The following is a 131,309-nucleotide window of genomic DNA, read 5'->3' as shown; positions in this document are numbered from 1 at the left end:
CAGCATTTCATAAATCACTGTCGAGAAAGGCAAGCATAGAGTTTGAAAGTTTAAAGAACAAATTCGTAGAAAGTGCTTTTCGCATTGTACTTTATTTCTTGGAGGATATAAAAAAAACATTGATCACTTAAGTCTCAAATATTTGATAATTTTCCAGCATTTCATAAATCACTGTCGAGAAAGGCAAGCATAGAGTTTGAAAGTTTAAAGAACAAATTCGTAGAAAGTGCTTTTCGCATTGTACTTTATTTCTTGGAGGATATAAAAAAAACATTGATCACTTAAGTCTCAAATATTTGATAATTTTCCAGCATTTCATAAATCACTGTCGAGAAAGGCAAGCATAGAGTTTGAAAGTTTAAAGAACAAATTCGTAGAAAGTGCTTTTCGCATTGTACTTTATTTCTTGGAGGATATAAAAAAAACATTGATCACTTAAGTCTCAAATATTTGATAATTTTCCAGCATTTCATAAATCACTGTCGAGAAAGGCAAGCATAGAGTTTGAAAGTTTAAAGAACAAATTCGTAGAAAGTGCTTTTCGCATTGTACTTTATTTCTTGGAGGATATAAAAAAAACATTGATCACTTAAGTCACAAATATTTGATAATTTTCCAGCATTTCATAAATCACTGTCGAGAAAGGCAAGCATAGAGTTTGAAAGTTTAAAGAACAAATTCGTAGAAAGTGCTTTTCGCATTGTACTTTATTTCTTGGAGGATATAAAAAAAACATTGATCACTTAAGTCTCAAATATTTGATAATTTTCCAGCATTTCATAAATCACTGTCGAGAAAGGCAAGCATAGAGTTTGAAAGTTTAAAGAACAAATTCGTAGAAAGTGCTTTTCGCATTGTACTTTATTTCTTGGAGGATATAAAAAAAACATTGATCACTTAAGTCTCAAATATTTGATAATTTTCCAGCATTTCATAAATCACTGTCGAGAAAGGCAAGCATAGAGTTTGAAAGTTTAAAGAACAAATTCGTAGAAAGTGCTTTTCGCATTGTACTTTATTTCTTGGAGGATATAAAAAAAACATTGATCACTTAAGTCTCAAATATTTGATAATTTTCCAGCATTTCATAAATCACTGTCGAGAAAGGCAAGCATAGAGTTTGAAAGTTTAAAGAACAAATTCGTAGAAAGTGCTTTTCGCATTGTACTTTATTTCTTGGAGGATATAAAAAAAACATTGATCACTTAAGTCTCAAATATTTGATAATTTTCCAGCATTTCATAAATCACTGTCGAGAAAGGCAAGCATAGAGTTTGAAAGTTTAAAGAACAAATTCGTAGAAAGTGCTTTTCGCATTGTACTTTATTTCTTGGAGGATATAAAAAAAACATTGATCACTTAAGTCTCAAATATTTGATAATTTTCCAGCATTTCATAAATCACTGTCGAGAAAGGCAAGCATAGAGTTTGAAAGTTTAAGGAACAAATTCGTAAAAAGTGCTTTTCGCACTGTACTTTATTTCTTGGAGGATATAAAAAAACATTGATCACTTAAGTCTCAAATATTTGATAATTTTCCAGCATTTCATAAATCACTGTCGAGAAAGGCAAGCATAGAGTTTGAAAGTTTAAAGAACAAATTCGTAAAAAGTGCTTTTCGCATTTTACTTTATTTCTTGGAGGATATAAAAAAAACATTGATCACTTAAGTCTCAAATATTTGATAATTTTCCAGCATTTCATAAATCACTGTCGAGAAAGGCAAGCATAGAGTTTGAAAGTTTAAAGAACAAATTCGTAAAAAGTGCTTTAGTATTAAGAACTATTCCACGTAAACATGAATTAAAACTTCTTAATACCTCTTCATATTTAGCCAAGCTAATTCTTCATTCGCAATCATTGTGAATAATATTGGTGAAAATTAAGTTCTCCAGTTAAATTTGTCTCCTGAAAGTAGCGAAATAGTGATTGCATTTCGAAAGTAGTTTGTAGTCGCAACATTTTTAAAAAAAAGTAGTTGTAGTTAAGTACTATTGTAATAAAGTAGTTGTAGTTAAGTACTATTGTAATAAAGTAGTTGTAGTTAAGTACTATTGTAATAAAGTAGTTGTAGTTACCGACAAAGAAAATGTAGTTTTTCCGACCACTGCTTATAATTTTCTTAAGACTCCCCTAAAAGTTTCCACCACCTACAGGGGTGGGAGAGAAATGGAGGCACCCACATTGGGAACATAGACTATATATTATATGATTTTTAACTATATTCAGAGTCGAGCTATTATTTTTTTTTATGCTCAGACTCTTTCAAATTCACCCTTGACTGTGATAAAAGGTATCAGATGTGAAATCAGACTTAATTTTGCGTCCTTCAGAATGTGAAAGTGAAACTAATTTTTCAGGAAACAAACACAAAATGTTCTCGGGAGAGTAAAAGGGGGGCGTAACTTAACTGCGCTTTTATTAACTAGCCCTCACATTTTATTAAAATTCCATGGCATGGAATAAAATAAATTCGTCATAGAAAATAGAAAAACAGTTGCTATCAGGTGCATCTGCTAATTGTTAAAACTCACTCCATTCAATTAAAATTTTTGTATTACTTCGAAGTAAGATGAATCTGTTTTAAAAAAAAATCTAGCTCATGATACGGGGGTACGCGTTTTGACGCGAAATATCTTCAACAAACGAAAATTGCAAAAGATTTTATTCAAAAACAAGAACCATGAAAATGTACGATTACGTATTTTTCTATTGGCTATTTTTTGCAGAGTTAACAGTTAATAATTAGTGGTGTCAACAGCCAGTTGTGATTTATAACTTTTGTGCAATTTTTTATAGAATAAAAACATTCATTTTTTTATTAGTGGTACACAGCGTTACGAAAAATTTAGAAAGGGTGCACGAAAGTCACAAGTTTGGGAAACACTGCTTTATATAGAGAAAAAGAATCACGAAAAACTCCCATGGTCAGCCCGACAGTAAAAAGACTTTAATCAGACTTGTAAGAAACTGAACTTATTGAGCAAACGAGTTAGTTTGAAAGTTCAAGTTTTTAAAATTTCGAAGGTCAATTTTACACATACATGTTTTTCTTTCAGTATAATTAACTCATACTGAAAATGTAATAATGTTCTTGGTGAGTACTGTACAAATAAAAAGTTTTTTTTTAAATCATTAAAAACTACTTTCAAAAAATTTACTTATTGAATATTGTTGTAACAGTTGGCTTAGTTTTAATCTGTGCTTTTATTTAGGTATTAGGAAATTAATTTTCAATCTATATATATACATATATATAAATGTCTGTGTGTGAGTGTGTATGGGTGTCCTTTACAAACTCTTAAACCATCCGACCGAAAGCTATGAAACTCTTAGAGTAGGAATAGGGGTAGAGAGCGCAAGCCCATTCAACTGCCACTTGCAAAACCGCTCCAAAGTAAATCAGCTGACTTTACCCAATCTCGCCAAACGAGTTTTCATAAGTGGAAAGCAATCGCTACTTTGGCGCAAGATAATCGATCACCTCAGGTGGTTTCCAATTTGGATTTGTTCCTTTGGAATCTGAAGATGATGAAATTTTCGGGAGAGCTTAACCGGCGATTGATTGTCTGAGTTTATTTGCCGTATGATTGTTAATTCATAAAGTTGCTCAAAATATTTATTATAGAAAAATTGTACTTTTTAAAAATTTATAATGAAATAATGCATTGATACACATACACACTTTAACAATTCTTTAGGCTCTAAGAAGAAAGAATTCAATTTAATCTTAAAAAGTAATTGTAAATTTCCTCAAAATATCAATTGTCAACCGAATATTTTTATTATCTTATCATCGTAATGTTTAAAAAAGTATGCGATGTACGATTGTCAACTTAATGAAGTTGCCCAATATAAATGAATTCAATAAATTATATTTTTTAAAAATCGATTATCATAAAAATGCATAAAATTTTTTTAAATCAATTTTTTAGACGTCACATGAAAAATTATTTTCAACTAGTTTTACTTAATAGAATGTGAATTGTAGTAAATATGCACATTTTTACAAAAGAGATCTTCCTCAAATGAAGAGATACTTTATGTTATCAGAAGAAAGAATACTTTTATGCTATCCATAATTGAGTGATTCTAATTTTCTATCCAAATTTTCTTAAAATATCAATTATATATCTACTTAAGTCTTTTTTAATGCAATATTTAAAAGAAGAAAAAAACTATGTAAGGAAAGTTTGCAGTCATTTGGGTCATTGAGATTTATTCATTTTTAAAATGTATTCCAAAGTTTGAAAAGATTATATTGGTTTACGAAAAGAAACTTTGATAATTATGTTAATATAAATGTGCATCTTTCAGAAATATATACCAATAATTTTGAGTATCAAACACTAGAGTTGGTTAATTCTAGTGCACCAGTGAGGTTATTAGTATGGAGTAGCAAATTTCATTTGATTTAGAGTATAAATTTAGCCATTTTGGGTATGTTTGGAACAATAATTTCACACCACTTAGAACTGTAATGAAACATGTTTTTTAATGCAACATAAAACAGTTAAAAGATAACTATCAAAGCCAATTTTTCAATACAAATTATTTTTTTATAATGTAGGAACTGCATCTTTTGTCAACCAAGTGCCTCCAAATTTTTGACGGTCGAAACAATCCTCAGTAAAATGTTTTGAGCAAACTTTTGAGCATTTAGAAGGAGTAAAATCATCTCTTCGAATTTTAGTCAACCACAGTTTTTTTCTTTCAGCATCCGTTGGAAAACTGGAAACCAAACAATTAAGTTTCAGCGGATAAATATTTTTTTATCAAAAAAATAAGTAAAAAAATAAAATAAAACTAACTATATAAAAATATGAGCAAAGAAAAAAATAATAAAATATAAAAGAAAACTTGAATAAAAAATTACATAGCATAAAGAGAGTTCATCTTGAAATAGTTTACATTAGAAAAAGTAACTATGAAAATAACAATTCACTATAACATTTTTGTACTATAAATGTATTTGCTAAAATGTAAGATTATATGTAACTGTAATAATTAACTTGTAGATTTACATACGCAGAAAAAAATTAATTTAACATTAATTTTATCATTATTTAAAAATGAACATAAAATTGTTTGATGCATGACATAGTTTTATATTTCACGTATAGACATTAAAAAAGATTTTTAAATTATTTTATAATAATTCAATGATGTTATTTTGGACACAGAAATTAGCTTTTAATGGCATAATATCATAGATTTTAAAAATGTATGCCTAATAATTAAAAATCTTTGCAATAGAATAAATACTATTCCAGTTAAAAATTAGAAAAATACCAAGCAAGAATTACCAGTGTTTATAATACATAATGGGACTAAATGAGATGTAAATTAATTATCAATGTGAAAATATCAGTTCATCGTATATAATACAGCGAAAATTCAATCAATTTGTATAAAACGAATTCCATTAATAACGTAATTTATTAATTTCACTAACATGCAAAACAAAACAGCTTGAAATTTCCTTTCAAAAATAAAATCAAAAATAAAATCATAAACTTATCAAAATTTAAAACAAAGAATAAATAAATTTATACCACCATAAAATAATAAAGAATTAATTATCTCTGTACATAATTATGAACAAAATAAGTCTACGCATTCTATTTAAAAAGTTTGTTTACATGTCATTTGGCGAGAAAAAAAATTCGCCAAGTGAAAAAAGAAGAACTTATAATTGAAATGCCCTAAAGGGAATAAAAATAGTTAAAAGGACAAAAAAATTGAGATAGATAGTATTAGCATATTATAATAATGCATTCTAGATTTTTAAATAGTGTTTAAATGCTTAAAAAATTAACATTTCTAAGTAAAATAAGTGAACAACGCGTGTACGATGGACAGTTATTTAAACATCATCGTAAAAATAATGAATAATAATGCGAAATCTTACCTGTGAAATGTTATAGGACCTCCGGTGACTTGCCTCTCATTACATCCATAAGCACAACAAGATAAAACCATCTTTAATTCAAATCATTCAACGAGATAGCTGATGCAAGAACTAGACGTCCATTTAAATAACATTAGAATGCGACCGCGAAGAAAACTCGCTTGCCGTAAGTCACGTGATTTTACTTTGGTGCGGGTTGAATAGGGTTGCTCGCTCTCTACCCCAATTACTCCTCTAAGTGTTTAAATAACTGTCCATCGTACACGCGTTGTTCACTTATTTTACTTAGAAATGTTAATTTTTTAAGCATTTAAACACTATTTAAAAATCTAGAATGCATTATTATAATATGCTAATACTATCTATCTCAATTTTTTTGTCCTTTTAACTATTTTTATTCCCTTTAGGGCATTTCAATTATAAGTTCTTCTTTTTTCACTTGGCGAATTTTTTTTCTCGCCAAATGACATGTAAACAAACTTTTTAAATAGAATGCGTAGACTTATTTTGTTCATAATTATGTACAGAGATAATTAATTCTTTATTATTTTATGGTGGTATAAATTTATTTATTCTTTGTTTTAAATTTTGATAAGTTTATGATTTTATTTTTGATTTTATTTTTGAAAGGAAATTTCAAGCTGTTTTGTTTTGCATGTTAGTGAAATTAATAAATTACGTTATTAATGGAATTCGTTTTATACAAATTGATTGAATTTTCGCTGTATTATATACGATGAACTGATATTTTCACATTGATAATTAATTTACATCTCATTTAGTCCCATTATGTATTATAAACACTGGTAATTCTTGCTTGGTATTTTTCTAATTTTTAACTGGAATAGTATTTATTCTATTGCGAAGATTTTTAATTATTAGGCATACATTTTTAAAATCTATGATATTATGCCATTAAAAGCTAATTTCTGTGTCCAAAATAACATCATTGAATTATTATAAAATAATTTAAAAATCTTTTTTAATGTCTATACGTGAAATATAAAACTATGTCATGCATCAAACAATTTTATGTTCATTTTTAAATAATGATAAAATTAATGTTAAATTAATTTTTTTCTGCGTATGTAAATCTACAAGTTAATTATTACAGTTACATATAATCTTACATTTTAGCAAATACATTTATAGTACAAAAATGTTATAGTGAATTGTTATTTTCATAGTTACTTTTTCTAATGTAAACTATTTCAAGATGAACTCTCTTTATGCTATGTAATTTTTTATTCAAGTTTTCTTTTATATTTTATTATTTTTTTCTTTGCTCATATTTTTATATAGTTAGTTTTATTTTATTTTTTTACTTATTTTTTTGATAAAAAAATATTTATCCGCTGAAACTTAATTGTTTGGTTTCCAGTTTTCCAACGGATGCTGAAAGAAAAAAACTGTGGTTGACTAAAATTCGAAGAGATGATTTTACTCCTTCTAAATGCTCAAAAGTTTGCTCAAAACATTTTACTGAGGATTGTTTCGACCGTCAAAAATTTGGAGGCACTTGGTTGACAAAAGATGCAGTTCCTACATTATAAAAAAATAATTTGTATTGAAAAATTGGCTTTGATAGTTATCTTTTAACTGTTTTATGTTGCATTAAAAAACATGTTTCATTACAGTTCTAAGTGGTGTGAAATTATTGTTCCAAACATACCCAAAATGGCTAAATTTATACTCTAAATCAAATGAAATTTGCTACTCCATACTAATAACCTCACTGGTGCACTAGAATTAACCAACTCTAGTGTTTGATACTCAAAATTATTGGTATATATTTCTGAAAGATGCACATTTATATTAACATAATTATCAAAGTTTCTTTTCGTAAACCAATATAATCTTTTCAAACTTTGGAATACATTTTAAAAATGAATAAATCTCAATGACCCAAATGACTGCAAACTTTCCTTACATAGTTTTTTTCTTCTTTTAAATATTGCATTAAAAAAGACTTAAGTAGATATATAATTGATATTTTAAGAAAATTTGGATAGAAAATTAGAATCACTCAATTATGGATAGCATAAAAGTATTCTTTCTTCTGATAGCATAAAGTATCTCTTCATTTGAGGAAGATCTCTTTTGTAAAAATGTGCATATTTACTACAATTCACATTCTATTAAGTAAAACTAGTTGAAAATAATTTTTCATGTGACGTCTAAAAAATTGATTTAAAAAAATTTTATGCATTTTTATGATAATCGATTTTTAAAAAATATAATTTATTGAATTCATTTATATTGGGCAACTTCATTAAGTTGACAATCGTACATCGCATACTTTTTTAAACATTACGATGATAAGATAATAAAAATATTCGGTTGACAATTGATATTTTGAGGAAATTTACAATTACTTTTTAAGATTAAATTGAATTCTTTCTTCTTAGAGCCTAAAGAATTGTTAAAGTGTGTATGTGTATCAATGCATTATTTCATTATAAATTTTTAAAAAGTACAATTTTTCTATAATAAATATTTTGAGCAACTTTATGAATTAACAATCATACGGCAAATAAACTCAGACAATCAATCGCCGGTTAAGCTCTCCCGAAAATTTCATCATCTTCAGATTCCAAAGGAACAAATCCAAATTGGAAACCACCTGAGGTGATCGATTATCTTGCGCCAAAGTAGCGATTGCTTTCCACTTATGAAAACTCGTTTGGCGAGATTGGGTAAAGTCAGCTGATTTACTTTGGAGCGGTTTTGCAAGTGGCAGTTGAATGGGCTTGCGCTCTCTACCCCTATTCCTACTCTAAGTTTAAACATCATCGTAAAAATAATGAATAATAATGCGTAATCTTACCTGTGAAATGTTATAGGACCTCCGGTGACTTGCCTCTCATTACATCCATAAGCACAACAAGATAAAACCATCTTTAATTCAAATCATTCAACGAGATAGCTGATGCAAGAACTAGACGTCCATTTAAATAACATTAGAATGCGACCGCGAAGAAAACTCGCTTGCCGTAAGTCACGTGATTTTACTTTGGTGCGGGTTGAATAGGGTTGCTCGCTCTCTACCCCAATTACTCCTCTAAGATGAAACTCGTCATACCGATAGCTCAAAGCACGAGGAAGGTCACTGTCGACATTAGAACATTGTACGACAAATTGTTCTAGCAGGATGAGGGAAAAACGAAATTGAATTTTCTGATTGGTTTAGCGTTAGCAATTGTTTTAAACTTACAAGCCAATTTTTCACATATTTTAAAGATACATCAGAAATAATTGATATCTTATAGCTCTATTTGATCAAAAAATAGTTTATTGCTCGTATTTAAATATTTAGTTATTATATTCGGTATGTCAGATAAATTCAATGATCATTAAGTGGTAGCACGTGTGGTCTACGTCACCAAATTTATACTTTCTCTGATACCACGTGCTTTTATTTTATTTATATTTATATATCTTTTTCATGTGTTTCGAAAAAAATTACTAATTTAAAACCAACGGTAATGGAAGAGAAAAAAAGTATTTATGTATTCAAAAGGAAAAATTTAAGTGATACTAATTCGTATAGTAGAAGCTTAAAAATATTGCACTAATGAGGCTTAATTACGCCAATGATGCTTATTTATAATTAAGGTAATATATGCATATTGAAATGAAAGAAATAAGCTATGTACTAGAAAGCAAAAGTAATGGAGCAAAGGTATTTATTTGTCTAGAATAGGGGTTTCCAACTTACATGAGGCCGGGGGCCACAATTAAAAACACAAATCAAATGGCGGGCCACAACTTTGTCAAAATTTTATGTAGGACTCTTTTATGTTTGAAGGAACATTAAATATTACTGCCAGATTTTTACCAAGTTGTACAAAACAAAAGTATTGAATTACAAATTAAAATAAGAAGTTGATTTTTAAAAATATCTAATTGTTATTAATAATATTTAAAAAAATATTAAATAAGTAATTAAAATTCGGGCTACAATAACTTTAATGTGCTCCTATGTATTGAAAAATTTATGTACAACAGATATCTAATTGTTAAGATAAAAAAACTTTAAAAAGGTTAGTATTAAAACTTACATAGTAGCACACAAAATGTTCAATGAGAAAATTGAGGTCTGTCTGCTGCAACCATAAGAGAATAGATAGTTACATTTAAAATTTACAAATGTGTGTGTAAATATTTTCGTCCTAAATGAGCGGTTTCAAAAAGTTAAATCGGAGAATTTCTTCGAGAAAATTTCTGATACACACATGCTACATTATATTCACAAAATACAAAAAAAAAATGAAATAAAAAAAGAGCAACATACACGATTATTTTTGCATTTGAATAAATATTTTCTTGGATGCAAAACCAGAGAAAGAAATTTTTTTGCACCGTTGGTATGTTAAATTTCACAGAAACGAAGAAATTAGGTTTTTATTAACGAGAAAAATATTTTAAACCCATATAGATTTTTTTACGAGAATTGTCCGCAAAAAATAACAACTAATATATTTTAGTTCGCGGGCCACAAAAAAAGGCTCCGCGGGTCGGATGCGGCCTGGATCAAAGAACAATCGATCTCCGATCCAATACCCCCAGAGGTATTGATTTGTTATGGGAACATGGAGGGCTTTGCGACTCGTCAGATTTAACGTGCACCAGTCACCATTTACTACACGGGGAGTCTTCGGACGGCGGGGTTTAAACTCACGAACTCTCGGACATGGACCCAGTGCCCTACCGACCAGGCTATCCCGGCTAGTGTATTTATATTTTAATGAATTAGAATTAATTGAACTTTTTTTCACTACTACTTATAAATATTTTAATAGTAAATTAAAGATTAGATAGAGAAATGCTCATACTCCAAACTCCTTACGGAGTTCTATTATTTTTTTAAAAAAATTCTTCTTTAGTTGGCTGCCACTGACAAATATGTATAAACTCAAATCGCTCATGGGCTGCAATCATGATCATCATATAAATCTATGAATAAGTTGAATAGAATATTTTTAATTTATTTATTTTAAATGAAATAACCTTTTAAGGTTAAAATAAAAAGGTTATTTAATTTTGAATCACTACATTTAATAAAAAAGTAGTTGTTAACTAACCACAATAACTACTAGCATTTTAAATAAATTACTGTTACTTCATTTCTAAGAACTGCAGCGTAGTTATATTATTCGATGAGTGATTCTTGTCAATTTAAAATGCTAATACTATTAACTGAAATGTTTTCGTTAATGAAATTTAATGTTTTTAAGGTCATAGACAGGATTGTGAAAGAAGATTTAATTTAGATAAACTGATATTGTAATTTAACTCTTTTTTTAACAGGGTAGTTTGTTCTAATTCACATTTATGTTACAAAAGGTAGCACTGTTTGTTTATGCGCCGTCCTTTGTTCGGGTTCTCCTGCTGGATCCGTTATACGGATCAGAATCGAGTCCATTTTTGCGACTCATGATTAGAAAAAAAAAAATATCGCCGATTCTACAGCTTTGGAAAAATAACTAGGAAGTAAAGCTTTCCTAATTTAATTTTTACACACTTCCCTCGATGATGAGTTTATTTTTTCAAACTCGGATGAAACATAATCACATGCACTTCCTCAGAGATGAATTAAAAGATAGGACTCTCTTATTCTTCCGATTAAAAGGCCAGACTCATACTCATCTTCCATCGAAACACTTTTTTTTCGAATAAATGTTCGATATCTTCGATTGGCACGTTGAAGTAAAAATGTGAATAGAATTCATTATCCGAAACTACTTAAACTAACATTAAAAATGAAGATTTCTTCGAGTTATTTAGCCGTGTTGTTGATTAAATGGTTGTGTCTGCTGTGTTCGATCAATGCTACGGGCAGAGACAGCGTGACAATTAGTGAAGATTTGAAAAAGTTTTTAGGTACCTTGGAAAAGTACGAAAATACCCGAAACGAGCTTATTTTCCTTTTAGACGAATCTGGAAGTATAACAGCAGCTAAATATCCAGAAGTTAAAACATTTACCGAATTAGTTGCACGAAGATTTTCAGTTTCTGCAGACAAAACCCGAGTGGCTGTTATTTCCTTTTCAACTGACACTAGGATTCACGTGAACTATATTAAAGATAGTGTAGGAAATAATATGTGTACCCTCATGGCAAAAATACATAGTTTGGATTATAAAGGAGAAGGTACAAGAACCAGTATTGCTATGAGGAATAGCACAGAGATATTTTCTCAAGCAAGGCAGAACACGAACAAGTGAGTTAACGTTTTTTTTTTTTTTTTTTTTTTTTTTGCTATAGTATAATGACACAAAAGATTTAAAAAATTACGTTTATCAAGTAGATTAAGAAGGCAAAAATAATTGTGGTTTTATCACATTTAAAAACGAAAAACGTGGGCAAATCATTTTCGAAAGACGTGGGGGGGGGGAATTTTCGGTGATGGAAGAAATTTATTACGAACTCAACGCTTTTTTTTTTTTTTTTATCTCTTTAGCCTTTTTGTGTGTGTGTCAGATAGTTTTCAGATATTTCGATTTAACAAAATAAATTGGAGAATTTTTTCTTTTTATTTTTTACTTTTTTGGTGTCGCAAATATAAAATTATTTTCTCCTTTTTAGTCAACTTGAAAAATGTAATTTTTCGAATTTCTATTTAAGTTTATAATTTTCTTCCTTTTAGCTTTGTGCCTATTAAATTGTTTATGTTTATGTTCAATTGTTATTGTTTATTTCGATAATTGAAATAAAATAGAGATAAGTTTGAAAATAGTAGTTTTTTTTCAAAACTTTTGTTTAATTTTACTATTATTTTTTTTTTAAAGTTTGTGTCCATTAAATTATTTATGCCAGAGAATTTTTGAAATTTAAATTGACTAAATAAAGGGAGATAAATTTTATTTATAACATTCAGTGAACCATTTTGACTTCTATTGTCATCAGCAACCGATATCCACTTGATACTTGAGCACTCCAGCATATTGGAAAGTGGTCGAAATTCCGATATGCGAGTTAAAATAGAGATAAATTTCTAGTGTAACATTTTAAAAAAAAAAGACTTTTATTTTTTTCAGGCTCAGACCTCCAGTTAAAAGTTGAGCACTCTAATTAATCGGAATGAGGTCAAAATTTCAAAAGACAAATTAAAATAGAGATAATTATTTTAATTAATTTTATTTTAGCTAATAATTTAGATGAAATGTCATCAGGTATAAAAATCCTGTTGAATGTTGTTTTATCGTCGGAAAAATGGTTAAAATTGTGACGATACACGGAATACTTCAATTTGACTTCATAAATTAATATCTCTAAAGCAACATTTTTGGAATTCAAATATTTTCTACTGGTATCTTTTTTAAAAAAGAAACTAATGGATTTGAGTTGTTTACAAATAGTAGAATGCAGAGTTCTATTATTTATTTGTAAAGTAGTACAGACTCATTTTTTTCTTTCTTTTCTTTCCTTCTTAACTTACATGTTCCTCTGAGGCATAATGACACAAAATCCAATTTTTATTCAAAAATATGTTGCTTCGAAGCAAGTAAGCTCATAAATACGACGAAATATTTAAAAAAAGCTCAATAATAAAACATAATTAACATTTTTAGTCATTTTTAATTATTATGCAAAAAAATTTCAAATTTTGATGTTGAACAATTTTGAATATATTTTAATAATACATTCCTTCACATTTTCATCACGAAACAAAATTAGCTAGACTCGAATAATTCTAAAAAAAGGATAATTCTAAAATACCATGAAATATTCTAAAAAAAGGTAACTTGTATCGACATAGATATCCCCTATATTAGTCCCTAGAAGTATTTTTTGAGAGACAATAATGTACCAAGATTTATCCAACATCAAAACATTTTTCAATTCTGATCTCTGACTGGGAACTGAAAATGCAATTATTATGGATCATGAGTTAGAGTTCCCCTACGGTCAGGCTAACCGTGGGAGGCTTTCATGGATTTCCTCGCCATGTAATGCAAATGCGGGTTAGTTCTATCAAAAAGTCTTCCCGAAGGAAAATTTCTCTCAACACTTGATCCAGGAATTCCCTTGTCTTCTGGATTGGATTCAAAAGGACAAGGATGCGGAAATGAATATCAGTAGACGTAAACTGAAAATTCAGTTGGCTGTTTAACGACGGTTATAAAATAAAATGCATGCAAATGGAAACGGATTTAAGTTTTCTTTGATTAAGCTGGCTCAAACCTGGAGTGTGGAAAGAGGGTATAAGCGCGGCATACATTTTATTTTTATGTTTTATATCCGTCATTGAACAGCCGACAAAAATTTTTGGTTTACGACTACTAATGTTCAACTCCGTAGCCATGTAGTTTTGAACCCAATCCAGAAGACAAGAAAACTCCTGGATCAGTACTCCCAGAGATATTGATTAGTTATGGGAACATAGAGGACTTTGCGACTCGACCAATTTAACGTGCACCAGTCAACATTTACTACACGGGGAGTCTTCGGCCTGCGGGGATCAAACCCACGAACTCTTGAACATAGGCCCAGAGTCCTACCAACCAGGCTATCCCGGCCTGCGCCATTCATTTTGAGAGCAATTGGGGCATGCTCAAATTTTCATGTAAAATTGCAAACACTTCACCTCCTGATATCTTCAAGGTGTCAGTTTCTCCCTCGCAACTTTGCGGTCCCTCAAAACTATTTTATGAACTTATTTGATGTTTACGGGAACAACTGCTGATTTTGAACGACCAGAGCGTTCAGCATCATCAGCGTCTTTACGTCGTATCAGTCAATAATAGTTGATTTCCTTGGTACAAAGTCTTCAGAAGGCTTATCGCGCAACCTTTTTGCTCCAACAACATTTTTCCCCATCGAAAAGCAATGCTTAATCAATGCACGACAATTCTTTTCTATCTATTTTTTAAAAAAATTGCAAAACTAGGGTCACTAAAATTAATTATAACCTCTAAACTAATAATCAAAATGTCATGAAATTTCGACAGTTATCGTTTGAAATTGCTATTATCTAGAAATCGTATGGTTATCAATATCAATATATGTTATCAATAGTGTAATTTATGTGTCAAGCCAGAGTCTTATTGAGTGGTGTGTTACATTAATATCATGTTGGAAAAGGGACGGATCAGCTGTAATAAAAAAAATATATAATAAAACTCAGACGGTATTTGTGTTGTTTATTCTTGTTGTTATTTTAGAATCATCGTACTGATTACAGACGGGCAAAGCCATTCCGCATTCGATCCAGTTCCTGAAGCCAGGATATTGAAACAGAATGGCGTCATTATCTTCGCAGTGGGCGTCGCTGATGTGAACACAAAAGAGATTGGCGATGTTGCTACGTCCAGTGACCACATTTATATATTGGAAACATTTGACTATATTAAGACAGTCAACGATAAACTAATTAATGGTAGCAATATTTATTTTTCTTTAATGCTGTTTTTGTTGATTCGGTGTAGTTTAAATTCAACGATTCTTTTCACTAGATGAATGAACAAAGCTAGCTCTCAATATCACAATAAAATACATAAATAATAAATCTAAGTTTGGTAAAAGACGTAGACGAGAAGGAATTATATTTCAACAAATTCAATACACAATTTTGACGTAACAAAATCCAAAATACGAAGGATATCGGTTCAACTACAACTTCCTTGAGAATATGAAATACCTTATAACCTGAGTAATACCTTATAATCTTGACTTCAAATATTTTGGTAATTAGTAAAAAAAAAAATGCATATTTATTGAGAAGAAAGTTTTTGAAGTGATGCTTCTTATGCGACTTCCAACAAGGTTGCGTTAAACGTTTAACGCTACATTTTTATTGGCCAACAAATCACTTGGTAGGATCCAGTTTTCCCTCATTCATTTATATATTGTTTTGGTTCTCACTAGCATAAAAATAATAAAAGTCATAAAAGTATTGTTTTTCTATCAATATTTTAGTTGGATTTGATACACATATAATTTAATAGGGTAGTATTTTTTATTTTCAAACTTAGTGGATAACAATTGTAAAAAATGAGTGAAAACAATCCTACAGACAATGCGACGGATTTAAGGTTATGTCAAGGTACGTCTCTTGTAAATATCAATTGATTGTTAGGTTTTCTCTTTTCTAATTGCCATTTATATTTCACCAAATGCAGCCATAAGGGATATTAAATTATTTATTGCAAAACTTTATTGCCACTATCCACTGCAGATTCACAAGCTCTGGCAGACATTACTGGTGAAGAAATTGATTATTGTGAGCTGCCTGTGATCCTTGCAGGAGATTTTAATGTGAATTTCTCGTTACCTGAAGCTGAGACATTATTAACCTTCCTTAAAGACAAATTTGGATTAGAAATGATAAATGGTAGGAATGACCCAACAACCAAAGAGGTAACTACCATTGATGCAGTTTTTGCAAGAAATATTGAAAAAATAGAACTCAAACATTTCGTATCTTACTTTAGTTATCACAATCCCATTGGAAATGTTATACATTTGGATATTTCTCCACTCGAAAATGATAATTAAAAGATGCGATCAATTGTGAATTGTAAACATTGTTAATAAAGTTTGTCTTAAAGAAACAATATGATTTCACTATAAATCAATTTCTACCCCTTCCTATTTTCATTTCCACATTACGACGTTTCACTTCTTCCGCGAGGAGGGACCCCACGTACTATTTCTTTTAATGTCTGATTTCGTAGCGAAAAATGTTATCTGCACTCATTAATTAGAAAATTTAAGTTTAGGATCTCGAAGCATTAAGATGGAGTCCTAGTACCCTAAATTCGATCATTAGATCAAAAGTTATTCATTTTTTTTTCGCACTGTAGAAACTCTAATAATAATGTGAAGTACTTCAAAGTACAGTAATAAATTGAAATTTCGATTTCCCTTCGCAGGTATTCAATTTACAGATTTTAACTACTAAATATTTTCAATATTAAGACGCATTTGCATTTCTGAAGTTTTTTTTGTATGCGTTTGTATTTCTATTACTTATTTGCAATCACGTTAAGTGTTTGCATATTTTCTTCAATGTTATTATGAATGTGATAAATAATAGTTAATACTTTTTGTTTGGAAAGAAAGATTACACCTCCTTGAATTTTTTTTTTTGATTCAAAGTTCTAAGGCTACAAAATTTTCTCGTGACACTTGTGCTGTGCGAGGAGAGGTCGCCATAGCTAGAAGTACCTTGATAGGTATGCCAGATTTAAAAATGGATAGGTTGACCCCAAGAAAGCACCTCGTTCGGTCAGTTCGAACTTTTGCACGAAAATTTGTGTCTAACGTACTCTACTCATACACATACTCTAAACTTTTTATAAAAAAAAAGCAACGAGAACTCTGTTGCCATCCCAATATACAAAAATCTTAACATAGTGTTTATTTTCTTTCAGCCATAAATGAGACAAGCTGGGATTACGTAGATGATATTTCCTTGTGCAATAACTTTTGTGATCTGAAATCGGATTGTTGCGACGCTCATGCGAAATGCTATTGCGGAACAATGGGAGGATCGTATGAGTGTAATTGCGGAGCCGGATATTACGGGACTGGACATAAACAACGTTGCCATGGTAAGACAATCCATTAAAAAGAAAAGTTTTAAAATGTTTTTAAATAAATAGACATTCCATTTTTGTCACAACTACAACTAAAGCTTGGGACGCATTATCATGAAGTGATGCCCAAAAGTTATGCTTTTATGCACAATACGTGTTTCGTTTTAGGTTTGAAAAAATGTGAGTTATTGACTCAGTTTTAGTACATCTGAAAAACGTAGTTTTTTAAATTTATAATTTATTCCACAGTTTTCTTCTTTTTAGTTTTATGTCAGTTAATTTAAGTACTATATGGAGATAAAGCTTGTCCGTAACATTTAATAAACAATTTTAATTTGTATTGTTTTCAGGAACTCTTTTACAATTTGAACACACTAGTGAGTCGAAACAGATCAAAACTTCTATTGACGATACATTTCCGTTAGGAAATAATATTTGCTAGCAACAATCAGAGAACAATTAAAACTTGTGTAGAAGGAACTGAACTACAGTTGAGATTTGAGTGCTATAGCCAGTCAGAAAGATTATATGAATTTTGATTGATAAATTCCCTCTAATCACACTATCGTGATTAATTATATTTGCAGAGAGTAGAAAACGACTACAACTTCATCAGTTCTCTGCACGTTATCAGACACAAAGCACTCTAGCTAGTCATAAAATGGTAGAGATTTCAAATGGCTATATATCCTATTTGTATTAAAATGGCAATCAAATTTGCTTGTATACATCACGAATTGGCATTGTAATCAGATCCAGTTAATATTTGCTCGTCTGGTTAGTCGGAAAATGGTAAGGATTTCGATTGATTGTCGACCATTACAGGATTACATTCATTCACAAAAGAGCGAAAGCGAGTTATAAAAATGAAGCTAACATAATGACTGCGATGCCACAAAAAAATTTCTTAAATTTTTATTTTTTTTAAATTATCCTTAATCGAATTTTAATTAAACCTGTTATTTTTTCATTTTTATTATATTTTATAAAAACTAAACTAAACTCAGTGGCGTGACAGCCCATAGAGGGCCAAGGCCTACTATGCCCATCTCAGTTTTCTTGACCTTGGGCTCTGGGGTGCAGGAGCAGATGTTTCGGTTAGGTGGTCAACCGAACGCAAATCCCCCAGTGTTTAGTTCCCAAGCATGCTTGGTACTCATTTATCGACTCATTGAAGGGATGAAAGGCTGAGTCAACCTTGCCCGGCCCGAGGATCGAACCCAGGACCTGCGGCACGGGAGCGCGACCATAAATATTTTATTCTCTTCTTAACAACGGCAAACTTCTGATTTCAATGCAAATGTAAAGCCCATTCATTCACTGTCGTGACTCAATCAAAAACAAAATCTACTTACAACTCTTTATTCCTTACCACAAGCATGTTTTAGTTACATGGTTATACTAATTCTCATCGTCTTTTTAGCGATTATCTTTCGCCAAATTATTTTCAAATTTAATATTGATGAATGGAGGATGGCTTTATTTTTGGCTATGTTATCTTTCGATATATCGCCAAACATGGATCTCTTCACTCGCTCCTTATTGTCCATTGAGAACAATTCATTTACTTTTAATTTTTTAATTCTTGGCGCAAGGGAGTTGACACTTAGGCCCAAGCGCTACTGGATAGTTTTTCTCGATGATGAGAGAACAAGAATGATTCTCTTAATTCCTTTCGGGACTTTCCTTTTTTTTAAATATAATTTTGTAATGTGGCAATGTTCATTATAATAAGATTTACATAATAAAAAGCAATTTTTTTCCTGAGCGATTTTATTTATTTCTGTGGGATAAACATCCCTCTTTCATTTCCAAATTAAAATGTATCCGAAACGGCTATAATATGCTTCGATTCGACAAAGAAACTACATCCACTCTACAATAAAGTATTTGAAATTTAACTGCCATGAAAATAAACCATATTTTTCTGATTGCTCTTTTTATTTGGGAGTCGAGAAATGTTATTATGAATATTTGGAGAAAGTTAGTGAAATACTTGATTTCAAAACTTAAAATGTCGTCTGAGCAAATAAATTAACATGCTTAAGACCTACAGGTGTAACATATCCAACAATGAGTAAAAATGGCATTTTAGTGTTTGAAAATTCGATCACACATTTAATAACTATTCAGTTGTTTTTTTTCCCTGTACCATATATATTGTAGCAGTGGTTCCCAAATGGTGTTCCACGGAACCCTAGGGTTCCGTGAGTGACTACTTTTTATGACCAATGGTGAGTTTTGAAACTTCTGAATATAATTAGATACGAGTCGTGATGGCTCAGGGGATAGAGCGTTAGCCTTCCAATGAGGTAAAGCGGGTTCGAATCCCAGCGATGGCCGGTCGATACGAATTCCGCACCGACTACAGTGCTGACGTAAGAATTTCCTCCGTGGTAGACGGATCATGAGTTAGAGTCTCATTGCCGCCAGGTTAACCGTGGAAGGTTTTAGCTGTTTTTCTCTCCATGTAGCGCAAATGCGGATTACTTCCATCAAAGAGTCTTCCACGAAGACAAATTTTCCCCTATATGCTTGAACCAGGAGTTTCCTTGTCCTCTGGATTAGGTTCAAAATCACAAGATGCTGAGTCGAACATTAGTAATCTCAAACCCAAAATTAGGCCGACTGTTCAACTAATGTTATTAAATATATTTTGATACAACCTATAACTCGTAATTTATTTAATATTTCGGTTGCCTTTATGAAATTATTTCAAATGAAATGCCTATGAAATAGAAATTTAAAAGAAAATATATTGTTTCATTATATTGAATAGATTATGAAAAGAGAAAGCATTTGTAAAATATCCCATTAGTATTTTAAATCAAAATAAAATGATTAAATTCTTTCTCAAAGAAATATGTTTCCCCAATAAATATTTTCAACGTTTATAGCAATTCGTTTCCGTTTTGAAGGAAACCATAATTCGGCTTATTTTTATTTATTTTCAGCTTACGTATATCTGTTACCGTGAATGACCGAAATCAAGAGAATGTCGACTTTCACCGGTGAATGTCAACAATCCCATAGTCGCTTTGCTGAATGTCCGATCTATTTGTTATATTCGATTTGATATTAATTTGTTCTTTGCTATTAATATATTTATTCAATATTTTAATATCTGTTGATGATAGATTAAGAGAAACATCAGTGTTAGGAGTACCGATTAAATGCATAATGGGCAGTGGAACTTGACCTTAAAAAAACATTGATTTATAGCATACCGGGCAAACGTATACCAGGCAGTGAAACGTATACCAGGCTTTGAACCTTGAAAAAAAACATCAGTGTAGGGTATATTGGACAAATGTATACCGCGCAGTGGCACTTAACTGGACATAGTATGATTAAAATGTCCGAAATATGTACTAGGTCTAGTTAAGTGCCACTGCCCGGTATATATTTGCCCGGTATACTCTACACTGATGTTTTTTTGAGGTCAAGTGCCATTGCCCGGTATACCCTACATTGATGTTTCCACTAATCTATCATCAGAAAGTATTAAAATATCGAATAAATGTAATTATATCCACGAATAAATTAATATCATATCGGATGTAAAAAATATTTCGGACATTCACCAAAGCGACTATGTGATTGTCAACATTCACCGATTTCGGTCAGTCACAGTAACATGCACATCATTTACATAATAACCTCATCAGGACGTTTATTTCATACTTTGCCGGTTTCTCATTTGGCATTCTACAGAATGCCTAGGCAATGTGTGAAATATAAATCATTTCATACTTTGGCGGCTAATTTTAGGCATTCTATACAATGCCGGATTTCATACTTTGCCGGTAACATATACATCAAAAACAAATTCATAACTAAAACACGAGGACTGCAAATTCATCTGTCGGACATAAAACCTAATTTATACTTATTAATGTTAAAACAATGAAAAATCTTCATTCAATATTTTAAACATAGTGTTTTTATAGGTAATAACGTGCACTATCACCTCATTAAACTATAATTATAAAGTTGAGGGTTCCGCCGAAAATAGGTGGATTATTTAGGGTCCCGAAACCCGAAAAAATTTTGGGAACAGCTGCATTGTTCTTTAATTATTCTTCTTCACATAAATAAATAAGTGAAAATAAGAATGTTTTATAACAAACTTGTGCCGTATATTAAACATTCTTAAAATTGATGTTCTTTTTTGAAAGTGTGTCCTAAGGGAACCTATAAGGAGGAAGTTGGAAATAGAAATTGTACTTTCTGCCCACCTCATTCTACGACGATAGGAAGCGGAAGTACAAGTTCGAATGACTGCGTATGTGAAAAGGGTTACGAATGGCATGGTAACTACTGTAAAGGTAAAATGTAGCTCTTTTACTATTTCAAATCATTCCATTCATCAATATGAATATCTTTTTTTTCTTCATATTTCATATGAAAAAAGGTTTTTTTTGTCTCTTTTTGGGCATTTACTTTTAGAATTTAAAATATATATATATATATATATATATATATATATATATATATATATATATGGAAAATAACCAACCATGAATGATTATATGAGTGTAAACAGTAGAGAGATTTTGCAAAGCACGAGCTTCAAAGCGCGTGCGAGAAAATTTCTCTACCAATCACTATTGCAAACGAGATTTGTGTTACGGTTAACATTTGACAAACGCTATGCAAAATCTCTTTAATGACAGGATCTTAAAATCCTGGCTTAATGTTGAAAATTTCTCGTGCATCCATCCTGTAGGAACTTTATTTACGTCACACTAGAGCTGCACAATGGGGTATTGGAGACGGTATGAACAATATCCCAGAAGAAGATCCAAAGTTGTTAGGCCTCTCCCACAATTTAGACACAGATCTGATGGGAAATGAAATTTTCTCCAGATTCATGTAATCATGGCCCTGCTCAGGGACTGATCACGGGCCTCTCAATCCCTCTCTTTTTACAAGCACGTAAGTTGCATGTACTCGGTATGTCTTAGCGGAGTGGAGGATTGAACCCAGGAACTTCCGGACTGGAATCCGATTCTCTAACCACTGGGCTAATATGGCCCTCTTATCTTTAGGAGACATTGTATAAACAGACATGACATTCTTGAAATTTTAATTGTAAATAACGTAATTTTTCCATTCATTTTTCTGTATTTTATAAATTCTAAAAAGACGTGCGTCATATATCGGTTTAAAGGAATTTTGATACTACGATATTAATTAAGTATAAAGGTTGCCATGTTCCCAACTAAAGTTAAATGGATTGTTTACTAATTAAATGATAGAAGTCATATTGTAAACAGCACAATAGGGAGATTTCGCACTTTTACGTTAAGCTTCCGTACGCTACCGTATTTAAGATTGAAGCAACTCTCGCGTTTATTTTAGATGCTGCGTATATCTTTACGTTATGTATCTTTACGTTATGGCGTGATTAACGCCATAAAGACAAAGCTACAAGCACGCAGTTTATAGCTGTTAAATGTTGTTTTCCTTCGATCTAAAAACTTGGACATGGGATGCGGTTTTGAAGAAATGTATTGATGACATTAAGAAATGAATCATGCTATCTTACAACAACTGGTTCATTGAATAAGAAATAATTTTATTGGTTTTTATTTAATATTATGGTTGCTTGTCTAATTGCAGTAGTTTCGTAAGAAACTAAACATATATTCACTATCTTAAAATTATAAATTACATTTATTTTAACTGTACAATTTAGTTAAAAGAAATTAATTAACCAATAGAAGTTAAATAATATATTTTTATTTATTATTTAACTTCTATTGACGAACCACTACGAAAGCGTTTACCACTACGTAAGCGTCTAACCACTACGTAAGCGTTTTTAACTTACGAATTTTTGAAAAATATCTTATTTTCACTTAACGTAAGTTTATATATTTGATATTTTTTCATTGGGCGCACTAATCGTGCGCATGCGCAATTCCTTGAAATTTTACGTACGGGAGTATACGAAAGCCAACGTAAATTTGCGAAATCTCACTCATTACAATATAGGATGACGTGTTGTAAAACCTTTGTCGTACAAATAGATCGTAAATGGTGACCCAGAACTCTTAATACGAATTTTATCCGATACCTGTTCTTAGCTTTATATGGTTCTTTATATCGTCAAATTACTTTAAGATTTTATTTTTTTATTTTTAAAGTTGTAGTAAAAGTTTAGCATTTTTCCGATACTTAAATTTTGCGTTTATAGATTTCATTTATAAACTCAAGATTTGAGTTTATAAATTAAAATTGTTTTGATCTTTGTTGCACATAAACTACTGACGTACATTTGAATAAAAACCACGTCGCGATATGAATGATTTTCGAAAAAAGTGGCTTGACAACTATTTTCTTTTGTAATTCTATCAGTACAAAAATAAAATTTCAAAAAATTTATTTTTGAAGAAATTTTTTTTTCAATATGTTGTGTGTATCATACAAAAATTCTCTTCACGCGACATTAAACTCGTAAATTTATTTATTTATCAAAATTTTACAATAATTATTGTCGAAAATTACATTCAAATAGTTCAAAATTTATTTGTTTTTATCGTAATTTACTCATTTGGTAACTAAATTGGCGAGTTCTGTCAGTTTGTCGCCAGATCAATAAGCTACTATACAAACACATACCCTCCAACTTATGAGGATTTTGAAAATAATTCTTTCTAGTGGTAGCGAACCAAAGTAGAAATTTTTAAAGCAAATGGATCTCTCATAAAACTTTTATCAGAACTTAAGAATCTAGCCATATGGCCTGCACTTTTTTCGTAATAGTGGACAAGTTACGCTAAAATTAATTTTTTTAAATATTAAGACATTAATTTTGCTACCGTCTGAAAAGAAGATTTCTGAAACTACGGAAATTCCGTAGCAGTTGGAGGGTAGAAACAAATAGGAATCTGGAAAACAAAAATCTGGACTTATTTGAAGGCAATTTTTAACAATACTTACTAGAAACATAGAGTTAAAATTGTTTCGATAAATAAAAGTATCGGTTGCACTGCACGAACAGCCAGTTCATAATAATGAAGCGCTCCTGGCGGAGTGCGATTATAATTCTGGCTACAGGTAGTTATGCAATTCTTATGTCTTCCTTTTCAAATTAGTAAACGTTGTCATCCCGCATTATAATGGACAAATATTGAGAAGAATGAATTATTTTTGACTATGCTTTTGACTATATTTTCTTGTCTCAAATGCTGTTTTTTTTTTTAACCATTCCTCAGCGATGGAGTGTGCAAAAATTGAAGCTCCTTTAGGAGGAGTTTTCATTCCCAACAAATGCGATAACGTCTATGGAACAGAGTGCAAAGTCAAATGCAAAGAAGGATTTTGCCCTTATTCTTGTAATTATCCGCACAATTTTGATTCGCCGCCCTGGGATCAACTTCCCTTACAATCCAGGACTTGTTTAGAAACAGGAAAATGGAGTGGTAATGATTTCATGTGTGAAAGTAAGTATAGTTAAATTTGACTGTTTTTTTAGTTCTGAAATATTTACTTTATTATTATTACCGTCGTTGAAGAGTCGACCCAATTGTGAGTTTACGACTGTATATTAATGTTCCACTACATAGTCTTGTCATTTTGAGACCAATCCGGAAGACAAGGGAACTTCTGGATCTCTCCAGAAGTATTCATTTGTTATGGGAATTTGGAGGACTTCGCGACCCCGACAAATTTAACGTGAACCAGGCACCATTTAATACACGGGGATTTTTTAGCCTGCTGGATTCGCACTCCCGTTCTGACTAATACGAGTCCTATGCCCTACCAGCCAGGCTATCCCGGCTCCGAACTCCTTACTTAAAATTTTATTGAGAATCCTTTAAAAAATCGGAATTACAGAAGGATGAATTTATATCCCTTTTCGATGCGTGACCTTTCCCTACATTTTTTAAACAAAAGTGTTGTAAAAATAAATATTTGCAGTTTAATTAATTCTGCAGCTTTGACGCGGCATTCGGATATTTGTTGTTGTTGTCGTTTGACAAGTGCAGAAAAGTACAAGTTAAATGGGACCAAAGGCATGGAGCACAGCCCTGCTCACATATTCGGATATTTAAAAGACTTGTATATAAATGAATAAATTTTTTTTACAAGTAGGCAGCCGGGAAACATAAAAAAATTTCTAAAGTTCGGTTTTCGATAAAATGGTGTCAATTTGAATTTTAGAGTACTTTTTTAGCTTTAATATTCGCGCATACGGACATAAAAAGGAAACATAAATTATTTGAAGATTTTAGTGGAAGATGTCATGTTTTGGTGAATTTAGAAAATAGGAAAATAAAAATAAATAATAGCCTTAGAAAATAAAGCAATTGCCGGGTGTTATTTATTAACAAATTTCCCCTTTCAAAGAGTATCTTATTTATGACCTCGCAGAAACAAACAAAAATCTATATATTCTGCTGAAACAAACAAAAATCTATATTCTAAATATAATATATTTCTTAAACCCAGACTTTCGAACTCCTTTAGATTGGTAAATAATAATGATTACTCGTTGATTACGAGTATTCGTGGATTATAATTACTTGTAATTGCAATTAAAGTAGTCATAAGTTTCAAACACTTTTATTGCGGGGACAGTTTTAATTCATCCGTTAGTCATGAGTTCCTGTAATTACGGTAGTGTGCTATAATTATCCGGATGAATCAATTACACTATTGCATCAATTACAATCATGATTACATGTAATAACAATCGGGATTACCTGTAATCATAATTATAGAATTTTTTTTAATTAGTAATAATGGCGATTAGAATTAGTAATTGCAAATTTTTATCAATTGTAAAATCCATTACAGTGTAATCATAAATTATGATGATTAGCTGCAATTGTGATAATAACTATCAACTTCATTACAGTGTAATCATAAATTATGATTAGCTGTAATTGTGATAATAAATATAAATCCATTATAGTGTAATCATAAATTGCGTAGTTGTGATTAAAACTATCATAGCTGCAATTGTGATTAAAACTAACTGATTACTATGTTATTATCTTTAATCATGATTACTATGTTATTATCTTTAATCAATAACATTATCTACTACCAATTACATTATCTATAATTTATTTCATTAGTATTTCAGTTTTTTAACCAAATTATTTTTTTAATATCTATGCAAACCTTTACCCACATTTTCATGCGTCCAACAGAGTTGATGGTATTTTTAGAAACTGAATACTAAATCATCTCACTATTTAATTTATCTAAAAATCAGACAATTATTATCTGTTGCAAAAATACTCTTGCTTGCTACAAATAGCTTTCTTTTTTACTGACCCTATTTGAAATCAAACCAAAATATAAAGCTTGTTATTATTTCAGGCAATGTAAGTATTTCTTTTTTAAAGTAATGATGGACTTTCTATTTAGAAATGAGATGTCCGGCATTAGAACACCCAGTCTCTGGAAAGCATAATTGTTCGAACTTCTCATATGGAACAATGTGTCAATTTGAGTGTGATGAGGGGCACGAACTATTCGGATCTCGTTTTCGATTTTGTTTTTCGAATGGCACCTGGAGTGGACTTCGAACTCGCTGTTTGGGTAACTATTCACTTTATTTAGTTCGTCAATTGTCTGTCAGTCACGATTTAAAATAGACACCCAGGTTAAGAAAAGGTGTGCTCAGTGTTCCCCAACCCCCGGTCAGCGGACCGGTACCGGTCCATGGTACTGGGCCGTCCATTTCATTGAAACTGAATTTAAATTCCTAGGTATATACCACAAATTAAAAATATTTGTGGTCCGTTAAAATTTTATTCATTTGAAAAAAAGGAGCCCCCGAAGGTAGGGAACATAAATTTTTTAAAAAGTAAAAAAATACAAAAAAAAAAACACCGCAACTATTTTTTCTTTTAATCAGTTTTAATAAAAAAAAATCAATCATCATAACTGTAAATATCATAAGTAAATCACGAAAGCGCAGCGCGAAATTTACATTAGAACTAATGAAGAACTTCGCCTTCTCCCTCGATCGTGAAAACGATGCTATCAATGATTTTTACTTCTTGAGTTGAAAGTTAAATTAGAAAAAAAAAAGTTCTTTAAGAAAAACACAGCTCTTCCCATCCTTTAAAGCGAACTCATTTTTATAATATCACATTAAATGCAAACTTAAACAAAAAAACATAATTGTTTATTTATATAAAAAATTCAAAATAAAAAATAATATTTTTAAAAACCACGTTTTTGTAGTGGAGAATAATAATTAAAAAATTTGAAAAACGAAAAACGTGGGGCGCATGAAATACATAACAGTAATGTTATATTAGTGTGTGTATGTGTGCTCTTGAGAATATGTGTATGTATATCTGTAATTGTAATTGCATCTGAATGTGGATGTGAACTATGCTTGTGCATATGCATATGTATGTGGCTGTGCATGTGTATGAGTAAGAAAATGTGTATATGTATGCGTATATGTACTGTTATGTATTTCATTCGCCCCACGTTTTTCGTTTTTCAATTTTTTTAATTATTATTCTCCACCACAAAAACGTGGTTTTTAAAAATATTATTTTTTATTTTGAATTTTTTTATTTTAAATTAAAATTTTTTTAATTTTTATTTTGATTCTTTTTATTTTAAATTATAATTTTTTTAATTTTTATTTCATATTTTTTAAAAATTATTACTTTTTAATGATTATTCTTCACTACAAAAAACGTGGTTTTTAAAAATATATATTTTTATTTAGATTATTCCTACCACGTGATTTTTCAGAAAATAAAAATACTCCGACAGTAAAAATCTTTTGACCTGACATGTAATACTAATTTGAAATAATGGAATCGACAACAAAAGACAATCTCGAATATCATTTTTTTTTAAATTTTAATTTTATTTTACTTTGTATGTCTTTTTTCTCTTCATTTTCATGCATTGTCATCCAATCTGAACTATGTGACAAATTTGAAGTTTGTAGCTAGTCGGGAAGTTAGTTTAAAATCGATTGCAAAATTCCACCCGGACAGACATACACGAAGGCAAGTTTATATAAACGTGGTAATAAAATAGCTTTATTCTTCATAATTGATAAATTTGTTTTTACACCACATAATTATATCAGTTGGGATCATTTTTATTCATAGATTTGGCTTCTCATGATGCCGACAGAAGTAACATTTTCGCACCAAGGAAATGACACTGACTAATATTAAAAGCGTTAGCAAAAAATGATGTAACCTTCCTTAACAATTTTGAAGTCAATGGAGGTAACCTCTAAGAACGACCCACCACCATCAACAACCATTTTACTGTGGAACACATAGGGGTCGCTCCCGAGACTTATATATATATTTTTTTTTTAAACAGGTGCATTATGTTGGTTGAGTGGAAGTTGTTTATGGATTTGGAGATCACAATGTTCAATTCTTTAAGAAAGAAAGATGGATGTAGTTTCATCACGAATCTTTCATTTTTTTCTTCTTTTTTCCATGTAAATAAGTTTAAAGAAATACAAATCAGTTTTTACAATAGTTAGTTAAATTTACACACACAATTTCTTTAATATAATAACGATACATTCCGATCTAAATTTATCTTTTTTTTATTAAAATTCTTATATAAATAAATATATATGAATTAATTTGAATTCGCTACTTGGTTTATAGATATTGTTTTGTGCTTTGTTCTGTATTTTCTTTACATTTTATTTTCTGCTTTTTGCTTGATATGTTTTATTTTGTATTTGTTTTTTACATAATGGGTTCTATTTTCATTTCAATTTTTTTGAGTGCTCCTCGCACTATTGTATTGATATATTTTGCTTTGACTATATTGATACAATATTAGAAAGCACTGGTTTTTGCGGATATAATCGTGTGAGCTGATGAAGAGATTATATATTTTCCTAACTTTGTTTTCCGGCTCTTTAATATATATGTTAAGTTTTTTTAAAAATATTTTTAAAACTTTTTCTATTAATTTTTCCTCTTCACTTTTCATTAATCTTTATTATTTTCCATTTTTCTCTATATTTGTAACTTATATATATTTTTAATTTATATAGTCAAATACTGTAAACCTTTGCAAATCAACCAGATCTTAAAAGTCAATCCGAACAAATGCAGTCTTTCGAAAATGCCATACAAATCAGTGTGCAGGTAAGTTTTTTTCAACATACAATGTTAGAATTTTCATTCTAAAACTATGGTAAAATAACCGGTATCAGTTTGTTCATCCGATTCACCGTTAAGCTTACAGTGAAGAACATTTTTTACCTTTACGGAAACTCTTAGCAACTAGTATGGTTATAGAACCATGAATACAAAACGATACTTTTTTTTAACCATTTACAACTGGCATGGTTTCAAAAACGCTAAAAAGAAATTTAACTGGACATAGGAGAGAGGCTTTTCGTTAGGTAATGGGCATTGGAGAGTATAGCCACCGCCTTATAATAGTAATATGGTTAAATAAGCAAAATCTAAATCAACATCTTATAATCAATTAACTAATCAATTAACCAATTAAAACAACTTAATTAAACGAAGAAAAAAATAAATATAAAAGGTCTGATTTAGAATTTTTTTTTATCTAGCCTAACGTCTTGGTATAAGGTTATATACATAATTTTGACGTGGCTGGGATCGTTGTGGAATTATCATAAAATATCTTAGTCTGCGGAGGAACTTGTTTGTTTCCGATGGTACCAGCTCCCCCTTCTGGAGTGATAGTATTTTGCTGAACAGTTTCAGTATCAGATTGTATAAATTTTTTGCGCTGTTAATGGTCTTCGCTTGTTGGTTGCTGACCGCATCTCTAGTCGAGGGGAACGGCTATTCATGTATAGTTTGTCTATGTAAAGAACTCCCTTGTACTGTAGTGGCGGTTATGGTGGTTACGAGTTTTAACTATTTCAAGACATTATTTAAGACAGGTTTTGACTCGAGTCGGAGAGAGAAAGGGAATCAAGGGGAAAAAGAAGGTTCCCTCTTTTAAATGCGCTATTTCTTGCTTCCATTGCAGCATACGGCCTCAGACTTCTTTCTATAGACAGTAGACAAATTTTAGCAATAGCGCTGCTTTCCAGCCAATCAGAAACGAAACAGATCCGCTAACTGTTGTCAGAATGAAAGTGTTAAAAATTAAAGCGGCATAAAATTGGGGTTTTAAATAAAGTACCTAGCAATGAAAATGAATAATATACACACATGAATATAATAATTATTAAACTGCTGGCCATATTACAACTTAGTCATTATCAGCAGTTCACTGTATTACTTAATATGAGGTGGACCGGAAAGTGATGTTGTTTCGGAGCATTAAATATTCGTTAGTCTTAAAAACCAATTGATTTTTTTCGATTCATTGAAAGGTTGTTGCTAACGAGGGTGAATACATTACTGATTAAAAATAAAATCTTGATTACATATAGCAAATGCACCGAAATGACATTATTTTCCGGTCCCCCTAATACATAACACTACTGCTAGCTCGCAAGCGACGGTTAGGCCACTGCTCAAGAGGCTGCGAATGAATATTTAAGCGAGAATGAAACAAAGATGCTATTATAATTGTTCGAATCATTGGCAAGAGCAGCGGGGTATTTTAGGGCTCTTTCTAGCAGTTGGCTTTTTATTCCAGCAATCAAGCGGGTTAGGATGTTTCGCGTTCATGATTAAAGTGATTCACTGCAATGGGTGGCTTTTTCTTTGCTTACGTGTGTGTGTGCGATTAGATATAGGACACACACACACACGTCACGGGCAATGTAAATAATTGGACATTGTTTATAAAGCCCGGGCAATTTAAAAAGTGCCCAAAAGGATATGACAAAATGATAAATTATGTTGCAATTATTACATTGCCCGGTCATTATGCATAATGCTAAAAGTCAAGTAGGCAATTTGTGTCACACACAGCCACAGGATGTCTTGGAATATTCATCCACTTTTAGATGCGCCTGGATAATTTTTTTTTAAATTTTTTCCCGCACATGCGCTGTATAAAGCAACTACTTCAATTACTCTTATCTGGCGCAGTTTTTATTATTATTATTTTTAATATTAAAGCAATAATTTCGATATCAGTTTAAAATTGATTCAAACGCTTTTTTTAAATTTTTTAAGCTATATATTAAGCTTTTAAGCTTTTTTTAAATATTTAAGCTATAGCAAAAGTGGCACTAGACCTAGCATATATTTCGGACATTTACCAAAGGTCTAGTCATACTAGATCTGGTTAAGTGCTATTGCCCGGTATACATTTGCCCGGTATACCCTACACTGATGTTTTTTTAAGGTTCAGTGCCACTGTCCGGCATATATTTGCCCGATACTCCAAACACTGATGTTTGTTCTAATCTATCGTCAGTAAGTATTAAAATATCAAATAAATGTAATTATATCCACGAATAAATTAGTATCAAATTGGATGTAATAAATATTTCGGACATTCACCAAAGCGACTAATTTGATTGTCAACATTCACCGGTGAACATTGGCCAGCCAGAATCACACCACACGCACGTCGTTGTCCCATTGCTGTCAATTAAACAAAGTGCCCAAAGAAATAATAGCGGTATTTATAATGACCGGGCAGCATGTAAACTCTCTTTACACACATAGTATCCCCAAGAGATTTTGAGCGCGCTGATTGGCTTTCTTGGCAACGCCATCTGTGACGTATGGCTATTTCATTCTGCCATGCTTGTGATTTTCAGCATAGAGTGATTTCTATACTCCAGCTTTTGCGTACAAACTTCAAATGTCAGTTTTTTCAACAGAGAAACTGCCTTCTTCATTGAAAAATGAAGTAAAAAATAGTTCCTCAAATACCATTACCCTTAGAAGTAATGTAGAAGTAATGTTCTAAATTTAGACGATTGCAATAAGTGGGTAAGGGCATTTGGGGAACTTACCAATACGAAATGGAATTCTAGAACATCCAAACCTCATGGAAAAAGGTTTGTTTGTAGGTAAATAACTAGTTTAGTTATTTTTAAAAAAAATTTGTATTTAATTTTTATGAGAACTGCTTTTTTCGTTAAATTTATGATTATTACATACATGAATTCTTATGAAGCTAATATCCTTCTAATTTATTGAATAACATTGAAATCGAATTTAATTGCCTTGCTTAATTCTTATACTCACTATAAAATGAGAATTGAATAGTTTTCACTTGATATTTATTTAATTAAATTAATGTTCATCGAATTAAATTAATATTTTATTTATTTTTTGTGGATTACTAAAATTAAATTATAAAATTTTTAATTTAAGATTTTTTAGTGGCGCCATCTATTATTATAAATTAAAAATAAGAGATGTGCATTATGCCTACTTATTTATAACTTATTTTTAATGTTTTTTTTGTTGTTGAATGTTTTATAATACCGAAAAACTATTAATTGGCATCTAAGAAATCAAGCAGTTGTCTTTTAAGATGCCTCTTTTATTATTTTTTGATTGCATAATTCCCATCAAAATAAAAGTCAATGATTATGAATTGTCATTAAATTAATACCATAAGTAATTAGAGAATAAATTTACAATAATTCTCTCTTTTAATTCTAGTACATTTCCATTGGATTGTAAATATTTTTTTATTATTTAATTGCAGGAAATTATTTGTTTGTCACCGCAGTGCGTTTATGAAAGTGCCACAGGAGAAATGTAAAAGAAGTTTTTCAAAAACTTTTACAATTTTTTTGCTGAATTATAATTTAATTTTTTAAACATTTTAGAATATTTTCCTCTAAGATATAAAATCTTTTTTAAGTAATCAAACATAATTTTAAAAGTTTTTATATACGTTTTAAAATCTCATATAATAAATTCAAACTTAACTGAGTGGTTCTGCAATCATACTTAATAAATTTAAGTGAGAGTTTTTAATTTCTAAGTGCATAAGGATATTCACAATGCTACTCAATTTGAATATTAATCAATTATTATATATATATTACATAAAAGCTAGCTAATAAAACTTTAATTTATGATAATTATTATTATTATTATTATAATTATACTAATATTATTATTAATTTTTATTATACTAATTTGATGTTTTACCAAAACATGATTGTTTACCTTGCATTTAACTAAAATTCATAACATAAATGTTAAAAAATATTAGCATAAAATTTAAAGCAAATTAGATTTAAATAAATGTGTTATTATTAAAATACAATTAATAACGCTGTTTAATTTTTTGAACAAAACTTTAACATTTGTCATAAAATTAGTATGAGAAATGTACTGGAACTGATTTATGATTGATTTACATTTTGGGAACAAACTACGGAGAAATGTTATTGAGGAGGAGCTGCAAAAAGACTTAACAGAAGGCAATGCCGAGAAAGCCAATCAGCGCTCTCAAAATCTCTTGGGGATACTATGTGTGTAAAGAGAGTTTACATGCGACCGGGCAATGTGAGAAATTATCGTAAAGTAATTCAAATTTATCAAATTACCCAATTTTAATGGTCACAATTCATAATAACTAAGCATTATGAATATTGACCTAAATAATTACATTGCCCGTAACATATATATATAAACACAAATCATAAAATAATATAAAATAGAAAACTATTAATGGGAAAAACCAAAAGTCTTCCTCAAGACACATCTTTTGGTATAATTTAATGCGATATTTCTAAATAAAAAACAATTATCCTAAGATAAAAATTATTCTTTATATATATATAACATTTATATTGGTAGATACTACTGCTCTAAAGGATATACTCTAGTATCCCGAAATGGAAATAGCGACGGAATAAATGAATGCCAATCCAATCAGACGTGGTCAGGAGCTGACAATTCTATAAATTGCCAGGGTAAGGTTTCCTTCCACTTTATTTCTTTTTTATTACTAAATTGATTTTGAGTGTTAAAATTAAGCACACTGTTTCATCGCTTTTTATCCATCCCATTTTTAATTATTTTTTTGACTTCAATAACGCGTCACCTGATTTTGATAACTTTAAAATGTATCAATTATTTAACAGTTTTTGTTTTTATTTTCCCAACTTAAATATTAATTTGCAAAAAAAATGCGTTTTGTGAAAAATAAAAAAAAGTGCATTCTCTGAATACTTTTTGATTTTTTTAGAACTACAACTCAATTTTAATGGTTCGAGACTTCAAGGGAAATTATGTTTTTGTATCTGGCTTGGTTCTCTTGCACTCATTCATTAGTACATTTAAGAGGACGCCACACAGCGGAAGAAAACTTTCGTCGCAACTTTTTTTTCCCCCTTTTCTAATTTCAAATGTAAAAGAAAAAAAAAATGAGTTCAGGCGAATCTAGAGTAAGTCATGAAGTTTCAATAGCTGAAAAAAAAAATTGAGTTCAGGCGAATCTAGAGTAAGTCATGAAGTTTCAATAGCTGAAAAAAAAAATTGAGTTCAGGCGAATCTAGAGTAAGTCATGAAGTTTCAATAGCTGAAAAAAAAATGAGTTCAGGCGAATCTAGAGTAAGTCATGAAGTTTCAATAGCTGAAAAAAAAAATACTTTAAACTATTAAAATGCAAACAATAATTAGAAGGGAACTTCTCCGCTGCGTAATCCAAAGATACATTCTTCTAATTTATTTTCATTCGTATATTTTAAAATTTTCATCTCAGCATTTGAAACTTCATACCTTACTTTAGATTAGTCTGAACTCACTTTATCTACATTTTAAATTTTAAATTAATAATAAAAGAAAAAAAATAATTTGTGATAGAAATTTTCTTCCACGTTATGGCGTCCTCTTCATTACGTTGATGAATGAGTGCAAGCGATATTTTGAGAAACTAAATCAGACACAAAAACATATTTTCTCTGAAGTCTTTTTAGATGGATTCTTAGCCTTCAAAATTGACGGGAACTGGAATACTTGGCCCTAAAAATTTGCTCAAGAGAGGGGTCGAAAGTTTGGACCCAGTACTCCTTGCTTATCTCCCCATTGGAGATCGAAATGGGCTATAGGTGGCAGCACTCTCTATCTATGACGACATTTAGCATGCTTTCACCATTAGCGTGTGGTGAGTCACAGGAGAAGGAAATACGTTTCTCCCTTGATTTTCAAATGAATTAAAAAACTTTTAAGTTAGGAAATTGTCTGGAACTGAAAACTACAATGAAAATAGTTCTAAAAGAAAGCGTCGTGGAAATTTTGCAAAATATTGGAAAATATCGTAGTACATTCCTTACAACCTATACCTTATACAACAGAGAAGAGGGAGAGGGTCTTTTCTCCTGAGTTATCCAATTTTAAAACGTAGTATTTTTTTAAAATTTTATTTCTTAAGATTTTTTTACCGATTTTTTTAAAATTTGAATATGAACACGCGAAATTAATGTAAAGAATTATATAATTTACAATTCAAAACGGTTATTCAATAAAAATTGTTATTAAAATTTTTTTTTTACATACATAAAATTTTTTATAACTTATCTTTGGAAAAATGAATTTCATAATTGTGTGCAAAATGTTTCCGATTCACTTAAAAAGTTCCTAGAGAAATGGCGAAATTCACGAAAAGTAAAATTAATATTAAGGCCATTCAAGCTTTCGACCGGACCAAACTATTTAGACCAGTGGTTACCAACTGGTAACCCGCGAAGCCTTTTTTTTTTGCGGCCCGCGAACTAAAATTCATTCGTTGTCATTTTTTTGCGAACAATTTTCGTAAAAATTCTATATGGGTTTAAAATACTTTTCTTTTGTTAAAAACCTAATTTCTCCGTTTCGGTGAAATTTAACATAACAAACGATACAAAAAAATTTATTTCTCAGGTAAAAATCTACATCTTATTTTAATTTGTAATTCAATACTTTTGTTTTGTACAACTTGACAAAAGTCTGACAGAAGTTCCTTCAAACATAAAAGAGTCCTATATAAAATGTTGATAAGGTTGCGGCCCGCCATTTGACTGGCGTTTTTAATTGCGGCCCACGGCCTCATATAAGTTGGAAATTCCTGATTTAGATCATGTTTTTCATATTACGATTGCTTCTAATATCTTGAGGGTCGAGAATCCGTCGAAGAAAAGGCATGTTCATTCAGAAAAAACACGTTTCTGTGTCTGATTTCAAACATAGTGTGCACTCAATACTTACCATATATAAGATTAGGCCTTTGCCTCATTAAGATGAGTTCAAGTACGTGAAAATCTGATCATTAGATCAAATGTTATTCAGAGTTTACGCTTCTTTTTTTTTTAATAAAGTTTGAACATGCACATTAAAACTAACATATATTATTAAAAATATGTATTAACAGTGATAGTTACGGTCTCATATTTCTAACCTTTTAAATACTCGAAATAATTCGCAATCTTCTATCTCAGTGTTTCCCAAACTTATGACTTTTTTGTACCCTTTCTAAATTTTTCGTCATGCTGTGTACCACTAATAAAAAAATGAATGTATTTTTTACCATAAAAAATTGCACAAAAGTTATAAATCACAACTGGCTGTTGACAACACTCATTATTAGCTGTTAACTCTGAAAAAAAAATAGCCAATAGAAAAGTATGTAATCGTAAATTTTCATGGCTAGCTTTGTTTTTAAATAAAGTTTTTTGAAATTTTCGTTTGTTGCAAGATATTTTGCATAAGAACGCGTACCACCGCTAAATTGTTCCCGTACCCCTTGGGGTACGTGTACCACATTTGGGAAACACTGTTCCATCTCAATGGATGGCTTTTAGAATTTTTGGGGACAAAATGTATTATCGCGGAATTATTCCATTCAAATATGTAATTGAAGGGTGGTCGGGATACATATTTAATAATAGAGCATTTTTTATCTTATATATATTTTTAAGTATTCTATTCTAGATGTATCTCCACCTGTTATCCATTGTCCTAAATCTATAACAGTTGAAACGGATTTTTCCAAAAGCACTGCGTCTGTTTCTTGGGATTTGCCCGTCGCAGAAGACAATATTTTCGTCAGTTTCGTGGATATTATAGAGCCCAGACACATAAGGAAGATGCCGCATTCTTTCCCTATTTCCACTACGAAGGTTGTCTATAAAGCAGTGGATAGCGTCAATCTGACAAACACGTGTTCATTTAACGTTACTGTTATCGGTAAGTTGTCGACTCTTCGATTATTATTGTTTTTAACGAAAGAAGACATCAATATGAAGTGCTGTTTACCCTTGAAAATATTAAATGTTCGAAAAACATCATTACTTAATGTTTCAGCGAACTATTTCGTACATAGGTTACTGTGAATGACAGAAATGGGTAGTTGTTGACTTCCACCGGTGAAAAGTTGACAATCAAATAGTCGCTTTGGTAAATGTCCGAAATATATACTAGATCTAGTTAATTGCCACGGCCCGGTATATATTTGCCCAGTATGACTTACATTAATGTTTTTTTAAGGTGAAGTGCCGCTGCCCGGTATGCATTTAACCGGTACTCCGAACACTGCAGTTTCTTCTAATCTATCCTCAACAGATAGTAAAATATCGAATAAATATAATAATATCAACGAATAAATTAATATCAAATCGGATATAACAAATATTTCAGATATTCACCAAAGCGACTATGTAATTGCTGACATTCAGCTTTGAAAGTCGACATTCTCTTGATTTCGGTAGTTCACTGCAACATATACATTGCACGTAACTGTAAGTGCAATCCATATCTTCCAACTACAGTCAAACCCCTCTATAGTGAACATGGTTTATAGTGAACTCCCGGATAAAGTGAATGAAATGTTTACTCCAGTGTCTTGCTATACACATATAATATTATTTTTTGTGGATATAGTGAGCCAAATGAAGATAGGAAATTGGATTCTATGATCTTTTTTCAGTCTTTGACTGATTTTTTTTCTTCATTTTTTGGTAATTTAGAAATTTTTATGTAAAATACATATACCGATTTATAAAACCATCTATTGATTGGAATGTAGCCATACGCATTTTTTCTTGTTTGCTTCTTCTATCTCAGTTTCCCATTCCTAGATTTTTTGTCCGCAAGACGAAGAGTAATAAAAAATAAAAGTTAACTCATTTTTCGTTACTACATATTGTTTTTTAATCATTTTTGTAATTCTTTTTATGAGTCATTTATTTAAATAATGTGTAATAAAAGGGAGCAGTTCGGAAAAATTAGTTAAAATTGTCTGCAGTACGGATATAGTGAAAACCTGGTTATAGTGAACCGAAATTTCGGTCCCTTGAAGGTTCACTATAGCGGGGTTTGACTGTAATACGGCACTTCTGTGGAATAAGAAATTATTTCTCTAGTGCTCTGCAGATTACTACAGCTTCAGCAGACTTTTTTTCTTCATGAAAATCAAAAAGCTGAGTGAAAAGAATTAAACCACCGCTGGAACGGTTCGCCTCATTGAGAGGGAACTCTATCCCCTGAGTCATAATGGCTCAAGCCATCTTATTTAATAATTTTATAACCGTCGTTGAACATCCGACCCAATTGTGGGTTTACGACAACTTAAGTTCAATTCCGTAGCCGTGTAATTTTGAATCAATCCGGAAGACAAGGAAACTCCTGGATTAGTACCCCCAGAGGTACGATTTGTTATAGGAACGTGGAGGACTTCGAGACTCGACAGATTTAACGTGCATCAGTTACCATTTACTACACAGGGAATCTTCGGCTGGAGAGGATCGAACCCAAGGCCACTTGGACATAGGTCCTGCTGATAGCTGCTTCCTGCAATGTCTCCCGAGTTGGCCGAAAGAGGCGAAAAATCAGGTTTGCCGGTCAGAATTCTTCTGAGCCTTATATGCGCTCCATATGTTTGGAAATTTAAGAACACAGCAGAAAATGTTCTGGATCCATAATTTATTTTAAAAAAAACTTGATTACCTGAAAAAACTGGATTGTCTAAACTGCATAAATGCATGGTAAAACAGGAACAATTAAAAATAACCTTTACTTTATGTCAAGAGAAGGAAATCAAATCTTTGATTGCTCGTTTCTCAAGTAGAGTCAATGATGGAATATAAGAGTCCTTTCTGGCAACTGACTCAGTTGGGCTGGCTGTTACGATTGATAAGTTAAAGGTGCAAGGCTCAGTCATAAAAGTAATATTAGAAACTTAGGCGCAGGCCAAAAGGTTGAAAACTGAGGGCATTGTGATAGCATCATCACAGTACCATTTTTAAAAACGTTGGCATTACACGATGGTGCATGTAAGGGATCACAATAGCAAAAGAAGTTCCCTCACGTCCTATCACAGCAACACGTATAGTTTGTCTACGGTAAGAAATCCCCCCCCCCAAAGTCTGAGGACGTCTGCTGCCATGTAAACAAGAATTTCGCATTTCAGGGAGGGCAGCTTCTCTTCACTGTGGGGCTAATACAATAGACCGAATAAAAAGATTCCCTTTCTCTCAAGGACCCGAGCCAAAACCGTCCTAAGCAATGACCCTACACCCCTACTTGAAATAGTTATACCTCGTTACCATAGTCACTGCCATAGGTCTAGACGAATGCCTAGGGTAGTTCTTACTTCATACAAACTTTAATGAAATTATTGGATCTTGATTGAGAAGTTATGTCGCATCTTCCATATACCACGACCTAGCTCTATCGAATTATCATTTATTCCAAAACTTTTTAAATGGTAAATCTCATTAATAAGATCTCAAATCAAATCTTAGTATGGTGTTTTGCTCACTTAAAGTTCTGTAAGTTTTAAATATTACCATAATCATGACAAAAACTTATCGAACAGAATGGAAAATATTTGACTGATTAAATTTCATTCTTTTTGTCAAAGAATATTGAAAGGAAAAGAAGTCCAACTCTTCGTAACTGACTCTACTTGGTGTGGAACGCTAAACCAGAAAAACAACTTACAGGATGAGCAACATACTCAGATTTAGCAGAGTGTCATTTGAACTAAGATCCAGCGCATGCGCACAAGAAGCACAGTCACTAGGTACGTCACCTGTGAAGCGACTGTTGGACAACTCTTCATGCACGCTGCCTCCCGCCAACCGCCATCTTATTCTTTCTTTCTATGTTAAAATGTGTTAGAAGATTTAACCGACGTTGCCGATAACAGCCAACCCAATTTTCGATTTACGACTACTAATGTTCAACTCCGTAGCCCAATCCAGAAGACAAGGGAACTCCTAGATCAAGCATTGGGAGAAATTTGCATCGTCATGAACTTTTTGATGGAATAACCCTCATTTGCGTAACATGGAGAGGAGGACCACGAAAACCTCCAACGGTTAAATCGAAGACATGGGGATTCAAACCCATGATCCGTCTACAAAGGAAGATATTTTAAGCCAGCATTGTGGTCGGTACGATCCGGATGCGAAATTTGGAATCGACCAGCCATCGCTGGGATTCGAACCCGGCTCACCTCATTCGAAGGCGAACGCTCCATCCTCTGAACCATCATGGCTCAAAACAAAAGAAATTTTAAAGCTGTTGAGTGAATTTATTGAAGCTTGTTTGTCCTGTAATAGTTTATAATCTGTTTCGCAACTATGGGTACAACTTGAGCATTAACTTCTCAAGGAGGTGAGCCAGTCGAATACTAGGCGGAGCTAGTTGATATGAATTCTGTTTCCGGATCATACCGACCACAATGCTGACGCAAAATACCCTTAGTGGTAGACGGAATGCCTATGTCGTCTGGTTAGCCGTGAGAGGATTTCTAGCTTTTCCTCTCCAAGTAACGCAAATGCAGGTTAGTTTCATCAAAAGTCCTCCACGAAGGCTAGTTTGCTTGATCCAGGAATTTCTTTGCCTTCTGGGTTAGGTTCAAACTTACTAGGCTACGAAGTTGAAAATTGATAGTCTTAAACTTAGAATTGGGTCGGCCTTTCAACAGACGTTATAAAACAAAATAAAATGTAAATACACGTTTTGTCAAGCGATATAATATAAATCAAATGTATTCTTATGAGTTATTAAGCAGAAAATACATTACTTAATAATTCTATTTTAGATAAAGAGCCTCCATCAGTATTATTCTGTCCATCTGATATAGAGTTATTCAGTGAAAACAACGCTGAAATGATTGTTAGCTGGAATGAACCAGTATTTAATGTGAGTATTGCCTTGTAGTTGTTGCCGTTGACCATTAAGCAGAGGGGGTGAGACTATTCTTGTTCACAGTGACGCCATCTATGGCTAAGAATTCGAGTTCTGCCACACACATACGTCACGCCTGTTTATAGGGCGGAGCCATTTATGCATCCATTCATTTGTTCACAGATCGTAATTTTGACCTGAACCAGAGAACGATCCATCTCCAATTCAGCACCCCCAGAGGTTTATTTTGATATGAGAACGCGGAGGACATTGGTGACCCGACAGATTTAACGTGCACCAGTCACCATTTACTACACCGGGAGTTTTTGGCCGGCTGTATTCGAACTCACGTTCGAATACAGCCGGCCTGCGCATATTTACATAAATAAAATGAATAATGCATTTTATTTGTTATGTTTTTAGTATAATTATTATAAATGTGCTAAAAGTTACCGAATCACTTCAAATAACCTAGAAAAGCAATTGTAACTGAAATATAAAATAGTTATTTTACTTTCACGTATAACAACATATTTGCTTTCTTTCCCGCTGAAAAATTTTGAAATTTTGTATGTCCGTGAAACGAAACAGAATATGTACTTTCACTGTACTCTGTATGTTCCACGATTAGACGCTTTATCTTCTTGAAAGCTCTAATGAGTGTGCTAAGTGTAAAGTGTGTTAAACAATCATATTACGAACCTGTAAATATTTGTATAATTTTGTGAATATTCTTTATGTTTCTAAATATCTCAAACGAACCCTAAATAATCAGTTTAATAAGAAATTTTGCAAGAAAATAGTATAATTCTATCGTAATTAAGAGAGTATATAATGCTAAGGTTCCATCGTAATATGAAATGATGCTTTTTGGAGAATAATATGCTATTTTTAAAACTGCTGGAAGTTTGCAACTGTTACTCTAGACTGTTAGGTCAAGTTTTAAGTAAAGTTTTAAAGACAGCGCTGTCTACGCTTATTTCAAAAATAGCGCAAAACGTCGATATGGAGAAGAGCCACAGTTTTGTGAAAATAAAAAGCGTTTGTGGTCTAATTTTTTTAATCTTTAAAAACTTACTCCAGTGCTGCATTACCTGGGCTTATAAAAATAAGCCAAAACGGGGAATACGGCAATACTTTTGATAATTTTCGTCAACTTGGAAAATCTCGCCAAATTGGTGATCTCTAAAAAAGTTTTAATGCTTTTAAAATATTTAAGTTTTTTGCTTGTTCTAAAGCTTAGATAATTCTTCACGGCAAAATTATATATATAGTTTGAAATCATCACATCACTTCAAGTGTAAGGCACTTAAACTATGGTTTTTTTTTTCCTTGGCGACAGAGCTTCGAAAAAAAGCGCGAACGTATTTCCTACGAAAGATTTGATTGGCGACAGTTGGACTACTTGGTGATTATATGACCATTTTGGTATCAAAATAATAATTCTGGAAGCTTCAAGTTTCAAAGCGATAACACCGATATTTACTGAGTTATACGAGAATCGTCTGGAATTGTATCGAAAATTTCGGGATTTCGTCGCTAGGCCTTTGTAAACAAGAGCGTGGCTTTGCCTGTGATTGCAGTAGCGTTCGGACCTTCGGAGGTTTTGAAGCTTGTATTTTGTAGTACAGCACTGATATTTGATATGTAATTGAGTGCTGCAAATAGCTACATTTTTAGATAGTTTCCAATACAAAGCTCCAGTCTAAATACCTGTTAAAATTTATCTCCGATCCAAACGAACTCCTGTGCTGGGAAAATGGAAGCACATTTGCATACATTTTGATTTTGCATTACTATGGAAACAAGGTTGCACCTTAGTAAAGTTACTGCAAACTCATACTTAGTTTAATGTAACCTTGAAGTATAAGACTCCATCTTACTAACTACATTCATAACCGTATTCTGAGAAATGTAATTCATGTGAGTTTAATCTGTTGTTATCAGAGCATATATAATTTACTTATTTCCATTTTTTCTGTTTTTTATTTTAATCAGGATAATTCTGGAAATTTTACTTTGACACCTCCAAATAAGAAGAGCGGTACTGGATTTGCATGGGGATCACATGATGTAATATCCTACAATGTTACAGACCCGTCAGGGAATAAAGCGTACTGCAACTTTACAGTGACTGTAAAACGTAAGTGCATTTTAGAAAATCCTCCACAATTAAGGTAGAGGTTAAAAAGACGTTTAAAAATCAAGTTGAGATTTAAAAGTCTAGCAAACGAATTGTTTTTAAAAATCTAAAAAGGGAATTTTCACTGCATAATAAAACTAACTAAACAAAGAAAAAAAGTTCTACCTGCAACTGATGAGTTAGCAACGTTTTATTTAATTTTATTTTATAACAGTGGTTGAACCAGGGCTAAAGAGAATACAAGGGCTAGTTCACTCCGCTCTTAGAACTGAAGCTACGATTTCCCTCCTCATGACGTCACTGTGTCCACAGATCTCGGAGATCGCAAGCAAAGATATGATAACTTTGCATCTTTCTCTTTGTAAAAATAAGTTAGACTTTTTCTGGTTATTAGCCTTCAAACTTTACGTAATTAACACATTATTTCAGTTCATAAACATAGTTCAAAAAATACTTTCTTGGTTATTATATTAAAAAAATACCATTCTAAACTTATAAAAATGTTTTGCTAGTTGGTGAAAATGACACGATAAATACTTTATTTTAAAAAGTTCAGTTTTAACTTTAACTATTAAGAAAAATGAAGGCATATATCGACACTTTTTTTATCTACATATTCTTTTATAAAGATAAGTTAAATTTAGAATCCCTGATTTTAAAATATGTCGTTAATAGCAATTTGTTCATACTTAATCATTAGGAAACATCAATCTTAAACGCTAATTACTGAAACAAAATAATAATTTAGGTTCATAATGACATTAGAAATTTTACAATTGTTTATAGACATTTAAATTTACGATGATATAATTTATAGATATTTAAATTGAAGAGAATATAGTTTTTAAAAAAAATCATAAATATTTAGAATAACTACATTAAAAAATATGTTATGAAATTAGGAGAATTTCAACTATATACTACATATTTTATTTATACTTTTTACTTACATTTTAATTTTCTTTGACTTTATCTATTTTTTAATTCTTTTCACCTGCCTTTCTTTATGAAGTAACGAGGCGGTTTCTATTTAGATAATGAATTTTTATAAAAGTTCTTTACGACAGAATAAACGTATTGCTGTTTTATATTAACTGTGTCATTTCGGAATCCATTCTTTACATAGTTGCTCATTTACTTTAGGGAACACGCGAAAAATTATACTTTTTCCTTTTGTTTTTATATCAGAATTTTTGCAAGTTGCAATCGCGCAAACTGGCATTTTGATAATAGTTTTAAATTCTTGTAAATTCACTGCAAAAACTGAGGAAAGTCATTATAGAAAATAACAAATGCCTTACAATATCTCGCAAAAAGAAATGATCCAATATTAGTTAGAGCTAGTAAGGCCAATTGCTCCGTTCTTGAAGTAAAAGTGTGAGCTTTGCGCCAAAGTGACGTCACTAGAGTGACGTCGGAGGATCGGCGCGGCGAGAGATACTTCAAAGGAGTGAACCAGCCCTTCTATTCTCTTTAGCCCTGGGTTGAACAGCCGACTCAATTTTTTGGATTTACGACTACTAATGTTCAACTCCGTAACCTTGTAATTTTGAGCTCCTGGATCAAGTATTGGAGGAAATTTTTCTTCGTGGAGGACTTTTTTTATGGAATTAACACGCGTTTGCGTTAGATGGAGAGGAAAACCACTAACGGCAAGGAGCGTCTAACCCATGATTCGCTTACCACTGAGGACATTTTGCGGCAACACTGTGTCGGTGCAAGTCGGCTGCGGAATTCGTATCTACCAGCCATTGCTGGGATTTGAACCTGGTACACCTCATTGGAATGCAGACGCTCTATCCTCTGAACCATCACGGCTCACATAATCAAAGATGGTGTCAATTTTTAAGCAAAAACTGAAGAAAACTATTTCTATAAATCAAGGTAAGTTCTACTTACGCCGTTCTCCAGGACTGCCACTGTTAGTTAGAGGGTAATAAATATCAATTTGTAAAGTCATAAAAGACTAACAAGTTTTATAGACAATCACTTTAATAATAACGGAATTAGAAAACACAAACAAAAAGAAGATAACAATTAAGTTTCAATCATTTACGGAGCTAAAAAAGCTCACTCGACATCATAGAGATCTTAACATCAACTGGTGGCGCTGTGGGCGCACCAAAACAACATGCGCAGAAGACAGCTATAGTGGGAATTCTCGACAGATGGTTTACAGCTCAAGTTATACAACTTTTTTGGTAAAAATGCTTGTTAAGTTGATATCACTCATAAACTCAAAGCATAAAAAACAATAATAAAACAAATGCACGTTTAAGACAACGCGTGATTTTCATTTTGTGGCGAAGAAAAGTTAACCGAACTTATTAGCAAAATATAAATCTTTGCCTTAATCTAGTTCAACATCAAAGGAGACAAAAGATTTTCTTTCACACTCAATAACGAGCACATCTCGTAACGTTGTACTACTACAGGCAGTACTTATTTCTTTGATGCGAAGATTGAGGCAAATGCTTACATTGAAAATGAAACAATAAAGAGTCTATTTATTATTCTAAGAATCAATCACGCGTTGAAAAATGGGAAAGTTAGAATGTGTAAAAATAATTTTCAATTTGCTTATAGTATCAGTAGCAATCGTCTGTTTTTGGCCTAGTTTTGACTAAAGAGTTCCGTAGTCAAAATTCTTGATGGTTCTTTTAAAGCATTTTGATGGTTTATGTTGGTTCCATTGCGATTCGTGATGGAACCAACATAAACCATCAAAATTTTTTGCGATTCGTGATGGTCCAACCTCATTTGATGGTCATCATCATTCAATATTTTATATTATGCGTTCATGGTTTTTCATATGCCAACAAAAATCCATCACTCCATGATGGAAAATGCTACTTTAATATTATGATTAACCATCAAGAGACGTTTGATTCTCATGGACCAACAATCCGTGATGGTCCATGATAATTTACTGGGAATTCTGTTGGTTCTCAGGAATATACTATCAAACCAATTTTATTTTTTTAAAAGTTGGACCATCATAAATCAGTCCAAATTCCTACATTGGGATGATGGTTCTCCCTGATTGCTCCAACATTTGATTTCAAAAATACTATGATGAAAACTCGTGATGGTCCATGATGGTTTAATAATAATTATTGCTGGTTCAGCAAGAATATACCATCAAAACAATTTTTTTATGTTGGCTCATCAAAAATCAGCCCGAATGATGGTAGTTCTTGATTGTTCCAACATTTTATTTCTAAGAAACTACGGAAATTTCTTATAGCAATTTCTTATAGCACTTATTATTATGAGCAAACCATTAATACAAGTTGCTATTTTTATGTTGGACCATCATAAAACAGCCCGAATTCCTACATTGGGATGATGTTTACTTATCTTGGTTACCATCAAAAATATAGTAGTTCAGGATGGAATTAATGATGGTTACCATGTCAAGATTATGTTGGTTTATCAATGGGAAACCATCAAAAATTTTGACTCTGGTTTCTATTAACTGTTCCCCTCAATCATACATTCAAATATGAAGCGTATCAACTGATGCAAAACGGTTTTTAAAATGTATCAAAAATGAAATTTTTTTCTCTATTGAATTACTGAATAAGTTACCTGATTAAATTCTAATAAGTTTTAATCATTATATATTAAACTGAAGTTATTATTAATCTTTTGAATTCAGGTACGAACATTCTAATCATTGTAAATGTAAGATCCGGCCAGATTTTTAAACTATGTTAAAAACCATACTCTAAAAGCCTGAAACAGTTGATTCTGCTTACCGTAAATTTCAAATGACTATGTTACAGTGAATGACCAAAATCAAGAGAATGTCGACTTTCACCGGTGAATGTCAACAATCCCATAGTCGCTTTGGTGAAAGTCCAAAATATTTGTTATATCCGATTTGACATTAATTAATTCGTTGATATTATTATATTTATTCGATATTTTAATACCTGCTGAGGATAGATTAGGAGAAACATCGGTGTTAGGAGTACCGGTTAAATGTATACCTGGCAGTGTCACTTAACTAGAACTAGTATATATTTCGGACATTTACCAAAGTGAAATTGTCAACATTCACCGGTAGAAGTCAACCACCAAACGTTTCGGTCATTCACAGTAACAACTACAAAAATATTTAAAATGTGTGCTTATGTTTTTATACATAGCCTATCCATGTCCATATTTTAAACGTCCATTGAACGGGATGGTCACTTGTGACACATGGCAGCAGGGCCGTTTATGCAGCGTTCAGTGCAACGAGGGTTATCACTTTGCTTCTAAAGAAGATGTTCCAGCTGTGTTCGAATGTTTACAGACTGGCAGCAGTTCGACGAAAACAGGAAAATGGGTCCCATTCCAGTTACTAGATGTATCATTTAAAATGCCCGTACCTGATTGCACAAGTGAGTCAATATCTTGAAAAAAAAAAATCTTTTTTGTCTAGTTATTTGTATCTAAACAAAATGTTTCACACACAGAAATACAAAAGATAAATGTTGTGAATGCTTCAATCGATCTCAGCTTTCCTGTCAATGATTGCAGTGAAGAAGCTATCAACAAGATGAAGAAAAAGTTCCTTCGAAATCTCAAAGTAATTCTTTAAGTTTTTTTAAGGCTCTTTAATTCCTTTCATTGGTCCAATGAATTAAATTCTACGGATTATCAGGGAATAGAGCATGTGTCTTCCAATGAAGTGTACCGGGTTCGGATCCCACCGATGACTGGTAGATACAAATTCAACACCCTTCTCACACCAACCACAGTGCTGACGTAAAATATCATCATTGATAGACGGATCATGAGTTAGAGTCCCCTTGCCTTCAGAGTAAACGTGGGAGTTTTTCGTGGTCTTCCCCTTCATGTAACGCGAATGCGGGTTAATTCTATCAAAGAGTTCTCCACGAAGGCAAATTCCTTCCAATGCAGGAGTTCCCCTGTCTTCTGGATTGGGTTCAAAATCACAAGACTATGAAGTTGAACATTGTGGTAAATCCGAAATTGGGTCGGTTGTTCAACGACATTTATAAAAAATTAAAAGAAAAAAAAACATGTGAAGGGTAAAAATTAATAACAAATAAAGAAGTGCTACAAACGTAAGAAATATATAAACGCAACAATAATAAGAGATAATCAAAAGTCTAAGACGACATGATTTCTAAATGATAACCAGAATATGAAAGTAAATAAAAAAAAATGTTCGCTCATTAGGTTATAAAGCAATTATTTAGTAAAAGTCGGAATCTCAAAACAAGATCGTTGCAAGAGAGAAATAGAAGTATGCTCACGTCCAAATTGGGACCCTGGGTGCCCCGTGCCCGTCACACAAGTGAGTGCCCCTGGAGGTGAGATTTTATGGAAAGATGCAATTTAATACTTTGTGAGTGTAATAATTAAAATAAATTATAATGTGAGTGTAATAGTTAAAATAAAATTTTATGGAGAAAAAAATTAAAAATGGTAAATTTTTACTATAAAATAAATTAAAGGCTTCATCAATTTACCTTAATTTTTGTTATACAGATCTCTGTTTAAGTAAAAAATTGGGATTTTGAAAAATTTTCTGGTTGGTGTCCACCTTTACTATTTTGTGGGTTAAAAAATTTCTGCATTTTGAATATTTGCCATTTAAATTTATTTGTATTCTTATTTAAATTGAAATACTTACCTATTTGTGCAGCCTTTTGATATGTTGCTTCCTGGATTTATCTGCCCCGCTGCTGATAGTTGCCTTCCAGAAAATGTACGCGTAGAATGCGTACCCGATATCTCAAGGAAGAAGAGAAGTAAGAGAAGTACTGAGAATCTTCTAAAAATATCGTTTGATGTCAAATTGCAACCCTCTGTAGAATTGGATGACAATGTGGAGAATAGTGTAAGTTTCCGTTTCTTAATTGTTTTAATAAAAAAATGAGATCAAAAGCACGTTTATAAAATTTTTTTAGAATGCTTCTATTATTTTAAATTTTTGTTCGTCGAATTCTTGGCTATAGATGGCGCCACTGAAAAACAAGAAACGCACACTCTTAAATTTGCTCAGTTTCACCAAGCAGGCTTGCTAATATGGCATGTTGCATTAGAAACAACAACAGCAACATAAATTTTTGAGGAGATTTTACACTAAAAAAATTCAGGCAAAATATGTATGTAAAATTAACGTATATAAATACATAAAAAAAAAATAGTTTTATTTACGCATATTTTATCGAAATCTCTTTACTAGGTAAAGAGAAAAATACTCTATTTTTCTCTTTACTAGGTAAGGAGAAAAATACTCTATTTATGCAAATTATTTACGTTGATTGCTTCGTTATTTGAACATTAATTTTGCGTAGATAATACTTTCGCTAAAAAAACGTGAAGGTCAAATTATTGCAAAAAATGGATATTAAATATAAGTGAAATTAACATAGATAAGTGCGTAAAAATATCTTTTATTTATGATATTTTTACTAATTATTTACGTTAATTCCTTAGTTATTTGGACATTCATTTTGCGTAATTTATGCGCATATTAAAAAAGTAAAATTTTCGTAAAACTTAAACGTCAAAGTATAGCAAAATATGGATATCAAATATAAGTAATTATTTCATCGAAATTTTTTTACTAGGTAAGAAAGCATAAGCAATTTGCATCAATTATTTACGTCAATTCTTTTGTTGGTCGGACATAAGTTTTGCTGATCATTGTTTACACATATTAAAAACATAAGTTTACGTGAAACGCAATGGTTAACTTATAGTAAAAATGGATATGAAATATAAGTAAAATTAACATAAATAAATTTGTAAGCAAAATCATATTATTTATATATATTTTATCAAAATCATTCTACTACATTTAAAGTGAGATTTTTAAAGTGAGAGATTTAGTTATTGAGAAATGAAAATTTAAAAATGTAACGACATCAAAATTAAAATAACTCAAAAACTACTTGGCCTATTTCGATCAAACTTTGCATTTTGTTATTTAAAATTACACACTTCAAAATAATAACAAATATGGCATACTTTATAAAATTAAATTGTTTTATTATTATTCATTAAATTTTTTAATTTATTATTATTTTAAAATTTAAAGCTACTTACAAAAATTATCTAAAAATTTCTTACTGCATAGTTTTGCAAGAAATGTGGAATGTTTTTTTTCCGACCATTATTAAATGTTCCTACGTAATAGACAATTATTAAAAATTATTTTTAAGCAGAATTAGCTTTGGATAAATAAATGTTGTTATTGTTGTAAAAAATTTCTTGATTTGCAGAAAATATTCCATAGATGACGTAAAAAGCGTTAATATTCAGGATCCTAAACTTTCGAAGAGACTAAACAATTAGTATCAAATTTTTCAGATCCACTTACAATTAACGATTAAAAAAAAAATCTAAATCCGTCTTAAAAAAAGGGTATAAACAGTGCGCAAAAAGTACCACCCTGAAGTCCTAAATAATTTAAATTTAAAAATGTCGTATATTTAAAATTCAATTTCTCAGGAACTATTCAACCAATTTCTCTCATAGTATGAATTTTTCTATGTAAAATTACAGTAATAAAAATGACGTAGAAAATTGTATACCTTGCAATTCAAAATATTTTCTACTATTAATGAATGAAATAACGTCTGCAGTAATTAATTAGCATATTTGAGGTCATCACTGCGAACCATTTAGACTGAGTCCTAGAACGTAAAGATCCGATCATTATATCAAAAGTTACTCAGGGTGTACCGTTTTTAATTTTGCGCAGTGAACATTCACGGAAAGTACGCTTTGGTGTGTGATTTTATAATTATTAATTAATAGTTAACACTAATTACTACATTTAAAGTCAGCTTATTTAGCTGGAGCACTTAGCACGGAATCATTAGAATAAACGTTATTCTGGGTGATCTCTCTATTTATTTTTGCCTCATTTCACATTCAAAATAGAAACAGACAGAAAACCAGTAATTTTTTTGTCATTTTGTCCCGTTGCAATTAAAGAAATTAAGAATTAATTATCTTATTTTAGGTCAGATCAGAATAAATAAAAGAAAGGAATTACTCAGAAGAAATTAGAAACAAATGAATTCGAATTATAAGCCTTCTCTCCTTAACATTAATTTATATAAGGTATCAACACCTAATAAATTGTTAACACTTCACAACTTCAAGAAAAAAGCAATTCATTTCTCTTTTTGCTGCATCTTGTTTAGCTCAAAAGATAAAAAATGCTGGTTTTTAATTAGGTCGCGCTATTAGCAGTCGTATCTTGCAGCCACTTTACTATTCCTAGACACACTATATCTATAAGTTTTCTTTTCTCCGAAAGTGGAGGGTGGTTCTGTGTGTATAGTTTAAAATAAATACCTTATGTCTTTTAAAAGATTGACGCAAATTCGATGAATCAGATATTGGAAGAAGTTCTTGCTGTTGCATCAGAGAATGCGAGAGAAGTTTACAGTATTCCATCCATCCAAAATCCGCAAATAAATTATCGCTTGGAAGCCATTTGCAGAGCAGGGCAACTGAGGATTAACGATACCTGCAGTAAGTATTTTTTTTTCCTACTTATTCTCATAGTAATTCAAACGCATCTAGTGAGCGTGTTGCTAAAAAAGAAAAAAAATTTATTGAATAAATAAATAAAACAAAAAAGCCAATTTTTACGCGCTTTTTACTTAAACTTTTTTCTTAATTTTAATCGACCCTTTTGATGAATATGAATTATCTGTAAATTAAAGATGACAAACATCTAAAAAACTCGTGAGTTTCAAAATAAACCACTTACTTAGCAAAATATTTTTTATTTAAATAAAAATCATCCAAATCCATACATAATTTTTGCTATTTTTTTCAGATTAAAAATATGTCAAACTAATAAAAGATTAAAAATGTTACAATAACTTTTCAAACTGTAAAACAAAATAATAATAATAAAATAAAAGGTCAGAAATGCGTTTTATGTTTAAAAGAAAAACAGTAGTTTTTCTTCTTATGGGCATTTTGTATCAGTTTCATAATCAGCATTGGGGATACTGAATGGCCAATATTTAACCGAACAGTCAGGAATAATTGTTAAGGCATATTAATAGTTATACAAATTTTAACGCAAAAAAGCATTATTTTATGTGCGATAAAGCTTAATAATGGCAGACATAATAGGGAGCCGAATGTAGAAAGAAACAGTACGCCTTGAATAACTTTTGTTTTATTTATCGGATGTTAAGGTATTGAGATTCAATCTTAATGGTTTAAAGGGGTCATCATGATCAAAAAACATACTTTCTCTGAATAAACATACCTTTTTTCTTCGGATTTGTATTCCTGAACCTAAAAATGGTAAATCCCTTTACATTCATTTTACGTTTTACGTCATTCGCCATGCCACCAAAGATTTTAAGCGGTTTTGGAAAATTTCGGTAAACAATTGTAAAACTCGCTTATCCAAAGATAACTCTACGTAAAAAAATTTCTTTTTCATAAATAAATTTTAAAAAATAAATTTTAATTTTATTTTTTTAACTCGTAAAAAATAAATTTATATCTATTTTATTTAATAATAGTCGAAAACAATTTGAATTGTAATGTATAAAAGTTTTTAGAATATTTTGAAAAAAGTAATTTTTTATACCAAAATGCAAAATTTGTATAAAATCTGTACCATAATTTCCGACTTTTTTTTTCTTTTGTTTTAAATTTTTAATTTGTTTATTTAAAGTTTGATTTCTTAGAAACTATTGTAACGATTTCTTTCGAATTTCCGATTTTTTCCTTCTTAAAGTTACATTCTTTAAAATGATGTTAAACTTCGTATATACCTCTTAATTCAATTTTTTTAGCATTTTTAAATAAATAATAAAAAATAATTAATAATTGCAAAAAAAATATTTTTGCGTGGAATTATTTTTGGATAAAGGAATTTGATAATTGCATGTAAAAGTTTTTTTGCTTAAGTAGTTCTAGAGATTAGGTACGCCAAAAGTAAAATTAACGTTAAGGGAACCAAATGTTCTCATTACCTATTTCTCAGATGGCGGCTCTGAGAAATATTTTGAGAGTCAAGAATCTTAATCCGTCGAAAATATTTCTTTTTTCGACGAATTTAGATTTTCGACGGTATGCTTGCGCAGAAAGGTGAGTTCCTGTGCCTGGTTTCGTGACTTAAAATATCGTCTGCACTAATTAGTTCGCGTATTCGTTTTCCCACTTGCAAAGCATTAAGATTGCTAGATCCTGAAAATCAGATCACTAAATCAAAAGTTATTCTGAGTGTTCTCTCCCTCTTTTTTTTTAACTTTATGTTTCTGCTACGCTTTTCCGTAATTGTACTTATTTATTTGCTAACAAGCTTACAATAAACCATGTTTTCGCCCCCTCATGCCAGGAAGATCCCGTTTCGCGCATGCGTGTAATTATGATTGAGAGAAAACCGCATTTAATAGGTACTAACTTCTGGGTAGGGTTGGAAATAGTTTTCAAAAAAGAATTGTCATTTTTCATTGTTCATAATATTTTTAAAAAAATCATAAAAAGTAGTCAGTAAATAATTTCAATGATTTCTTAAAATGCTTATTTAATATTATAAATAGTTGAAGAGATCAATACAAAGATACTTATGATTGATGACATAAATTGAAATTACACTTGCTTTGATTCTATTATGGATTTAAATAAAATGAATTCATATTTATGAGACGTACTGCATAAAAAACCATCATCAGAATCTGCAGAATTACTTTTTGTGAAAAAAGAACAAAGCGTCAAAACCAGTTTGATGTCCCGTTGAAACTTGGTGTTATTAATGTTGATCTCTTTCCAACTTCTCACTTTTTCGACCATCAAACAGGTTCTTGATGTCTTTACCCACAGCATTTTTCAGTAGTGACTCTTAATAATTCGATAGTGTTTTTGTATCTTCTTTTCTCAAATATTAGTTTGTGAGCCCTAATGCACTTACATTTTTACACACATTTTTAAAAAAGATTTATAACTAATAAATACTAAGGATGCTTAATACACTGTCAGAAATAAAACTGCAATCTTAAAGCTGAATTTCGCGAATTTTGAGAATCATTTCGTCACAATATCAAGTCATTTGTGACGAAACGCGAAACTCTCTAATATACGAGGAAAATATGTATTTCCTCAACTCGAAATCTCATCGCAGTGCATTGTGGGAGATTGTTAACGAGAATGAAGACTAGATATTCGAAAATAAAGTCACGATGAAGCTGTATGGTGGTCAAGGAGTTTGCCTCATACTATGAAGATCCCGGGTTCGAATCCCACTTCGCGCATGCGTGTCATTTATCTCTTTGTTCTATCAGCCTTTCTTGAGTTGTTTGGGTGACATTGACCCACCTATCGATAAAATGATCATTCGAGACTTATGAGTTTTTTTTCCTTCTTTTTTTCGGAAAAAATAGAATGACGAAATATTTCTTTAATTTTGACGACATTCGTTTCCTCGAAGAAGTGTCGATAGTTATTTTGACACTTTGACGATGAAGCTGTATGGTGGTTAAGGAGTTTGCCTCATACTATGAAGATCTCGGGTTCGAATCCCACTTCGCGCATGCGTGTCATTTATCTCTTTGTTCTATCAGCCTTTCTTGAGTTGTTTGGGTGACATTGACCCACCTATCGATAAAATGATCATTCGAGACTTATGAGTTTTTTTTCCTTCTTTTTTTCGGAAAAAATAGAATGACGAAATATTTCTTTAATTTTGACGACATTCGTTTCCTCGAAGAAGTGTCGATAGTTATTTTGACACTTTGACGATGAAGCTGTATGGTGGTCAAGGAGTTTGCCTCATACTATGAAGATCCCGGGTTCGAATCCCACTTCGCGCATGCGTGTCATTTATCTCTTTGTTCTATCAGCCTTTCTTGAGGTGTTTGGGTGACATTGACCCACCTATCGATAAAATGATCATTCGAGACTTATGAGTTTTTTTTCCTTCTTTTTTTCGGAAAAAATAGAATGACGAAATATTTCTTTAATTTTGACGACATTCGTTTCCTCGAAGAAGTGTCGATAGTTATTTTGACACTTTGACGATGAAGCTGTATGGTGGTCAAGGAGTTTGCCTCATACTATGAAGATCCCGGGTTCGAATCCCACTTCGCGCATGCGTGTCATTTATCTCTTTGTTCTATCAGCCTTTCTTGAGTTGTTTGGGTGACATTGACCCACCTATCGATAAAATGATCATTCGAGACTTATGAGTTTTTTTTTCTTCTTTTTTTCGGAAAAAATAGAATGACGAAATATTTCTTTAATTTTGACGACATTCGTTTCCTCGAAGAAGTGTCGATAGTTATTTTGACACTTTGACGATGAAGCTGTATGGTGGTCAAGGAGTTTGCCTCATACTATGAAGATCTCGGGTTCGAATCCCACTTCGCGCATGCGTGTCATTTATCTCTTTGTTCTATCAGCCTTTCTTGAGTTGTTTGGGTGACATTGACCCACCTATCGATAAAATGATCATTCGAGACTTATGAGTTTTTTTTCCTTCTTTTTTTCGGAAAAAATAGAATGACGAAATATTTCTTTAATTTTGACGACATTCGTTTCCTCGAAGAAGTGTCGATAGTTATTTTGACACTTTGACGATGAAGCTGTATGGTGGTCAAGGAGTTTGCCTCATACTATGAAGATCCCGGGTTCGAATCCCACTTCGCGCATGCGTGTCATTTATCTCTTTGTTCTATCAGCCTTTCTTGAGTTGTTTGGGTGACATTGACCCACCTATCGATAAAATGATCATTCGAGACTTATGAGTTTTTTTTCCTTCTTTTTTTCGGAAAAAATAGAATGACGAAATATTTCTTTAATTTTGACGACATTCGTTTCCTCGAAGAAGTGTCGATAGTTATTTTGACACTTTGACGATGAAGCTGTATGGTGGTCAAGGAGTTTGCCTCATACTATGAAGATCCCGGGTTCGAATCCCACTTCGCGCATGCGTGTCATTTATCTCTTTGTTCTATCAGCCTTTCTTGAGTTGTTTGGGTGACATTGACCCACCTATCGATAAAATGATCATTCGAGACTTATGAGTTTTTTTTCCTTCTTTTTTTCGGAAAAAATAGAATGACGAAATATTTCTTTAATTTTGACGACATTCGTTTCCTCGAAGAAGTGTCGATAGTTATTTTGACACTTTGACGATGAAGCTGTATGGTGGTCAAGGAGTTTGCCTCATACTATGAAGATCCCGGGTTCGAATCCCACTTCGCGCATGCGTGTCATTTATCTCTTTGTTCTATCAGCCTTTCTTGAGTTGTTTGGGTGACATTGACCCACCTATCGATAAAATGATCATTCGAGACTTATGAGTTTTTTTTCCTTCTTTTTTTCGGAAAAAATAGAATGACGAAATATTTCTTTAATTTTGACGACATTCGTTTCCTCGAAGAAGTGTCGATAGTTATTTTGACACTTTGACGATGAAGCTGTATGGTGGTCAAGGAGTTTGCCTCATACTATGAAGATCCCGGGTTCGAATCCCACTTCGCGCATGCGTGTCATTTATCTCTTTGTTCTATCAGCCTTTCTTGAGTTGTTTGGGTGACATTGACCCACCTATCGATAAAATGATCATTCGAGACTTATGAGTTTTTTTTCCTTCTTTTTTTCGGAAAAAATAGAATGACGAAATATTTCTTTAATTTTGACGACATTCGTTTCCTCGAAGAAGTGTCGATAGTTATTTTGACACTTTGGACGATGAAGCTGTATGGTGGTCAAGGAGTTTGCCTCATACTATGAAGATCCGGGTTCGAATCCCACTTCGCGCATGCGTGTCATTATCTCTTTGTTCTATCAGCCTTTCTTGAGTTGTTTGGGTGACATTGACCCACCTATCGATAAAATGATCATTCGAGACTTATGAGTTTTTTTTCCTTCTTTTTTTCGGAAAAAATAGAATGACGAAATATTTCTTTAATTTTGACGACATTCGTTTCCTCGAAGAAGTGTCGATAGTTATTTTGACACTTTGACGATGAAGCTGTATGGTGGTCAAGGAGTTTGCCTCATACTATGAAGATCCCGGGTTCGAATCCCACTTCGCGCATGCGTGTCATTTATCTCCTTTGTTCTATCAGCCTTCTTGAGTTGTTTGGGTGACGTTGACCCACCTATCGATAAAATGATCATTCGAGACTTATGAGTTTTTTTTCCTTCTTTTTTTCGGAAAAATAGAATGACGAAATATTTCTTTAATTTTGACGACATTCGTTTCCTCGAAGAAGTGTCGATAGTTATTTTGACACTTTGACGATGAAGCTGTATGGTGGTCAAGGAGTTTGCCTCATACTATGAAGATCCCGGGTTCGAATCCCACTTCGCGCATGCGTGTCATTTATCTCTTTGTTCTATCAGCCTTTCTTGAGTTGTTTGGGTGACATTGACCCACCTATCGATAAAATGATCATTCGAGACTTATGAGTTTTTTTTCCTTCTTTTTTCGGAAAAAATAGAATGACGAAATATTTCTTTAATTTTGACGACATTCGTTTCCTCGAAGAAGTGTCGATAGTTATTTTGACACTTTGACGATGAAGCTGTATGGTGGTCAAGGAGTTTGCCTCATACTATGAAGATCCGGGTTCGAATCCCACTTCGCGCATGCGTGTCATTTATCTCTTTGTTCTATCAGCCTTTCTTGAGTTGTTTGGGTGACATTGACCCACCTATCGATAAAATGATCATTCGAGACTTATGAGTTTTTTTTCCTTCTTTTTTTCGGAAAAAATAGAATGACGAAATATTTCTTTAATTTTGACGACATTCGTTTCCTCGAAGAAGTGTCGATAGTTATTTTGACACTTTGACGATGAAGCTGTATGGTGGTCAAGGAGTTTGCCTCATACTATGAAGATCCGCGGTTCGAATCCCACTTCGCGCATGCGTGTCATTTATCTCTTTGTTCTATCAGCCTTTCTTGAGTTGTTTGGGTGACATTGACCCACCTATCGATAAAATGATCATTCGAGACTTATGAGTTTTTTTTCCTCTTTTTTTCGGAAAAATAGAATGACGAAATATTTCTTTAATTTTGACGACATTCGTTTCCTCGAAGAAGTGTCGATAGTTATTTTGACACTTTGACGATGAAGCTGTATGGTGGTCAAGGAGTTTGCCTCATACTATGAAGATCCCGGGTTCGAATCCCACTTCGCGCATGCGTGTCATTTATCTCTTTGTTCTATCAGCCTTTCTTGAGTTGTTTGGGTGACATTGACCCACCTATCGATAAAATGATCATTCGAGACTTATGAGTTTTTTTTCCTTCTTTTTTTCGGAAAAAATAGAATGACGAAATATTTCTTTATTTTGACGACATTCGTTTCCTCGAAGAAGTGTCGATAGTTATTTTGACACTTTGACGATGAAGCTGTATGGTGGTCAAGGAGTTTGCCTCATACTATGAAGATCCCGGGTTCGAATCCCACTTCGCGCATGCGTGTCATTTATCTCTTTGTTCTATCAGCCTTTCTTGAGTTGTTTGGGTGACATTGACCCACCTATCGATAAAATGATCATTCGAGACTTATGAGTTTTTTTTCCTTCTTTTTTTCGGAAAAAATAGAATGACGAAATATTTCTTTAATTTTGACGACATTCGTTCCTCGAAGAAGTGTCGATAGTTATTTTGACACTTTGACGATGAAGCTGTATGGTGGTCAAGGAGTTTGCCTCATACTATGAAGATCCCGGGTTCGAATCCCACTTCGCGCATGCGTGTCATTTATCTCTTTGTTCTATCAGCCTTTCTTGAGTTGTTTGGGTGACATTGACCCACCTATCGATAAAATGATCATTCGAGACTTATGAGTTTTTTTCCTTCTTTTTTCGGAAAAAATAGAATGACGAAATATTTCTTTAATTTTGACGACATTCGTTTCCTCGAAGAAGTGTCGATAGTTATTTTGACACTTTGACGATGAAGCTGTATGGTGGTCAAGGAGTTTGCCTCATACTATGAAGATCCCGGGTTCGAATCCCACTTCGCGCATGCGTGTCATTTATCTCTTTGTTCTATCAGCCTTTCTTGAGTTGTTTGGGTGACATTGACCCACCTATCGATAAAATGATCATTCGAGACTTATGAGTTTTTTTTCCTTCTTTTTTTCGGAAAAAATAGAATGACGAAATATTTCTTATTAATTTGACGACATTCGTTTCCTCGAAGAAGTGTCGATAGTTATTTTGACACTTTGACGATGAAGCTGTATGGTGGTCAAGGAGTTTGCCTCATACTATGAAGATCCCGGTTCGAATCCCACTTCGCGCATGCGTGTCATTTATCTCTTTGTTCTATCAGCCTTTCTTGAGTTGTTTGGGTGACATTGACCCACCTATCGATAAAATGATCATTCGAGACTTATGAGTTTTTTTTTCCTTCTTTTTTCCGGAAAAAATAGAATGACGAAATATTTCTTTAATTTTGACGACATTCGTTCCTCGAAGAAGTGTCGATAGTTATTTTGACACTTTGACGATGAAGCTGTATGGTGGTCAAGGAGTTTGCCTCATACTATGAAGATCCCGGGTTCGAATCCCCACTTCGCGCATGCGTGTCATTTATCTCTTGTTCTATCAGCCTTTCTTGAGTTGTTTGGGTGACATTGACCCACCTATCGATAAAATGATCATTCGAGACTTATGAGTTTTTTTTCCTTCTTTTTTTCGGAAAAATAGAATGACGAAATATTTCTTTAATTTTGACGACATTCGTTTCTCGAAGAAGTGTCGATAGTTATTTTGACACTTTGACGATGAAGCTGTATGGTGGTCAAGGAGTTTGCCTCATACTATGAAGATCCCGGGTTCGAATCCCACTTCGCGCATGCGTGTCATTTATCTCTTTGTTCTATCAGCCTTTCTTGAGTTGTTTGGGTGACGTTGACCCACCTATCGATAAAATGATCATTCGAGACTTATGAGTTTTTTTTCCTTCTTTTTTTCGGAAAAATAGAATGACGAAATATTTCTTTAATTTTGACGACATTCGTTTCCCTCGAAGAAGTGTCGATAGTTATTTTGACACTTTGACGATGAAGCTGTATGGTGGTCAAGGAGTTTGCCTCATACTATGAAGATCCCGGGTTCGAATCCCACTTCGCGCATGCGTGTCATTTATCTCTTTGTTCTATCAGCCTTTCTTGAGTTGTTTGGGTGACATTGACCCACCTATCGATAAAATGATCATTCGAGACTTATGAGTTTTTTTCCTTCTTTTTTTCGGAAAAAATAGAATGACGAAATATTTCTTTAATTTTGACGACATTCGTTTCCTCGAAGAAGTGTCGATAGTTATTTTGACACTTTGACGATGAAGCTGTATGGTGGTCAAGGAGTTTGCCTCATACTATGAAGATCCCGGGTTCGAATCCCACTTCGCGCATGCGTGTCATTTATCTCTTTGTTCTATCAGCCTTTCTTGAGTTGTTTGGGTGACATTGACCCACCTATCGATAAAATGATCATTCGAGACTTATGAGTTTTTTTTCCTTCTTTTTTCGGAAAAAATAGAATGACGAAATATTTCTTTAATTTTGACGACATTCGTTTCCTCGAAGAAGTGTCGATAGTTATTTTGACACTTTGACGATGAAGCTGTATGGTGGTCAAGGAGTTTGCCTCATACTATGAAGATCCCGGGTTCGAATCCCACTTCGCGCATGCGTGTCATTTATCTCTTTGTTCTATCAGCCTTTCTTGAGTTGTTTGGGTGACATTGACCCACCTATCGATAAAATGATCATTCGAGACTTATGAGTTTTTTTTCCTTCTTTTTTTCGGAAAAAATAGAATGACGAAATATTTCTTTAATTTTGACGACATTCGTTTCCTCGAAGAAGTGTCGATAGTTATTTTGACACTTTGACGATGAAGCTGTATGGTGGTCAAGGAGTTTGCCTCATACTATGAAGATCCCGGTTCGAATCCCACTTCGCGCATGCGTGTCATTTATCTCTTTGTATCTAATCAGCCTTTCTTGAGTTGTTTGGGTGACATTGACCCACCTATCGATAAAATGATCATTCGAGACTTATGAGTTTTTTTTCCTTCTTTTTTTCGGAAAAAATAGAATGACGAAATATTTCTTTAATTTTGACGACATTCGTTTCCTCGAAGAAGTGTCGATAGTTATTTTGACACTTTGACGATGAAGCTGTATGGTGGTCAAGGAGTTTGCCTCATACTATGAAGATCCCGGGTTCGAATCCCACTTCGCGCATGCGTGTCATTTATCTCTTTGTTCTATCAGCCTTTCTTGAGTTGTTTGGGTGACATTGACCCACCTATCGATAAAATGATCATTCGAGACTTATGAGTTTTTTTTTCCTTCTTTTTTCGGAAAAAATAGAATGACGAAATATTTCTTTAATTTTGACGACATTCGTTTCCTCGAAGAAGTGTCGATAGTTATTTTGACACTTTGACGATGAAGCTGTATGGTGGTCAAGGAGTTTGCCTCATACTATGAAGATCCCGGGTTCGAATCCCACTTCGCGCATGCGTGTCATTTATCTCTTTGTTCTATCAGCCTTTCTTGAGTTGTTTGGGTGACATTGACCCACCTATCGATAAAATGATCATTCGAGACTTATGAGTTTTTTTTCCTTCTTTTTTTCGGAAAAAATAGAATGACGAAATATTTCTTTAATTTTGACGACATTCGTTTCCTCGAAGAAGTGTCGATAGTTATTTTGACACTTTGACGATGAAGCTGTATGGTGGTCAAGGAGTTTGCCTCATACTATGAAGATCCCGGGTTCGAATCCCACTTCGCGCATGCGTGTCATTTATCTCTTTGTTCTATCAGCCTTTCTTGAGTTGTTTGGGTGACATTGACCCACCTATCGATAAAATGATCATTCGAGACTTATGAGTTTTTTTTCCTTCTTTTTTTCGGAAAAAATAGAATGACGAAATATTTCTTTAATTTGTGACGACATTCGTTTCCTCGAAGAAGTGTCGATAGTTATTTTGACACTTTGACGATGAAGCTGTATGGTGGTCAAGGAGTTTGCCTCATACTATGAAGATCCCGGGTTCGAATCCCACTTCGCGCATGCGTGTCATTTATCTCTTTGTTCTATCAGCCTTTCTTGAGTTGTTTGGGTGACATTGACCCACCTATCGATAAAATGATCATTCGAGACTTATGAGTTTTTTTTCCTTCTTTTTTTCGGAAAAAATAGAATGACGAAATATTTCTTTAATTTTGACGACATTCGTTTCCTCGAAGAAGTGTCGATAGTTATTTTGACACTTTGACGATGAAGCTGTATGGTGGTCAAGGAGTTTGCCTCATACTATGAAGATCCCGGGTTCGAATCCCACTTCGCGCATGCGTGTCATTTATCTCTTTGTTCTATCAGCCTTTCTTGAGTTGTTTGGGTGACATTGACCCACCTATCGATAAAATGATCATTCGAGACTTATGAGTTTTTTTTCTTCTTTTTTTCGGAAAAAATAGAATGACGAAATATTTCTTTAATTTTGACGACATTCGTTTCCTCGAAGAAGTGTCGATAGTTATTTTGACACTTTGACGATGAAGCTGTATGGTGGTCAAGGAGTTTGCCTCATACTATGAAGATCTCGGGTTCGAATCCCACTTCGCGCATGCGTGTCATTTATCTCTTTGTTCTATCAGCCTTTCTTGAGTTGTTTGGGTGACATTGACCCACCTATCGATAAAATGATCATTCGAGACTTATGAGTTTTTTTTCCTTCTTTTTTTCGGAAAAAATAGAATGACGAAATATTTCTTTAATTTTGACGACATTCGTTTCCTCGAAGAAGTGTCGATAGTTATTTTGACACTTTGACGATGAAGCTGTATGGTGGTCAAGGAGTTTGCCTCATACTATGAAGATCCCGGGTTCGAATCCCACTTCGCGCATGCGTGTCATTTATCTCTTTGTTCTATCAGCCTTTCTTGAGTTGTTTGGGTGACATTGACCCACCTATCGATAAAATGATCATTCGAGACTTATGAGTTTTTTTTCCTTCTTTTTTTCGGAAAAAATAGAATGACGAAATATTTCTTTAATTTTGACGACATTCGTTTCCTCGAAGAAGTGTCGATAGTTATTTTGACACTTTGACGATGAAGCTGTATGGTGGTCAAGGAGTTTGCCTCATACTATGAAGATCCCGGGTTCGAATCCCACTTCGCGCATGCGTGTCATTTATCTCTTTGTTCTATCAGCCTTTCTTGAGTTGTTTGGGTGACATTGACCCACCTATCGATAAAATGATCATTCGAGACTTATGAGTTTTTTTTCCTTCTTTTTTTCGGAAAAAATAGAATGACGAAATATTTCTTTAATTTTGACGACATTCGTTTCCTCGAAGAAGTGTCGATAGTTATTTTGACACTTTGACGATGAAGCTGTATGGTGGTCAAGGAGTTTGCCTCATACTATGAAGATCCCGGGTTCGAATCCCACTTCGCGCATGCGTGTCATTTATCTCTTTGTTCTATCAGCCTTTCTTGAGTTGTTTGGGTGACATTGACCCACCTATCGATAAAATGATCATTCGAGACTTATGAGTTTTTTTTCCTTCTTTTTTTCGGAAAAAATAGAATGACGAAATATTTCTTTAATTTTGACGACATTCGTTTCCTCGAAGAAGTGTCGATAGTTATTTTGACACTTTGACGATGAAGCTGTATGGTGGTCAAGGAGTTTGCCTCATACTATGAAGATCCCGGGTTCGAATCCCACTTCGCGCATGCGTGTCATTTATCTCTTTGTTCTATCAGCCTTTCTTGAGTTGTTTGGGTGACATTGACCCACCTATCGATAAAATGATCATTCGAGACTTATGAGTTTTTTTTTCCTTCTTTTTTTCGGAAAAAATAGAATGACGAAATATTTCTTTAATTTTGACGACATTCGTTTCCTCGAAGAAGTGTCGATAGTTATTTTGACACTTTGACGATGAAGCTGTATGGTGGTCAAGGAGTTTGCCTCATACTATGAAGATCCCGGGTTCGAATCCCACTTCGCGCATGCGTGTCATTTATCTCTTTGTTCTATCAGCCTTTCTTGAGTTGTTTGGGTGACATTGACCCACCTATCGATAAAATGATCCATTCGAGACTTATGAGTTTTTTTTTCCTTCTTTTTTTCGGAAAAAATAGAATGACGAAATATTTCTTTAATTTTGACGACATTCGTTTCCTCGAAGAAGTGTCGATAGTTATTTTGACACTTTGACGATGAAGCTGTATGGTGGTCAAGGAGTTTGCCTCATACTATGAAGATCTCGGGTTCGAATCCACTTCGCGCATGCGTGTCATTTATCTCTTTGTTCTATCAGCCTTTCTTGAGTTGTTTGGGTGACATTGACCCACCTATCGATAAAATGACATTCGAGACTTATGAGTTTTTTTCCTTCTTTTTTTCGGAAAAATAGAATGACGAAATATTCTTTAATTTTGAACGACATTCGTTTCCTCGAAGAAGTGTCGATAGTTATTTTGACACTTTGACGATGAAGCTGTATGGTGGTCAAGGAGTTTGCCTCATACTATGAAGATCCCGGGTTCGAATCCCACTTCGCGCATGCGTGTCATTTATCTCTTTGTTCTATCAGCCTTTCTTGAGTTGTTTGGGTGACATTGGACCCACCTATCGATAAAATGATCATTCGAGGACTTATGAGTTTTTTTTCCTTCTTTTTTCGGAAAAAATAGAATGACGAAATATTTCTTTAATTTTGACGACATTCGTTTCCTCGAAGAAGTGTCGATAGTTATTTTGACACTTTGACGATGAAGCTGTATGGTGGTCAAGGAGTTTGCCTCATACTATGAAGATCCCGGGTTCGAATCCCACTTCGCGGCATGCGTGTCATTTATCTCTTTGTTCTATCAGCCTTTCTTGAGTTGTTTGGGTGACATTGACCCACCTATCGATAAAATGATCATTCGAGACTTATGAGTTTTTTTTCCTTCTTTTTTTCGGAAAAAATAGAATGACGAAATATTTCTTTAATTTTGACGACATTCGTTTCCTCGAAGAAGTGTCGATAGTTATTTTGACACTTTGACGATGAAGCTGTATGGTGGTCAAGGAGTTTGCCTCATACTATGAAGATCCCGGGTTCGAATCCCACTTCGCGCATGCGTGTCATTTATCTCTTTGTTCTATCAGCCTTTCTTGAGTTGTTTGGGTGACATTGACCCACCTATCGATAAAATGATCATTCGAGACTTTATGAGTTTTTTTCCTTCTTTTTTTCGGAAAAATAGAATGACGAAATATTTCTTTAATTTTGACGACATTCGTTTCCTCGAAGAAGTGTCGATAGTTATTTTGACACTTTGCGATGAAGCTGTATGGTGGTCAAGGAGTTTGCCTCATACTATGAAGATCCCGGGTTCGAATCCCACTTCGCGCATGCGTGTCATTTATCTCTTTTGTTCTATCAGCCTTTCTTGAGTTGTTTGGGTGACATTGACCCCACCTATCGATAAAATGATCATTCGAGACTTATGAGTTTTTTTTCCTTCTTTTTTTCGGAACGGAAAAAATAGAATGACGAAATATTTCTTTAATTTTGACGACATTCGTTTCCTCGAAGAAGTGTCGATAGTTATTTTGACACTTTGACGATGAAGCTGTATGGTGGTCAAGGAGTTTGCCTCATACTATGAAGATCCCGGGTTCGAATCCCACTTCGCGCATGCGTGTCATTTATCTCTTTGTTCTATCAGCCTTTCTTGAGTTGTTTGGGTGACATTGACCCACCTATCGATAAAATGATCATTCGAGACTTATGAGTTTTTTTTCCTTCTTTTTTTCGGAAAAAATAGAATGACGAAATATTTCTTTAATTTTGACGACATTCGTTTCCTCGAAGAAGTGTCGATAGTTATTTCGACACTTTGACGACATTCGTTTCCTCGAAGAAGTGTCGATAGTTATTTCGACATTTTGACGAAACTTTCCTTCGGAGCATTTGCCAGGAAACGGTTTCGTGACATTTGAGTACTCATTTTTAACAGTGTACCTTTTATAAGGACTATCTGCATTCTATTTATTATTCTAGTCAACTGTCCAGCCGGTACATATAAAGATGATATCAGTGACTCTTGTATGGATTGTCCAGCTTCTACTTACCAGGAGAAGGAGGGATTATTATATTGTTTACCGTGTCCAGTTGGGTATACTACCTACCAGACAAGAAGCAAATCTTTCAGGGATTGCAAAGGTAACCTTTTTCATTCAACTGTAAGTATCTATCTTAAATAGATATACCATTTGTCAGTTTATACATGAGAGTACAGTATTAGGAAATGAATTGAATTGAATGTATAGTTTAATGCCTCAAGGTGCATGCTGCGCCAAACAAATGGTTTTTAAAACAAATCAAAGGGGCAATATACACCGAAAAGCCATTACATTATGACCACCCTCCATCTGTAACAATAGGCTCGCCCAGGAACAATGTTTTCATGGGGCACATTAGGGCCTATAATCCTCATAGAACAATCCCTACCTATCAGCACCTTGTGGAATCAATGCCACGGCGGGTGCTATCAGTTTTGAGGGCTAAAGGTGGTCCTACATGTTATTAGCCGGGTGGTCATAATCTAATGGCTCTTCGGTGTATGTAGTAGTACAAATTTATTCTATTAAAATACACGAAATTGTTAAAAAAAAAAGTACCTAACATTCAAAACTGAATAAAATCAGATAAAAGTGTTAATACGATACAAAATGTCACAAAATAAATTAAAACGATATGTAGGTTAATAAGATATAAAGTGTATAAAATTAGACAAGAACAGTTGTTGTTACTCATCATCCTGGTGTAGGAAAGTCTACACCAGGTCAGAAAGATCCCGTTGCCGAAGAACATCTGAAATCTTCTCCTGTTCAATCAGAAGGCTCCTAAACAATGAAGTAGGTACGCATATGTAACGACCGTTTCATTCAAATTTTTGATTCTGTCTTCAAAATTAAAACGAATCTAAGTAAAATTACGAAGTGTGCTTTGTACGCCATTTCATACCTCACATTTAAATGTTTGCTCTCTCAAAATCAATTCAAAACTTTTTTAACACTGCCTCACAGAAATGTTACCCAAGAGCTTTTTAAGAGTGCAGCGAAAATACGATTGGTAGAAAAAATGAATGTCGTCAAATATCCTGTGCTCAATTAAGAAGGGCAATTGTGCTATCCGTAGGTCAATTGCCCTTATTTTAATTGACGAAATGGAAATAAATTTCCTACTTTATTCAGTTTCATACAAAATATAGTTACCGTGAATAACAATCACATAGTCGCTTGGGAAATATTTGTTACCTCCGATTCGATAGTAATTTATTCGTTGGTATCATTATATTTATTCGTTATATTAATGTCTGCTGAGGATAGATCTGCTTAGGAGAAACAACAGTGTTCGGAGTATCGGTTAAATGCAGACCGGGCAATGGCACTTAACCTTAAAAAAACATTGATGTAGGGTACACCGGGCAGTGGTACTGAACTAGACCTAGTATATATTTAGGGCCTTCACCAAAGCGACTATGTCACTGCTAACATTTACCGGTGGAAGTCAACAACCACCCGTTTCTGTCATTCACAATAGCATTATCGTTGCTTGTAAATGATCTAAGTTACTTACGATAAATTATTTTTCTCCGTTAAGCTCCTTGTCCTCCCGGATATTATTCCAAAACCTCATTTGAGCCTTGCTTTCCATGTCCTCTCAACACTTTTCAAGAATCACCAAGAAGTCAAGAGTGCGCCAAATGCCCGCATGGTCTGCAAACATGGAAAGTCGGCTCTAACAGCTCATTGGATTGTACAAGTAAGTGATGTTTATTTTCTTCATTCGATGCGATTTAAATTTATCTAGCTTCTACGTTTGACTTACATTAATAATTACACGAGTTACATTAATCTAGGGCAGTTGTTCGAAAAACTGCATTATCTTTGTAGTTTACAGCGACTACAACAACTTTGTTACAAACGTAGTTAACTACAACTACATATTTTTAAATATAGTGGCTATACACAACTTTAGAATTTAGTAACTACTTCAGTACATTAAGGAGACGAACTTGGCGGGAGAACTTAATTTGCACATATGTTTGAAATGGATTTAAGTAAGAAATTGGCTTATATTAAACGTAAGGGAATTATAAATGATTACGAATTATTTATTCATGTTTACACGAGCCAGTTTGTTATTCCAAAATATTTTTTAGTTCGAATTTGTTCCCTTAACCTCCAACTTCTTATGGCTTTAAACAAATACCAGGATCTCAGATTAATCCGTTGCTGTAGTTTATGAAATGATTCTGGGTAATCGAAGAGTTACGATTCCTTACATCAGTTTAGCACTCTACTGAAGTAAAACAACAGTGCAATAACTTTATCTCACTAAATGTTGTATGATATTTGTTCTGTTCTGGATGCATCTATCTTTAGAACGAATTTACATCCACTTTAAATGCTTTCACGTGAAATAGTTTAACAGTAATAAGCAATCTGTGGTTCACTCCCATACATTTCTTTATAAACCTTAATAGCAGCACTACTATCGCTGCTATATTTTTAACTTGATCACACATAGGATCACTTTTAATTAAGTAACGCTCATAAATTCATGCTTTTTTAATTAATTATACCATTGATAATAGCATAAAATAATGATATAATGAATTTTTTTCCCCTTTAGTTTCATGCAAACCGGGATTTTATTCAGATACAGGATTAGAACCTTGCATTCCGTGTGATTTCGGATTTTATCAACCTCACAGTGAACAAAAGAATTGCACAATTTGTCCCAATGGCACTAGCACGCGAATGAAAGGCTCTGTAGGGAATTGTGAAGGTAATTTTTTCTCGTTCACGAACCATTTTAATGTATGATTCGAGCTTAATCGTGCTAAATGTAAGATGTATTTTATTCCTTGTTAGTTATAAATGTTTGCGAAGAAGAGCACCCCTGCTCAAATGGTTCCAAGTGTGTTCCAGTGGGAAATGATTATTCGTGCATCTGCAGTCTGGGATACTTCGGAAGAAATTGTGAAGAGACAAAGTATTATTGCGAAGAGGATCACTGCTTAAATAATGGAAGTTGCAAAGTGGTACCAGGAGGATACGAGTGTTCCTGCCCAGAGGGGTTTTCTGGAAAACAGTGTGAAATTAACATCGATGACTGTCAGCCAGGTAAGATAAAATAGTGTATAAAAACTTTAACTCTTCTTCTTCAACATAAGAAACAAACTAATTATCATACCAATACACTGTCTGGCTAAAAGTGTCGGAGCACACTGGGATACGAACCCAAAGAGTCCTGATTTATGATGATGATCCTCCTTCTGTATAGATGGAGGAACTTTCCATCAGTTTTTAACTAGTGAATGAATTAACTTCCGAGCTCCAAGCGTCCAGTTGAAGTTAGTTCTGGCATTGAGGATGGTGGATTTGGCTGGCTACGTAATCTGCGTTCTTATTCGTACCACCGGTGTTCTATGGAATTTAAATCAGAACTCTCAAAAAGCCAGTTCAGTTTTTAAACTCCTATTTCGTCACACCATGGCTGCGCCCGTCTCTGCTTGTGAATGGAGCAGTCAACCAACCGGATTAAAATGGCCCTTCCCCGAAATATTGCCATGGAAACATGATTGTCTAAAATGCCGACATACATCTCAGAGTTCATATTTTCAACCACACGAACTGAGGGTACCAAACCCAATCAACAGAAATATCCCCTCATCATGATGAAGCGAAAATCTAGACACTTTCAGCCAGATGGTGTAAAAAGAATACACGATTTCTTTCTATGTACTAAACTGAAAGTACAAACATAAAAAGATAATTATTAAGCTTTTGTAAAATCCACTGTTTTGTCCACCACGTGAAGCATGAAATTAATAAATATATTTATCGATAAAATATTTAGGAAACATCTAGGAATTAGAAGCAGTGCCAGTGCCATATACTGAACAAGCGTAATCAATACGTGATAGTATAAGTGCCTGATATATCCGTAGTAAGGGGATACCATCTGCACCCTATTGCGTATTTGAAGTGACACGTAACATGTTCATAGTTTTCTCACAACGTTTTCGCAACTGCTTGATATGAGAGTCAAATGTCAACTTCTTGTCGAAAATTACTCCCAAAAATTTTTGTTTCCTCAGCAATGGGTATAGCTGTATTATTAATGTGAATGACAGGATTATAATGTAGCCTGTGTAGCCGACAGAAATGCACGCATGAACTTTTACATGGTGAAAGGGTATGACCGTTCTGATCCCAAAAGACAAGGGCTGTCGTGGAGAAATTTACCTTTGAAGATGACTTTTTGGGAAACTAATACGCATTTGCGTTACATGAAGAGGAAAACCACGAAAATCTCCAACTGTTAGCTTGATGCCCAAGGGAGTCTAAACTGTGATCAGTCTACCACTTACGTCAGCACTGTGGTCGGTGCGAGCAGGGTGTGGAATTCGCATCGACCAGCCATCGCTGGAATTCAAACCCTTGTCACTTCATTGGTAGGCAAGTGCTCTATCCCCTGAGCCACCTCGGATGGCAATAAGCTATTGGCGACGGTCTGGGAAACATCCCTGAGGATAATCCCAAGTCATGCCGTCACAATGTTCTGCACAGGGGATAAATTCTCTGCTTTGGTAACCCGATGCCCTACGCTTGAAGTCGAGTACAGTTGAACGAGGATCAAAACCGCGTACCTTTGGTTCCTACGCAGGCAGATCAAAGTGGTCACCCACCCGTTTACTAAGCGCAGTCAGTGATGCTTGACTTTGGTGTTTTACTGGTAACCGTGTCTAGGAACGTAGTCCATTGAGGGAATACTTATCTATGCCCAAAATATCTTAAAAAATGTGTATTCTACACAAAATTAATTGTATTCACGGTTATAAGAAAATCTATGCGAAATTATTAATCCTAAAAGTCCCTCTGACCTGGAATCACTATTTCAATAAATAATTAATATCCAGGTTCCAAAAAAAATTGTAAATTAGAAGTAACATATCCAAAAATCTCTCTATCAGAGTGAATCGGACCTGCTTCCTTTGAATTCCAAAATCAAACTTAACTTTTCATATTTATTAGTTCTTCAATTGAGATCTGAATAACTAATTTCCGTTTCACTTTGTGTTTAAAGTCTCAGTTCGATTGGTGAGCAATATTTGGAATACCAATGTATCTTGTAAAATAATCTATTCTTATTTCATTTTTTTGGCTTGTTCCTCCATCAGCATGACAGCCTAGTACAGGATGGAGCCAACCCAACTAGCCGTCTATATCTGTCTCGATTAGACACTAGGTTTCTCCATTTATTGATTCCCATGGTTTCCGAGATCTTTTTCCATAGAATCAATCCATATGGAGTCTTTCCCCTTTTCAGTTGCCTGTAAACTTATCAAAAGTCAGCTTCTCAGCTGGGTCACATCATCCCTTCTCTAGATGTGACCCAGCCATTTCATTCTATAGGATTTAATAATTGAAATAATGGTTGGTTGCTTAAATTTTCTGTATAATTCATAATTGTACTAAACCCCTCAATCACTGTTTTCTGAGCTGCGATGGCTCAGGTGATAGAGCGCTCTCCTTCCAATGAGGTGAACCGGGTTCGAATCCCAGCAATGGCTATCCCAGCGACGATAAGAATTCCGCACCCGGCTTGCACCAACTAAAGTGCTGACGTAAAGTATCCTCAATAGTAGACGGATTATGGGTTTTAGTCCCCTTGCCGTTAGGCTAACCGAGGGTGGTTCCTCTTCCTCTCCATGTAACGCAAATGCTGGTCGGTTCCATGAAAAAGTCCTCCACGAAGGTAAAATTTCGCTCACTACTTGATCCAGGAGTTTCCTTGTCTTCTGGATTGGGTTCAAAATGACAAGGCTGTGTAGTTGAACATGAGTAGTCATAAACCAGAAATTGGGTTGGCTGTTCAACGACGATCGTTAAATAAAACATAAAATCACTGTTTTCTTTAACAACTTCGTAGGATGGCTCTGAGTATTTTCTTTTTCAAATATGAGTAGTTTATTTTTCTCAGTTTTATTTAAAATCCAGCATTTGCTGCCAATACATAAATACGGGTTTAATGAAAATATTATATAAATTAATTTCAGTTTTAATAAAAATGACCTTTTGATTTTAGTTGGTCATCAATTTTTGTTCTGATCATTGTATCCATTGTCCCTACCTATTTCAACTGACCTTAAAATGTTCTATAATAAAAAAATGTTTTCTCTTTCATTTAAGGTTTGTGTCAGAATGGCGGTGAATGCAAAGACTTGATTAAAGGATACGAATGTATCTGTTCAGCTGGATTTGGGGGATTGAACTGTGAAATAAATATATTTGATTGCGGTTTAGATCCATGTTTAAATGGTGGTACCTGTTTTGACAAACTGGAAGTAAGCATTTTTTTTACATAGTCTCTAGCTGATTCTGAGGTTTTTGTTTGTTTCATTTGCTTAACCAGCTCAGGACCAGTGGTCGGAAGAACTACATTATTTTTGCAGTTTACTACAACAACTTTGTTACAAACGTAGTTAACTACAACTACCCTTTTTTTAATTAAAATCTAGTGACTACTTCACTACTTTGGTATTTAGTAACTACTTCACTACTTTAAGGAACGGAACTTTGCTGGAGAAATCAATTTACACCCATGTTCAAAATGGTTTTGAATATAAAATTGATTAATATTAAACATGAAATTTGTTTTGATGATTCCTGTTTACACGAGACAATTGTTGTAGAATGATTCCTGTGATTCGTTCAATGATTCTATGAAATTTGTTTTGATGATTCCTGTTTACATGAGACAATTTTTTATTTCAAAAAATTTATTTTTTAATTTGTTCATTTTACATTCAACTTTTTACGTCTTTCTCGACAGCAAATATTTAACTTAAGAAATGCGAAATTATCAAACACTGGCAATTTTTTTTTATCGTTTAATGCTCTTTTATTTCCTCCAAGAAATGAAGTCCATCGAAAATAGGTTCCCTTCCTTTGAAATAACATGAACGTGCATTTGCGTGTAAAAGTGGGATTAATTATCTATTTTTCGTAATGACTAGTTTAAATGCAATTTAAACATGATTCCAGATACGTAATTTCGTTCTGTTAACGCTCAACTACAGCCACGGGGTCATTTTCATTGCATTCATTAACGGACCTGCGAAGATTTGCACACATCAAATTCGGAAAAGGAGTTGCGTTGGAGCCTTGCTTCTTTTCTAAACTAACGTTAAAAGTAGTTGCCAGGAATCGCTACAAACTACTGTTTTTTTCAATCGCACTACTCACTGCACTACTTATTTTTAAAAAGTAGCACTCTACACTAGAAACTACGAAAAAAAGTAGCGAATATAGTTGTTTCACTACTTGTAGTGCGGATGAGGAAATACGTAATGATGCGATTCTCCTTTCACGCGGTATCATGTATGACACGAGCTTTCCCGACACCAGCGGATCATGATCATCCAAACGTGAATTCGATATGGAACATTTTGTTTCAACTTTAAACGACACTAGACCTACTATGCAATTGAAAAAAACAACATATTTTAAAAGATTTCGAGAAAAGCGGTTTGAGAACTCTTTTCGCTCAAAAAAGTTGAAAAGAAATTGAATTTCATATATATTGTATATATATATATACACTATCTACCAATAAGTATTTGGACAACTAAGCAAATGACTATATCTGCGGTCCTGAGATACGTCATGCCCTCCTGGTATTGGGACCCTTGGTCCCCATTCATGGTAAGCTCAACGCCGATGCCTATTGCACTATTTTGGATGACAATGTGCTTCCTACGTTGTGGCAGTTTAAGCGGGACGGACCCCTGTTACTTCAGGACGACAATGCCAGCTGTCATGTTGCGAGGGTCACCAAGGCTTGGTATGGTGCCAATGGGGTTAATCGAATGGACTGGCCTGCCCAGAGCCCGAACCTGAACCCCATCGAGAACCTCTGCGACGAGTTGGATCGCCGAATTAAGGGGTGTACTACCCTTCCAAAATTAGTGAAGGAACTTACATGTCTTCTCCAAGCCGAGTGGAAGAAGATACCACTAGCCGTCACGCAAGGACTTGTGGAATGTAAGCCCCGAAGGGTTCACGTTGTAATTGCCTCTCGTGGAGGCTCTACCATCTATTGATTATGAATAAAGTTTGTTTTTCTTTTCAATCACACTTGTCCAAATACTTATTGGTAGAAAGTGTATAGATGGAAAGAAGCTTATTTATTAATTTTCTTAAATATTTCTTGTTTTGAGTTAGGTGTTTGGTAGATAGTATTTTTTATGTCTTATGTCAATTTTGCAATTTATTTTGTCAATGTCGCGAATCCTTATGTACAATATTCTCAAATACTATAGAAAAAGAAAGAACAAGAAAAAACAATTATGAATAAGTAATAACTTTTTTCTCTATATTTTTCAATCAAAAATAAAATTGAGAGAGAAAGAGTAAACGCCAACAATTTACCTCTGCGTTTTTTAAAGTTAAAAGTTCTTAAGAATCGAATTCCAAAAAATGACCGAAGATTTGGAAACGGAAAGAGAAAAAAATACGATTTGCTCATGGGCAAGAATTTATTATTTTCAAATTTTAAAGTAGTTATAAAGTTCATCAACACGTGGTGCTTCTTACTTGAAAAATTATCCACTGCATGATAGTATAGAGTTAAGAGAGCCATCTGTTGACAAACTTCGTAACTAGTGTTTCAAAATTTAATGGTAATAAAAATCTACATTTTTATCTTAAAAAGCGTACCATATTGAATGTATCTTTCTTCTTCTATTCTTTGATTTTTTAAAAATTGTTTGTTGATTATGGGGAATATTCGACCTTATTTTAGAGGTATTTTGGAGTAACATGGTAGAAGGTAGCTGACGTATTTAGCTTTAAGAGAAAAATAAAAATTTGAAAACTGGATATCATACATGCCAACCTTTTAGCGGAGGAACACTAAAAACACAACGCTGAAAAACATTTTTTTTTCTTCATGTTTTAGTTAGGTTCACTGAACTATGATTTGTTTTTTTAATTCTTGTGTTTACGAACTTCTGCCTAGGGGTACAAATGTTGCTGTCCTCCCGGTTTTACTGGAGTGCATTGTGAGAAAAAACTGGAACGAAATCTGTGTGACACTGTCCAATGTCTGAATGGAGGTACTTGTGAATCGAATGAAACTGATTTTAATTGCCTCTGCAAAGAGGGATACGTGGGAGTGTTCTGCGAATCTGATGTAGATGAATGTTTGAACCACACTTGCCTCAATGATGGCGTTTGCATCAATGGCATCAATAGTGCATCTTGCCAGTGTTCGATCCTCTTCGCTGGTGATAGATGCGAAAAAGGTTAATTTTTAAATTCATTTTTATTATTCTAGCGTATTTCTGAAAATGTACCGATGACAAAATCTTACAGACTAATTCCGTTGAGCACATTATCAACGGAATTTCATGTGATCTGGCGAGTTCGAAATTTCACGTGGACAAAAACTGACGCTTACGAAACACTTTAATAGATACAAATCCTTATCTCCGTTAGATTTCGTCCCACGAGAAGATGGCTTTGTTTAGTGCGGAATTATTCGCAAGATTTTGGATCATTATATACCTTTGATAAGTACTAACTTTTATTTTGATCTGAATTTTATTTTTGATGCTGTTATTAATATTAATTAAGTCATCATTTATCAGTTAAAAATCATCAGTTGAAATTCTGAATGATCATAACGCAATACTAATACTGTATCATAAATATATTTAAAAGCCTGCAGCTAACTTATTTAATTTCGAAAGTTCAAAGCTATCTAGTTCCCTATCAAAACATTCTATATATTCCGAGGGGTTTTATATTAAAATTGTTAATGTAATGTGTAAAATTTAATTAATTATTAAAACGTTTTTTATTTTACAAGCATTAAGTAATGTGATTGAAAAAAAGAAGCATCGTTGCACCTTTTAATTTTTCGCTTCTCATTGAGACGCATCAGTGATGGCTGGTCAGTACGCCTTCGGCTGTCAGCCTATACTGACCATAGTTCTGCCACAAAATATCCCTCATGGTAGAGGAATCATGGATTTATAGGTCCAATGCCTTCAGGCTAACTGTGGAAACTTTTTCTTTTTTATAAACAATAAACACATTCATATCGCTCATTTGGTGAAACAATGACGTAACTGCAAAATCAAGTTACGTCATTGAGCGATATATAGAACACTTTATTCCCGCTAAAATATCGAAAGAGATGTTAAAAAAATAAAATAAATGAATAAATAATCCGAATTTATCCTTTATTTTGCCATTGGTCGCTGTTTTTCAAAGGAAAAATAATATTTTTTATATCGCTCATTTGGAGAAACAATGACGTAACTTGATTTTGCAGTTACGTCATTTTTTCACCAAATGAGTGATATAAAGTCGTGAATAATTAAATCTACATTTAAAATTTTTTTTTATAACGCTGTTTTGTGTATGGATGGTTGGCTGAATGTAAACAATTACAAGCCTTCTAAAACCGGAAGAAATTTTGAAAACTTCCGGTGTATCCCTCCGCTTATGCTTACGAGGCGATGCGTGAACAGGCTTAATATTCTAGGAAGTTGTATTATTGTGATGGGTGTTTAAATTTACGCGTCATTTTACCATTCCTAAGAGTTTTCTGTCATTTATAAATTCTAACAGGCCGTGATCCTGAAATAAATTTAACAAGGTTAATATCACAGAATAAATAAAGATGTAAGGTTAGCCATGTTTTGAATGTTATCCCTTATTTGACTATATTTGCGTAAAATAACACCGCAATATGCGTAAAATAACACCGCAATATGCGTAAAATAACACCGCAATTTGCGTAAAATAACAACCAAATTTTGGGTAGCATCTCAGCAAGCTTGCTGTGTCTTCCGAATTCAATTGCTGTTTGTTTCGTCGAAATTTAGATTGAAAGAGAGCATTATATTTAGAACAGCACTACATGTATATTACTATTGGATGGTGCCTTTTAACAAGCTTAGGCTTAAAAATCTTACGACGAATTGAAACCCTTATCGCCATCTTTACGCGGTCAACCATCCATTTGTCGGCTTTGCTTCCAGAAATTGCCATTCAATTTTGCATCTCTTTCAGCTTTGCCTAAAGAATTTTCATTGAGTTTTATGTCTCCATCCACTGCAAATTATGCAATCGTACAGAATACCAAAAGACTTTATTCGATAACTGTGTCCTTTTTCATGCGGACGAATTATGACGAGGCCATGAAAAGGCCAACACCTCTTTCTTACAGTTACTATGACAAGGAAAAGAACATTTTAATGGACAATGCACTCACGTTTTACGATACACGTGGATTCATCATTTACATCCACGGAGAAGAGCTGCACACTGGAGTGAAGGCTAATCAGTGAGTACTATTCTTATACGATTATAGGGAAGTCTCGATATTCTTCCCCATATTATTGGGAGTACAAATTAGTTCGGTCCGTTTTCAAAAGATGGCTCTGGCTGTTATGAATGTATCAAAGTGACAGCTGGTTTCAGAGAGGTTAGACATCTGTCAATAATATCCAGTTTATATCGCTTTGAGTTTCATACAAAAAACCTGTTTTTTAATGTGTTGAATATGTCAAAATTTGTGGTAACTAAGCAGCATTTGCGGGAGGTCTTATGTTTCTGCTTTAATTGCAAGAAAAGTGCAGCTGAAGCGCATCGAATGCTTGTAGAAGTTGATGACTGCAATGCTCCAACTGATAAATCATGTAGGGAATGGTTTCGACGTTTCAAGAATGGTGAATGGTGTTGCATACTATGAGCTGCTACAACCTGGCGATTCCATTACAGGTGAACGGTATAGGCTACAATTGATTCGTTTGAGTCGTGCATTACGAGAAAAATGGCCGGAATACGAGCAAAGACATGACAAAGTTAATCTTCTGCATGATACCGGTCGGCCTGATGTTGCAAAAGTCGTAAACAATAATTTGGAAACTCTCAAGTGGGATATTTTACAGCACCCGCTGTGTTCATCGGACATTTTTCCTTCTGATTACTGGTTGTTCCGACGTATGCAGAATGATTTGGCAGGTCACCGGTTCACTTCTTTTGCAGAAATCGAAAATAGACTGCTAACTTGGATCGCCTCGAAAGACGAACCTTGTACATCTGTCGAGACATTTTTTCGAGATGGACTTCGAAAATTGCCTGAGAGGTGTGAAAAAGCAGTGGCCAGCGATGGACAATACTTTGATTAACCTGTTCATTCATTTTATTCTGAAATAAATGCATTTTTAACCACAGAAAAACGAATCGAACTAATTTGTACTCCCAATGTATTAATTTGGGATATAGTTTTTCTGGGAAATTATTGAAGCAATTTTCTGAAACTTTCTTTTGTGATGGTGGGAATTTTAATACTGTATTTAATTATTTATCAAAATATTTTAATTTTAAAGCATTGATTTTTTAAAATATTTATTATAAAGTCCTTAAAACATTTTTTTTTTAAATTTTAAATTTCCTAAACAGGTATAAACAGTAACGTTCGGTTTACTGTGTTTGGCTTAGGAAATCGGAGAATTTATTCTTACTGAATTTCAAAAGTAGTCGCAATGTGTGTCGGTAGACGTCGCTGCTGACGATAAGAGCTAAGAATAGGTTTTCCGAGCATGTTTCCATTCAATTCCATTTAAATTGTCTACACAACTGTCTGTTTAATGTATCGGCACACTGCAAAACATTGTTGCTGCATTGTTTTATAATTTTACTTAAGTTAGAAATACAATCTTTTGATGATCTTTTTCAAATTATGTGCCATTTTTGAGGCGTTTTTTTTAAATTATATAAATCTTTTGTTTAAATATTTCGGAAGAAAATAGTTCCCAAACAAACTAGAAAAAAAGACGTAGCTCTTATTTTTCATAGTAACAAATCCAAATAAAATATCAAAGAAAATTTTTTACAATATTCGGAACTCTGTTAAGTAACAATTAAAAAATTATTCACTTTTTGATAATGGTATACCTGCAAGTGACGTAACGTGAGTATTTCGATCCTGATTGGTTGTGGAAACGCGGTATCTGTTTACGATAGCAACGATACTTTCCCTTCTATTTCGAATAAGCTAAGCCCGTCAAATATCAATTCTTTTAAGTGGCTCATTCTATATTCTTTTACAAAGATTTAAATTCTTTCACTGAATATTTCTTACCTAACACAAAGACAGGCACGAAGTAGAACATAGCCAAACTAATTATGTATCGAAGTTGCCAGGGATACAAAATATAAAATATGAACAAATAATAAATCTAAGTAGAAGACAGAGAAGAGAAAGAATTATATTTCAACACATTCGATGTGCGATATGCATTTAACTAACTTCACGTTCATTAATTTTCTAACTAATGTGTAGAAACTTTGCTCAAATTCAGCACGCCATTTTACTTGTAAACGATCAGATTTCGCTGGCGTCATAGGTCACACGTGTGGGCATTTGTGATCTTCTTCTTGAAGTGCCAGTACCTAATTGTATCTAATTAGATTACTATAGAGATGATTTATTCTTTAGTGATTTCAACTGGCATCATTACGCATTGACGTGGCAGAGGAAGGGTGGAAAGTGGTCATTTTTTGTCGATGGAAAAGTTGCTGCTTCAGGTGACGGCATCGGTACCGAGAATTACATGTGGCCCGGAATGTTTGTATTAGGACAGGAACAAGACAGTTTGGGAGGAACCTTTAGCACACTCGAAGCATTTGTTGGTGACATTACTGAGGTAAGATTCCGTTGATTACTAAGATTTCAAGGTTATTACGAGGGTTGTTGGGCCAGGATAGCCTGGTCGGTAGGGCGCTGGGCCCATCTCCGAGAGTTCGTGGGTTCGAACCCCGCCGGCCGAAGACTCCCCGTGTAGTAAAGTGACTGATGCACGTTAAATCTGTCGAGTCGCAAAAGTCCTCCATGTTCCCATAACAAATCAATACCTCTGGGGGCACTGGATTGGAGATCGATCGTTCTCTGATTCAAATCAGAATTACGATCTGTGGATGAATGAATGGGTCCGCCCTATAAACGGGTGCGACGTATGGTGTGGAAGAAGTCGCATTCTTGAACATAGATGGCGCCACTGAAAGACAAGAACAATCGCACCCCCTCTGCCTAAACAGGCATACGTCAACAAAAACAACAACGAGGGTAGTTTTTGTTTTTTTAAGTTAAGTGTCGTTTTGCTGAGTGCGTTGCAACGAGTGCTTGTGTCGTGTCCCCGGCATTCCTTGGGAACAACTGTGCTCAATGGCAGCTGTGTAAGTAAACTGTACGGTCAGTTCTACGTCTTTAAAATGTTCAAATTTAACAAATTGTCCACCGCGTACGAGATACGTTCAGTGATGCGTTTTTAGTCTGCAAAAAATACTTCTCTGCTGCATACAGGTAGATTTGTGAAGTAGCGAAATTCTCTGCCATGCTGACAGAGAATTTTGCTACCCTGTGACAATGACTCTCTTCGCAGCTCAGATCCCAGGTTTATTGGACTCTTTTGGCTGGGAAGTTTTGGTACTCCCCTTCCTACAGCCCAGATCTTGCGCTGAGGGATTTTCCGATATTCCAAACATCATTTTGGTGGTCATCACTACAACGATGACGAATACGTGAAAGCAGCCGTGACCTCTTGCTTAACGGAGCAGGCGGCAAGTTAGTATGAAGAGAGTATTCTAAATCTAGTTGTAAGGTATAATAAGTGTTTAAGCAAATGTGGTAACTATGCTGAAAAAAAAAAGAAAGGAGAAACGTATTTAGAATCTGAAAATAAATTTGCTTCTTGAAAATTTTCTTTCATTTTTATTTTCAAACGGACCCTACTTAAAGAAAAACAACTCTCGTATGATTCCATTTAAGTAATTTTGCAATGAAACATTTTTCAGACAATCAGGGTAGCCGCGAACTCATATTTTAGATAGGGGGGAAATTCCCATTTTGCTGAATGAAACTAGACCGAATCATAAATACGCATGTTATTCGTTAGCTTCGATAAAAAAATGATTTTGTTGCTAGTATTTTTCCAATCTGTTAATTTTTTTCCACGAATATATTACTGATTCCAGCGCAGTGCAGCCAGTCTGGGAACACCAATTCAACAAATCTTACATACCACTAGAAACGTAAAGCTAACAGTTTTAAAACATTTAGCAACCACTATTCTTTTAACGACAAAGAACTGTCACTGTATTTAGAATATACTGTGTTAGGTAGCACTTGCCCGAATAAAATTTTCAATCGAAATTTTCTGTTCAGGAAAGGGTTAATTATTCTAGTCAAGGGGTTGATCCTCAGTGTTAACTTGAAACCCACTCGCCTTCAGATCGATGGGTTCCAATTTTTCTGGGAAGTAAAGGCTGCCTGTGCGCAATGCTGACCACATTTCCACAATCAGCAATTGCCACATTGTGTGCGACCTTCATATTTGTGTTTTCTAAATAAAATATGAGAAAATAAATTTTCCTAAATATGCCGAATGGCCTTGCGGAATAGCAAAAATCTTTGCAAGGTCAAATTAACCTTACTTGATCTCTCATCACTGCACCCCGGCAGATAAAAATCAGACACCTTTATCGGCGACCCCATTTAATCTATTACAACATATTGTTTAAAACAGTTTTAATGTGAACTTGTTTTACAATTTAATTAGAATATTTTTATCATATAATCTATTGCAACATATTATTTAAGAAATTATGAATGCTAAATTGTTTTAAATTAGCATTAGAATTTTCTTTTATCACGTATTGCAACACATTGTTAAGAAAAGTATAAATGTGAATATTTTTGAAAATATTGACGAAATCTCTTTATAGTGACATACGATTTTTAAAAAAAAGGAATTTGATTTTTTTTAAAAATAATAATTGATTTACTGTATTTTGCAATCGATTTTAACTTATTGTTTAAGAAAGTATTAATGTGTATTTGCTTTAAAATGTCACTAGAATTGCTTTATTAAATACTGATTCTAAGATATTGTTTAAAAAAAGTATGCATGAGATTTGTTTGAATAACAATAGATTTTCTGCATCATGTAATCAATTTCAACATATTATTTAAGAAAGTATGAATGTGATTTTTTTTTCAAATATGAATTGAATTTTTATCGTATCATCTACAGCAACACATTATTTAAAAATATGTATGCGAAGCTGTTTAAAATTTCATCAGAATTTATTTATCTTGTATTACAACATATTGTTAAAGAAAGTATGAATGCGTGTTGTTTTTAAATATGAATAGAATTTTTTTGGCATGTAATCTATAGCAATTCATTATTTAAAAAAGTATGAAGGAGAATGTGTTTTAAATTTTTGTTAGAATTTCCCTTACCATATAATCCATTATAACTTATTGTTTAAGAAAGTATGAAGGAGAATTTGTTTCAAATTTTCGTTAGAATTTCCCTTACTATATAATCCATTATAACTTATCGTTTAAGAAAGTAAGAAGGAGAACGTGTTTTAAATTTTCCTTAGAATTATCCTCTTATCGTATTTTCTATCATTACTTATTATTTAAGAAATAATGGGCAAGAATTTCTTTCGTATTGTTTTAAGATCTCTTCTGGTTTCTGCTTTATGTATTTACGTTATTAATGTATATGTATGTAATATAGAATGTCTTATACGAGTCTTAATTCATAGATTAAAAGAGATTCTCTTATTAATTTTACGACGTAGGAATCGTTCTTTCACAAAGAGCCATTAAAAGTCAAGATGCCAATTAAAATATTATTTTCTTAGATTGGAAACACGTGCGGTTTCTGTTTTTTTCTTTAGTATGATTATTCTTTTTATAGATTTCATAATTCACATCAGACATTTTTTTAAAATGATGGTATAATGACCACTAAACGTCGGAATGAGTTTTCTAGCGTTAGGATATTTAACCCTTTGACGGTTAGGGAAATGAGCACTTTTCGTTTCATTAATTCGCGCAGTATTACGTGCAAACAGTAGTCGAAAGTGGCATCTGTTTTCCACCTCCGTTCTTCCGAAAACGTCACCCTTCTCTGGCGATGCCAACTGCTCCGTCTTCTGGAATTGTTATAATAAAGTGGTAGCAAATTATGTAGTAAATTTCGTTGGAGAAGGACAGTTACGCTTACTTTTTGATAGAGTAACCAGTAGATTGTTGCTTTAACGTTGCATTTTATATGTTACTTATAGTCTTTGATATTTAGTGGTGAAAAAATTACTTAAAAGGAAAAATACTAAGCTGAAAGTAACTTGACTTTCCCTATCACTAGGAAATACTATTTTACAAAGCGGAGCTAGTTGGCATCTCTGGTGAGGCCGTAGATAGCTCGCCTTACGCGTTTTAAAAATTTCTTAAAGTATTCGTAGTACATAAATAACAGTTTTTACGTACTTTTCGTTTTTAACATAGTATATGCAGAAAAATGATGGCGTACGAGTCAGCTCGTCAGCGCTCATTGGGGAAAAATTTCACTACGGGAGTAGTGCTCGTTACTAACCATTACGGTCAAAATCTTGCTCCCGAGCGGAACTCGTTTGCGCGCATTATGAAGCACGATTCGATTGCGAGCTGAACTCGTTCATAACCGTCAAAGGGTTAAACTCTCCATACATGATTGTCTCAATTCATATCTACAAACTTAAAATCATAACAAACCTAATAATTTCGCGTTTTGTCCTTTCATCTGCTATTTTTTAAGCTTCTTCGATTGGAGGATCCTCTTTTAAAGGATTTTCAACAAACCCATTTAATAAATATGTCGGAGGAAATTTTGTAACTGAGAAAGAGCTAAATTTTCTTCCTTAACAACTACTATTAATAACTTAGGCCACAGTATTTGAAATTTTCCTTAATTTTATTTTTTAAATGATTGGTTATTGTTTATGCCAGTCTCTCTACTTTACCATTAGTTTTAGGCCTATGAGTTGCAGTTAAAAGTTGTTTAACTTTATGGTGCTTAAGAAATTATTTGAAATGAAAGTTTCCATTCTATTATTTAAGAGATTTGTAGGTATTTGATTTTGAAAAATTTGATGAATAAAAGTCGTATAAATTTCTGTTGTAATTGAGTTGGAAGCGAAAGCCCATATGTATCGCGTGAAATGTTTAATAATTAAGGTCAAAAATTTTTTTTGTTGATTTATAATGGTTAAGACCACCAACACTACTAATTGTAAGTGAATTAAATGGTTTATCCGCAAAAAAACATCGATTGTAAAAACCCAAATATTTTTTTTGTTGGGGCTTCTTATTCATTTGACACATGCGACAAATTTAGTTATATCAGAAGTAATGTTTTGCCAAAAATATACAAGAGTTAATAAATTAATTGTTTTTTGAATACCAGGAAGACCAAATTTTTATGCGAACAATTTTAACCGTAATGAAAAAGGCATTACCATTTTAGTAAGTCTTTTTTTTACGAAGGCAATATATATTATTAATTTCGGCACATTTTTCAGTTAAATTGTCACCTATTAACCCTTAATAATTTCGCTTAATTGCAAAAGATGTGACATTATTGTTTACATTTAATTTTTAATCTGGTGTTTCGCTCCAAAGCATATCTTCTTTAATATTTGCACGACATTTAGTATATTTTACAACGTAATCATTCATGCTTAGATGTAATGTAAATGTAAGGAAATCCTAGTCCTTAAGAATTTATCATAAAATACTGAATAAAACTTAAAAGAAGAAAACTTGTTCCTCGTCTGTGGAAATGACTAGTATTTTCTTCAAATAAGATCATAAGATCTTACATGTAATATATATATGTAATGTATATATCTTCCATATGCATTATATAATTTGAAAAGTTATGTTTAAAAGTTTTGATTGGTTAATTTTTTTTCCTCCCATTAGTTTAATGTGTGGGATTATGCTTTGTCCGAAAATGAGATAAAGTCATTACCGTTAATGTGTGGTTATATTGGAAATTTAATACCCTGGCTTCAAGTTTCTAACAATGTATATGGAAATATTCAAGTTTCAGAAAAAGTGGACCTCTGCTCAAGTAAGCATTGTTTTTTTTTCCTCACGACCTCATATTGAGGGACATTTCTTTCATAATATTTTGAAAATGTATATCTGAAATGAACCAAAGTATTTTTTATTGGTTTTTAAGAGAAAACTACACCGGGGGGAAAACCCTTCATTGTAAAATCTGTTTCACTTATGCAAGTTATTTAAAATTTGAGGTTTAAAAGGAAAGCGACTTATAGTAAATCTAGGGAAAAACAATGGAGTTTCAAATACTGAATAAATAAATAAATATGAATAAATGATAAATATAAATAAATAAATAAATGAATAAATATAAATAAAGAGATAAAATAATGAAATAAACAAGTAAACTAAATAAATACTTAAATATAATTAAATAAGTAAATATGGCTAGACTACTTTCCCACTGCGTAATCCTGAGAAGTCCTACCATAATTTGTTTAAATTTTGATATTTAAAAGAAAAAAGAAAAAATGCGACTTCTGAAACTTTCTTTTCGGTTCTGAAGCGGTTTATTCTGTGTTTACATAGGATATCTAGGTTTTATTACTATACTAGGTTATTTATACTTGGTTTATACTAGGTTATTTATACTAGGTTCATATTAGGTTATCTTCTAATGTAGGGGAATCTCCAGCAGTAAAAACGAAAACTTTAAACTCTGAAATCCAAAACAAAACTATATTTATTGAAACGTGAATTATTTTGTTGGAACTAAAACAAACTAAAAATAACATTCTAAAATGATCTAATTCTTAAATAATTAGTTTGGTCATTTTAAACCTAACATTTTCTTCACTTTTTTTTTCAGGCAAAGGACGTTGCGCAGTCAAGAACTGTAACTGTTTATATTCAATCAAGGGAAACAGTAAGATATTATAATTAATGTGTTTTATTCTATCGAAATAAAAATGTATGCTTTTAAAAATTTAACTTCTTGAAATTTAGCTACATGTTTTTTTTTGCAATATCACTGATAAAAATATTAGCTAGTTAGGTAGTTTTGCGCAAGAGCCAAAGAAGGCTATTCCGAGCTCAGCACTTGATCACAATTAAAAATCTGTTTAAAAGTTTTGGAAGTATCCGGTGTCTTTAAAATATTGAAGAAGGTTTCTATGTGGATTGTCAATCAATCGTCTCCAATAATTACAGGATATTCAGTGTTAAAATATCGCCGTCTCTTAGCTTTAAAATTGGATTACTGGGTTAAGTTGTGCTTTATAGTGAATGATTCTCTGCGACTGGGGCAAACAGGCGCCGGTTCGTTCAACAAGAGGCGTCTATGACCTATAAGTAATCGTTTTATTAGCACTTTCAATTTTTCTGGAGCAATTTAGGATCTTAAAAGGGGAAAACATCGGTTTTATTTCATGCAGTTTGTTATTTATTTTTGTGTTCCATCCTATCTGCCAATTAGTAATTAAAGCATTTATTATTTCAGTTTGAGTAGTAGTAGTAATTCATTTACGTCGCACTAGAGCTGCACAATCGGCTATTGGCGACGATCTGGGAAACATCCCTGAGGAAGATCAGTTGATGTTGCTGTTAATTTACGTTGCACTAGAGCTGCACAATGGGCTACTGGCGACGGTCTGGGAAACATCCCTGAGGATGATCCGAAGACATGCCATCACAATTTTGATCCTCTGCGGAGGGGATGGCACCCCCGCTTCGGCAGCCCGACGACCTGCGCGAGAAGTCGAGCACTTTACGGTAACGCAGTTTAACGAGGACCAATACCGCACACCGTTGGTCCCTACGCAGACTGATCCAAGTGGCCACCCACCCGCACACTGACCGCAGCCAGTGATGCTTGACTTCGATGATCTGCTGGGAACCGTGTCTTAACGATCAGTTCACTGCGGGACTATTTCAGTTTGAACATTACGTCTTAAGCCTGTCAGAAAGATTTTGCTGTAGAACCAGGGCGTGATTCCCACGTGACCAGGGATCCAGGAAAAATTAAAATTTTAAAGCCTTTATTATTTAGATCCATTAGAAATTTTAATAGACGGAGTTTATAATTGAATGTAGATCTATAGATGGAATTTTCACAGCTTCTAAGCAATTCTCGGAATCTGTATAAATTGTCCAATTTTTATGCTTCTGAGTGGAAATATAGATAAAAAATATGAGTACTTATTTACAGTTTGGTAGAAGCTTTTAATTTTAAAATGATATTTTTTAAAGTGGCGAAGACTGTGTAAAATCTTTTGCAATCTCTTAAAGGTGATTGCAGCAAACGTCCAGTTGAAGATTGCACTCCTAATCCTTGTCAGAATGGTCAACCTTGCATAGAAGGTGATGCTTATTCTTATTGTAACTGCAGCTCAGGGTATGACGGAAAATTATGTGATTATGGTAAGTACATGTAATTTTTTTTTCTTAATGATATGACATAAATACTCTCAGCGGACCCTTACATTGAAGGTCAAAGGTCATTAAAAAGTCTTCGACTTTCTTAGATATTGACCTTCAATATCTACTTGTATCCCGCGTCGGGCATGCGTGTTTTCCTTGGTTGTGTTTTGCCCCTTATATGGTGCCCACAATAAAGTTGATTATTACATCAGTTAAATATATTAGGCACTACGAGGTACTTTTTTTTTCGAAAAAAATGAAAAGGATGAAATTTTTCTTTAATTAAGCAAAATTCGGTTTTCGAAGAAGTGACGATAGTTATTTTATTAGTTATTAGTTAGAAAATTTCGTTACTTTAACGAAATTTTTGCTCGGAGCATATACCAGGAAACGGTTTCATCAAAGACGGAGAAAGTTTCGTGAGATTTGAGTATCCATTGTTCTACAATGAATCGGATTTAAATTAAACGAATTGTCAAACCCCAAGAATTTAACAGTCGTGAAGCTTTTTCTCAAGATTATGTGAATTATATTAACTGTCTATATTGGTTATTTTTTGTAATAATGTAAATATTACAGAAGATAATCAATATTTGTTTCAAACGTCCTTTTAGGTTTGCCTTAATATAAAATGTGTTGACTTTCATATGAATATTTTCTACTTGAATGTACAAAAAGTAGGATTTTTTCAAAGTTTTTTTTAAAACTACTAGAAAGCTAGTTATTTTAAAAATCTAATTCATGGTGTTAATTTCAAACTTTTTTCATTAAGTGAGTAGAATGTAAATATTTAATCATTTTTTCAGATATAAATGAGTGTCAGGAAAACAATGGTAACTGCTCACATTTTTGCACCAATACCGATGGTTCTTACAAGTGCGGCTGCCCAGAAAATATGACTCTATCGGATGACAACCACACTTGCATAGGTATTTTGATTTTTGTTTAAAAAATTCTTGAAATTCATAGCACTTACTAATAGATAACATTTTACTCCAACAAATCAAGTTTTCCTTTTCTTAGAATGAATGATTGATTACGTTTACAAGCATTCGTTGAAATGCTTATTAAAAAATATTTATAACTAACTGGCTCCACCTGCTTGCTTCTCCTACGAAACCCACAATGGCTTCACAATCATTTTTGTTTCTTCTTAATTAAGAGATTTTACATAAAAATAAATAAAAATATTTAATCAATTATCTAAAAAAAATTTAAATATATCTGTTATCGTATAATTCAGTTATGTCACAGAATAACTTGGTATTTTATGAAATAACTAGATAAGTCAGTTAATAGGTGAAAAATTTCATACTTTACCTATGAAATAACTAATGGTAGACAGTTAAAGTAAAGAATAGACAGTTTCAAAGTTATTTTATAAATTGATTGAACATAAATAGCTGAAATCTCTCGAAAAATGCATTTTATAACTATGGTGAATAAGTAATTGATAAATAATAAGGAAAAGCAACATTAGTTAACATAAATATACCGTCTGAATTCTGCATCTAAAAGCAACGGAATGAAGCGTTCATACGTCATTGTAAAGCAGTTATAAGCAGTTCAAAACTGACTAAAAGCAGCTAGAAGCAGCTGGAACCAGTTCAAGGAACTTTCGAGAGTTGGTTCATGAAATACTATGAAACCTCCAGGCACCTCCATTTATGACCACTATTGGGAGGTACGGGATTTTTTCTATAGATTTTGCGTTGAAGAAAACCTTTAGGAGAAACCATCTAAACCTCTCACTGCGACCAGGCAAACCTCAGCACCAAATGCGGAAAAAATTAAATAAGGAAACACGAAAAAATATACAAATAAAAAATATTAGCAAAACAAATAAGTAAATTCGAATGTATTCAAAATATCTCTGATTGGCTGTTATTTAGAGAGCTCTATTTGACGATGTCTGAGAGAGATTGACAACCCCTCAACCTCAGTCAGAGTGTACTAAAAACGATGCATCCATATAGCAATAGAGTTAAAATGTTAAGTTAGAAGGGGAAAAAAAGGTATTTTAGAAAAAAAACTAAGCATCTCAAACAAACAAACCTCTCATTTTTTAAAGTAAATTGATTTTCAAGATATGAAAATAAATGCAAACTCAAACAAAAATCATAATTTTTTTTTATTTAAAATAGTTTTATCATCCATAATTGGTAAGTATGTTTTTACAGATAATTATATCTAATCAATTAATAATATGAGTCATTTATATTGAGGCTAAATTTTAAAATGGTTTTATCATCCATAATTGGTAAATTTGTTTTTACAGATAATTATATCTAATCAATTAATAACAGGAGTTCATTTGGTCGTTATATTGAGGCTAAATTTTAAAATGGTTTTATCATCCATAATTGGTAAATTTGTTTTTGCAGATAATTATATCTAATCAATTAATAACAAGAGTAATTTATATTGTCGCTAAATTTTAAAATGGTTTTATCATCCATAATTGGTAAATTTGTTTTTACAGATAATTATATCTAATCAATTAATAACAGGAATCATTTATATTGACGCTAAATTTTATTTATCGATCTGGTTTTCATGACGCCTACAATATGGGTATTTCCGCGCTAAGAAAACGACACTAAGTAAGATTAAAATCAATTGCAAAAAGTCGTGTACCTTCGATAGCATCTCGAAGTCAATGGAGGTAACCTCTAAAGCGTCCGATTTTATTGGGTTAAAAATTAAACCTAATCAGTTAGTACGGTTACCATAGCAACTTCATCAAGAACTCGTTTATTTTATTATTATTTTGTTTTGTTTTGTTTTTAGCTTAAAAAACCGTGTAAAATGATTTAATAGTTGAAAAGAGTATTCAGTATAAGTGCGAAAAATCATTCTTGCCATTGCTTTAGATTTTTAAAAATTTATCGTTCATTTTTTAAATAACATATCTTGATCAAATACAAATTTAAATAAAATTTACTATAAGAGTAAATCTAATTTATTTATGGTTTATAATTTGTAAAATGATAGAATAATATTATACGGTTACTTTGTAATAGGACTAAAGAGAAATTTTTTTAATATTCAGCCTTTAATTTTGAAATATATTCAAGTTAAAAATCAAAATATGATCTTAACAGAGAATAATAATAAAAATAGGTGATTATTAAATATTATTTTTAAATATTCTAAAATAAAAAGTAACTGATTTAATGTAGGGTTTTATTGGCACATGGTCCAAACAAATAAATACCGTTGTAATTCTCATTGATTTTATATAGATGACATCTGTATCTGTTTTGTTTTTTTAACAATTATATCACTCGATTTTCTTTTCTGTTTTAATGAAAAGTTATGACGTCTTTTCGATATATATAATTGGAGATAAAAGCGAAATATTACATAATGCTTACATCTTACATAATGCTTACATAATGCTTACATACACATAATGCTTACATAATGTTAGCATTATGTGTAAGCATTACATAATGCTTACACATAATGCTTACACATAATGCTAACATCTATTCAGTATCCTAATTCCTTGATGCTCGATATGTCTAATGGAACCGTGTTTTTTTCTCTTTTACTACTCTGTTAAAATTTTCATTCCATTATTTTAAAAATAACCGTCAGTAATCTGTCCATCCAATTAACCGTAAAGTTTACGGGAAAAAATATTTTTTACCTTTTCTGTTTCGAAATAGTTTACAGCTAGTATGGCTATAAAGCCAAGAATACTAAACTAAACTGTTTTTTTTTAACCATTTACAACTAGCTTGGTTTCAAAACCGTAAAAGAAAATTTAACTGAGCCTGGAGCTAGACATTTCGTTAGGCAAGGTCATGGGTATTATAAGGTGGAGAATACAAATGAGGGAATGCAGAACACTGAAAACTCTTCGTATATTGAAGGGAATGGATGAAATATTGTGTTGTCAACGCTGGGATTGTCGGTAATGAGACTGACAGATTAGCATTCTCGGCCATAATATTTACCCAGCTGCAGGGAACTGAGTGGCATCATTAGATGGGCTCAGTTGGTGAGATAAAATATTGGTTGCTTAACCGTATTAAATGAAAGCAGTTAATAAACGGTTTTTCTCACAAATAACGGTGAATACCATCTCATTTACGGTAATTTGACTGCTTTGTTTGAACATGGTAAGATAACAGTTGAATAAATTGTTATTTAACAAACTTTTTCGGAGAAATTCGGAGTAATTATAAATATGTTAATATAAATAATGCCAATAGGCCAATATATATAATCCCAATATAATAAAGAATGCCAAGATAATAAATAGAAATAAAAAGAAATAATGCCAATATAACTACCAACAAAAAGTTTGAGTTAACTATTTGAAATGATTATTAGATTATGTTTAGTTCCTAAAATTCTGAATGTTTGATTTAAAACCAGTTATACACTATTGTTATTGCTTTTGCTATGAAGTATGAGCTAGTAAATGCTCTTAAAATTTTTTAAACTATGAAAATCAAAAGTGAATTTTTTTTGTTTTGTTTTGTGATTTTGGAAATGAATTTGTTAAAAAATTACGATTTCAGCTGTAAATTATACATTTTGGGGAATAAAAATATTAATGCAAAGTGTTCATTTCGAAACGCAATATTATTATTTTTATTTTATTTTATTTCTTTATTTACTTATTTCAGATACTACTTTTTGTCAAGTCAATGGACAAATAATATTGGTAAGTAGGAAAATATCCGTTTATTGATAATTGTCCTCTACTATGTCCTTCTTAACCATTATATATATATATATATATATATATATATATATATATATATATATATATATATATATATATATATATATATAACAATTTATCTTACAGGATGGACAATGGTGGATGTCCTCTTGTCAGGAATGTCTGTGTGAAAAGTCACAAGTAATTTGCAACGATTTTCAATGCTCCTTTATCAAATGCCACCCGGTTTGTTTTATTTTATTTTTCAACATTTATCTCCAAAAAAAATTATGGTGCAATAGTAAAGTTGTGATATTTATCATTGCAGGAAGAAACCCTGATGCAATTCCCGGGTGACTGCTGTCCAAAGTGTGTGTCGTGTATGTACCAACATTTTTTGTTCAATAATTAATACAAATTACAATATAGTATTTCAATAGATATTTTTTGCCTGATGGATTGAACAAATGTCTAATCTGTTGTATTCAGCTTATAAATTTCAGTTATACTAGCAGAAATTAATTCTTATTACACAGACGTAATATGCAGGTTGATGATGAGATAAATATTTTTTTAAGAAGGGAAAACAAATGCAATTTATAAAATATTACACTGCTCTAAAAAAAAGTTTGGTTGCAAGTAAACAAGTGCGAAAATTTTTGCCATTCATGGGCGTAAAATGGAGAATAATAATACAGGTTTAACGAATTGCAATACGAAAAAGAGCAAAAGCAATTGTATAGGAACTTTAACTCTTTGGAATGATATAAAGAGCATGGAATGATGTGTTTCAGGGCAACAATTTGTTTAAATGAAAAGGACAAAAGATACACGTAAATGAATAAAAAAAAAGATCAGGAGAGCATGTTGGCCACTATTGTTTCAGCTTTAAGAAAGTTCTCCGTGTAAATGATAAAAAAACTGATTGTTTGGAAATGATACAAGATATTTAATATGGTGTGGGGTCTCCCCCCCCCCCAAAAAAAAGGCTTAGATTGCGCAGTTCTGTTTTGCATGGATGGGATGAGATTATGGATGAGAATTTGGGGAATACCATTCTTGACGAAGTAACATGAGACCTTAAGGCCTGGTTTCTTAGGACAGGACGCCGTCAGCTGGAAATCAGCGCTAACCTCTGATTGGTCCATTTGTGAGTTTGATAGTATACGTCATCGAACGCTCATCTTGAACTACAATTACCGTCCAACTCAACTGCAGTTTGATTACAACGTGACGTTACTCACAGAAGCAATCGCGGACAACATCCTGTTGCACATTGAAATCAGCCAAGATTTTGATTTTGACATTAAACATAGCTTCTTCATTAAACATAGCACTCTTCATTTAGCTCAGCTATAATGTGTTTTTTCTTGGACAAAGTCATTATTTGTTCTCTAAAACACTGGTCGACAATAACAAAATCAATACAAATTCAAAATAAATATTTGTTTACGTTATTAAATCATGCGCAATGAGAGATAATGTCTGCGTTGGACCGACTGCTCACGCTGAGCTAACAAAAAAGTATTTTTTTGGCGTCAGGTCTACGTCAACTTTCCGCTGACGCCCAGATAAGGCGTTAGTTCTAAGAAACCAGGCCTTGAGCTAACAAACCAGTATTTTGTTGGCGTCAGCGTGACGTTGACGTCCCGCTGACGCCCAGATAAGGCGCTTGTCCTAAGAAACCAGACCTTTAGCCATGCAACAACGCGACGTCCGAGTGCGTCCCAAACATGCTCGATCGGATTAAGATCAGGAGAGCATACTAGCCACTGTATTGTTTCAGCTTCAAGCAATTCTCCCCAAAACGAGCTGAGTGAAATATGTCATTAACGTGCATTTAGGACCACGCATTTCGCCATTTAAGTATCAGGATCTCGTCTAAATACTTTTGAGCCGTCAGATTTGGTGTTCCAAATTATATGAAGATCAGTACGTCTTCCTATGCTGATTCCAGCCCATACTATCAAACCACTTCGCCTGTTATGTGATATTTGATGAACGAATATAGAGTTATTTCAGATTCCGTTAGCGTCCGCTACATTTTTTTGTGGTTAACCCGGATTCAAGGAACCAGTAGATTACGTTGTGGTTACATTTTCAAGTAACCTTTTCTCAAAATAAAAGTCGAAAGGTTGAATTTCCTCTCTGATAAAACGGAAGACAGCAGCCTCTGAGAAATGCACTAATATACTCTTATTGGTTTTTGACATCATGAACGCTGGAACTATGGAAGTTTTGTTTTACGTTGGTTATCAGAAGAAAAATTTGCGTAATTACGTTAAATCCGTCTGCTCCCTGAATTTTTTGAACAGTGTATTTTGATTTTTATATATTTTCAAAGCTTATTGACTGAAGTGAACAATATTTTTGAATACTATAAAATCAGTAAGTTTCTTCGCTATATTGGCTGACAGCTGACTGACTAATGCGATGATAAAATAAAAACCTTTGTGGTGGCTGATAGGTGATAGACGGCTCCAGATAGTTGAAATTGCAGAAATGTTTAAATTGCTTCGTAAATAATTTAAAAAAAAGATAAATGAATTAAATTTGAAATATGAGTAGTTATGATTGTTGGTTGGATTATGAGGATTATATATGAAATATAAAAAGCTTTAATTAATCTTTTTATGTTATTCTTTTTCTGTAAATCCTTTTCTTAATTTATTATTCAAAACTAAAGGCTTTCTCACACTTTTAAATTCAATTGCTACTTTCCCTAGGATAAAAACTAAAGCACACAGAGTTTGGCTCCGCCAATGCTAGATGCCCGATTTGAGCTCAGCCAATGCCTGAAAATAATCTGAATACACGATGTGAAGCTCAATAAAAATATTCTTTCCTTCCAACTGTTGCCTGCGTGGCTGAACAACATTCGACCGTGACTGCTAACAATATATATATATATATATATATATATATATATATATATATATATATATATATATATATATATATATATATATATATATATATATATATATATATATATATATATATATGAATAATGAAAACTATTTTATATTTGTTTAATTTCGGAAGGGGTTTTGTCCCCAAAACTACGCACTGTGAGAAATAACAGTATGAAAAGCTCTTCTTAAATCGTATCATAAAGTTGCTATTTTTTAAGAAACTATTTAAAGCATACACCAAGGTTCATGTACTTTAAGAATTCCAGACAGGAACAAATAAGTAAATAAGTTTTTTTTTAAAAAATATGATTTTCAAAACTGAGGGGCCAAACCAAAATATATTTCTTTTAATTTTTTTATTTTATTTTTTTTTAGATTCATTCTGTTTTGTTACACCCAACCATACAGTGACTACATTTGGATATTCTCAACTACAATTTACTGACAAATGTTCCTACACTCTTCTGGAGGACTGTGTCCATGGACATTTTAGTGTCCGGCTCGATGGCGACTCCAATAATTTAAAAGTGTATCAATCCTGTTCCGTCCTGCAACTCAATTCCACGGGAGAAATGTTACTGGATGAAGAAAATTTGGTTTCACCTTTCAAGAATGATTTATTCAATGTACAATCCGATAACTCGAGTGTTCTGTTATCTACTCATTCAGGTGTATACATCCAGTCGTATTCCAATGGAGAAATTTTATTGGCACTCCCAACAGATATTTCCAAACACGCATGCGGAGTTTGTGGCAGTCTGCAAGAATATAACGTGCAAAGACATGTTTCAAACTCTACTTCAGTAAGATCCTACTTTCATGTTATATATTCATTTATGCTTCTTTAACGAATAAGAAATGTATGCAAATGCAGCCAAGAGGTCAAGGACTGCATTTAATAAAACATACATTATTTGTATATATTAATTCTTCTTTCTGCTGAGCAGTTCAGCTATCAGTTAAATGAAAATGTAAGAGCATTTCTATTTTACTAGGTAAATTTTCAGGATTAAAAGAATTACATGACTACAAACAAATTACAAAAGAATTACAGATATCATAAGAATTACATTTACGTATAATATGAGAGTTATATAAATCTTGTTTCTTGATTTTTTTTTCCTTCTGATTTTGGACTTTGTGAAGTTGACTTTTTATTTCCAAAAGTAGAAAAATTTCTTAAAAGAAATAAGATGAATGGTATCGGAAACTTAACTTAAGTTGTATTTGTTACGTTTACAGCCGATAAACTTAAGTTGTATTTTTGTTATAAACTAAAGTTGTATTTGTTACGTTTACAGCCGAGTATTAACATTACGACAGGTGACGGCATTACGGCACTTTAAAATATATTAAATGGAATATATAATCACATAATATTCTCAGTAGCTATTAAATGGATGTGAAAATTAATATAATCGCATCCAGTTGAAAATCATGAAATAATTAAATTTATTCAGTTAATCTTTAACTAAACAAACCTTCGAAACTTTTTACATTGTGGTTTTTTAAGACAAATTCGTTGCTTGGCAACCATGAATAAATATCTAGTTTCGAAGTAGAAAATAAATTTTAGCGAGAAAAGAATTTTATCAAAATTAGCTCAGTTGCCTAGCTACGAAATAATCTGAAAAAAAATTTCCAATAGCATAGGACAGGATGACTTGAACATTTTTTTATCGCTATTTATTATTAGTTATAAACATCTTTCTCTGTCGGTTGAAAAAAATAGGCGGTTTAATAACGTTTGTTAAAAAAATTTGATGGAATTCTGCGGGAAAAAAAACGATTCTAAATTTGTCAGCATAATACGCAAATTCCGACGTATTTTGGCTGAAGATGAACTTCAGAAGGATGTAGTTGTAAACCTTTAATATGAGCAATATAAAGGTTTTTCTGTAATGGGATTAACAATGATACGTAATCTCTTTATAAACATTTATAGAAGTCTTGTTTAAAAGAAAATTAAGTATCCATATGAGGGGATCGATCGATTAATCGAATTAAAAATCAAAACGTTATCGAAATATGTCGAGACTGAGAAGAAACACCCCTCAAATTTCATCAAGGAATCAAACTGTTTTTAGCGTTTTTATTTCGCCTTCATCCCCAGGAATCTTTTAAATTCTGATAGATATTTCTTATTTCATACTTTTTTTAACTTCATTTTTGGCAAGGATTCTGAATATATATGTACTTAGAATGAATACACTACGGAACGCTTCGCATGCAAGGTCTCTCAATACAGTTAGTTAAATATTCGACTTAATTCTTTTTAATCTGTACATAAAAAAAATTACATGTTGGAGCCTTAGTTACTTGTATCTGTTTTTTTCCTTTAACTTTTGTTAATATGTCGTTTGTAAATGTTTTCTGCGTTTAAATGTTTGAATTTAGCGGGTTTCACGTATTTTCAAGGTATTTTGTGTGATATGTTGGCATTTGTGGTGTCTCTTTCTAATGAAATGTTCGATATCACCTGTTGGTAACAAATTCTTCCTGCACTTCTGTACCTAAAGATGGTTATGTTTTTCTAAGTCAGCTAAATGTATGACTGCCATTAAAATTCCTTTTTTGTTGTAAAAATTGCGATAAAAAATACACATTAGACCTAGTAATTTTTTTTATTTAAGTGCAAAAAAACAAAACTTTTTTTTATTCTTTTCTGAGTAAAAAAATAATCCAAAGCCAATATATATGTAAAGGTTTGGCTTCTAACGAAAAGAAAATTCATTCTGCTCTCCAAATAAATAAGCTGATTTTTGAAGAATTGAACAGTTTCTTTTGCTGTTTTTGACCACACGAATGATTAGAGATGGCAGTTTTAGAATGGTTTTGTTTCACTGAAATACAAATGTCTGATTTTTAATGTGCATGACATTTCGACGTAATTTTTATCAGGACTCTGCAAATATGTATTACGGATAATCTGTATTAATATGTATTGCGTCAAGTACCTCTAAATCGCTTACGTATTGGTCATAAGCGCATAACTCATAAACACGTCTTGTTTAATGAACCTGCACCTGAATGTTCCTATTATAAGGAACAACTTACTATTAAACACATTTTGACCAGGTGCAACAAATTCAGAATTCAGAGACAACGCCATTTTGGTAGCTTTAATCCATCATTAGGTTCATTAATGGGTGATAGCCCTCATTATAACATATTTTCTTACCTTAATGACATGGGAGTTTATACGTCCAACTAGCTTTTAACTCATTTAGCTGTTTTATAAAAACCAAGTTATAGGTGCGATATAGCCACCACCACTGCCTTTTGCGCCAATAACTCAAAAATCTAACTAACTAACCTATAAAATCAATGACAGCAATTAATTATCAATTAAATCAGGACCATTTTCAAAACAAATAAAATTAACAGTAATCCACTGTAAGAAGAAAAAAATATTACGTTTGGAAGATGGTAGGAGTCGTCCTGTCGACAAATTCCATTTTTTATTTGAAGTTCTGATTTTTTTCCAGAAAGTTAAAAGAAATTTTCTTTTACAAGTTATCTTCACTTAATTAAATGAATGATAAAAAATTTTCATACATTATAATTAGCAGACAAAGCAAGGCCGGGATAGCCTGGTCTGTAGGGGGCCGGGCCCATGTAAGAGAGTTCGTGGGTTCGAACCCCGCCGGCCGAAGAGTCCCCGTGTACTAAAGTGACTGATGCACGTTAAATCTGTCGAGTCGCAAAAGTCCTCCATGTTCCTATAACAAATCAATACCTGTGGGGCAATTGGAGATCAATCGTTCTCTGATTCAGGTCAAAATTACGAATTATTGACCATAATTACGAATTATTGACCATAGATGGCGCCACTGGAAAATAAGAACACTAGCACCCCCTCTGCCTAAACAGGCATACAACAACAACAACAGCAGACAAAGTCTATTATAAACAGATACAAATTTGTGTGTGTGTGTGTGTGTGTGTGTGTGTGTTTTTATGGGCATTTAGAACAACTATGTTTATAGTTATTTTTTTTAATCAAGAAGTTAAAATAACTTCTGTCACATAAGTTATATTTTACTAAAGACAGATAAAAATCTATTATCTAGATTCTATCATACTGCCGTGCAATAGAAAAATCAGGAGATAAAAAGTTCAAAATTGATGTTTTTAAATATTTGGCATCTTTGTAGGGCAAGCTGCATATTGCAAAAAAAAATCAAAATTAAATTTTATTTTACTAGTTTTTTGAAGCTTTATTTTAGTGTTCATAGCAGTAGCAATCGAAGGAAAATAGTGTTCAGGCCACTTTTCCTGGAATCAACCGTGAAGTACTTACGTTGTTTTTTGAATTGCACGTTTCTCTTCAATAGACGGATTCAGATTCTATTTTTTTTTTTCCAATGCCCGCCTGGGAAATGACTTACGTCATACAGGCATCTGAAGGGCAGATTTGTTGGCCACTCTTTCAGGGGCACCAAATTAGGTGGGCCAACGTTGCTCCCACAGTAAGGACAGATAGTACAGAGTTTTGTTTATATAGAAAGAACATTCATGCCTTGCCCGGGATTCGAACCCAGAACCTTTCTGATGCAAGGGCAGTTCCCTAACCCCTACACAGTCCGGTCGGCTAGATTCTATTATAAACAGATAAAAATTTGTGTTCAGTTCTATGTTTTTTTTACAGGAAATAAAATTCATTTCTGTTGCAAAAGTTGTTTTCGCATCATAGCTACTCTTAAAAGCTTTATTGTGGGCAGCTAAAAAATTGTCTTCTGTTCTGCATTTTTATAATCACTGAATTTATTTTCTCTAAAAGTAAAATAAATAAATAATAGATAAACAAAAAAAAAATTTAAAATCTTAAAAGGGTTTTAATTTTCTCATTTTACCTCTTGGCAACTCAGATAATTAAATTCCTTTTATATCCACAAATAATTTATTAATTTGCATTTATAAATATTCGCAGATAAATAATTATAAGTCTTAGTTTTCATAACACAATTTTTCAGCCTTATTAAAGTTGTATAACTTTGTTAAAGTTAGATTAGTTTAAGCAGTATAAAAACAATCAGCATTCATGTGTTTTTTTTAATTTAACATTTGTTTGTGGCTAGCTTACTAACTGATTGTATTATTGCCCACAGGAAGAGAAGAATTGCATTTTGAAGTTAGAAACAGATCAAGATATTTTTGTAACAAATCAAGCTGCAACATATCCTGTCAACTGTTTAATGCTTTGGATCATTTTATTGTGTTTTCTAATTCGGTATACTTCATAATGATTAACTTATTTTGTAAAAAGCAAATAAAAGAATTAAAACTTTTTGAAATTAAGAAAGTGGAATAAAATATTTTCTTATACTACAAACAATTTTTTTTTAATAAATAGGTATTTTTTAAACATAATATGCAACCTGATGCTTAGAATGTCAGCTTTAAATGTTGCTTATTAAATGATGCTACTATCTCAATTATCTCTAAATGCAGTTATCTCTAAAATGTAACTGAAAATAGATTGTGTGTGCATGCTCTGTAAAAAATTAATACCCAAATTTCGCGAAACCTTCTTCGTTTTTGACGAAACTGTTTCCTAGTATATGCTCGGAGCGAACAAGTCGTCAAAGTGACGAATTAACTATCGTCACTTCATCGAGGAAACGTTCCGCAGTGGACTGATCGTTAAGACATGGTTCCCAGCAGATCACCGAAGTCAAGCATCACTGGCTGCTGTCAGTGTGCAGGTGGGTGACCACATTGATCAGTCTGCGAAAGGACCGAGGATGTGCGGTAGTGGTCCTCGTTAAACTACTATACCGTAAAGTGCTCGACTTCGCGTGCAGGTAGAGGAGGAGCTACCGGAGAGGGGGTGCCATCCCCTCAGCAGAGGATCAAAATTGTGATGGCATGTCTTCGGATCATCCTCAGGGATATTTTCCAGACCGTCGCCAATAGCCCATTGTGCAGCTCTAGTGTGACGTAAATGAATTACAACTACAACAATTCATCGAGGAAACGAATTTCGTCAGTAGTAAAGAAATATTTCATCGTTCTATTTCTTTTTTTAAAAAAAAGAGGAAAAAAAACCTCGTACTGCCTTATCTACCTAACTTTTCTAATAATACTCACGTTATCGTGGGCACCATATATCTGGGTCGATGTCACCTTAATAACGCAAGAAAGACAAATGAAATAGAGAGATAAAATACACCTACGCCTGAAGCGCGATTTGAACCCGGTATCTTTCTGGTCCAAGGCCAACTCCCTCTCTACTACACAGAACGGTACGAACGAATACGAATTGACGACGGTTGATACGAATTCCGTACTAGGCTCACACCGGCCACAGTGCTGACGTAAAATATCCTCAGTGGTAGACGGATCATAGGTTGGAGTCGCCTGGCCGTCAAGATTTTAGTGGAACGTTTGCATGGTTTTTCTCTCCGTGTAACGCTAGCGACGGTAAGTTCCATCAAAAAGTCCTCCACGAAGGCAAATTTCTCCCAATATTTGATCTTAAAGTTCCTTTGTCTTCTGGATTGGGTTCAAAATTACAAGATTAGGGAGTTGAACATTGGTAATCGTTATGCCGAAATCGGGTCGACTGTTCAACGACGGTTATAAAATAAAATTAAGGGGTTCGGAAACTATTTCAGTAGATAAAAAGGCACGTTTATTCAGGAAAAAAACGTTTTCGGTTCGATTTCGTTGCTTAAAATACAGTATGAACTTATTAATTAGTATGATTGAGCTTACTTGCGTAAACCATTAAATTTGAATCCTGGAATGTGAAAATCCGATTATTAGATCAAAAGCTTTTCAGACTGTTCTTTCTTCTTTTTTAGCATTGAACATTTAATGAGAACTCTGGTATTTCATTTATTACTAGCTGAATTTCCCGTTCTTCAAACTGGATAAAAGAAAAAGTACACAAGCAATATATCAGTAATGAACAACACTACGAAATCGTGCATCATACTGAAGGACATATACAAACGCGATAATAAAGCTAAAATAATTATATTATTTTAAAATTTTATTACATATTATATATTTATCCTTCCCGGTAACTATACGTAATTAGAACAGGCAAAACATGTTTTTAGTAGTTGATCCCATCTAAACAAAGATTAACTATATTCAGAATCATGTGGCCATATTGCTTGAATAAACCAACTCGTGATAGTTAACAACATATGCTTGTTGGATGAGAAATACCCAGAACCTGAATGGATCCGAATTTACACCGATAGCTCCAAGCTCCAAAATAAGACTGGAGCTGGAGTATAGTTCGTTCTCTAGGAGTTGGCTCTACCTCCTCAGACGCAGAATTCATTTCAGCTCGGGAAAGAAACATCTCCGCGCTTGAAATTGAGACAACCCTTAATGCGTGCCAAACACGAACAGTGAATTATTTTTCAATCACTTAATTCGCTTTATCATCTGCTATTACACCTTTCGTTTATTTAACTAATTAAATATTTTAAATTTAAAAACTGCTATTTTCCCACCAAAATGTCTAAAAAAATACAAAGTATTCGCTTAAAAGAGAGAAATATCATAAAAAAATGGAGCCAAATATCATTAAATTTATGAAATATTTAATGCTAAAAAAATGCAGATGAAGTTTGTGAAATAAATATTTTCGCCATACGATCGCCAAATAGCAATCTTGTTCACAACCTTCTCCCAAAGACTGCGAAATAGTATCGTCGCATACCACGTGATGAAGGCGGGGCCAAGTGCCAACTCCCGGTGAACTTGCTATATATAGCAGGCTGTTTTCATAATACACTCCCGTATTATAATATCACAAAACCTTAGTTGGAGTAAGCATATAGACGACATAATAAAAAGAGGCAGAGGAGCATTTTTTGCTCTCTATGCAATACTTAACAAAAACTCTACACTAAGCTTGAACAATAAAAGAACAATTTACCTACAAATTATTAGGCCAATTTTAACATACGCATGCCCAGCCCTTACGACCATGACTGAAAACTTAAAAAAGAAACTCTCAAATTTTGAGGGCAAAATTCTAAGGACCATGCTTGGGGCCCCAAGGGCAATAAGTAATAAATTGTTGAAAAAAGACATGAAAATAGATGATATTGCTAACTATATGGCCACTCTTAATACGAAGTTCTATAACAAAGCCCAGGACTGCACTGATGCAAACTTCAATAAGATATTCGACACAGATATTATCAGTGAAAATTCAAATTACAGCCCACTCGCTGCATTTCTCTCATCAGATTGCATTCTATCTAAGTATTATAACATCCCATGATTCCCAATACACACTACATGCGCAAACAACACATCTACACCTGAACTCTGGTAAACCTGGTGAAGGAGCAACCTTGTTCGCAGGGTCCGATCCGGGGGAGCCAGAGATCTGTAAGCCTAAGAATAGTGAGCAACCCGGCACGAGCGGTGACTTGCCGGGACGGCCGGGTCACTATATTAACAATAACACCAACGGTTTTTTGCTACCTAGATTACCCCATGTATTATAATGTAAATAATTTCGTATCTATTCAGGTTATTTGTAAATAATTTTGTATATAGTTATCTTGAATTTAATATTTTTTGCTTATTAATATTATTCATCCTGTAAATAATTAACTGTGCTAGTGCTTGTATATAGATTTATCTTTTAAATGGAGTCTCTCCAATCCCTTTTTCACTCAATCATATCATTGTACCTTATTCAATTTATGACTACCTAATCTATGCCTATTTAATTTAGATGAATCAGTTAGCGGCGCTTCGCGCCGAATACTGAGCTACTATACATTTCCAACATTCCAACTAATACACTCCCGTAGGAGTTGTAGTTTTTTTATTTACGTCGAGCTAGAGCTGCACTATGGGCTATTGTCGATGGTCTGCGAAACATACCTAAGGATGATCCGAACAAACGGCACGGCAATTTTGATCCTCTGCAGAGGAGATGGCACCCCCGCTTCGGTAGCCCGACGACGTGAAGTTGAACACTTTACTGTAGTACAGTTTAACGAGGATCAATACCACCCACACGCGGTACTTTCGCAGGCTGATCAATGGGGTCACCCACCTGCACACTGATCGCAGCCAGTGATGACTGACTTCGGTGATCTGCTGGGAACCGTGTCTTAACGATCAGTCCACTGCGGAATCACTCCCGTAGAAAAACGCTTGTCTAGTTTTGAAGCTAGTTTTTTATACAGCTCTACCGAACGAACTCATTGAAAGTTTGGAACGAATTTTAGGATCAGGGGCTAAATTTGTTCTTTGCAGCGGCAGTCCAAATTTTAGGATGAAGAACAAACTGTTTTAAGTTAGTAACGAATTTCGCACCTCGCCAGGGGCCACTTAAAGAGTTTACGTTTTTCTAAGGGTATAAGAACATACCCACTTTGCCCCACGTGCCATCAACACCAGGGTTACTTTGAACACATTTTGGACCGTCCTGAATTCATCTCCTCTTTTTTTCCCTTGATTTTTTGAATGTCAATGGATTCTTCCGTCAGACCATATTGGAGATAAGCGACAACATGTGACGAAAAAACCTATGTTTAAAAAGACACATAAAATAGAAAAACTTACTTGCAGAAAATGGTTTTATTTCATTCGAACTGAACATTGTTGTTTAGATAAAAACTGTTAATTTTAGAATTCCATTTATATAAAAACTATTTTGAAATATTGAAATACACTATAAATTTTTGTAATCGATCAAAAAATTTGTTTTAGTTATAAATAATTGAATTGTTTTTATTAAATTAAAATAATTTTTACTACGTTTAATAAGATATGCGAAATTATCTATAAAAAAACATAACAATGATACTTATTTCAACTTGCACCTTAAATATGATTAAAATATAAGATAATGTATAGATATATATTCAATATCTGGATTTGGAGTCGTTACAACAAGAGTTTTAAATCGTACGCCTGTTAATAACTCTATTTTTCAAAATGCTCAACCATAAATATTGTACACAGGTTCCTTCAGTTTCTTCTGATATTTTTTTGACTAAATCCTGGATTTGTTTTTCGGAACACTGCAGCTTACATGGCGGCATTTCTTCTACGGAAACATGTCTGCGGGTCGGTGGTAATCGGAGCTTTTCTGCGCAAATGCCATCCAAAATATCTTCCGATTGTAGTATTCGATTTAAATGGCACTCTCCCAAGAATGCAGCAATCATGAAAACAGCACTGCGTGGATTACTTTTAACATGCTCGTGGCGAAGTACCAGCACGTTGCTTTCTTCCAATCGTTTGATCCACGGGGAAATGTGTTTAAAATAGCAGCCATAGCCTAACTCTCCTTCCAAAAACAATTGAAAGAATTCTTCAAAAGATTCAGAAATCGCTTGAGTCAGTTTTAAAAACTTGTAATAAGAAATACAGGCCTTCCAAGGCGATCGCAGAACATAGATGTATTTGGATCTTTTGTGAAACGGCAGCTGATGAAACGGTAGGTAAGTTTTAAGTATTCTAGGAGAATTTTTGGGAAAAACTCCATCTTGCATTTCTATGGGAATAAGATATCGATTGGTCATGTTGTTACAAGGTGGCAAATTAGAAAGAGGATACAGGAGTTTCCAAACTATGATATCCACTATTTTACTGTCGCATTTGGGATAGGAACTCAGAAGGACATCCCGTGGTCTGAATGCTCGGAACTTTTTCTTGCAATCTGAGTTTTGTGAAAAAGATAATTCAGTTGTTCCTGCTGCGTCTTCCTCGCTATCTTCTGCTCCAGAAATCGTCAATTTAGCCATAGCTCTAGTCTGTAACAAATAACCAATATAACAGTTTAGTATGGATGGTAGTGTTAATAGGGATGTAATAATGGATGGTGTAATGTAATGTTAGTATGGATGGTGTTTTCAATATAAATGTAAACAACAACAATCTCGAGCTCTCGGCCCTCTCTACTTCCGGTTACAAAGTACACAGCCGCTTATTACAGCTTATTTTGTGAGGCGATATTTTTAAACCAATAATTTTGTTTTTAACAAAGGAAATAAATTATATAATTTCTGAGCACAAATCTGCTGTATTTCATAATATATTAATGATATTAAGTAATTCTGGTGCGCTTGAAGTGAAAATTTGCCTTAGTTTTTTAGAGATGTATTGTTAAAAAAAGTCACATGATTGCTAGATTTAGAGTGAACTCGTTTTCTTTTAGCAGTTCTGATTCGGCCTCTTGCATATTACTGTTAGTTCTTGTTGCAATCCGTGCACCGTCAGACGTTAGTGTTAGCCTACTGTTTGAGTAGTGACATTTTCGTTTTACAAATTACCATTTAGGTTTAAATTTCGAAGTTGGTAAAACAATGTAAGAAGTATTTTATAACGATTCTTTTTTCAAATGACGATTCTTCCTTTAAACACAAATTAAAAATTAGGTAAGACATAAACGTATACAAGAAATCTTACTTCAGAGAGTCTCAAAACACAAGGATCACGTTTTGAGCCAAATGGCTTCAAAACACACCGAAAACAGTAACCCGGAAGTATAGGCAGTCAAGAGCGTGCAGCGCTCCCTAGTGTAGAAAACACCATCCATATTAAAACGCCACTTCACATGTTCACTTACGTATGTTCTGCGTAGCGCAATTACTAAGAAAGATCATGGATTTCTCAGAGCTCACGCGACACAGTTCTCAAAATAAAAGAGCGAACACGTTGAACCTATTTTGGATCTAATGATCAGATTTTTATTTAGGACTCAATCTTAATGCTTTGAAGGGTTAGCCTGAATTATGCAAATTAAGTGGTGCAGATGATATTTAAAATTATAAAGTCACAACCAAAAACATACTTTCTCTGGATATGCATGTTCTCAAAACTTTAAGGAGCATTCACACTACTTGTCCTAGGGTCGCGAATGTTTAGAAACTACAAGTAAAGCGACAAATGCTACAGGTGCTCGCGAATCGCATCGACGTGCTATCGTATATTTAAATCGCACGCATTGTGAATGCTCAAAGGTCGAAGGATTATGTTAATTTTACTTTTGGCTTAGTCGTGATCAAGTTGAAACATTTTTGCTTACAATTGAAGCGGTCAATGTTAAAAGGGGGTTTGTCACATTTTTACGAAAACAAGTTTTTTGTTGGTTTTAAAATATTAATCACAGATTATCAAATATAGAGTCATTTTCTATACTACCTAATGATGAGAATCCAACAATTTGGAAGCAATTAAACAATTTTTCCACAATCGAGACAGTTTTTTTGTTGGTTTTTCTCGAAAATGCAGATTTTTTAGATGCCCTTTTTTTAACATGGTCCGATTCAATTATGAAATTAATTTGTTCAAATATAATAGTGTGTAAAAATAATTTTCGTTGATTATTTACTATTTTAGTTAATAATGGTTGAACATTTTTCGAATGGTAAGATATAAAAATTTTTGCATCATTTTAATGTATGTAATTCAATATGTCTGAATAACGAAATTCGAATACAATAATTCGAATGGTTCTAATTAATATAGTTTTAATTTAAAGAAATTTAGGACCATTAAGTACTTTTGAATTTTTATTCTTTAAGAACTATTCAATTCATTCTTCGAAATTTTCGGATTAATGTTAGAAAATTGCCTTGATTTATTTAGTGTAAAAATTGGTGTAACATACAAAGTTAGACCACTAGTAAATAAAATAATAAAAAATAACTATAAAAAATAATTTTTCCAATCTTTTAATAAATTTTTTTTTTTATTATTGTGTGCCAACATTTTTTAATTTGCCTCATTAGTTCTGGGTTTATGGCAAAATACGCATAAAGGCAAAAAGTAAATTTGAATTAAAGCTGCTCTCTTCCCTAAACTATAAGAAACATATTTTTCAAAATGCAGATTCACTGTATTTTGGAATCACAAATCCTAATCCATCAAAAAGAATGTTGTCGTGAAATGTAATCGAAATCAAGAGAATGTCAACTTTCAACCGGTGAATGTCAATAATCACATAGGCGCTTTGGTGAATGTCCACAATATTTGTTCGATCCGATTTGATATTAACTTATTCGTTGATATTATAATATCCATTCGATATTTTAATATCGGCTGAGGATAGATTAGGAGAAACATCAGTGTTTGGAGTACCAGGTAAATGCATACTGTGCACTGAACCTTAAAAAAACTTTGATGTAGGGCATACCGGGCAGTGGCACTAAACTAGACCTAGTATATATTTCCGACATATACCAAAGCGACTATGTGATTGTCAACATTCACCGGTGGAAGTCAACAACCACCCATTTCTGTCATTCACAGACAGTAACATTCAGTAATTCAGTAACGGATACTTTTACAGTAACAGATACAGATCAGAAGAGGTACTTTTTGTGTTTGATTTCGTAACTTTAAATATCATCCGCACTATTTAATTACCATATTTAAAGGTTAGTCCCTTGAACCATTAAAAGTGTGTTTTCATAGGTGAAAATCTGATCATTCAATCAAAATGTATTCAACCTGTGTTTCTTTTTATGCACCGTGCAGGAACGTACCAGAAGCTTAGTTAAAATTGCTTAAGTCCTTATGATTTCTGGACATAGAATCAGTAATGAAATTTATAGACGAGGCTTTTCAAAGCGTATTTGTGCACGTACACCAAAACCAGTTTATAGTTAAGGAATTTTCAGCCATGACATATTTAACGTGAGCCACACCTCTCTCAACACTTTTGCACTTTGACTGAGATGCGTATTTGGAAACATGATCTATCGCCAAACTTCGCAGACTCGCCAAGCGGATCCTAGCGCATGATGTTTTCGAAATGCGCAGTCGGCGTGAAACTCGTGATTCCAAGCTTTCATCGCGTTGATTTGCTCTCGAGTTAACTCGAGCGCGCTAAACGGGCCAAACTGTTCACACTCGAGATAATTCGAGCAGCTTTGTATTTTATGATGTTATAATTTTTCACCTTCGAATATAATCGAGAATTGAAAATAACAATGTGAAAGCTAAGAAAAAAAAATCGTTTTATTGATATTTGTCATTTACATAGGATTGTAAGCTATAGCACTTATTTATTCAAGAATAAAATATAGCCTTTTTCCATGGAACAAAAGCGCAGTATATCAAAATTGTCCACCAAATTTTGGCCGTTTTTTTTTTAAATCTGTGCGTTAAGGGGTTAATTAACTCCATTATGTAAGCCATGACATTAACGTAAGCTCCAGAATGTTCTAGATATGCCTTCCATCCTGTTTGAAATGTTTCATATTTCACACTTTTGTAGCTAATCTAGTTTTAAAATGTGTGGCTTTAACACAGTCATTTGTTTTTGGAGAATCTTGATAGTACAATTTTTCTCGCGAGGATGGTGTTGTTGAGCAATACTAACGAAACTCGATTTAATATTTTAGATGTGCATGTTTTGAATACTGCATTCTAAAGAGTGTCTAGAATGCCAACTATCCACTAGCAACATATGAAATGATTATACATTCTCTATGGGCACTCTATAAAATGGCTGAATAAAAAACATACAAGAATTCTATACAGTGGACTAAGCGGAGTATGTAATAATTAAAACAAGCTTGTAAAAATTATCTTATTTCACCCGTTACCTTAAATTCTATAGAATGCTGACACTTAATACAATGACTGCAACGAATATGAACGTGTTACAAGAAACTAGGCGAATCCTGTATTCTGTGATATGAATTTTTTAAAAAAAAATTATATCACAAAAAACACCATAATCCTTCATAAACTAGGTTCAGGTCATCATACTCCAAATGAAAAATGTGACTTTTTAATTATTATATAAATGAATGTTCACTTTTAATCCTAACTTTTAATAATTATAAATTTAAGTTTATCATTAGAAATGTATTTATGGCAACACAATAGTAACTAAAGTTTTTTTTTAAAAGTATATTTATCATTACAGTGATAAGTATAGTTTACAGTGATAGTGATAAATATAGTATTTGAAGTATAGTTTCATGCATTAATCACTAATATTTTCGCATTAATAGCTGATCTACATGTATTAAAAATAAAAATTTGAAAATATATAAGTAAAATGAATCATGCTATCAACATTAGCGTAAGAGGCTATTTCATTATTACTTATTCTTCATTTTTCTAACCGATGTTACGAATGCACTCATTTATAATACAATTCATAACTCGAATTGGATGAAACTCGAATTGGAGCAACTCGAATTGGATGAAAAGTAACATCCTTCTCGCAACATCTTGTTGGGCCAGAAGAGAGTTAAAGTGAAATTTTCTTATAATATTCTTGTTTCAAATTATTTCATTTTTAGGAATCGATAATAAACCTTATATTAGTAATACAATTATTTCTAAATTTAGAAAAAAATGTCTTAATTTAAAATTTATAATAATTATTTATATTGTTTCGGCATACTTAAACAATAAAAAAAAGCATTGTAATAAAATCTGAATTTTTTATAGCGAAAGAATATTATTTTTAGAGTGAATTCAAAAATTTCATGTATCAGCTTTTACTTTCCGCTTATTTTTTTCTTACAATTATCACATAATACAGTTTTTTTTATTTATTATTATTTACATCATTCACACAATTTTATGAAAACAGTGATCTCATAGACGTGTTAAATTGACTCCATTTTTTTTTTCTATTGAATGCACCAACGATTCTCATAAAAGTGAGTTTTAGATTATTAAAGTAAGTCTTACCGCTACAAATAGACATTCTTCAGGAGAGGAAAAGAAAGTGAGGCCGATGTTTCCAAGCGCTTTTACTCAAAAAGGCAGATAAATAAGCTTCTCTTAAACATGTTTATGTTTGTTTGCAAATTTTAAGAAAGATGATAAGCAGCTTTATGATAAGATAGAGACTTACTTATTCAAGTTAGAACTTTTTTTATCCATTATTTAATTTCGTCTCGTACGAGGGAGAGATTATAAAGTTTATCCTTATATTTATAAGTTTCTATATTTATGATTACTATTATGTCATTGAAGTCACGAAGTAATTTTTATTTATAGGTTTATAAATTTAGGTTAGCCTTATGACAGACAGTCTTATCTTAGTTGGCCAAGTTCATTTAACCCTAGATAACTAAACACTCGTCTAATAGATCCGAGGTTCCCAATTTCTTTAAGCAGAGAGCCATGGTGGCTCAGGGTATAGAGCCTTACAATGAGGTACGAATCCCAAGGATGACGGGTCGATTTGAATTCCACACCCGGCTTGCACTGACCATAATGCTGACGTAAAATATCGTCGGTGGTAGACGGATCATGGGTTAGAGTCCCCTTGTCCTCGGACTAACCGTGGGAGGTTTTCGTGTTTTTATTCTCCACGTAACGCAAATGCGTGTTAGTTTCCTTAAAAAGTCCCCACTAAGGCAAATTTCTCCCTTTACTTGATCCAAGAGTTCCCTTGTCTTCTGGATTGGGTTCAAAATGACTAGACTGTGGAGTTGAAAAGGAGTAGTCTTAAACCCGAAATCGAGTCGGCTGTTAAGCGACGATTATAAAATTTTAAAAAAAGCTACGGTACCCTTAGAGAACAATTTTCTTTTGAAGGAACAAGATTACAAGACTTACAAGAAAAGTTCATTAGTAAGTGTGTATGCGAACCGAAGACAATGAATTTAGATTAATTTAGGAACGTTTAATGTGAAAAACAGAATTTTTTCATTCTATTATCGATAAATGTCTTAAAATTAGGTTTTATGTCAGACACTTGAATTCGCAAGTCTTCGGCAACTTTTAGTTCAGTAGTTTTTGACGTATACATAAATCTAATTGAATGAAATACTGGTTTTTGAAGAAGTATTCTTATGAATGGGATACCTACAAGTAACGTAGTGTGAGTATCTCGATCCTGATGGGTTGTTGAAACGTGGCATTTGCTTACGTTACAACTGTTCTTTCCATTCCATTTCGAGTAAGCCAAGCCCGACAAAGTATCAATTCTTTTAAGTGACACACTCTAAATTCTTTCGCAAAGATTCTTTCTCAAAGATTTCGATTCTTTCATTATATATGTTGCCGGCAAAGTATGAAACGCTGGCATTGTATAGAATGACTAGGCATTGCATAGAATGCCTGACGTTTTTAGGCAAAGTATGAAATGTGAGAAGTATTACATACTTTGCCTGGGCATTGTGTAGAATGCCTAGGCATTCTATACAATGCCTAGGCAAAATGCCCGGATGCTATGCTGGCAGTTGCACTGAACCATAAAAAACATCAGTGTAGTGCTTACCGGGTAAATTTATACCGGGCAATGGCACTTAACTAGACCTAGTATATATTTCGAACATTTACCAAAGGTCCAATCATACGAGTTCTAGTTAAGTGCCATTGCCCGTTATACATTTGCCCGGTATACCCTACACTGATGTTTTTTTTGAAGGTCAAGTGCCATTGCCCGGTATACATTTGCCCGGTATGTCCTACACTGATGTTTCTCCTAATCTATCGTCAGTAAGTATTAAAATATCGAATAAATGTAAAATTACCGATTTCGGTCATTCACAGTAACATGCATTTCTCGAAAATAAAAATGTTATTCTGAAAAAATACTGAGAGTGCCAATGAAAAACATTTATTCAAAATGCGGAAAGAAAATTAAAAAGTTGTGCAAAGCAAAATTTAAGTCTTTCTTATTAAGGGAAACAAAATTTTCATTGAAAAAATATGAAATTAACCTTCGTGTTGCAACATGGCAGGCTTGAATGACATTTTGAATTACATTTCATTAAATTTTCCATGTAAATTTCATTAAATTCCTCCATTTACATGTAGCACAGTAAAAAAATATTTTTTGTTATGAGTCAAAAGTCACTAGGCACGCGTTGAAAGTCACGCGTTAAAATTAATGAGCCTTGCCAAGTGATATTTGAAACGAATGGGAGATGTATTTTATACTTTGCCGGTTTCTCATTTGGCAATCTATAGAATGCATAGGAAATGTGTGAAATATAAATCATTTCATACTTTGCCGACTAATTTTAGGCATTCTATACAATGCCTAGTCATTCTATACAATGCCTGATTTCATACTTTGCCGATAACATATATATGGATAGAGACTTAACGCAAAGACCGGCAGGAAGCCATGTCAAACTTAAACAAACTAATTATGCATCGAAGTTGTACGCAAAACAAGAATCTATCTCGGTTACAATGAAATCCATAAACAAATAATAAATCTAAGTTAAGTAAAAGAAGTAGACGAGAAAAAATTATATTATGTTATATCCGTCGTTGAACATCTCTCTCTCTCTTTTTTCTTTTTCTTTTTCCTCTTCTCAGCTACATTTCTTGTGTTTATCACAATTTGTATCTTTGCCTTCACAGATATTCCATAAATTTGGAAGCTTGCAATTACATTTAATATTTTCATGCTTGGCATTCCTTCAGATACCTTCAAATTCAAGTGTTTCGCTAACATTTTTAAATTACCCATTTTTCCTCGCATTAAAAGTTCCATTACGTTTCATTATATTCCACTCCCACTGATAGTTAACTTTAACTACATTAATTAGTTAATAAAACAATTACTAACTGGCCGATGCCCTAATACTAAAAATAATTTTCGTATTTTGGTATCGCTTCGCCAAACAATGCGGTAAAACAGTTCAAAAGCATAAGTGCATACAGAAAATTATTTGTAGCACAGTTATAACTGATAAAATAGTACTTGTAAGTGAATAAAATCAGATAAATAGTATGAATAAAATCGGACAAAATGTATGAGTACAAGTAGTACAGTATAAAACGAAGTAAAATGGTATGAAGATGATAAGATGTTGATGTGCTCCCGTTTAAAAGCAAAAAGATTTGTCATAAAAGAAATTCGACGGAAGATGTTCCAAAGTTCCCCGTAGAACACTCAAAATTCCGTCTTGGGAATACAATTTTCTGCAATTTGAAAAATAACATACGTCACAGTTGTAATGACAGTATTTACATTTTTGCATGTTACCATGTTAGTTCTGCAAGTTCAGCGAACACAAGACTATATATATATATATATATATGGTTTCACTAACCTTTCACATTGTCGCTCGTCAAACTGTGGCAACGGATTTTTTTCAAAATCTTACAGACTAGATTTTAGTTCAATGTTCTAATGTACCCTGCTTTTCAATTTTTTTTCTTTCAATAAAATTTCACTTTTAAGCCGCTAAATGAGACAAGGAAGAAAGAAAGATTCGCTCTCGATTCACTCTCTAGTCACGTGATTACATACTGAGAACAAAAATTATCCGCTCTACGGATTTAAGCTGCAGAGTCACTTTTATCTGTTTAAAAACAAATATAAGTCTTGATTCACTTTATTATTTATGTGAGTTAATTTTGCACTGCACTTAATTCCCTACATCAAATAAATTATTAGAACTAAAATAATAATTACAGGGAATGTTGTTAATGCCTTGAACAAGTTGCCTTGTTGTTAATGCCTTGTTTCCAGAGTGTTCAAAAAAGACTACTTCTAATTTATAGTTTAAGAATAATTTTTTACCCTTTTTTATTCCTATTGAATTCATGCATAGTTATCATACATATTGGAAATTGTTGGACAAATGAAATATGAAGATTAAGGCTGAACAAAAATAATTTCTTTTTAGAAAGGATATATTATTTTGAGTGTTATGTATCACCGAAGCCTTAAAAGAACAGTATTGTTTAAAACTATGAGGTCAGTAAATGGTTCTTTGCTGTTATAAGTGATAGCAGACACACAACCGAAAAAACGTAAACATGTAGTCAAAAAAATATATACATATTAGGGTGTGAAATAAATGTTTGAGCTAAAAAAGAAACGCTTCACAAACCTAACGAATGACGACTACATAAAATGGGAGAGACTGCTGAAATCAGAAAGGAATTCAAATGTGATAATTAAAAACACCTTTGAATTTCACCAGGCTATTGAACTGGTTTTTAAGTTTTAAATCCGCCATCCTCAGTCATTATCCGTTAGAGATTTATATAGCGTTATTATTATTTCCCCGTTTAAATATGAGCCTGCAAACCCTAATGTGTTATGCTTTTCCGAATTTATTTCTGACAATTTTTCTAATTATAAACATTATGGAATGCCCTTATGCTTATGAGGAAGTTATTATCAATGCAGTGATTGCGGAAGTATCTTAACAGGGGTATATATATATATATATATATATATATATATATATATATATATATATATATATATATATATATATATATATATATATATATATATATATATATATATATATATATATATATATATATATAAAAACTCAGTTACGCGACGGCCCATAGAGGGCCAAAGCCTGCTGTGCCCATATCAGTTTTTCTGACCTTGGGCTATGGGGTGGAGGAGGACAGCTCTTGGTGGACAGCACAACTTTCAATCCACGAAAAAGACTTACAAGCAATTAAAAGACGTTTTCAGAGATCAAATTTTGATGAAGAAATTAAAAAATATAAAGCTATTTACAAGCAAAAAAGACTAATTATCAAAGCAAAGTACAATAGTTGGCAATATCTCTGTGAAAGCATTAAAAATCCCCATGGAGCTCATTATAAGTCATCCTTTAAAACAAACTCCAATCCGACCATCTTAACTCAGATTTATGACACTAACTATCCAATAGAAGAGGCCAAGAATGTTCTTCATAGTCTTTTCCCGGATGACAATGTCATCCAACAAAACAAATACAGCTATCAAAATAAAAATCCAGATCCTCCCTTCAACCACAATGAACTTCAACGTCTTCTTAGAACTCTAAACAACAAAAAAGCACCAGGCATAGATGGCATTGATTATATAATTGTAAAAAAACTTATTCATGTTTTTCAGTCCACTTATCCTAAATTTTTTCAACAAATGTCTCACTCTGGAAGTCTTCCCTGACCATTTCAAAAAAGGGCAAGTTTTACTTTTTCTTAAAAGAGGCAAAAATCCCAATGTTTTATCTTCATACCGTCCTATAACACTACTTCCTTGTTTGGGTAAATTCCTAGAGAAATTAATCGTTAAGAGACGAACTCTTCATTTAGAGAAACTCAACGCACTGTCTGATTTACAATACGGTTTTAGATTTGGTAAATCGGTCAATATAGCTCTAGAAAATTTCAAAGATAACCTATTACTTTTAAAAAATAATCACAAACACGTCGCCGCAATATCGCTCGACATCAAAGGGGCATTTGACAATATCCAGTATGATCTAATTAATAGAGAATTGTCAATGTACCAAGTCCCATCCAATCTTTGTTTTATAATAGAAAGCATCAATACGAACAGGCAAGCCATTTTAGCAACAAATCGGGGATATGTAACAAAAACAATTAAAAAAGGCTGCCCACAAGGGTCTTGCATAGGACCGACTGCGTGGAATTTAGTAATTAATAACCTTTTGAAAATGCAGTTTGAAAATTCCATAATACAAGCCTTTGCAGGCGACTTGATAATTCTTACATATGCCAACTCTAGGAGGCAGTTAGAACAAGTATCGAATCTAACTCTAAATAGTATTCACAATTGGATCACCAACAATTCTTTAACTCTTTCAATTGATAAAACAGCCTATATACATTTTTACAACACTAACAGGGGTGTAATCTTCAAAATTAACAACGAAAAAATTAAGCAAACAAATCATTTTAGGTACCTGGGAGTTGTAATCGATAAAAAATTGAATTAGGGTCCTCGTGTCAATATCCTTTAAGAAAAGGCAAACACTCTTCTCAATTCTCTTTACAAAATCAATAATAAATCTTGGGGAATAAATCAAAAAGCAAGAAAACTCATTTATAACACAGTAATAGTCCCCTCTCTAGCACACGGTTGCAATATTTGGGCAAAAAATATCTCACCCTGGATATCCAGAACCTTAATTTCGATTCAACGCAAATTCCTTTTGAATATGACCAGGGCATACCACTCTACCGCTACGACAGTTATTCATGTTTTAACAAATATCCCCCCCCCTCCCAGACCAGATTATGCTCTTATCATGCTCAACAACATTAACTCAAATTTAAAAAAATGCATTCTTCCATCAGATAAGTTATAATCATCAGGACTATGAAAATAAATTGAAAGTGCCAATTTATCACCCATCTTATTATATAAAAAACAAAATCTCTTTAGCTGAGCAAGGTAACTACGACTTTAGAAAAGATACCAACCTCTTCACAGACGGTTCCAAAACTGAAACAGGCACTGCATTCGCAATACTTAACAATGCTCATTCACAAACCTTCACATTGGATATTAACAACTCTATTTTTCAGGCCGAACAATTGGCAATATTAGAATGTGTAAAACACATCAAAAATAACTCATACTTTAACAGACAAATAAATTACATAATCTGGTCAGACTCTAAAGCCTCAATAACATCAATTAAAGACGCAGGATCAACTAACCTCATAACCAAAGACATTCAACATGCACTAATGGACACCGCGATTCAAATCTCTTGGATTTAAGCGCATAACAATAAAGAAGGTAATGAGAGAGCGGACGAATTGGCCAAAAAAGCAACACAAAGCATTAAAAGTTATTCCTTTCCTCTCCCTGTTTCACACCTAAAACAATCTCTTAAAAAATATTTATCTAGTAATTGGCAAAACCAATGGAATAATTCCGATAGAGGAAGACGTCTGTTTAACATCATCAATAATGTCAACTTCTTTAATTCAATTCCAATTAAACAAGTCATCTGGTTCCTAACAGGTCACGGCCCTTTTCCTTCTTTCTTTCATTACCTTCATATCTCAGATACAAACCTTTGTACCTGTGGTCAACCAGGTACACCAGAGCATTACTTATCAACTTGTCTTTACACAATATCATGGCATACACGACTTTCAAACATTAATAATTTACATATTTGGCAAAAAAACTTTCTTACAAATAAAACATTAAACTCTAAATTAATTAACGTAATGAATTTTTCAGCAGAAAACGACTCCTTTTTAAAATTTTAATTAAACCTGACTTTTTATGTAATCTTGATAGTGTTTAACAGTTTTTGATTTTGTCCTTCATTATACATTTCGTCCTCGTTTACATTTTCTTTATTTGTTTTCTTTTTTTTTCAATTATTATTGTTATTTCTCTTAACATGAGACACAAAACACATATTAACGCAGCGGACTGTAATTTTATTTGCACATTGAATTCACACACTTGCCTCTTTCGAGGTTGGTAATACACACACTAGTTCTCGTTTCTTACACAGAGGGCGTTGCTCGCATACAAAACTGAACATACCGCCCCACATTGCACTGGTTCAACCAGGCAATCATTGTTATATTCAATTCACTCATAAGTGACTTCATTAACACTTTTAACATTTCACACAATTAACCACTGCTATATTCAATAACATAAATCACTAAATACAATTAACATTGTAATATAAAAGACATTGAGATATAAAACTAAGGCTAATTTTTCATTTACACAATTACTCTATGGGAAGAATACAAATGTCACGAATATTTCTTTGAAGTAGTTTACCATTAGGTAAACTTAACTTCACTACTCTTATTTTTCTGCCATGGCCAGGCATCACCTCAACAATCCGTCCTACTAACCATTGTGTAGATGGTAAATTCTCCTCCTTTATCAAACACAGGGTTCCTATTTCTACATTATTCTTTTCAAATTTCCATTTATTACGTTCCTGTAAATTATTAAGGTAGTCTCTTTTCCACAACTTCCATATTCTCTGACTATACTTATTAATCTTTTGCCAGTTAGAAAGCCTATTCTCAGTTATATCTATTAGTTGGGGTTCAGCGAGTGAGGTGATGGGCCTACCTATCAAGAAATGACCAGGTGATAGAGTTTCAAATTCATCAAACTCCGGTGAAAGTGGAGTGAGAGGTCTGGAGTTCAAAACACCTTCGATTTCAGTCAAAATTGTTAAGAATTCTTCCAAAGTTAAATTTTGATTGCCGATTACTCTTTTTAGGTGGAACTTAAACGACTTCACACCAGCCTCCCAAATTCCCCCAATGTTTGGTGACCTTGGTGGGATAAATTTCCAATCAATCCCTTCATTAGTAAAATAACTGGCTAACGTCTCATCTGGGCAATTTATCATTTTCCTTAACTTTTTAATCTCAATGTTAGCACCGATAAATGTTTTTGCATTATCGGTCATGATTTTTAAACACCTGCCCCGTCTCCCAAAAAAATGTTTTAGACTGGCAATGAACGATTGAGACGTTAAATCAGTTACAAAATCTAAGTGTATTGCCTTGGTACACAAGCAAATATAAACAGCAACATAAACCTTATTTGTGACCCCTTTTCTCTGGTTTTTGAACTTAATAGAAAATGGGCCACAAAAATCAATTCCCGTGATGTTAAATGGATAATTAGGTCTTGTACGCTCCTTTGGTAGATCAGCCATTATTTGATTACTTATAATAGGTTTGTTTTTAAAACATGTGATACAACTATGTACAATTTTCCTACAATTATTTCTACCGTTAAGAGGCCAGAACTTTTGTCGAACTTGATATAATAATGCTTGTGGTCCCAAGTGCAAATATTTTAAATGACAATATCTCAAAATCATGGTGGTTAAAGAATTCTTACCCGGTAAAATGATGGGGAACTTAGAATTAACAGGCAAGTCAGACAGAGATAATCTACCACCAACTCTCATCAGCTTATTTTCATCTAGAAAAACACACAAGGAAGACAACTTACTGTTCCTCGGAACAGGCTTACCCTTTTCCAAGCTTTTGATTTCCTCTGGGAACTCACTTCGTTGTAAACATTTTATCAACCAAATTTCAGCTGCATTTACTTCACTTACTAACAAGGGACCAATTTTTCTTGCATCTGGATTTTTACAATTGTAAATGAATCTGAAAAAAAAACTCACAACACGTAAAAAAGTTATATAGTTATTGCTTAAATCAAGTAAATCATTTATAAAATTATTAGTATGGATATTAAGCACAGACGGAAAGTCCTCAAAGTCTCCAGTGGTGGAGTTTCTCAGTTCTGAATAGTACTCATTGTGTTTCTCACTACAATTTATAGTTCGATTTGGATAGTCATTTTCGGCAAGAAACATCGGACCATGAAACCATAAGTTGTTACACGGAAGTTTATCAGGATCAACACCTCGTGAAACTAAGTCTGCAGGATTTTCATCAGTTGGTACATGTCTCCATCGCTGATTAGGAAATAGTTCTTGTATTGTGGCCACTCTGTTTTGAACAAAGGTTTTTAAATCTATGGGTTCTTTTTGAAGCCACGCTAGAACTATCATAGAGTCTGTCCAAAGGTATATTTCAACAGTTTCTAACTTTAACGCAGCAACAACTCGTTTCACAAGTTTTGACAGAAGAACAGCAGCACATAGCTCAAGTCTTGGGATAGTCAGACTTTTTATAGGCGCAACTCTTGATTTGCTCGTTATCAAACTAACCAAAGTCTCATTCATTGAATTTTTAGATTTACAGTAGACTGCTGCACCATAACATTGCTGAGATGCATCAGCGAAGCCATGGATTTCTACACTTTTTGTAATAGTGATGAAGATGCGTCTTGGAATCTCTATATTGTTGATGCTCTCTAAAGACACTAGAAATTGATGCCACTCTCGATATTCTTCATCTGGTAAAGAGTCATTCCAGTCCATTTTGATTCTCCACAAACGCTGAAGGAAAATCTTTGCCTTTGCTATTACCGGTGCCATTAGACCAATCGGGTCGAAGAGCTTGACAATAGTGGACAAAACGTCACGTTTTGTGTAAGAATTCTCCAAGCATACCTTTACTCTGAATAGAAAACAATCTAAAATTGGTTTCCAGGATACACCTAAAGTTTTTGTCTCTATTAACGTTGCAAAAGTATAATCACATTCAGAATCTGGTGCTAGTTTCACGTGATTGGCGCAGAGCTTGTGCAGTGTCGTGTCAGCACTTTGCAAAATCCCTTTTAATTGTTGCTTGAGCTCAATTGCCTCCTCTAATGTGTCTGCACCACACAAACAGTCATCCATGTAAAAATTATTTTGCAGAACGGGAGCAGCCATGGGGAAATTGGTTTGTTCGTCAACTGAGAGCTGTTTAAGCGTTCTTTGCGCTAAGTAAGGTGCGCTTACCGTGCCGTAAGTAACGGTAGATAGTTCGTATATTTTTGGCGGTTCATCTTCATTTTCACACCACACGATTCTCTGAAGATTACACTGATTTGGATTGATTAAAATTGTTCGATACATCATTTTGATATCAGCAGCAAAGGCATATGCATATGTGCGGAACCTTAGCATTTGAGTATATAAGTCCTCCTGAATCACTCCTCCGTTATACTGAATATCATTAAGGGATATTCCCTTATCAGTTACTGAAGAACAATTAAATACAACACGAAGTTTTGTCGTGGACTTTTCTGGACGATAGATTTCATGATGTGTAGCATAATATGTTACCTCTGGTTCAATTTCTCTAGTAACCTCTTTCATGTGTCCCAGTTTCTCATATTCTTTTAAGAAATCACGATATAAATTTAAATAAATTTCATCTTTAGCTAAGTGATTCCACAGCGATCTGAGACGTTTGAGTGCTATATCTTTTGAGTTTCCTAAACATGAGGGATCTTCTTTTAGGGGCATTGAAACAACATATTTCCCTTCCCTAGTTCTAAAATGAGTATCCGCAAAGTGTTTCTCGCAAATTAAGTTTTCTTTACTCTTTGTTATTGTTTCCTCGACATTTTCTATTTGCCAGAATTTTTCTAGTGTTTTATTTAAGTCCTCATCACGAATCAAACCGCCAACGACTGAAAAAATAAATTATAAGATTCAACTCGTGAGGGTACAGGTATAGTTAAGGTTTTTACCGATTTTAATAAAGTTTCGATATTAATATTACTCGGATTCTCAGAAACACTTTCTTTTGCGATTACGGAATTATGCGGTAACTCTTTTTGAACATTAGCTAGCGCTAATTGTTTTTCTAATTGCGCTAATTTAATTCGCTCAAGTTCTAATTTAGAATCACTATCGGCTAATTTAATTCTCTCAAATTCCAATTTAGATTCACTATCGGACTTTTTATTTTTTACTTCCTCTATAGCATAATCCAGTACGCATTTAAATAGCTCTTGATCTGTTTTATACACTTCGCTGTTTTCAATTAAAGTTTTTAAATCGGCAATTTTTGCACCCTCCGGTACATTTAAGTTTAATTCTTCTGCGACGAGTCTTAATTCGTCTTTTTTTAATTTAGTCAAAGACATGTTTATAGTTTAATTCACTTAAATATAAATTTAACTTTCACCTACCTTCTCAGATCGCTATTAGACGCACTTAAGTTTCGGTTTAGATTCTCGATCGTACACGTACACTTTTCACTGAATCTTTTGCACTAATTTTCACAAAATTCTCTCGTCCATAGATCGCTTACCCTCTCAGGCTCGGGTAAGGACCATGTTATTTCTCTTAACATGAGACACAAAACACATGTTAACGCAGCGGACTGTAATTTTATTTGCACATTGAATTCACACACTTGCCTCTTTCGAGGTTGGTAATACACACACTAGTTCTCGTTTCTTACACAGAGGGCGTTGCTCGCATACAAAACTGAACAATTATGTATATAACAAAATTCGCTTCATTTATTGTCTCGTTGCTTCAAATTTTTTTTAAATTTTTTTTTTTATAAATTTAACTAATGTGATACGCATTATTGTCATCTTTATTGTCATCTGTATCATCTGTATTGTGCAGTTATGAATTTTGTAATGGTTTACTTATGTGCCGAGAATTGTGCGAGCTAGACGTCGTCCAGACGTGGACTATACGGTTAAGGGTTTTGCAAACCTAGATACGTGTCCACCTCTGGAAGAAAAGAAAAAAAAAAGGTCAGCCGAACTTGAACTAAGTTCTATTTCAGTGTACCTGTCCGCGAAGCGAACACTTCACACTTTCATCGGTGATTGTGCCCGTGGGCAAATGGAATAATGACGTTGTGAGTGGATAATGGCGGTGAATTGCAGAGGCGGTGGTCAGATTAAATCTGCATTTAATCTATACGCATATTTAATAAATTATTTACATGTTTAAGTAACACTAACGGATGGTTTCAGCCGAACGTAAAACCCCCAGCGTTTAGTTCCCAAGCATGCTTGGTACTCATTCATTGACCCACTGAGCGGATGAATGGCTGAGTCAACCTTGCCCGGCCCGAGGATCGAACCCAGGATATATATATATATATATATATATATATATATATATATATATATATATATATATATATATATATATATATATATATATATATATATGTAACATAAAAAGCTTTTATTAATCTTTTTATGTTAGTTTCTTTGCTATGAAGCAACTCCTACTTTATTCCTAATTAATTATTCTATTTGAAATACTTTCTCACACTTTTAAAAGCCACATCCTGTTCTTAAATCTATTTTTGGCTCAACTATGCATTCAATTAAGAGCAGGACATATTTCCCTTGCTTTGTGTGGGAAACGCGCGATCTCTTTCATAAACCAATAGCAACTACTAAGATTTCCCTCTTTCCCTAAATTAAGACATTTTACGGATTTTACTTTGCAAGATTTTCCCTAACATATAACCAAGGAGCGCAACTTTTCATGTGCACTTTCACTCAATCTCATGACTGCTCTTGTCTAATAATTAATAAATAAATTTTGTACCCTCCTTCCCGACCTATGACCTGTTTTAATCCTTCCACTCGGCAACGACGCTATAAGCCGGCAGGATTCGAACTTGCGCGGGGAAACCCCAATGGATTTCAATTAGTGATAAATTGTGTTAAACGGGTTGTAATGTAAAATCTGAGAAGACAGATCATCTTTTCTGATTATAAAAGCAATTTGTCTTTACATTTTTCCTGAAATCCGGGTTAATAATTGCAATAAAAATACCAAGAAAGAAAATAAAAGTACAAATAAATAAATATAAAGAAAGTAGAAAGAAAAGAAAGTAGAAAGAAAAATAAGAGAGAAAAGGAAAAGAAAATTTTTTACAGAAGGCAAATTTTGGACATTAAAAAAAAAAAAAAAAAAAAAAAAAAACTTTATGTCCAAAAAGAAAAAAAGAAAGATATAAATGAAAAAAAAAAGGTAATTTGCAAATAAACCAAACTTGCACTTCAGATTAAAAATAAGGAAAATAGCTAGATCAGTCAAAAATTAAAAACTGATTTACCTTAATACCATATTAAATTTGAAAGCTTTGTTTTGCATATATATATATATATATATATATATATATATATATATATATATATATATATATATATATATATATATATATATATATATATATATATATATATATATATATATATATATATATATATATATATATATATATATATATATATATATATATATATATATAAATAAAATCAATAAAAGAAATTGTCTACCGGAAAATTATTTATCTCTTTTTTAACGGTATAGATTTTTTTTTAAAATTCTGTTTCACTTTTTTTTTTTTTTTATTCTGTTCGCTGTGTGACAGTTGAAGCTAAGTATTTTCCCCATTGTTCAGCAATTGGGACGCATATTTCTTCTTCGGTGGGATATGATTTGGCAGCAGTTTTCACCAAGAAAACGTTCAAGTTCGCATGAAATAGAATCGCTGAAATTTAGTTTTACGTTACTACGGACGTTTTTAATACGTTAGTTTACCGCTTATCGATAACGCTACAGACGATTAACTACTACAAACAGCAGTTTGTAAATCATGTAAGATATTAAATCTAAAAACTACACATTTTTGAAAAGTAGAACTGAATTTAGATTTTGGGTATTTTTAACGCTTCATAACAAGAAGCTCATTTTCTCTATCAGGTGAGAAGTGTCAACTGTTTTGTTTTAAATTCTTCGATGACAAATTACACATTTTTATCTCTTAAAAAATAATTTAATTTTATCTGAAAGAAAAAATATTACGAAGTACTTCTCCCAAAACCGGTTCGGTACAGCTAAATCCAGTCAAAGTTCGCACGATAATGTAACAGGGATTTAAGAACAAAGTGATTATTCAAAGACAAATTTAAATACAATAGGAATTTTGAAGTACAGTCCGCAAAAAAAAAAACGAATCACCCTGAATAACTTTCGTTCTAATGATCGGATTTTCATGAACTAAGTGTCAATCTTAATGGTTCCTGGGGGTGACCTCAAATATGCTAATTAATTAGTGCTAACTATTAATTAAGTTACGAAATCAGACACAAAAACGTACTTTCTCTGAATAAACATGCATTTTTTTTTACATATTTGGATTTCTTATCTTCAAAATATAGGGGGTAGCCGCAATCTGGGAAATGTGGTCCCCATAGTTTGGTCAGGAGAGCGATTCAAAGTTCATACCCCTTAATGTTAATTTCGCTTTTTGCGTTTTCAGTCATATTTTCAAAACTAATGAAGCAATTCAAAAAAAATTGCACCCACTCATAAAACTCATTTACCCAAAGATAATTTCATGCAAAAAATAATTTTTAATAATTATTTATTATTTTTTATTATTTAATTAAAGTGAGGATGAAAAAATATTGAATTATAAGGTATGAATTTTTTTATACCATATTAATCTACATATTTTTCAATTGAAAAATCTAAAGTTTCAACTGTTTTTATTTATTAGAAGCTGAGAAAAATTAAAATTAATTATTTTTAAAAAAATAATTTGGCGACAATAAAGAAATAACTAATTGGGGCGATTAATAATAAAATATGATAAACTTGGGAGGAACTCGACTTCGCGCGCGTAGCGTAAAATTTCATTCATATTTTTTTCGCTAATAATCGTTTGCTAATATTTTTATTTTTATTTCTTTCACACTATAAAATACGATGTTTCTTTTTTAGTCATTTAATAATTTATTTGCAATATAGTAAAGAATTTTGAATAAAAAACACTTTATTCAACAAATGTCTAGTTTTAAAAAAGCGTGCTTCTGATAGAATACACCAGATTGTGCTTATTTAATGTGATTATTTTTTATTTTTTTTATTTTGTTTTTCAATAACTGATACAATTTCAATAATATACATACGTATGCATAGATTTGGAATAATATATTTATCAATTTCTTGAATATATATTTTATAAATATTAATAAAAATACGTAGTCAACATTTTTAAACATCTCTCACAACATCGCAAATTTCTCAACATCTTATAGGGTAAACTAAACAATGAAGGAACACTTAAGCTTAGCTTGCCTTTAAAAAAAATTCATAAAAATTTCAAAATTTTTAATTTCAGCTAAATGATGGTGTCGACATATTTGTTATTAAATACAAATTATGTAAAAAAAGTTAGATAACTTACATAATATTGTTTTAAGCTTTTGGTGGTTTAAATAATAAGTAGTAAGATAACCAAGTGAAGGAACAGTTCTTACCAGTGAATAAACACTAAATTTTCCAGAGAATGAACACTTAATTTTGAGAATGTTTGATGCTCGTTAGGAATCCATAGGCCACACAAATGTGTAAAAACAAGATTTTTCTTGGAATTACGACATATAACCATAGTTAATGTGGAAAATTTTACTTTTTTTCAGTCATGGAATGGAAAGTAAAATATGTTTGAATACATAATTTTAAAAAAATGTTTTTCATTTTTTTCTCACAGTTTAATAGTCCGTTCTAAATTATGAATGTTTATCATTGTGTAATCTGATGATGTTTTTATTATTATTATAATTCGATCATTTTTTTGTTTACTCTTTTCCCCATATTTTTCAAGCTTTTTTTTAAATCTTTTTAAGTATTTTTTTTCTCTTCGTCATGAGTAATTTATTTCTTTTTCTTTTGATTTAACCTTCCTCTTTTTTCCAAATTTTTGGCCAATGTAAATGTATGTTCGAAATTTCTTTTGATTTTCCAGTTCCATTTCCAGAATTCCTCACTGGATAATAAATGAGAAAAAGGAGTTTCGAAGTTTGAGTAAAACCCATCTCTCATTGACTTATATCTAGTAGTTACTTATGAAACCAATCGTTTTTGCAACTAACAATGCCTCAAGAGGACTTATCTCAAAATCAGTTTTCAAGATACTTTCATTATTAATGTTAGTTGTCTCAGCTTCAGAGCCAAAATTTGATTATACAATTGTTCTTTTTGAAATAAATTCTTCAATATTGAGAAAAGCACAGGCTATTGGATATTTGGGAGATTAAACTTTTCTGTCAATGTTCCTTTAAAAATTTGCAACATAACTTGTGAGATTTCCTTCTCAAGCTTCTGAAGAAATAGCGCATCGTTACTCTCGAAGCATGTGTTTTGTTGATAAGTTGTCTTGCTCATTAATTCTTGGTGTCTGTTTTGCATGCATTTGTTACAGTCAACGTTTTCTACATCGAATGAAAAAATATCGCATTTCATAAAAGCATTTTAACTTCATCAGTTGATGCCTCAAATCTTATTTAAAAATGGATGTAAAATTTTCTAGGCATATTGTTTTACAATTCTTTTGTTTTCAAGATCTAACGAGATTTCCAAGAATTACGTAGAAAACTAAACCAGAAAATTTGTTTTGAGGAACAAAACTTGCTCAGTTTCAAATTGATATGAGATTTATACCTATCCAGAAGAAGCAAAATTAGGAATTTGATTGCATTTTTAATTTGCCATGGGTAGAAACATTTGCAATATATTTGTAAAATGTTGCTGTGGTCATCGTTTCATTTCATGAATAGCTTTTTCCAATGAAATATGTAGCAGGGACTGATTCTGTAATATCTCAATGAATTCTTCTGTAAGGAAAAACTACCAATGGAGGTACTTTTTCTTTCCTAGGTACTTTAGAATATAAATCCTTATAATTTTTAAGGCCGCAGATTTTTCCCGTTTAAGGGCAGTATTCAACTCTTGTTTCATTCGCATTGTAAATGCAATCACTTTATAAAAAGATGCCAGGGCTACTTCCCTCCTAAAGATTCTCTGAAGTTCTAAAAACCAGTATTTCGAATATTATTCTCAAAGGGAAGTTTTGCCTTTTGAAATTATCTTCGCATTGCACTGAGTTATCGGTGGATGTCACCTTAAAAAAACTTCACCCATTTTTCACCTAGATAATTGTCTTTAAATGGATTTTTCCTACCAGTTCCCGTTAGGACATTAAAGACGGCAATAGGATAATAATTTAGCTAATTATTGGCACAAAATCCTGCAAAGATTCCATTCAAGCTTTTATTATTATATTTAGTTGTTATATTTAGTTAATAAACATAGTTTATTAAGGAGTCTAAGGTATGATGTAATAACTAATCACTACATTTATGAAGATAAATAATAAATAAATTATTATTATAATTCCTTAAATAAATTTAGCAATTAAATTTGCATATTTAAATGAAATAGTTATAGGAACTATTCATACAACATTTAACTGAATTTTAGGAGTCCTCTATGTGGCTGAACTACTAATTATCCAAGTAAAATCATATTTCACACATACTATTCATTCACTGGGAAATCTATTCTCAGTGAAGGAACATGCCTGTTCCTTCACTGGTTAGAAGTTGTTTTTTTTATTTTTAACATAATTTTGATTTATAATATGACAAAAGGTACAAGAAAATTAAAATTTTTCTTTCATTTTCATTAACTTGAAAAAATCTCAGTAAAGGAACACTTGTTTATACATTGGTTTTTCATCGCTCTGTAATCCAGTTAATAAACACCCTCTCAGTACTTGCTTATGTTATGATGCTTAAAATAAATAAAACGTAACTCCAATGACCATATTTTGAATTCTTTTTTTCACAATGAAAAGAAAAAGCATTATTATATGCAATTAATTGTAGTTTAAACGGATAACAACAACCACTGACCTTATAATTTTGTCGAAGAAACAAGGCGTTGACCAGATACTAACAAATTCAAAACTTTTTCCAGAGAAGACTCAAAGACCAGATAACTAAATGCATTGTTAGAGGACTTCCTATTGTTAGGTAGTAAGCTACTCTTACCAATCAATCAAAATTTTTTTTTCCTCTTCTAAAGTCATTCAAAATTGTTCCTCAATATATGATTTAGATTTTTCGAGTCTTATCATATTTTCAAAAATTCCAAACTGTTGGTCAATGACCTATCAAGTGTTCCTTATATTTCTCCTGTTTGGAAATCTATGATAAAACCTAACTACCCCCCCCCTTTTATGCTCCTTGCTTCCTATTCGTCGTCTTCCATTTACCCTTCCCTCCTATTGACCGTTGGCCTAAACCCTCTTGTGACGTCATCTTTCTATATATATTTACTCTGTTCTCTTATTGTTTTCTGTTGCACTGATGAAGGTTGCCCTTTGAGCATCCGAAACAGCTGTCTGCTTTTAATAATATTTTTGTGCTCTTTAACGTTGTCTACCTTAGTTTGTATTTTAGCACAAAGGTCGCCCACTTGTGTATTTATTTTTAAATTAAAACGTTTAAAATCTTATTTCTAAGAAATATCTATGAAATGCTCCTTCATTTGTTGGTTTACCCTATATCATCCTAATCTTAAAAAAAATTTCCGGAAGTGTATCGCAGAACTATTTTACCAACTATTTAATAAAATTTTAAAATTCTTATTCTTTTCCATTTTCCGTTTATTATTTCTTCATTCTAATAATTTTTTTAGAACTTTAATTTAGATTTTCCTTAATTTAGGTTTCCTTTTCAAATTATAGTCAAGTTTTTTTTAAAGAATTATTGTCTGCTAGCTAAGAATAAAACCTTGTTAAGAAATTAAAAACATTCAGCTGTTTAAAATTATTTAATGCAAAACAGCTGATTATTTGTTTAGCATACTATTCTTTTTTTGAAAAAAGAATATAAATTATTGATTGTCTTTTTTTTTTTTGTTTCTTGTGACTTCAACTTAGATTGTCTAAAATAGTGTTGATGTTTTATAAGTCACTACAAAGAGGATAAAGATACCGAACATAAAAAGCTGTGGAATACGTAGCGAATTTTTTTAGTGTCTTAAAATATCTCAGTATCTTAAATGTCGTCCTACTATCTTAGTTGTGAAATTAAATTTTTAATTATCTGACCACGTGTGATTCACTAATTATTTCATTATATCTTTTACTCTTTATGATACCAAGTAGATTTTTTTTTCTGATAATATACTAAACTATTTAGTTTAATTTTTTACTTTAGCATGATTTCCAAGATATTATTGTAGTATAATTTGTTATCAGGAAAATGCCTTATTTTGTTATTCAGGAAATAATAAAATTGAAATCTGTAAGGATTCCGAAGCTGTGCACACAATACACAATTTCCGACCTTATTTTAATAAAAAAAAATTTAAAAAAAAACGTGGCAAGTAGGCTAACATACTTTTTACAGAAACTGTGAAAACTAATTTTTCCTATATTTCGTCAAAAGAGGATAAGAATGATATTGCTCCAAGGGACCTACTCAATTATTTCGCTATTTCCAGAATGAAATCTGTTTGATCGAAACATATTATTCCTTGAAAATTACACGAGGGAAAAATTAACTTTTATTATTTATCTAAGCTTATTCCATTTATTTAATGATAGCGGTATTAAGGTTAAGGATATGCGTCGGAAGCTCCGTTTATTATTATACTATAAATGCATTAAATCATGTAGCTTGAATAATTTATTTTAAGTAAATTATTTAATAATTTTAAGCAAATAAGGGTGTAAAAATAAACTCGATCGAAATACTCCGAAAGTATACCCTGAAATATATGTAGAAT

General features: G+C 32.7%; 4 protein-coding genes across 4 annotated transcripts; 1 reads left to right on the top strand and 3 right to left on the bottom strand.

The window, feature by feature from the left end:
- Positions 1 to 4,476: 4,476 nt before the first annotated feature.
- Positions 4,477 to 6,121, bottom strand: LOC107440061 (THAP domain-containing protein 1-like). Its single transcript, XM_087165469.1, has 2 exons — positions 5,912 to 6,121; positions 4,477 to 4,731 (listed from the first exon to the last, which is right to left on the bottom strand). The coding sequence occupies exons 1-2, from the start codon at positions 5,980 to 5,982 to the stop codon at positions 4,560 to 4,562; spliced, it is 243 nt and encodes an 80-aa protein (XP_087021595.1). The 5' UTR covers positions 5,983 to 6,121; the 3' UTR covers positions 4,477 to 4,559.
- Positions 6,122 to 11,262: 5,141 nt separating this feature from the next.
- Positions 11,263 to 100,918, top strand: LOC107446464 (sushi, von Willebrand factor type A, EGF and pentraxin domain-containing protein 1). The gene is made up of 32 exons (XM_043053249.3): positions 11,263 to 12,134; positions 15,079 to 15,293; positions 17,290 to 17,469; positions 21,633 to 21,782; positions 24,678 to 24,905; positions 26,842 to 27,015; positions 29,483 to 29,576; positions 34,146 to 34,261; positions 37,257 to 37,511; positions 41,374 to 41,474; positions 43,458 to 43,602; positions 47,757 to 47,993; positions 48,069 to 48,181; positions 49,268 to 49,462; positions 51,954 to 52,116; positions 66,664 to 66,825; positions 68,269 to 68,430; positions 69,304 to 69,459; positions 69,546 to 69,797; positions 72,870 to 73,024; positions 75,700 to 75,985; positions 77,763 to 78,036; positions 80,197 to 80,404; positions 85,516 to 85,666; positions 86,468 to 86,524; positions 87,886 to 88,017; positions 88,824 to 88,946; positions 92,661 to 92,698; positions 92,846 to 92,944; positions 93,027 to 93,078; positions 95,989 to 96,416; positions 100,725 to 100,918. Exons 1-32 carry the CDS (start codon positions 11,674 to 11,676, stop codon positions 100,857 to 100,859), a joined length of 5,697 nt encoding a protein of 1,898 aa, XP_042909183.2. The 5' UTR covers positions 11,263 to 11,673; the 3' UTR covers positions 100,860 to 100,918.
- A 4,250-nt stretch (positions 100,919 to 105,168) lies between these two features.
- LOC107436503 (sulfotransferase 1C4) lies at positions 105,169 to 111,410 on the bottom strand. The gene is made up of 2 exons (XM_016048249.4): positions 111,271 to 111,410; positions 105,169 to 106,364 (listed from the first exon to the last, which is right to left on the bottom strand). Exon 2 carries the CDS (start codon positions 106,353 to 106,355, stop codon positions 105,507 to 105,509), a length of 849 nt encoding a protein of 282 aa, XP_015903735.3. The 5' UTR covers positions 106,356 to 106,364; positions 111,271 to 111,410; the 3' UTR covers positions 105,169 to 105,506.
- Positions 111,411 to 119,024: 7,614 nt separating this feature from the next.
- Positions 119,025 to 122,198, bottom strand: LOC107445185 (uncharacterized). Its single transcript, XM_016059531.3, has one exon. The coding sequence runs from the start codon at positions 122,196 to 122,198 to the stop codon at positions 119,025 to 119,027; it is 3,174 nt and encodes a 1,057-aa protein (XP_015915017.3).
- Between the last annotated feature and the right edge of the window lie 9,111 nt (positions 122,199 to 131,309).

This window comes from Parasteatoda tepidariorum, chromosome 6 (assembly GCF_982258835.1).
Source record: "Parasteatoda tepidariorum strain Cologne lab strain chromosome 6, Ptep-v5.0, whole genome shotgun sequence".
NCBI lineage: Eukaryota > Metazoa > Arthropoda > Arachnida > Araneae > Theridiidae > Parasteatoda > Parasteatoda tepidariorum.
This window is presented reverse-complemented; position numbering and strand designations above follow the sequence as displayed.

What these genes read in the sequence shown, in the direction of transcription:
- LOC107446464 (XM_043053249.3), top strand. Translation starts at nt 11,674, where the DNA reads ATGAAGATTTCTTCGAGTTATTTAGCCGTGTTGTTGATTAAATGGTTG. An exon ending in CCTGTTTTGACAAACTGGAA is followed by an intron (nt 73,025 to 75,699) that starts GTAAGCATTTTT and finishes ACTTCTGCCTAG; the next exon opens with GGGTACAAATGTTGCTGTCC. An exon ending in TTGTTGGTGACATTACTGAG is followed by an intron (nt 80,405 to 85,515) that starts GTAAGATTCCGT and finishes TCCTCCCATTAG; the next exon opens with TTTAATGTGTGGGATTATGC.
- LOC107436503 (XM_016048249.4), bottom strand. Translation starts at nt 106,355, where the DNA reads ATGGCTAAATTGACGATTTCTGGAGCAGAAGATAGCGAGGAAGACGCA.
- LOC107440061 (XM_087165469.1), bottom strand. Translation starts at nt 5,982, where the DNA reads ATGGTTTTATCTTGTTGTGCTTATGGATGTAATGAGAGGCAAGTCACC. An exon ending in GGTCCTATAACATTTCACAG is followed by an intron (nt 4,732 to 5,911) that starts GTAAGATTTCGC and finishes TTTGGTTTCCAG; the next exon opens with TTTTCCAACGGATGCTGAAA.
- LOC107445185 (XM_016059531.3), bottom strand. Translation starts at nt 122,198, where the DNA reads ATGCCCCTAAAAGAAGATCCCTCATGTTTAGGAAACTCAAAAGATATA.